Consider the following 133,272-nt stretch of genomic DNA (forward strand, 5'->3'; position numbering starts at 1 on the left):
TATTTCCAAGATAACAGGAGCTGAAATCAAGCAATTCATTAATGCTGGATGGGATGGCAACGGATTTTAAAGGGAAAGAGCATGCCAAAAACATTTTTTCCCGTAAGCCTGAAGATTTCATGAAGAGGAAGTACAGGTTTCAGAGGTTACTTGAGAACTGTCTGGGGGAGGTAGCCTGAAATAACTGCCATGGATATTGGGTAGGGATGCTTCTGGAGGTCACGCGAGTGAGAAAGGATGGATGGATGGAGGCATGCATGCATGCACCAAGGAGGCCAAGATTTTAATACCAATTTAAGTAAACATTTCTTCACAGTTGCCTGTATTGGATGTCCTTATACAAGTCATTCAGAGGTGCTGGGTTGTGGAGATCATGAATATGCCCCCAGAGGAAGAAGGGAAAAAACAACTGTTCATATGTTATCTAAGTGGGCACACAGGGCTTGGGATAGTTTGTAGTGGCCGCATCATTTGAGAAGTACTTTATTTCAAGCCAGTTAGATAGAAATTAATATGCCAAACGTGGCCTAATGAGGAAAAAGACTCTGAAGTCAAAGAAGCATGTGGAAGATTTGAATAAATGATTTCATACAATGGGAGGGGAGAAGGATGTTGTATTTTCTAAATTACTAATTTTATATAATGTGGTTTTAAATATATGCAAGCAAATTAATAAATTAAATACAAGTAGACATTTCACCCTTTATTTGTATCCCTAAAATGTGTGTTTTCAAATTGATGTAAAGCCATTTTTAAAACCATCTCTTTGGAACATTGGGGACCATCTTATAATTGTGGGTACCTTATACATGGGCATATACGGTAATCTGCCTCCCAGGTAACTGAGGCTCCTCAGGGCTGGCTCATGAGTGAACTAAAGTGCAGGTAGCTATCCCAACACATTAAAATCCCACAATTAAAACACTAATAACTGCTATCAAACTGATTCTTATCTGTTGAAAAATTCTTTATGCTATCTCTGTTCCATATGGAATGGAGGATGTGATGCCCTGTCTCGTGTCCCCTCAGCCCACTTTGGAGTTCCCCCAAAGCTCTGATGGACACTTCCAGGCACACTGACAGACTCCCACTTCTAGCCCACTCTGCCTTCTACTTATCTACACAAGGGCTTTCTCTGGTGCCTCCGGAGCTTGCTTCTTGCTTCTTGCTTCTTGGGATCACCTTCCCCAAAAAACTACCTGCACCCAAGTCCTTGTCTCAGGCCCTGCATGCATAAACTACTTCAGCAACATGTGGTGATTCTGTGTCCTCTTTGAAAACCAGCTGTCTGCAAAAGTCAAGGTGAAAGAGCTTTACCCTCATTCTTTACACCTGTGTGACTTACGTCTTTGGCAATGTCTCATCCATTCCTTTCCATAAGTACTTGATGATCCTTTACTGACGCACGAGAGTTTTTCTGTGGGCTGTAGGGTATGCCCAGGTGAACAAAACATATTCAAGCCTCAAGGACTGCAGACTTGAGAACGGGTCATGAAACATGGAGGAAGGAAAGAAACCCTATAACTAAAGAAGACCCACACTGCAGAAGAGCCCTGTTTGGCAGTTCCGGGAGAGGGACAACCTCCAGCCAACTAGAATTACATCACGACCCCGGAGAGAGCTGGTTTTCAAGTTTTCTAATGTAAATGTTTGCTTGAGGACATCCATCTTTTTATATTCTCGGCAGTGATTCACACACAGGTCAGCCCAAACATGGTACCTGGTAATATGGCCTTATGGGCAATTGATTTTGATTAAATATTAAAAGGCAAAGCATCACATTGTCTGTAAGTGTCCCTCAAGGATCCTCAAGTGACCACGCCATCCATTAGGAATGACAGGACATGTTCTGGTGAAGCAAGGAGACCCATGCGGCCTCCCTGCTGTTCCTTGATCATGCCAAGCACATGCCCACTTCAGGCCTTTAGCTCTTGATATTCTGTCTCCAAGGCCCTTCCACTAAATATCTGTGTGGCTCATTCCTTCACCTCATTAAGCTCTCTCTGCTCAAGGCCTTCCCTGAACACCCTATATGAAAATAATAGTACCCTCTACATTGTCACACTCTATCGTCTTCCCTGCTTTATACTTCATGGCACTTACCGCCCTCTGACATATTATATATTTGCTTATTTATTTTTTAATCTCCTCCTGCTAAAAGGTCAGTGAAAAGTAGGGACTTCTTTCCCTTTGCTGTATCCCTTGCACCTAGAATAGTGTCTAGTCTAGAGGAGGCGCTCAGTGAATGCTTATTGAAGGAATGAATAAATGATTTCATCATGAGAACCTCAAAATCATCACTCACCACAGCTGAAGTGCTATAAACTCATCTGGAATCATGACAGCCCCATAGCTCAAGGATCTAAAGGACACATGATTATTTTGTGAAAAAAGTTTTTGTAAAAAAAAAAAAAATTTTTTTTTTTCATAAAGCTTCAACATACATAGCAGGTATGAATAAATAAAATTGTTTTAATTCTATCATAAACTTGTATGGGCCACAGAATGCAACTCATCAGTGTCCACGGTGTAAATAAGAAAGAAATCCCAATATTTTAGATCTGGATATTATACCTAGCTTACTAAAAAAATAAATTTATTCATGTGACAAATATTTATTGAGTGCTTATGATGAGGTATGGTGTTGGGTGAGGTGCTATATTTGATTTTTCTTTTGAAAAAATCGACTTCACACTTCCCTGTAAAGCCATATCCTGCTGTTATGGATAGAGAAAGCTCATCTTTTTGAAAACACTTATGTTTTTTTTCCCATTTTTTTACTATATGCTTTATTGATTTAAGTCAGCAATCCCTCAGAGAGAAGTGTCACAGGAAATACTTCAGGTGGAGGTTTTTATTCAGCTGATTTTAAAGATAAACATTTTTCTCTTTTCATTGAGTTTAAGGGAAAGAGGATCCACTGTATTTAACAACATTAAATGTGCACTATTACAAAATTATATAAGTAGTTCTCAAGCTCTGCTTATATAGGGCTAATTGGTTCCACTATAAATTCATACTCTCCAAATGCAGCAGGCCTTCATAGTTAGATGGTAACCTTTTATTTGCCCCTAAGTGACTCACTGCTACATTTCCACAAGGCATATTCCAAGTCTTCATTATTCTACTCATGGTCTCAATCTGCCCACCTGTCCTTTGACTTTATTTAGAAGACGATGGTCAAATTATTCTCTTTCCACCTCAAAACCCCTATGCTTTTGTCTCAAGAGTTCTTCCTCTGCCTTCATCCAGTATCCTCCCATCTTCTTGAAGATTCCATTCCGTCTGTTTAGACTCTTTTCCATTTTCAATCTCTCTTCCTTTCTATGGATTCTTCTCTGGTAATAAAGTAGGCTCAAGTCTTCTTACGCTAAAAACATTACTTTCTCTATAGTATGCCACTTCTTTGATGCATCAAATTCTTTCCTCCTTTGCCACCCAATTTATGTAAACGGAAGTGTGTCTTCACTGCTTTCCATATACATCATCCCTGACTCTTTATTTTTAATTTTTTAAGAGAGATTTTATTTATTTCTTTGTCAGAGAGAGAGAGAGAGAGCACAAGCAGAGGGAGTGGCAGGCAGAGAGAGAAGCAGGCTCCTCACTGGGCAAGGAGGAGCCAGATGCGGGACTTGATCCCAGGACTCTGGGATCATGACCTGATTGGAAGGCAGACACTTAACTGACTGAGCCACCCAGGCGCCCCACCCCTGACTCTTTAACCCCTAGCAGCCTGGCTGCCACTCCCATTTACCTCGAAGATAATTCAGGAAAGCCAGGAATCAAATCCAATGACTTTTCCTTTGTTGTACCCTCAGCCCTATGGGATGTGCTGTATGAATGATGTATGAATGGTGTGGTGGCTTCCTCACCTTTCCCAGCTTCCATGACACCATATGACTCGCACCATTTTGCTCCAGCTGCCCCTTGTTTAATATTGTTCTTATCCTCTTCTTTCTCTTTTCCCCTCCAACATATAGACATGCCTCGAGGATCCTTACCTTACCTTTTGCTTTGTTTCATTCCATTTTCTTCACTAGCCATTCCTGAGGCATCAAAATCACTCCTAAGTAGGTGACTCACAAATCTCTCTTTGTAGCTCTCTGGAAAACCTACACCTGTATTCTAGTCCCTTCACTTGGACGAATCTGTCATGCCCAGAATGAAACCTCTTTTTTTTCTCCTCTTCCTCATCCTCCTCTGAACCTCCTCGCTTACAACAACCCAATCACTGTCTCAGCTGAGCCCAAAAAGGACTTTTGACTTCCCTGTTCAGCGTTCAGATTATTCCCACACCCTGTCTGAATGTCGGAGTCTGTCTCTTCCTCTTCACTCCCGCTGTCTCATTTCCTCTTACTCCTAATTTCACGATAGACTCTATCTGGTCTCTCTATTACCAGTCTTTTCTCTTTGCATTATGCCCAACACAATGCTACAGGGTTATTGCACAGTTCTGACCATGTCAACCCTCTCCCTCAGAAACCTCCCATGGCTCCCTGGTGCTTAGTGCAATGAAATCCATACACAAGCTCTCCATAACCTTGGACAAACCTCTCTTTCTCCCCTTACCTCTCATTACATCCCTTGGTGTTCCCTATGCCTCGGCCAAACCACATCATTCTTTGGGCAAGCACACCCCTTCCCATCACCAAGTCTGCTCCTCATTCCTCTTCGAGTATGCCTTTCCTTCCCTGCCAGCCCAAACATCAGCCGTATAAATCACAGCTCAAATGCTACCTCTTCCATGTAACCTTCCCCAACTCTTCCACTGGAAGTCATTGTTACATCTTATGAACACCCACAGCACTGAAGGAATATAGCATTTCGGGCAATGTGGCCATTTTGGGCAATATGGCCACTATTTTTATAGTAAGTTACAGGTATGCCCAGTCTCTCCTTCCAGGCCATGAACCTCCTCTGAGCAGGATCTAAGTCTTATTCTTCACATCTCTGGCCTTCTCAATCTCCCAAACTCTATCCAAAGGTACACAGAGCCTGAGAGGTAGTAGGCAATTAAATATTTGTGAGTTAATGATTTTAACCCAAAGGGTTAACTTTGGCTTCTAGTCCTTGAAATTCTCTCAATTTTAGCAACAACTACTTTTTCCTTGTAGGATACAAGTCTCATCTCCCCGTGGTACCATAGTTTATTCCTTTCAGCTCCACAGGCCAATTTTCAAATGTCTTTTACTTCCAAGTTTTCTGAAAAACTAACTTCTTTAAGAGACTCAGTAATAGAAAAGAAAAGCATTAATGGCACTTTAAGTGAAGAAAATGCATCCACACAAGGTACAACTTGTTTACCAGACTGAATTATAGGAGTTAAGCTGTATTATTAAATTTACTAGTCCAATCTTCGGAAAAGCCAGGCATTGTATTTTTTAAATCATCACATTTACACTAGAAAGGAAATCACTAATTCCTGAGTCATCAACTGTGTTGTTGTGTAATTATTCTTCTTCTAAACAGTGTATTTACCTTGTCAATTTCTAATATCCTTAAACTTTCCTGTAAGACATTTACATCTCTGGATTTTACTTGCAAACATAAACAACTTAAAAACAACTTAAAAAAAAAAAACCCGGAACGTCTTCAAATGACTTTTAAATTCCATAAGTACTTTTCCCAGAAAGACATTGGCAGAACTAATAGGGAGTAAAGAACTAAGATTCAAAATTCATTTTTATAAATCTATCCTTATATCTTGGAGGATATCCAACAACCTCACATTAAAATTTTAGAAGGCTTGACTGAAGGACATGGGGAAATTTAATGTTCACAGTTTCAAGAGCACCTGGTCTATGTATCATCATTAATTAAGAGAAGATAAACAGGAAGAAAAAAACATATGCACACAGCACTAGTTTTATTATTTTCAATGTAATAGCATTATCATGCAACCTTTGGCAAAACAAAACAAAATTTTTTAAAAAAGAAAAAGAGAAAGAACCTTCTGAGGCCAACGTGGTACATATTTACTTATATAGCCATGACTGCTACAGGATTTTCAAAGAGGATCGGGGCCGCCAGTTTGGATTCTGACAGCAATGCAGCAGAATTTAAGGTGTTGTGATTTAAATATGTTCTAAGCAGGCCAATCTCGTCACACAACATTTTAATAAAGAAGTATCAAGATATTAAGTGTAGAGGTGCATTAATTCCTACAAATACCGCAGGAGAAATACAGGCACTGGGGAGCCAAAATGCAATGGACACACACATGAATATGCTATCTGCCTATCTCTACCCAACCCCACATAAGCCTATCTTTATCACGCAGAGACAATTAAACAGCTATAGACTCTGGATGCAATTCTGTGTCCTGGCTCCCACTGGGTGAGTTATTGCCAGCCTGGTATTTTTCAGATTCTCTATTAGCAAGCTACATCGGCTAGGAAAGCAGACTTCACCACACCAGGACCCCATCACCATGGGTCTTAGGAGATTTCAGTTCGTGCATGATTCATGGCACCACCTAGCCATTGTGAGAGCTGGGAGAGTGGATGACACCAGCAGTAGAAATAAAGTATCCCTTTTCCTTAGGAAAACGTCCTGTGTGACGTGGACCAACGGGGTATGAAACATTTCTCAGTACAATCTTTTTCTTCTTTTTAAATACTCCCCCTGACCCCGTCTTTCTATATACACCTCCAGAGTTCATTCTACAAGAACCAACATAAAGAGCAGCCATTCTTCAGCCCTAAGGTTTCCAGTGTTGGAATGTGGAAGGAGAAGGTCTAGTTGACATTCAAAGTTGTGGGGACTGAGAGACCAATGTGGCCATTAAAGACCCTGCTCCTTCAGGTCAGACAAGAGATAAACAATAGAAACTGCAGAGTCAGGGCATCTAAGACACTTACAGAGCAGGGGCTGAGGAGAGAAGTGTCACAGGATAGAAGCTCCCTTCAGACCCAGCGAGGCTAGCAAGCCCAGAAGGGGTAACCATGATCCCATTTCCCTGCCATGCGCCCAAAGCCACATGCACACTTCCACATCCCCATGTCAAGAAGCCAGAGAAAGGGGAAGTGAGAATCCCATCCATACGCAAGAGCAGAACACAGACTGTACTCAGAGTTGCAGGGTCAAAATAACACTCTCCCACAGTCAGCGGGTGGCAGCAAGTCAGGGCACCCGCACATCTCTGCGTTTGGAGCGCAGCTAGGGGAGCGTGGAGGCAATCACACGAGTACACACACATACACACACTCACACACATGGGATTTTACAAATCCGCACCTACCCCACCGCCTCTCTCCACACACACACCAAATGCATCCTGCCCACCTCATCGTTGCCATCACCACACTCTTTCTCAGGGAGAGTCAGCCAAGGGATGAGAGATCCTAGCGGGGATTCCTGGAAATGTCATTCTCCAACACCTTCGGTCCGCCACCCCCATCCCCTTGGCTGTACCTTTTACACACACACACACACACACACACTCCTTCCATGACTGTCATCAGGCACGCCCGCTGCCTCCAAAACCCCGCATCTCAGCGCACACCGGACACCAGGCGTCCCTGCCTTCAGCGCCCCCTTCCCCCGCCCCGTTGGCTCGATGGCTAAAGGCACTGCCCCTGGATGTCGCCGGCTGTCCCCGCTCATCCGCACTATTGTTCCATGCAGCCCCTCTCGCGCCCGGGGGCATCCCCCCGGCAAGGACCGGGGCTCCGTCGGGGGCAGCATCAGCGCCGGGCAGCCCCCCCCCCACTCACCCACCCTTCCCTGGCGGTGGTACCTTGCCTGACAGCTGGGTCCGCGGGCCCGCGGGAGCAGGCGGCGCTAATGACAGCGCTGGTGCCAAGCCTGGGAATAAAGCTCCGCTCCAGCCGCTCCTACCTCCAGCGCCACCATCTTCTCCCGCCGCCGCCGGGACCGCAGCCGCCCTCGCCCAGCTCCGGCTAGGGCTCGGCAGCCGCCGCTCGGGCCCCTCCGGTCCGCGGCCCCACCCCCTTCTGCCCGCCCCTCGTGACGCTCGCCAGGGCCGAGCCGGGCCGGCCTGCGCGGGAGGGCGCCCGGGGGGGAGCGCGCGCGCACACGCTGGCGCTAGTAGCGCCCCTGCCTCCCACGCCCACCCGCGCGCACGCGCGCCGCGCGAGCCCGAGGCAGCGGGGCGGCGTCCCCCGGCGGTCGCCCGCCCCCAGCGCGCCAGCCCCGGCGTGGGTGGGCGTGCGAGGCGCGGGCGCCTCCCGCCGCCGGTTGCGCCCCGGCCGGGCAGGCGGATCCCGGCGTGCGCGGGCCGGGCGCACGGAGCGGTCAGTGCGGCTGCAGCGCGGAGGGGCCTGACGGGGACCTCCACCCAGGGGCTCCCGGTTTCCTTAAGCAGCAGCTGTGGCCAACCTCTGCGCGCAGGACCGGGCCGCGGCGCAGAACCGCGAAGCCGGGCAGCCGCGTCGGCTCCTGCGGTGTGTTGTCTTCCTGAGTTACTCCTGAGCTTTCCCGCTTCCCAGCCCCGGGAATACCGCCTGCACTTTTCAGCCCGGCGGCCGCACAGCCCCCCTCAGAGAAGCCGCTTGATGGTGGCTCTGGGGCGCGCTGCAGTCCCGCGTTTGCGCCGCTAGAGGGAGAGCCTCTCGGGTTTGGGCCCCCGCGAAGCCGGCCGCGTTTGCAACCCTCCAGGGAAACTGCCGGGTCCTGAGGGCGAGCCAAAAAGCCTCGATTTATGACGCTGGGAAAGGCCCGGCTGGGTTTTCCGCCCGCTTCTCGATTCTGGTTGGTCAGAACTTGAAGTGTATTTGAGGCTGGCTTAGGGCATCAGCCCCAGATGTGGCCGGGAGGGAGGGGACCTTTGCAGCTGGGAGCAGGTGGCCGGTGCTGTGCGTTAACGAAAAGCCGTGGGCAGCACAGGCCTCGGGACCTGGGTCCTGGCGCCAGCCTCACCTGTAATTGGCGGGGTGTTACGAACCAAGCCATTCCCCCTCTTCGGGACAGATTTCTCAGTAATGATAAGTTATATTTGCACAAAGCCTTATGGTTTGCAAAGCCTTCTTCATACACATTCTCATCTAGTAAGACGGAGATGAGCCTTGGTTATCCAGATCCCTTGGGAAATGGATCTTTTACCACACCGTGTTTCGGTATTATTTTAAGCATAATGCCTTGAGAAAAATCGGGGGGCGTAGGCTGAAGCATTCCTGGAATCTTGTGTTTTAGCTTTAAAATTCATACGAATTCTTCATTCTACTCCATAATGAATCTTTTATTTTTGCCTTAATAAAGAAAATAGTAGGTTCTCCCTTGTCAAAAAGATCTTGTCGTGAACTTAAAATATTTACCAGGAAGATGTATCATGCTTGGGCTGTGACATTACATACTCTTGTTCTTTTTTTTTTTTTCCAGTAAGTATTTATTCCGCATGTATTCCAGACATGGTCGGTGTTTGTTCTCCCAGAGCTCACACTACCCTGGAGGAAACAGGTATCGAACAATCAGACTAGTGATTAAATGCAACTATGATCAGATCTCAAATGCAAAGGTGCTAAGGGTTCATAAGGAAACCTAATCTAGACTCCAGGATTGAGTAAAGCTTCCCAAGGAAATGACCTTTGAGTTGCAGTGAGACACGTCCAGGAAGAGAGAAGAAGGTGTGCAGAAGCAGCCTACGCAGGTGGGGTTGAAGTGGGGGAATGTGAGACCAGTTTGAGAGGCAGGCAGGAGAAGCCAGAACCCACAGGACCTTGTGGGCCATTTTAAATAAGGATTTTTATCTTATGAGCCTTGGCGTGTCACTGAAAGGCTATAAGGGTTGGGAGTGGGTGACCATGATCTCATTTCGATTCCTGAAAGATTGGTAAGGTAACTGTGTAACCATGTGAACAACTGATTTATGGAGGTCAGGGTCCAGGCCTGACCTCTTGACACATCCCTGCATATGCTACTTGGTGAGTGTGTAGGGTTTTTAGTTTCTACACCACCCTGCTTTCCTACGTTCCAGTTTTGGGGGGCTTTTGAAGTGCCTCTCTGTAATAGTCCCTCATTTGTTAACTTTTAATCTGCTGTGGTTTTAGGAAGGAAGTTATCGATCCTTGTTAGAATTTCAGGCTAAATAAGGGGTTGTAGGTTCTGAGGGAGAAGGTCTTTCCTTTGCATAGACTTGCTGCCATTTGGTTTCTTATTCTCAGAGATCTTTCTGCTTATTTTCTACTTTTGCACTGTGTTTCCGGGGAGGTGAAGTTTCTCGATGCGTGAGTGAGAGATACATTATTGCTTTAATAATACCATCCCCTCAAATCTTGCATCACAGGATTTTTGTGCAAATTAAAGAAAGTGTGTAAATTACTTTGCAAAGCATTAAGTGCCATATGAATGAAAGTAGTAATTGTTATAATGGCTGCTTAGAGACCTTCGAAATTAGTTACCAAATATTAATATTTGGAAAACTTACCCCTTCCTCCTCCCCCCACCCTCCCACAAAAGACACAAATATACCTATCCCTTATGGACAGTGCAAATCCTTGTTTTAAGTGCTCATGTTACTCTTTGTGCCTTGGCTGGCAGGAAACTGAAAGCCAAATTTGCAGGTCATTGTAGGAAATGAGTGGATCCACAGGGCATTCATATCTATGTCTTAGCTCTTCCTTTGGTCTTGTTCTTCTATCTACTTTTCCTGTGCCCGCTTTATTGGTATTTTCCTAACTTATTAGAGGTATTCTTTTTTTTTTTTTAATTTTTTTTTAATTTATTTATTTGACAGAGAGAGACAGCAATAGAGGGAATACAAACAGGGGGAGTGGGAGAGGGAGAAGCAGGCTCCCCGCAGAGCAGGGAGCCCGACGTGGGGCTCGATCCCAGGACCCCGGGATCATGACCTGAGCCGAAGGCAGACACTTAACGACTGAGCCACCCAGGCGCCCCATATTAGAGGTATTCTTATAAGCCCCTTCAAATATATGTTTCCACCTACTTTTAACAAGGGTATTCAATGTTTCAGAAGGCAATATATAAAACAATGGCAACCTGCCAGCCATTGCAGCAGATAACTACTGTGGACACTGTGCCTAGTGACTGGGGTTCAAACTGAAGCCTTGACTAGTATTGCATGTGGATGTGCAGAGAAGTTCAGAGCCTTGTTTTACAGGCCAGCTCCTTTGTCCCCCACTGGCTCCCAGGTAATTTTCTTTAGCGTGATCTCTGAGTTCCCAAACTCCATCAGCCTGCCCCGTACCAAGCACTGTTTGTCACTTGGTAAGAGAGCAGGGATCCATGAACTTTTATTCATTTAGGTTTCTTTTTGTCAGCAAAGACCTGAAGATTCCAGGATTCACTAAATTCATACACACTTCACAAGAGCGTGACCATGTCCTTCAGCCTTTGGCATGACTCTGGACAGCCACAACTGGACATGTCTCTTCTGGTAGCAGTAGATATTCTTCCTTGATTTCAAGTTCCTTAGTGATTACCTTCTTCCTGTCTCAGTCCTCAAGTTTAAGTCTTTTTTTTTTTTTTTTTTAAGATTTTATTGATTTATTTGAGAGAGAGAGAGAGCAGAAGAGCACAAGTCGGGGGAGGGGCAGAGGGAGAGGGAGAAACAGACTCTCCACTGAGCGGGGAGCCCGACGTGGGGCTCGATCCCAGGACCCTGAGATCATGACCTGAGCTGAAGGCAGATGCTTGACGAACTGAGCCACCCAGGTGTCCCCTCAAGCTTAAGTCTTAGGAGCTGAGGGTATATGTAGAACAAACACTCATCAACCTTCGGGTAAAGAGTTTTTTCCTTAAGGATTTTAAGATTATTTATTCATTTATTTATGTATTTATTTATCTATCTGATAGAGCAGGGGGAGAGGCAGAGGGAGAGAGAGAATCTCAAGCAGACTCTGTGTCCAGCGTGGACCCGGATGTGGGGCTCAATCCCATGACCCTGGGATCATGACTTGAGCCGAAATTGAGAGTTGGACACTTAACTGACTGAGCCACCCAGGCGCCCCTTTCTTGAGGATTTTAGTTCTGCTAACGTTGGGTAATCTGGAGACCTTTCTAATCCATGGAATAGTCATTTTTGTCACAGAATTTTAAACATATGAACAAAATGAGCAATTATGAAATGTCCATGTCCTAAACTTTAATACATTTGCTTTTATATGCTAAGTCTTGTTTCACCAGCTTTTTCTCTGGATGTAAATTCTGTCTTGGCTTCAGATAGGTCCCCTTCTTTTCCTTTCTGTTCCCCAAACAGGTCAGGACGCCCCCTCTTTATTTTTCTTGAATCACATTCACTGTGACCTTGAATGATTTGATCCAGAATTGTGTCCTATGGCTATGCTTATGCGATGAAGGCACTTTGGTGTCACATAGACTACTTCTACCTCTGAAAATGAAGTTTCTGAATGAGGAGTGTCATGGGAATGGATAGTCTTTTTTAACTGGTTATATGCCTATCCCCGAACCACCCTCCACAGCCAGTGGCATGGCTTCCACTCCAGGAGCCGGGTCAGTCCTCCCCAAACCACATGGCTGATGGAGAAGAGAGCAAGACCTAGGGACAACACAGAGCAGGAAATGGACAGAGGCCAACGAAAACACCAGCTACTATGTTCATCTCAGGCTTATAATAGTGAAAGATGAAAAACCTTAACCTAAATATACAGGAATAAGGGAATTGATACATCAATTGATATATCTTTACAGTGTTATATTATGCATCTATTAAAGATACCACATCCACAAATTTTTTTAATAACATGGGAAAAGTTAAAGTTTCCATCTTAACTGAAAAACTCTGGATACAAAATGATGTGGTCAGTTGATTACAACTGTTAAAAAGTACACAGAAAACAAATACATCAAAATGTTAGTAACAGTCCACTCAAGTGGTAGGGTTATTTTCCTCTTTCGATGCTTTAGTAGTTTAAAAAAAATTCTACAATGTACAGTGACCTTGACAATGTTATTGAATAACCAAGATTATTAAAAATGTGGCTTGTAAAATTAATGTTACCACCAGCTGCCATAAAATTAACTATTGGGTCACTTTGCATTTCTAAAGCATTTTTTTTCCCCAGATTTGATTTATCCTTCCAGGCTTATTTGAAATCCCACATACTTCAAGAAAACATTTTCATGCTGTGTTGCTTTCATGACTGTACCTTATTGTCTGAAAATGTAACGTTAACAGCCTTCCAGCCTCTATGCAATGTCAGGATATAAATAGACAAAAATTGATAAAATTGTTTGCTCATTCCATTTCACATCTGCTTATACACTTGGTTGTTTCCCAGTTTATTTCAGTAGAAAAATATCTAAATACTATGGTTATATGGTAGGAATGCCATAATATATTGATATATTTAATTCATCGAACAAACTGAGAACACTTTTACCAGGAGAAAATATGACTGTTCGTATAAAAAAAATAACATTACAACCAGGAGTGTATTTCCTTAAAAATAAGAAACTGTGAAATTAAGTTCTTGGCAATTTCAGAAATTTTTTTCTCTCAATATGTGTTTTCTACAGATTCATAGCTCTTTACCATCTTATTGATAGCTAAATGGTCGTAAACACCAGTGTTTAAGGAAGGTGGATAGGGTAAAAATATAAAATTGATAAAATACTAATAACTAATTTTTTTTCTTTTACCAATTCATAAACCAAGAAATAGGCTACCGTTATTCATTTTTGGCAGGAGATACCTCAGTACTGTTTCTAGAATTGCACTGACATATGGAAGCATGATTTAAAATCACGTCTCTCTTCCTATTTTCTGACAGGCATTTTGTCTCAGGTATGTTGTATTCCCTCCCAAACCAGTTTATGAGCCTTTCAAGATGAGGCACCCAGTGTCAAGCACCTAGCTTATCATAGAGTACGTACTCTATTTGTTGGTTGATGATGCATTTACTGTCTTTCCCATTACTCCATTTGGGTTGTTCAAGAAGATTATCAAAGTGATTTGCCTTTAAAATAGTTTCTTTTTCCTTTGTTACTATTTTAAGATTTTATTTAGTTACTTGAGAGAGAGAGAGGGCAAGAGCTAGGGAGAGGGGCAGAGGGAGAAGCAGCCTCCCTGCAAAGCAGGGAGCCCCATGCGGGCTCAATCCCAGGACCCCAAGATCATGACCTGAGCAGAAGGCAGATGCTTAACCCACTGAGCCACCGAGGTGCCCCCTTTGTTACTCTTTTTGTAAGTATTCAGTAGCTTCTGAAAAAAGTTACAGATATCTCTATTGACTCAAAAATAAGGAGCCCACGTAGGGCTTTAATAGGAAATAAAATCAGTGTTAGCCATTTTATCAGACCTTTATCACCTTTGCCAGCCAAGAGAGATATTCTCTCTCTCTCTTCTCTTCTCTCCTCTCTCTCTCTCTCTCTCTCTCTCTCTCACACACACACACACATATGCGCACGCGCGCACACACACACACAAACCCATACTCCTCAGAAGTGAGATCCTATGTTAAGCTCCTAATATATGCTAACCACTGTGGTAGGCTTTTGAGAGACCAAGCCAAATATTTCAAGCTCTCTAACCTTGAGGCCTTTTCTTCCTTAAGACAGACAGACAGACCCATAAACAAATGATTTCAGTGAAGTGAACTGGGGCTGGTAAAAGATAGACAAAGCAGGGCCTAGCCAAACCGTGTTTTCATTTTTGTTGTTGTCATTGTTTGTTTGTTTTGCTAAATACTGTGTGTTCAGGGAATGAAGTTAGTTCTCTGTCTTCTAGAACTCAAGTCTATAGTTTAATGAGCAGGGTTTTGTTTTTGTGTTTTTTTTTCCTTAAAAGAAATTTTGTTTCCTAATCGTAAAAAATATTATGGCCACCTACCTTTGATGGTTTCCATTTAACCAAAAAGCTTTAAAGTGTCTTCCAGGCAAGAAATATATGTAGTTTAAAGCACTAAGGGCAGACAAATGCATTTGCTTCCAGATAATAGAGATCATCTTCTTAATGGATAAACCTCTGAAAACTGAAAAGAAATGAGTGAGGGACTTTGACTTTTTCTCTGAAAAAGAAAACTGACTTTAAAAAAGGGACATTTGTTAGCATAAACTTTTTTTTTTTAAAAAAACCACTATCTACTTTTCTTTTATACCTCAAAGACACTGATCCTTCTTCTGCCTTCTCCCTCAAACTCATATCATTTTATTAAATATGACTGTGGAGATGCTTCTAAGTTAGGTCAGTTTTGCTGTGGATTGAATTTTGAAAGCACATTTTAATTTCAGTATTCATGCAGCCGAGCACTGCTAAATTGAATAGGGCTGTAGTTGTGGGAACTGCAGGAACTGAAATGGAACCAAGAAATCTGTTACTGGAGAAACCTTTTGAGAACTGACAGATTTTAAGTCACTCTTAATAAGGTCTGATAGGTTAAGGAATAACATGTTCTGGGATTCAGGAAAGCAGCTTTTCACCCTTCCTTACCATTTGGGAATTATTTTCATCCTCACGCTGCTGCAAACCTATCAAGAAAACTGAATTGAAATGGGTCTCAGTGAGCTGTGTAGCATAAATCTGAAACTTGTGCAACAATAAAATTCTCTTGCCGAATGGGTAGGTGGGGCCGTGTTGCTAGCATGTGGCTCAGAGAGCATCGGATGTCATTCTAATTCTATTTGCATAGAACAAAGAATAATCCTTGAGGCTTCTGTATGGTCCGCTTTAAAAAAAAGGATGGTTGAGAAATTTTAGCTATGGACCCTCTTGATCGATGTTGAATCTTAATGTAATAGAAAGTTAATTATTTCCTGAATTCTTACATGGATTACTAGTTCTGGGAGAAGATAGTATTTATTATGTAGAAGAAAAAAACGTTCCAGGATCAAATAAGCCTTGAGAACCCTGGAGTAAATGAAGTTCTATGATTTGTTGTTGTTTTGTTTTATTTTTATTGCAGAGCTCCTGTGAGCCTTAAATCGTGAATTTCCAGGAAGAGAATAGAGATATAAGATCTAAAATGTTTGGTGTTTCCTTGGCAAGAAATCTTTTGAGGGACAGGCAAGGCTGTGTTATGACTTTTGTGATCCCCATCCTTCAAAAACAAATATTAAAGATTATAACTGTGTTAGTATAAGGATGAATATATTAATATTGTATAACAAAACATTTTCTCTGACCTAAAAGTCCTTTTTTTTTTCCTTCGGATTTTAAAAGAAATTAAAACGTTTTTGTGGACCCCTGGAAGTATTGAGGACCCTAGGCTTTGTACCTACTCTACGAGGCAGTTTGGCCATACGGACAGGTGTTATATAGGAGGAGTGAGTTCATACACAAAACCCACACAATGGAATCAAGAAGCACGATACGGCATTCCTTCAGAGGTCCTGAGATGGTGAGTTACAGGGTCATTCTCTTCCTTCATGCTGTGTTAGCTGAAGGAAAGGAAAGGAGAATACACACACACACACACACACACACACCATGGCAAGAAGGCAGACTGTGGCAAATCCCCCGTCATTGATTCTGTGTGAATTCTATCCACTCAGAAACGTTCCCTTAAACTAAAATACTAGGTCTATTTTTTATGTGTTCAGTGTGAATCTACAAGGGTTAGATACAGGAGCTAGAAAAAGAGATGCATAGTTACTCATGTCTACATATGAGTCTAAAAATCCATGCATACTCAGGGCATCTTTCAGAGGAAAAGTTCCACTGCTTAGATTGATGTCACCAACCTTTACTAGGACTTTCAATCTGTGGTTCTATTATTTTGTCACAGTGAACTCACTGGCCAGAAATATTGAGAGAGGAACATTATTAATCCTTCCTTGACAAAGTAAAGTAGGGGTAAGGAACTGTGGGTAAGGCTCACAGTGACTTGGGCGTGATACCAAATTTGACTTTTTTAGTTATGTTAACCCTGTTGCCAGAGATCCATCTTGAAAGATAAATTAGTAAAAAGGAATTTTTCAATTTAGTCTAGGGATGTTCAACTCCATAGCAGTAGTATTTTGTTTTTCTGTTAAGTGTATATTTATTCAAAAGTAAATTGCCACATTCTAGCTCAGGGGCTAAGGTAAATAGATCCCAGGAATACATCAACTATATATGAGTATTTAGTACATCTTAAATATGGCATTTCAAATTAGTGCAGAAAAGATGGATTATTTGATGAATGGTATCAGGTCAACTGATTAGCAATTTGTGACAAGAAGAAACTGGGTCTTCATCTCATGCTTTACATCAAAATAAATTCTGGATGCTTCAAAAATAAAAATATAAAATAGTGAAATCCTAAAAATACTTGAAGAAAACATAAATAAATATTATTTATATTCTTGGAGTGGAAAAAGCCTTCCTAAGCATGACACAAACCAAGAATTAGAAAAATACTGGTAAATAAAACTACATTAAACTTAAAGATTTTCTATACCAAAGAATTGAAAATAAAAAGTGAAAAGAAAGCCTTAGAAAATTGTACAAATAACATAATAAAGGGCTACATTCCTGAATATAAAAAGAGCTTTGACAAATCAACAAGAAAAGATAAGCAAATAGAAATACGAAGGACAATAATGGCCAATTTCTAGAATTGACCAGAAATAATCAAGAGATCATTCTGTAATCAGAGTTCAACCTCTGTAATAATTAAAGAAATGCAAAAGAAAGCAACGATGATAATTTGCACCAATCAGATTGGCTAAAAGAAAACAAACCTTGATAATGTACTACATTGTTGGAGATGTAAAAAAAAGAGGCATTTTCATTATACAGTAGTTGTGAATATAAACAATATTGGTAGAGGCCTGCTTAGCAATAAGCTTTAACCCAGAAAATCCGTTTCTAGGAATTTATCACACACAAATAATCAAGAGTAATGGGTGTTTATTGTAAAATAATCAAATATTTCAGACACTTCTGTGTTGTGCAAGTGCACAATGACATGTATATATTCATTGTAGTATTGTTGATAATAATGAGTTGGTAATGAAAAGGACTATCATAGGGCATTGGTTAAATAAATTAGAGTAAACTAAAAGAGGACTATTTTAAACCATTAAATGAGGGGGCTCATATGTTCTAACAAGGGAAGCTGTCAGCAATATACTATTAAACTGAACATTTAAGTTACAAAACAGCATGTGTAGAATGGTCCCATTATTCTTTTTAAAATGTGAGATATGCATCCAAAAAATTGGGAGTAATATATATCAGACTTTAATAGTGATAGTCACTCTCCCCATCATAAATACCTATAACACTTGAACCTTTTATATCCAGCATTTATAATTCTTGTATTCTGAAAAAGTAGTTTAAGAAAAGAGCAAACAAAAAATTACCATTAAAAATTTCTAGTAGAATTGTCTTTTTTTCTAAAAGGTCCTTTTTCCTCCTCAGACCCAACTAATCATTAGGTATCTTGTATCAAAGTGCCTAGCAACAGCATTTGTGATCAGTCAGCCTCTTTCTGTATACCCAACCTCTGTGTGGCTGTAGTGCAGATGGAACTGGAAAAGCTGCCACCATTGGTTTAAAAGTTCATATAGAATTATTTTAAAAATATATTTTATTTATTTATTTGAGAGAGAGAGGGTTTGTGCGGATGCAAGTGGGAGGAGGGGCAGAGGGGGAGGGAGAGAGACAGGGAGAGAAGCTCAAGCAGACTCCATGCTGAGCATGGAGCCCCATGCAGGGCTCAATCCCACAGTGACCTGAGCCAAAATCAGGAATTGGATACTTAACCGACTGAGCCACTCTGGTGCCCCTAGAATTCTTTTATTAAAGTCAGAAACCTAGAGTCTATGATGAGCACATACCATGGGATTTCCCCACAGCTCTGGACATAGCAGGGATTTGTTTATGAGTCATATTATATATTATAAAAGTATAAACTAATACATTCTCCTTGAGGAAAATTGGGTAAATTTAAGAGTTGAAAAAACAAAATTATCAGGTTCTCCACTCAAAACAACTACTGTTCATATGTACTTTTAAAAATTATTTTTTCCCTATTCATTTTTAAAAATATGTGGCCATGGGTGCCTGGGTGGCTTAGTCAGTTGAGCTCTGCCTTTGGCTCAGGTCATGATCCCAGGGTCCTAGGATCTAACCCTGCATCCGGCTTCCTGCAGAGTGGGGAACCTGTTTCTCCCTCTCCCTCTGCCTGCCGCTCTCCCTGCTTGTATTCTCTATCAGATAAATAAAATCGTTAAAAAAATATGTGGCCATATTGTATAAACAATTTTGTATCTTGCTTTCTTAGCATATTTATCACATTATTTAAAAAATTCCTTCGTAAACTACTAGAACTGATAAATGAATTCGGTAAGGTCACAGGATACAAAATCAATATATAGAAATCTGTTGCATTTCTAAATGGTAATAATGAAGTAGCAGAAAGAGAAATTAAGAAAATAATCCCAGGGCACTTGGGTGGCTCAGTCACTTGAGCATCTGACTCTGTTTCTGCTCAGGTCATGATCTCAGGGTTATGAGATAGAGCTCCATGTCAGACTCCGCACTGAGTCCACGTGGAGCCTGCTTGGGATTCTCTCTCTCCCTCTGCCCCTCCTCTCTCTTTCAAATAAATAAATAAATAAATAAATAAATAAATAAATAAATAAAATCTTTTTAAGAAAAAAGAAAACAATCCCATTTGCAATTGCACCAAAAATAATAAAATGCCTAGGAATAAACTTAACCAAGGAAGTGAGAGACCCACATTCTGAAAACTATACAACACTGATGAAGGGAATTGAAGATGACACAAACAAATGGAAGGATATTCCATGCTCAACGATTCAGTGCTCAATGATGGAAAATTCCATATTCCATGCTCAATGATTGCATATTCCAACGATTCCATTGGAATTCCAATGATTCCATATTCCAATGATTCCATTCCATTCCATATTTCAATTCCATGCTCAATTATTCCATATTCAGGGCTCAGAGATGGAAGAACAAATACTGTTAAAATGTCCATACTACTCAAAGCAATCTACACATTTAATGCAATTCCTATCACACTACCAACAGAATTTTTCACAGAACCACAAAAGAACCTGAATAGCTAAAGCAGTTTTGAAAAAGAAGAAAAAAAACCGGAGGTATCACAATCCCAAGTTTCAGGATGTACTATAAAGCTACGGTAAGCAACACAGTATGGTACTGGCATAGAAATAGACACATAGATCAATGGAACAGAGTAGAGAGCCCAGAAATAAACCTGTGGTATAAGGTCAATTAATTTTTGACAAAAGAGGCAAGAAAATGCAATAGGAAAAAAGTCTTTTCAGCAAATGGTGTTGGGAAAACTGGACCAATTTCTTACACCATACACAAAAGTAAACTCAAGATGGATGAAGGACCTAAATTTGAGACCTGAAACCGTAACACTGCTAGAAGAGAGCACAGGCAGTAATTTCTCTGACATTGGCCATAGCAGCATTTTTCTAGATAAGTCTCTGGGGCAAGGAAAACAAAAGCAAAAATAAACTTTGTATTACATCAAAATAAAAAGCTTCTGCTCAGTGAAGGAAACAGTCAGCAAGACTAAAAGAGAGCCTACTGAATGAGAGAAGATATTTGCAAATGACATATCTGATAAAAGGTTAGTATCTAAAATATATAAAGAGCATATACAACTCAACACCCAAAAAACAACCTAGTTAAAAAATGGGCAGAAGACACAGACATTTCTCCAAAGAAGATATCCAGATAGCCAACAGACACATGAAAAGATGCTCAACATCACTGATCATCAGGAAAATATAAATCAAAACCACAATGAGATATCACGTCACACCAGTCAGTATGGCTAAAATCAGAAACACAAGAAACAACGAATGTTGGCGAGGATGTGGAGAAAAAGGAACCTTTTGCACTGTTGATGGGAATGCAAAGTGGTGCACCCACTGTGAAAGACAGTATGGAGATTCTTCAAAAAATTAAAAATAGAATTGCCGTATGACCCAGTAATTCCACTACTCCATTGTTTACAATAGCCAAATTATAGAAGCAAGCCCAAGTGTCCATTGCGAGATGAATGGATAAAGAAGATGGGTCTATACATACAAAGGATTATTGCTCAGCCATAAAAGAGAGTGAAATCTTGCTATTTGCAACAACATGGATAGATCTAGAGAGTATAATACTAAGTGAAATAGAGTAAGACAAATACCAAGATATCACTTATATGTGGAATTTAAGAAACAAAACAAACAAAAAAAGAGACAAACCAAACAACAGACTCTTAACTATGAAGAACAAACTGATGGCTATCAGAGGGGAGGTGGGGGGGATGGGTGAGAGAGATAAAGGGGATGAAGAGCACACTTATAGGGATGAGCACTGAGTAATGTATAGAATTAATGAATCACTATATTTTACACCTGAAACTAATATAACACTCTACATTAATTATACTGGAATTTAAAAAGTAAAATAAAATAAAAATAAAATATATGGCTTAAAAATTTTCTTTGTGAACACCATTTGAATGGCTATATAATATTTCATAATTTATCCAATAACCCCCTGAATAGCTTGACATGTAAGTTGTTTCCAAAGTTTTCATTAATGTAAATGATGAACACTGTATTCAAGTATGTCAATACTCTTTATACAAACAAATTATTTATTCTTATTTACACTTCCACCAGTCATGAGAAAGAGTGCCTGTTTTATTATACTCTTGTAAGCATTTGGTATTATTATGAAAGACAAGACCAAAAACATTTGCTAATTTGATAGTTGTAAATTGAAGTCTTATTTTAATTTGCATTTCTTTGCTACTAAGACTGAATATTTTTCTGCCATGTCTGTTAACCACCTTTTTTTCCCCTTTTGTGAGTGTGTGTGTATGTTCACGAGTATCTGCACTGTGTCTATATCCTTTACGCATTCGTCTACTGGGGTCTTAGTGTTTTTCTTATCAACTTGCAGAATTCTTCATATGTCAAGGGTATTCATAAATATTTTTTATTTGAAATAATTTTAGGGGCACCTGGCTGGTTCAGTTGGTAGAGCATCCAACCTTGATCTCAGGGTCACGAGTTCAAGTCCCACATGGGGCATGGAGCCTACTTAAAAAAAAAAAAAAGATTTAAAAAAAAAGCATGAAATAATCTTAAACTTACAGGAAATTTGCAAGTACAGTGTAAAGAACTACAACATTCATTTTTTTTTTTTTTTTCCGGGAGTGCCACTCCTGAAAATGTTGCCTTCAATTCATAGTTTATCTTCTTATTGTTAGGATGTAGTGTTTTTTTAAAATTCTAGTATAGATAGCATACAGCGTTCTGTTAGTTTAAGGTGCTAGGATTTAGTTTTAATTTTAGACTTAAATTTTTAGTCTACTGGGCATTTTTATCTGAATTATTTAATCCTTTCTAAGATAGTTTTCCCCACTCGAGAGATTCGAGATTTACTTCTATTTTTGTCAAGATCTTTTGAAATGGTTTTATTTTGCCTTTATTCTTTTAGCCCACTCCAAAGTATGAGGTGAGTATCTGAATTGATTTTTCCCAAAATATTTAATGAGTATTTTCCAGTTTATTGAATAATCTTTCCTGTTGTTGGTTTGTAGTGCCCCGTTGATCACATATTGAATTCTTGTATGCGGTACTGCCTCTACTGTCCACATGTCTTAAATTATTACAGTTTTACAGAAGTCTGTTCCCCATTGATATAGTCACTTAGTTGTTTTTCCAAACTTTGTAATCATTTTGTAAAGAAAACTGCATGCTATTGGCATTGAGTTACACATACAAAATATGATTCACAAATTTACAAAACTCATTCTCTCCATCGAAGAACATGATGTCTCTCCTTTTATATCTCTGCAGTTTCATGGGTTTTTTTTTCACATGAGTCCTCTGCATTTCTTCGGAGATTAGAATACATTGTGACTAGAATTTTTCAGCTGAATTGTATTATGTTTTGTAACTGATTACTGCTGCTGTATTAAGAACAAGCAAAAATGCTGTCTTCCCATAACAAAGAGCCAATTACATGTTTATTTTATGTCTAGCATCTTACTGAGCTTGAATTAATTCTAGAAATTTCATTTTATTATATCATGGTTTTTCTAGTATATAATATCATTCATAAGTAATGATAATTATGTTTCCCCTTTTCCAAAATGGAGCTCTCATTTCCGTGCCATGTATTGTTTGCATTGGCAAGAGTTCTAACTCAGTGCTAAATGTTAAATAATGTGAAAATTTATACCTGATTTGTTTCTAATTTTAATGAATATGTTTCTGTGAAGAATTATGTGGCTATTGGTTTCAGATAGATTTTTTTTTAAAGATTTTATTTATTTTTATTTATTTATTTGACACAGAGAGAGAGACAGCTAGAGAGGGAACACAAGCAGGGGGAGTGGGAGAGGGAGAAGCAGGCTCCCGGCTGAGCAGGGAGCCCGATGCGGGGCTCGATCCCAGGACCCTGGGATCATGACCTGAGCCGAAGGCAGATGCTTAACGACTGAGCCACCCAGGCGCCCCCAGATAGATTTTCTTATATTAAGATAATAGCCTTTTAGTCCTAGGTTATTAAGTGCTTTTTAAAAAAATCAGGGATAGTTTTTTTTTTTTTTTGGTAATAACAAATAATCACAACCATTATTTATTTAGTTTTATGTAAACTAACATGCCATAGAGGCTCACTAAATTAACAAAAAAAGTTCATTGAATAACCCATTTCTCACTAGAAGTCAAACTGTACACATTTAAATTATATCTTGTTTTTCTCTAAAGCAATGAATGAATTCATGGCCACTAAAATATTAATTAGGATAAGTGGCCCAGTAATCTTCAAATATTAAAAATGCCTGCATGGGAAATAAAACTGTAAGGAGCATATAAATAGCATACAGAACCTGAAAAATTGAGGGGCAAATATCCTATACATTTACCAGGTTTTAACTTGATTGAATTATTTTTTTATTTTTAAAAAAATTTTATTTAAATATAGTCGACATACAATTCTATATTAGTTTCAGGTGCAGAACACAGTGATTTGGCAATTACATATATTATGTAATGTTCACCTCAATTAAGTGTAGTTACCATCTGTCACTGTACAATACTATTAACTATATCTCCATGCTGTACTTTTCATCTCTGTGACTTATTTTATAACTGGAGGTTTGTACTTAATAATTCTTTTCACCTATTTGCCTACCCGTTCCCCTCTGGCAACCACCAGTTTGTTCTCTGTATTTATGAGTCTGTTTCTGTTTGTTGTTGGGTAGTCTTGACTTTATTTAATGCCTTTCCAGCATCAATGGAAATGATCTAGGTTTTTTTTTTTTCTTCCTTAGTTGGGCTACTGATGTGATATGTTGATATAATTTAAAATATTAAGCCATCTGTAAGTCCCTAAGATGCATTAGACTTCCTTTCTATATTACGTATTATCAATTATTTACTTGTTGAGTTAACTGTAGAAATAATTCCCCCCCACTTTATCTCAGTGAATTGAAGGCTGCTTCTAAGGATATATAAAATATGATAGGATAACAAAAATTTTAAATAGGAAATGATCCATAGGGTAGGCCAGAGAGAGGTTACACAGCTAGTAAGTGATAAAAGGAAGCTCACACTTGAAAGCATGTGCTTTTTCTCTATTCACTTGCTCTTACGAGTACCTGGCTTTCTGATATTCTTGAAAGAATGCACGGATCTTTGTATCGTTCAGAAATCCCTCATTCGTACTGTGTTTCTCAACTGAGGTTTTATGAAAGTTATACAACAGTGAGTTTGCCTTCTGTAATGAGTACCCAGGTTCTGGTTATTTTCTGTGGCCAGAAACACATCTGCCTAACTGAGCCAGTTGAGCTGGGGACAGACCTATGTTCTCTCATGGATATGAAGGAGCTGCAGAAGGCCTGGTGCCCTAAATAAAACACCCCCTCTGATAGAAAGGAGCAAGAGAGAGTTCCTGGAGAAAGGGTCAGATTTTTCCTTACAAAGAACTTTGGGTCCCCTTTAACACAGAGATAAAAGGGTGAGTTTTGGTGCTGGGCTTTGTTGCTTATTATGTCATGGCTACAATATTTTTAGTCCGAATATTTTTAAGGCAGTAAAACCAGATGCCTGCTTTAGTCATAAAAAAAACATATCAAAAAAAAAATCATTGATCCTTTAAAAAATACAAAGAGAACACCTAGCTTTGAGCTATGTTATTTCTGGATGTGCTGCTATTCAAGATAAAGCATGTGGATAAGGTACCTTTAGGTAACTGAGCAAGTTCACTTGTAAGGGATCATTATTTTAAATGTGTTAAAATGTTGGGAAAGATTTCCATAATTATTAACTTTGTTCCAGAATCATTCATCTCTAGTTCTTCTGTAGTGTAGTGTAATTAGGGAGCAAGGTCAGTTGTTTTTAAAGTCACTGTTAGTTTGAGATAAGATCATAGTTGTAGTATCTGCACATAAAAGAATGCTTGTCTTTCTTTTATCAACTATACACAGCTCATCCCAAAATGGTACACTCATTAAAAACAAGTTAAAAAGCAACCCTGTTTTATCCTGTTGGAAAAATTTCACGCTCTGTGAGGGGACCATTTTTCTGAGTGTGGCTCTTCCAGGAATCAGCGTGGGGTAGATGCTTCAATGTGTGAGTGCAGCTAGCCTAGAACCAGTTCCCATCTGTGGAATCATAAGCCAGGGCATGGAATAAATGACTGATAGTCTAATATTGGCCCTAGAGATTGCTCCTCAACGTAGGAAAGCATATAACAAAGGTTGGAGGTGAAAGTTACACCTAAAAGCCATCTGTGTTTAGGGGGACCATCATATAGCACCTGCAAAAGTCACCTTTGTAGTTTTGAAGGGTGGCCAGTGGAATAAAAAATAAAATATTGGACTCTTCAAATACTTGCTGAAGTTAGAATCTGTGCCAAATCAAATCTGTTAAGAAGTAAGTTCACTGGAAAAAAAAAAAACAAAACTGAAATATCAACCTTGATGAAAGAAATGTGTTTTTTGATCATTTTATCCTATTACCAAATGTGTTGGCAAATTGAATTTTTAGAAATGTAAAAAACATTCTAATCACATTTTCAAATTAAAATATTCATTTTGGTGATTTTGTAAGATTTTAAGGTTTTAAAAAATATTTTACAACTTCTCTTTGATTGGGTTTCAAATTTTCAACATCCTACATCTGAGATCCAACATTTTCTACTATTTATGCAGATTATATTACATGGACAAATTAGTGTGATGTAATGTTAAATTTTTAAAAAGTAGGATCCAACATTTTCTTCTTATTATATATAAAATGTACATTAAAACAATTGTTGTTAGGATTGTAGCAACTCAAGTAATTTTTTTTTGTTTTCAGTTTTTCAAGCTTTTCAGTGTTACGTTGCTTCTATAATTAGATAAATTTGACATTTACATATTTTGCCATTGATATAACTTATTTTAGATAAAATAACAATATTCTCATCATCTTCCAGTGTATTTATATGCTCAACATAGTTCAAATGAAGGCATTATGCTTGAAATAGATCCAGAAGCCACATTAAAATACTTTCGGTTTTATTAATGTTGACAGTTATAACTTCTTCTGCTCAACAAATAGGACAGACTCTTAAATTTGACATGATGTTTACTCATAATCATGTTGCCTACATAATCACACCTATCCCTGTCTGTCCAGTGTTTATTAAAATAATAAGCCAAAGTATATTGCCCTCTATTGTTAGCCTTTGAATGGTTTGCTTCTCAATGAAGCAACCATACACTTGAACAGAGGTTACAAATTGGCAGCTGTAGGATGTCTGTATGAGGCCAGGGGGGCAGTTTAATTAGTGTAACTAAGTAAAAATACAAGTAGCTCAGTGTGTTTCCATCCAGCCACCTTTACACATTTCCTCTAACTATGCTGTCGTGGTCATTTGAGATTGTGACATTCCTCACGGTTAGGCCAATAAACAAGCCAGAAAAGTGGTCTCAGTACTTTTATATATTTTCCCCTCTGGTCCCTTGTTTCAGTTTTGATGTATATTTATTTATATTCCTTTATCTACTTTGCTACAGACTTAAGCAACTCAGCAAATCCCAAAGTGTATTTATTCCTATTTAGTTATAAATCCAATTTGTAATATGTTTCCCCTGTCTAGCCACAAGGTTCATCTTTCTCCCAGATACCTAATTTGGATATATGATGGCCATTTGAATATCTTTTTTGGAGAAATAACCCAATGTGCTTTTTCAGGTGACATACCATATCAGCTTTTAATTAACTAGTAGTAATAAAGTCTGCTTAACTATGAGTCTTTCCTCTCACCCTCCCTCAAAAACAGGAACATTTAAAAAATTATTTAAGGACACATTCATTAAAAACATGATCATACTACCCTACTATGCTAAGTAAGTCAGTCAGAGAAAGACAATTATCATATGATCTCACTGATACATGGAATTTAAGAAACAAGGCAGAGGATCATAGGGGAAAACAGGAAAAAATGAAACAAGACGAAACCAGAGAGGGAGACAAACCATAAGAGACTCTTAATCTTAGGAAACAAACTGAGGGTTGCTGGAGGGGGAGAAGTGGGGGGATGGGGTAACTGGGGGATGGACACTGGGGAGGGTATGTGTTGTAATGAGCACTGGGTGTTATATGAGACTGATGAAGCACAGACCTGTACCCCTGAAACAAATAATACATTATGTTAATTAATTTAAGTTAAAATAAAAACATCGTAAGAAAGATAAAAAATGAAAGTCTCTCACAGTTCCACATACTTGCCAACACTTGTTTTTGTATTATCGTAGCCACCATGTGAATGTGAAGTTGTATCTCAGTATGGCTCTGATACGTATTTTCTAATGACTAAAGATGTTGAGCATCTTTTCATGTGTTTATTGGACATTTGTACATCTTCTATGGAGAAATGTTCAAATCCTTAATCCTTTGCCCGCAAGTTAATGGGTCATTTGCTTATCACTGTTGAGTTGTAAGGGTTTTTAATATACTCTGGGGACTCATCTCTTATTAAATATATGAGTTTTAAATATTTTCTCCTATTCTGTGGGTTTTCTTTTCACTTTCTTGAGAGTCTCCTTTGAAGTACAAAAGCTTTCAGTTTTGAAGAAGTCCAATTTATCTGCTTTTTCTTTTGTTATTTGTGCTTTTGATGTCATAACAACAAAAACATTGCCTAATACAAGGCCACAGAGATGTACACCTGTTTTCTTGAGTTTTATAGTTTAAGCTCTACATTTAGGTCTTTAATCCTTTTTGAGTTAATTTTTGTATATGGTGTGAGGTGGGGATCCAGATTAATTATTTTGGATGCATGTTGATACTTAGTTGTTTGAAATATCTTTTATAAAAAAGATAATTTTTCCCCATTGAGTGGTCTTGGCACCCTTGTCAAAAAACAATTGACCAGGGGCGCCTGGGTGGCTCAGTTAGTTAAGCATCTGCCTTTGGCTCAGGTCATGATCTCAGGGTCCTGGGATTGAGTCCAACATCGGGCTCCCTGCTCAGCGGGGAGCCTGCTTCTCCCTCTCCCCCACCCCCCTTGTAGGACTCGCTCATTCTCTCGCACTTTCTCTCTCTCAAATAAATAACTACAATCTTCAAAAATAAAAATAAACAATTGACCATACATGCATTGTTGTTTTTTGTTTTTTTAAACTTTTGTCTCTCAACTCAATTCCATTGACTTATATGACATCCTTATGCCAGTATGACATTGTTTTGGTTACTATAGATTTGTAGTTGTTTTTGAAATTGAAACTGTAAGCCCTCCTACTTTGTACTTCTTTTTAAGTATGGTATTGGCTATTCCTGGTCCCTTGCAATTCCATATAAATTTTATTATCAGCTTGTTAATTTCTAAAAAGTCAGATAGGATTCTGATCGGGATTATGTTTAATCTGTAGATCAGTTTGGAGAGTACTGCCATCCTAACAAAGTTAAGTTTTCTGATCCATGAAAATAGGATAGTTTTCCATTTACTTACATTTTCTTTCACTTCTTTCAGCATTGTTTTATATGTTTTCAGAATATGTATTTTGCACTTACTTTGTTAAATTTATTCCTAAGTATTCTTAGGAACACATATAAACTTTGGAATAGGTGTCTAGCCTTTTTTTTTTTTTTTTTTTTTTTTACAGAGAGAGAGAGAGGTGTGAGTAGGGTGGGACAGAGGGAGGAGAAAAAGAATTATAAGCAGGCTCCACAGTCAGCATGGGGCTCCATCCCATGACCCTGACATCATGACCTGAGCCAAAATCAAGAGTCAGACACTGAACTGAGCTACCCAAGTGCCCCTCTGTGTTTTTGTCTTAATAGACTTTATTGTGGGGTTAGTTTTAAAGGTTCATAGCAAAATTGAGTGGAAAATACACAGACTTCTCATCTACCCCCTGCCTTCACGCAGGGATAGCCTTTCCCATTATCAACATTCCCCCAACGGGGTGATAACATCTGTTACAATTGATGAACCTATGTTGACCATCATTATCATCCAAAATTCACTATGAACCTTGCTTAGTAATATGCATTTAAAGTTCCTCCATGCCCTTTCATGGCTTGATAGTTTGTTCCTTTTCAGTGCTAATATTGCATTATCTAGACAGACCACAGTTTATTTAGCCATTCACCTACTGAAGGACATTTGACAGCTTCCGAGTTTTGGCACTTATGAGCAGGACTGCTAGCAAAATCTGTGTGCATATTTTTGCATGTACATAAGTTTTTTATTTCTTTGGACTAATACCAAGGAGCTTAATTGCTGGGTTGTATGGTAAGATTATGTTTCCTTTTATAAGAAACTGCCAAACTCAAGTGGCTGTACCATTTTGCATTCCCATGAGCAACGAATGAGTTCCTGTTGCTCCACGTTATAGACAGCATTTGGTGTTTCAGTGTTTTGGATTTTGGCCTTTCTAATAAAGTGTGTAGTGGTATCTCAGTGTTTCGGTTTGCATTTCCCTAATGACACGTTGTGTGGAGCTTTTTCATATGCTTATTTTACATTTGTATATCTTGTTTGGTGAGGTATCTACTAAGGTCTTTGGCCAAGTTTTCATCAGGTTGTGCATTTTCTTGTTGAGTTTTAAGAGTTCTTTGTATATTTTGGATAACAGTTCTTTATTAGCTAGGTCTTTTGTAAATATTATTTTCCAGTATGTGACTTGTCTCCTCATTCTCCTGAGACCATGTTTGTTTTTTTTTTAAATTGTATTTATTAGAGAGAGAGATAATCAGAGAGAGCAGGAGCAAAGGGTGGGAGTGGGGGAGAGGGAGAGGAAGCAGACTACTCGCTGAGCAGGGAGCCCAGTGTGGGGCTTGATCCCAGGACCCTGGGATCATGACCTGAGCCTAAAGTAGACACTTAACCGACTGAGCCACCCAGGTGCCCCAATCAGGCTCTATTTGGCTTTTGAGCTATTTGATTCCTTTTAAAATGTCTATCACTATTTGGTGAGACATGTTTCTCAATTTTCTTTTAGTTCTTAAAACATGGTTCTTTAAGGTCTTTTTTTTTTTTTAAAGATTATTTTTTTGAGAGAGAGAATGAGAGAGCGAGCGCGAGAGGGGAGAGGTCAGAGGGAGAAGCAGACTCCCCACCGAGCAGGGAGCCCGATGGGGACTCAATCCTAGGACTCCAATATCATGACCTGAACTGAAGGCAGTTGCTTAACCAACTGAGCCACCCAGGCGCCCTAAGGTCTTTGAACACATTTTAAAAAGCTTGTTTAAAGTTTTAAGTAAGTAATGTCTTTTCTTTCTCATGGGCAGTTTCTCTTAGTTGCTTTTTTCCCTGGGTATGAGCCATACTTTCTTTCCATGTGTTATATTTTTGTTAAAAATTGGGACATTTTGAATAATGTGCCCAATCTCGGAATCAAATTCTCCCTCATCCCCAGGGTTTATTGTCACTGCTTCTTGTTGTTTGGTGACTTTTCCTGAACTAATTTTGTGAAGTTCATATTCTTTATGGTGTGTAGCCATTGAAATCCCTACTTAGTAGTCTAGTGGTCAGCTAATGATTGGATAGAGATTTTCTTCAATCAAATCTTTCCATTACTGCTGGAGGGTACTGAGTGCATGTTGAGGCAGGTCTTCTACACTCATTCAGGCAATTAGAACTTTCTTAGCCTTCACTTCCTGCTTGTGCATTGACAGGTGACAGCTGTGGCCTTCTCAGGTGTTTTCTGAGCATGTACACATGCCTACCCATTTGCATGGCCTTCTAGATCTGAAATTTTTACTGCTCATGGCCTTATGATTAGGACTTATTGTGTCCCGTCCAATAAAATCTGTCTACCTCAAGGTTGCAAAAATATTCTCATTTCCTAGTGGTTTTTATGTGTTCTTAGTTTTTCTATGATCCATTTTTAATTTTTGTATATTATGAGAACTAAGAGTTGAGGCTTATTTTTTCCATATAGCTATCTTGTTCCAGCACTATTAGATTTCCCCATTGAGATGATTTTGGTGCCTTAGTCAAAAGTCAGTTGACTCTATGTGTGCCCGTCTGTTTCTGGGCTCTATTTTGTTCCAAAGATTTGTCTATTCTTATGCCAAAACCATAGTCTTATTATTATGCCTTTATAGTAAGCCATCTTTTCAAGATTGTTTTGGTTATTTTAATTCCTATTCATTTCCATATAAATTTTAGTTTATCAATTTTACTGAAAAAACTCACTGGAATTTTGATAGATTATGTTGAATCTATAGGTCAATTTGGTAGGAATATTTTCTGTACTGGCTAGTCCATAAATATGGTATTTTACTAAAAACAACTTTGTACTCTAACTTAAAAGATATTCTTCTTTTATTGTGAATATAGCATTGAGCAAAGTACATAAAATATGAAGACATGTCCACATGGCCCAGTTCAAGACACAGAACCCTGCCAGAATCCCTGAAATTTCCTATCTTGATCCCATCCTTGATCATGGTTCCATTCTTTCCCAACCAGATGCAACCACTATCATGACCTTTACAATAATAATTTTCTTGCTTACTTTGTAGGCTTGACTATTTTAAAACTTTACATGAATGGGAATCATATGTGTATGATATATGTGCTTATTCTACCTTTGTTCCTCAAAGAACTCTTTTTGTATGTAGAATTCTATAATGGTAGTTACATAATTCCAGCACATTAAGTTATCATTCCCATATCTTCTGACTATAACAAGAAGTTGGCTGGCTATTGATTTAATGTCTTTATCTTCAATTACTTGTAAGATAGTATCTTTCTATTGGTGTTCTGCAGTTTCAGTATGATGTGGATTTCTTTATCCTGCTTTAAAGAAAACTTCTAATATTTTTTCTAACATTTTAAATTGTGTTCAGTAGGAGTGTTGGTCCTGCCATTACTGGAAATGGGAATTAATTTTAATTTTTAAAATAAAACCAGAATCTTGCTTTACATACTTCTCTGTAACATCTTGTTACTCTCTTTAACTTCCTTTCAAAAATTAATTTATGAGATCTTTTTCATGTAATTTTATATTTTGTTTTTGTGAGTGCATATAATACCACTGTAGGAAAATATCAATTTACTGAATCTCCTATTGTGTATTCAAGTTGTTTCTGATTTTTACTATAATAAATGCCACACAAACTGGTTTAACTTAAAAATTTCTTCACATGGAATAACTAACATTAAGACTTATGAACTCAATGTTACAAATTACATGTGTCCCCACTTAGTTACAGACAAGAGAGAACTGGTGATTAGTTTTGCTCCAGGGGACCCTAGATGGTAAGTCTCTACAAAATTTCCTTGAAAATAAAACAGATGGGGTGACTGAAGCTCTACCCATCCCAATTACTCACCAGCCTTCCAGATTCTCTCAACAACATGTCTAGAGAGATCACTGGCAATTTAAGAAATATGTGAATACAAAAATAATATGATGGAGGACCATTTCAGCCCACAGTTAGCTCCTCTACACAGAAAGCAGACCTTTCATTAATCATGCCATAATTACTATGAGAAGTATAGAAGGAATCTAATACAAGATATTTGTATCTTTGGAGGATTCTGATACTAAAAGTGTAAATTCATAAGTATTATCTGTCTGTTGTTCATATAATTATAAGGAGTGGTAAGGGAATTCTTCTTGGCAGCCAGGATTACTCTAAGAATCTTTCTGTGAAAGAGAAGACACTACAGTAATTATTGCTTCTATTTTCAACTTCTACTGTAACACAGGACACATATAATGATACTGCACTTCTCATAAGAAAAGGGCATACTGTAACTTATTATTTTAAATAAAGCTGATGCCCCATCTAGCTATTTTGGAGTAGAGTGGGAAAGATAGGAACCTTGGCACTTTTTAACACAATAACAACAAAAACAAACCAAATCGTTTCTCTGTCTCAAAAAAAAAAAAAGCACCAAAAGCAAAATTTGAGCTTGCAACACGAGGAAAGTGGTACTGCTAAATATATACAAATGATGAAAGGTTTATCATATTCAAAAATTTTAAAGCTAGTGTATCATCCTGCCTCTGTTATTACTGTTAATCTTTTATTTCAAGAAGCACCCTATTAAGCAAAGCAATTTCCCAGGGAAGCACTTTGCTAATATTAATTGTTGTCCAAACGTCTTTTTATAATCTGCTAACTCAAATCAACACTGTCTTTAGTAAGCTGGTTCCCTTCCCTAGCATATCAAAGCAAAAACAACACTGTCGTTTTAAACACTGTTGGTGGGACTTTGGCATGATGCAAATAACTTCTATATCCTGTTTCCTACCAAAAATAGGCATAGGTAATAGTACGTTATTTAAAATACAATCCTGAAGAGTCATGGGACAAAGTAATAAAGGCCTTTCCCACAAAACATCCTTTTTAGTATTTGAAAACTTGAGTTAAAAAAGTGTCCAACTTGAAAATAGAGCTACCATATGATCCAGCAATTGCACTCCTGGGTATTTACCCCAAAGATACAAAAGTAGGGACCCGAAAGGCTACGTGCACCCCGATGTTTATAGCAGCAATGTCCACAATAGCCAAACTGTGGAAAGAGCCAAGATGTCCATCAACAGATGAATGGATAAAGAAGATGTGGTATATATATACAATGGAATATTATGCAGCCATCAAAAGGAATGAGATCTTGCCATTTGCAACGACATGGATGGAACTGGAGGGTATTATGCTGAGCGAAATAAGTCAAACAGAGAAAGACATGTATCATATGACCTCACTGATATGAGGAATTCTTAATCTCAGGAAACAAACTGAGGGTTGCTGGAGTGGGGGGTGGGGTGGGAGGGTTGGGGTGACTGGGTGATGGACACTGGGGAGGGTATGTGCTCTGGTAAGCACTGTGAATTGTGCAAGACTGTTGAATCTCAGATCCGTACCTCTGAAACAAATAATGCAATATATGTTAAGAAAGAAAAAAAGAAGAAGAAGAATGTAGCAGGAGGGGAAGAATGAAGGGGGGGAAATCGGAGGGGGAGAAGAACCATGAGAGACGATGGACTCTGAAAAACAAACTGAGGGTTCTAGAGGGGACGGGGGTGGGAGGATGGGTTAGCCTGGTGATGGGTATTGAGGAGGGCACGTTCTGCATGGAGCACTGGGTGTTATGCACAAACAATGAATCATGGAACACTACATCTAAAACTAATGATGTAATGTATGGGGATTAACATAACAATAAAAAAATTAAAAAAAAAAGTGTCCAACTTCATCAAATACTTTTCAGAGTATGCTTATGTACTAAAACCATTTAAATTGCTGTGAATGCTGTATATCCAGCTTAAAACATATGAAGTGAGACTCAAGGCTCAGAAAACATGGGACTTAACGCTGAAATGATCAATTCCCTGCTCTATGCCTTCATTTAAAATGTAGGAGAAAAAGCAAATCTAGTTATTATAATGACTTTCATAAGTCAACTAGTCATTATTAATGTACTCTAAAGACAAGTGTGACAATTTCTTTATTTGTTTTTGACTTTTTTTTAATGTCCTGGACACAGATGACATTTTTAATTCTTTCTACAACTGTAAGTAATCAATTCACTGAGACAACAGCTCACACATCCACCCCACTACCACCATCACAGCAATTAAACAGGACTGCTTGGCAGACTGGAGCTGAGGGTAAAACACCAAAACAAACAAAAATAAAATCACACTTTACACTCATCTTAGGAGATGAAAAGTTTACTTAGAAATTGCAAACATTTAGCAAAGATAAGACATAAACACTATTTTCCATCGTCTACAGAAATACAATAATTTATAGCTGGCTTGGTACATGATCACATGGTAAAAACAATCTAATGGAAAAAACCAATGGTTCATTCTACTTTTCTGCCACTTGTAACAACTTAATAAGTGTACCAGTAAGTACTGGAAGACAGATGCACAGGAAGATTAGAATCCTAGGGCTGTTTGTTAATACACATTATTATAAGAATAATATAAAAACAAGTACAGATATACAATTAACATGCAATTTAAGCTATTATTTTGAAGAAACAGGACAGAATTTAGTGAACACATTGAAAAATGTGTTAATAATGTGTTGTTATAATGAGCATATCATGGTATTTTACATGGCATGGAATTTCTTCTTAAATAATGCTTGGCAAGTTGGAACAGATTGAGCTCGTTCTACAGCAAATTTAAAATGAAGACAATGTGGATAATTCTATTAGATACTTTTCTAAGTATACTAAGTAATTTTTAAAGTACCATGATTTCATGCCTACCTCACCATCTCCCAATTTAAAATAAAGTCATACTTTGTACCCTATGAACCTGCACTGTCCAATATAGCAGCCCTTAGCCACGTGGCTATTGGGGCACTTGAAATGTAGCTAGTCAGAACTGACATGCACTGTGAGTGCAAAATACACAATGAATTTTAAAAACTTACCATGGGAAAAAAGAAAGGCAAAATATCTCCATAATTTTGTATATTGATTACATACTAAAATGATATTTTTAATATATTGGGTTAATTAAAATATTTAAGCTAATGCCACCGGTTTCTTTTTTAATACACCTGCTAGAAAATAAAAAATTACATATGTGGCTCCCATTTATTTCTACTGGACAGTGCTAATATAAATAATTTACAGTCGACCTATTAGCCTTCGAATTTAGCATCATACTTTAAGCACTCTGGAGAACTAAGTCCCAGAACACCCTCTGCACATACTTTACTGCAAAATTTATTTTTATCCCTCTGCAAGGTATACATTTTAAGTGTAAAAAGAATTCACAAAATATTGAATCCTTAAAAAATGTGAATTAGTACACCGTGAGAGCTAAAAGAACTTTCAATGCAGATTGTTACATTGAGAAAAATAGCTTAAGAAAAACAGCAATGCAATCAGAGGGAAGATGGTTAGTATCTTCAGTAAAATAAGTTAGCCAAACTTATCTTTAATGCCCAGGATCTGACCTTGCACCACAGATCATATATGTAACTTGTCCATTTAACCACAACCTACGGGAAAATCTTAAAACAACATCAACAGCAACTTACATACTCCATTTTTGGAAAATCTTCAAGCAATGTGAAGTTCACACACATGGTCAATTCTAATAGCAGAGTACAGATGGTATCTGAGAACCATCCCGTAAATTAAAGTCCTGCAGTGTTAAATAAAGTAAGCAACTGCTTAGTGTCCAAGAGACTTGGATTTAAAAATAATTTTTTTAGAGGCTGTAAAAAAATATCACTGACCTTTTATCATTTTCTTCCCCCTCCTTCATTTTTTAGTTTTTGTAGTAGTGTGTATAAATTTTTGGTGTATTTATACCACATTATTTTTTATTCTGTCCATCTCAAATACAAGTCCATCTAGAACCCATTTCGTCCTTCTCCTAGGGACAACACACCTCAGCCCGAACACGGACAGTGGCCACCGGCCAGCAGCCAGCATCCCGGTGAGACACCAAGACCCTCGCCAGGAGGCAGTGCCCAGTTACACTGGGCTACGCGCTCTGTCCCTCCCAGCTCAGGTTGGAATGTTTGTTTTTTAAACTGTTTAAATCTCTTCACATTGGGCAAGCTCTGTCAAAAATGCTCTGAAGCCACAAATTAACAGATTCTGAAACAAATATTCATAAAAATTTCTCCCTCATATTAGAGATACTCTGAGAAAACACGGAAGTACAGGTGATTGAATATAACTTCACATTTCACCACTACCCACTTTTAAAACACTGGAAAGCAACCGAGATTTGGGGAGAAATGGACAGTACCTAAGACAGGTAATGCTAGGTATACCAATGCAGAAACTGACTGCAGAAGTCTACAGCAGTTCCCTCTCGGGTTCAGCAGCCCTATTAAGACATTTACTCACATTTATTAATGTGTCTTGCACAAAAAGATAACTGCTTAAACTTTTCCCATCTCCTACCTTCAGACCATGTTCTCCACAAACAGTATTTTTATTGCATGCTGCTAACTCCAGCCTAAATAAGCTTAGTAATTCCTGTCAAATGATAGAATTTTTCAGTTTCAAACATATATTACTCTAAAAATATACTCCTCCGTGAAAAGGTAACAGTTAGTTTGATGGTAGATCAATAATCGACTATTTATTGAGCACCTACTATGACTGCACTCAGTCTACACTCATTCTTTAACTGATAAGAAAAAAATACCTGCTTCAAACGCAAGATGACACTGGTGAGGGAGGGTACTATTATGAGCATTTCTAATAGAATGCTGTATGAGTCAATATCTGAACGTGTGAAATTGTTCATCCCTAGGACATGAAAAAACCTCAGATTTATTACTAATCACTTTATAGAGATAAATTACATTTGAAGTATGCTGCATAGTACTTTGAGGAAAGTGATGGCCATACATAAAATTAAGGCTGATTCCCTAAAGATATGGAAGAAAAGCCAGAATGTCATGGTTCATAATCATCCAAAGACAAAATAATAGTTTACACAAATATCTGGTTAATTCAGGCAAATGGCACTTGTATTAGGTTTCCAACTTTGCTTGAGGGGCTGGTTTAATAAAGAAAACTGCCTTGAAATAGGAGCACTTTAAATAAAATAAAAACCCTTTAAATACAATTCTCTGTAAAATCACTATATAAATTCAAGTTCCAAATCTCATTTAAATGTATATACATACATGTATGTGAATACGCACATATATGCCTTAAAGTATCTAAATTTCACTTACGATGTTTTGTGCAGTTGTATATCTTGCCTTGTATGTTTGAACCGAATGTATTTCTCCTGAAGCTGAGATGAGACAGAGGTAAGCTAGCTTTAACTTTCTAGCCTTTAATGATTCTGACCCGTTGGATCCCTGCAAGGTGCAAGGCATTATGCAGTGTACTGAACACATACAGGGTCTCTTTCAGGGAAACTGAAGTTTTAAGAAGCAAAACAGTTGTCAGTTTGAAAACCAACAGTAATTTTCTGAACAGGATTTCCAAAAACAGAATGATGTCAACTAAAACACCCCCAACTTCTGCCAAATGTGGAAAACAATATATTACAGAAATCGTTTCCATAGAAGACATGTGTAAGAGAACATTCGTAATAGGGCCACAGGGACTGAAGCAGCGAGATGAACAACGAGGCAGTCACAGAGCATCTATGAGCTACTGCACTGGTAGTGGTTTATAAAAAATACTATCTATACTAAAATTTTAAGAGCTAGTAATATATTTAGCATATTTTTGCCTTTTCTTTTTTTTGCCACTGAATATAAAATTTTGTCCTAAATTTACTAAACCTTCTACACCCTGAGGAATAACAGATTAATAAAAGAAATGCCAGGGTTGGCTTTGTGGACCATATTATCATCCAAAAAGCACAACCTATAAAGAGCTAATTCTTGGAAGCACAAAGTTTCATCTGCAGACTAAGCTACTGCTCTCTTTTTTAGCAAAGAGTTTGGTTTTAAGTGTTAACATGGCCTAGCGAGAACACAGATGTCCAAGTTGAGAGCCAGAGGCGCCCCCGCCACACACACACACACGCACACACACACGCACACACATACACACACACGCACACACACACACGCACATATACACATATACACACACACATACACACACGCGCGCACACGCACACGCACACACATACACACACACACGCACACACATATACACACACACGCACACACACACATACACACACACACGCACACACACACACACGCACACACAACCCAGATCTACAACCGACACAATGGCTTTCTGTCTCCACTATGAACTATGACATATTGCTGCCGTTTAGGAATATATTATTCAACAGTCCTCTGAAAAGCACTTTGGGATCTTTAGCTGTATATTTTTATGAAATTACAATTACAGGTTATTTGCTATCTTGAAATAGGGACTTTCTGTCCCTCCCTCCTCCATACCCAAATATATAACATGCCACATTTTAAGTTTCATCTCAGTATTTACTTCTTTTCCTCCAACATGGAATTTGGGAGGGAATTCTTAAAAGTCCTTAAAGTGAGGCAAAGGATTCATTTAGAACAATCATTTGGCCTTTCTTGTAGGGCACAGTGCCACTGTTTCCCTTGACCTTGGGCTGCCCAGGCTTCAGGCTGATCTTCAATTATACACATGCTCTCCTCTAAAATACAATGCCTCTGACCCCCAAAAAGTTAGTTGCCACAAGGAAAGAATGAATTCTTCTTGGTAGGGTCCTTAAAAATGCTAAGAAATACACACCAAAGCATCCTACCTGCTCATATCAGTATCTCAAGAAAGGATACAAACTCCATGGGACCATGCCTAGCAACTGGAATCAATACAATGAATTACAATCAACTGTCTGATAAAACTTCCATCCTTTGTTTTCCACCTAAACATTAAATATGATCTTGTTCCCTCTAGAAAGAAGAAAGGCACTCAAATTAACACAGTATGTTTAACTATTTTTTAAAAGACCTTGTGTGACAAGTAGAATTTTCAGGGTTGACTTTTTTCCTGCCCACTGCCTTCATGCCACTGAATTTGTCTATGCCTTCCTGTGACTCCACGTACACCTCCGTTCAGCAGGAGTACACCGAGAGCACGTGCAGGCATGGGGGGCGGCAGCGCGCCAAGTACCAGGGTCTGCACGGTTCTGTTTGAGACATTTATTCAGAAGACACACGTTGTTAATAATGCTGTTCACATTTTCTAGAATACTTTAAATACTTTAAAGTTCTAAAATATAATTTTCTAGTAACAAAATAACTGTAAGCTTACAAAAACTTTCTGCAAAAAAAAAGAGAATATACGTTACTTCCTTTTTTAACTAAATCTTTAGTATCTTCTATAATTAAGAGGGACTAAAAGATTACCCTGTTGTACAGCAAGAGGCAGTTGTACTCCTAAATTATATTTAGCCTATGCCAGATACCATCTTGTGCTACAGAAAATTACTACTGTTAATTTGTTCTCAACAGTATTAAAAGTTCTCTTTGTATAATAAGCATGAATTGACATGACCTGAATACATGGAAATCACACAAAGTCTACCACTATATATGCTTTCCTACAAACTACCACAGAAAAGTCCAGGAACTTTTTTCCCATCTTGTGTCACATAAGCCCTCACCTGAAGATTTAAATGGCTTTGAGTGACAACCTGTATGGATTTAATCCTATTAATAATGAAGTCCTTAATTTAATTAGAACCGTACCATAGGAATAAGGGATATGACTGAGAGTCTGGGCCCAGGGTTTCCAAAGAGGTAATAGAATGCTAAAACCTAGAAAAGAAAAAGGGGACATTAATAGGTAACTAATCCTTAAATTAAAAAAAAATGACTCACATAGGTTTAAGAAATACCTAAAAAGGTCCACAGTTCAAGCTGGGGAGTAGAAAAGGAGAAGCATAAAATGACTATCCAGGCACAAATACAGATCAACAAGTCTTTGAAATCAAAGAATTTCTTCAAATGCCCCAGTGTCTCTGGCTCTGTTGGCAAGATCTGTCCTCCAGTATCATAAATGAACAGAAAGTAGTGTTCTTAATGCAAACGAGCTTTGTTCTATGAATTTTTAATATATATTTAAAGTACAGTTAATTCATAATTATAGAGCTGCATTTCTTGGCTGGTATTTAACGAGTTTAAACAAGGTATTTAAATGAAGAAAAACTCTAAATTAACTTATTGTTTATGTAATAGCTCACCGGAAGTATCATGAATCTAGACTACATCATTCATTCACAATCCATTATTCTAATCCATTAATTTCTCAGTCATAACTCATTCTGTTCATTACTCATGATCAATCTTTCCCTTCTTCAAACAGATAATCATTTATTAACTTGATAAATATTTAATGAGTCCTCACAATGTGCAAGGCACACAGTATAATGTGGGAACACCGTATTACCAAAATAGGTATACTTAAAAAAAGGTGGGGTGGGGGAAGAAGGTGGTGGTGGAGGTATTTACAGATCTTATTGCTTTTGGCTTGTCAGTAGTATTCTTGATCCACAGGACAGTACAATGGCCTACTATTCTTCCAATGAAAAGTTTGATGAAACGTGTGTCAATCTAAACTATCTTTTTGACAATGACATATTTATAGGAAAAAAAAAAAAGATTAACACGTCCCTGAAAATAGACACACCTTTCCACTGCATGAACTCATTCAGTCAAAGAGATATTATCACACCATAGCTAATGAGTGTAGATGTCAACCATCTAGGAAAAAACACAACCATACAGGGCAATACTAGGTTTTTCTGTGCATGAACACTTGAAAAATGCCAATTTTAGAAATAAAGTAGCACACAAAAGTCACACAGTAAATATCCTTTAGATATTTGTATTTTTACTCCCTACTCAAAACTTTTACAGGAAGACAAGAGACCAAGATATCTTATAGGACTGCATGGCTTCATGAAGGGGTGGATTAAGGGCCTGAACACACATGAAGACAGACAACATCAAAGGTGGAGGCTATAAGAAGGCGTGAAGCACTATCAAATGGAGCTGATGTTTCACAGGGTATTGTCTACGCTCCTGTCCTGTCACTCTCACATCAAAGCATAAGAAGCCCTATTACTTGGGATACTTAGAATGATGTGTGGAAAAAAGGTAATACTGAGTGAGGCCAGGATTTGGCAACATGTATTTAGTGGAATGGGCTGACTCTCTCATGTCCTCTCTGTGTAGTCTCCCCACCATCCCCTGCAGGTGCTGAAAATCACGAACTAATGGTTTTATCCATAGAGGTCTAGATAGACCTTGAGGTATTTGATTCAAAATATGCTTTGTACACAAAGGGCCATGGAATTATGTTCATAATGACAACTGTTTTCTTACCTAAATACTACGAAAACTATAAAAGGTTAATTTTGCCCCAAGAGAGAAAAGCAGCTTCTGTCTACAAGAACCGGGCTGAACAATTTTTCTGGTGTTCTTAAGTCTTACCTGACAGTTTGCTACCCAACAAAATCATGATGCACAAAAAGAACTTATGCCTCTCCTAAGCTTAAGGCAATGTACCTCACTCAAGCCCAGGGTTTCCATAACAGAAGACAGGAGACGTTTGCCTTTCCCTATGTCTGTCCCCTCACCCTACAGGTGACCTAGCAAGTAAAAAGAACAAGCAAAGAACGGCGGTCGTACTTACTTCGGCCACTATTACATTCTGCACACACATAGGACAATAGGCAGTTTCCATCGTTAGGGGAATTTTAAAGGGGCAGTTCATATTAATACTGTGTGTGTGTGTGGTTTGTTTAATGGGGTATGAAATTCACTGGAAAGAGGACGGAGAGTATCTTCAGTACACATCCTCAAAATAAGACATTTAAGGAAAAACAAAGGTAAAAGTGTCAAAAAATATGGAATGGATTGGGAAAATAAAGAAAAGGTATGTGGAGAGGAAAGAACAAACACAGACCATTTACAAAGGGGAAAATATATTAAGAAAGTAAACATTACCAGGCCCTTTTCCCACCCTGCCTCACAGACCTGAAAAACCCAGCCCTTATTATTAAAAAGATAAGATACAGCTGTGAGGTGGCTACTTTGGTACCTCATCCCTGATAAGTTTAATATCAAAGTCTTTAAGTTGTTTTATTTTTTAAAACAAAGGTTGAAGAACTAACCTTCAAAAGCTATTCTTTCCTCTGGCATTTACCAGCAAACTTTTAATAATCACTTCATAAACATTTTGTAGTTTAAGTATATCCTCAGGAACTTAAATTTTTAAAAAGGAAGATTTTTATGGATACATTTCCATGCATATTTTCCCCACTTTTCATGGTGAATTTAAAAGGAAAATAAGTAGTAATAACTAAAAATGGCATTCCAGGTTTAAATAACAAATGATGTTATTTATAGGGGCTAACTTGAGTGTTTTTGGCCTATACCAAATTTGAGGTAAAAAGAATCTATCAAAAACTAGTGATAAAAATAATTTCCCAGTCCTGTAATTACATAAACTCTTAAAATTCATTTTTCTTTTAAAATAACCATTTTAAAATGGATTACACATTGGAAGCATGTTTTTTATATAAATTCCAGTACTTCTGACTTTGGTTACATTGGTTGGTAACTTGAGAAAGAGAAATGATTTATATTTTCACAAATCCATCTATCTGGCCATTTGATTCTCAAAACAATAATTAGATATGAGTAATTTTGAGCTTGTATTATTCTAAAGCTGAACAACAACATGAATTTTTAATTAAAAAAAAAAAAAAAGAAACTAGCCTATGCAGCAATTGCACTGAGGTGGGTAGACGTGTCTGTGAACCAGTTAGGAGAACCAAAATGAGAGGAAGCTTCACGTATAGAAATATAAAGGATGAAAAGTTTAAAAAAAAAAAAATTAAGACTGTTTAGCAGGAAGAAACCACACAGTTATTTTATCCCCAAAGGAATGCCAGTTCTTAACAAAATAAATAAACTGAAAGATTTACTATGGACTTTTAACCTAAAGATGAAGACCACATAATAGCAAACAGTTCATGCAACTATGTAAGGATGAAAGGAAAGCAATATTGCACTGAAAGGGGAACCTGCAGGACTAATCCACCTCTTTCATTGACTCAACGTAACCAGCCACTTCCTGTATGCGTTGGCAAACCTGGCCTGCTCTACGTTCCGGCAGGTGGACAATACTTGATCGATGAACCTGTGCTCCATTTCCAGGCCCCGGGAGTCTGCAGCTGGGGTCCGCTTCAGGCGTTTGGTTTCCTGGGAATAGCCTCGCCTGCTACAGTCACTCAGCCCGTCCACCTCCATGGCCTGAGACACGTGTGGGCCTGCTGCGTCACTCAAAGTCCCCCCAGGGCTGTCGACAGGTGACAACTGGGTCACGCTGTGAGGAAACCTACCACTTAAGTGATGCTGAAGGTAGAAAACGTGCCGCCTGTGAAGGAGGAGGGGGGAGGAAGAGAACACGGAAAAGAAAACTCAGTATCACAACGTCAAGCTTTTCAGGGAAAAAAACAATAATAATAAGTTGATAATTTCAAGACATACAATACTCAGTTTGCTGTCCCCCTTGGTGACCAGAGTTACCTGGAGCGGGGGGAGGAGCAATTACACTGAAGTCTCTGCGTATTTAGACCAGAGTCTTACAAACCCAGGTTACTGGATTGTTTGTGAGAAAGAACCCTACATACGACCCCAAGGGTTTTTTAATACCACTGACTGAGATGATGACAATCACTTGGAATTGTTACTCTTTGTAACTACAGTATAAAATGAGAAATAGATCTTAGCCCAATTTCTGCTATAAAAAAACAAAACAGAACCAAAATTAACTTCACTGACATCCTAAAACATAAGTGATTCAGGAATAACGGGATTAAATAGCTCATCCAGAGGCTTTTAGTCCATGGCCTCTATCTAGTATTTTCTTTAATAAGAACAGGTATTATCTAAAAACCAACTGAACTTTTCCTGAAATCCATCACTACAGTCTCATTAAATATCTACATGCAGTAGGGATGTGCTGGGCTCTAAGCAAAGCACTTAAAAGACACAGCTCTTGTACTTCCTCTAAGGAGAGCAGTTCTCCTGCCCTTAGATTCATCTAGAGTTTTTTGTTAAAAATGAAGATCTATGTGCCTAATCTCCAAAAATTTTGACTCAGTGGGGGTGCATATCTACTGTTCACAATTGGTAAACCACATAGATTCTAGGTTGTTCTATCTCATTATTCTTATTAGCAACTCTAAGCCCTTGAGAGATAACTCTGTTCATTTTCCCAGCATATTCTGGAGTAGACAGGGAGCATATAATTTACCCATTTTATAGAGGATAAAACTTAAAGGACAGATAAGGTGCCTAAGGGCAATGACTCAATAGTAGAAAACTGGCCTGTATAATTACAGGTCATCTCAACTGTCGCTTTTCCCCATACCTCACCCAAACTTAATCTGTATACAAAGCTTCTGCTAATCTAGCTCTCTCTTAAACACAAGTATAACTCTTACATTTTCTCAGCCTTCCTACTGATGTACCTAAATACAGAACAGCAACAAAGTCTGTTAACACCAAAACAACATGAAGTTAAGATCTATCTTCTCTCTAGAAAATGTGGAATTAAGAGTGTCTTGTTTTACAAGAAAAAGAAATTTTTTTATGAAGGTGCCAAAGAGGGGAGATGGTCTTCCACCTTCTATATACATGTAGCATGGAAGAGCAGCTGAACACATGTCCTCAAACAGCCTACAAGATAGACTAGCCTGGCAAAAGGGGGCAGATCTCAACAACTTTAAAAATACACAAATATTTAAACTGCCTACCTCCTGCCTGGCACAGGCAAGTCCTTTGTTTACAAATAGAATCCTCTAGTCTGAGGTAGAATCCGTATTTATAGAGATGGAGACGCCTCAAAAAAAGAACCAATCGGGGGTTCCCACCCGGACTTCATTCCAACATGACAGTTACTATGCTGTCAAATGTACTCAGAACTCAGGTTATGAGGTTGCTAATTTCTTTCACTCCTTCCTAATAATTCTGCCCTCCTCCAAAGCACACTTTAAAAAACAAAAAGTGTCAAGAGCTTATACTTAAGGAAACTTAATTTGCAGACCATCAATAAGCTTAACTATTCTCAAGGTCTAATCAATAGTCTAAACCCGACTCTGCATCAAATTTACCTTTTAAGTTTCTTCATTGTTTTTTAAAGACTAAATAAATGGCAGCGCTCTACCCCAGATATACTATAAATACCAGAATCTCCAGGGAGGGAGTCCAGAAACTTGTTTTCAGTTTGGAAGTAACACAGGCTATTCTGTTGGGCAGTCAAGCTTGAATACCACCATCCTAAGCATTAGGCAAAGATCTGCATGAGGAATCTCATATTGAAGATCATGAGGAAGAAGATATGGTAACATAAACGCCTCTGAATTCAGGCAAAGCTCCACGATCAATTACCATATTTACCTGAGCAGGCAGGCGTAAGACTTAAGACCTTCTACAGCTCTCATAAAGCCAAGCAGTTCCATGCAGAAAATAGATTTTCCCTCCTCTTACCTGTGACACCAAAGGGTTTCATGTCCTGGGTAGGAATCAATAAGATCAGTGCTGAATTCAACTTCTTCTTCTAGAAGACGGGGAAGATTTATCCTTGCTTCCTCTGTTGAAGCTGCTGCTTCATCTTTTGGAAGAACTAGATCTGGCTCACTTCTCAAAGGGTTTTGCTCCAATACAGAACCATCTATCACAGTTTGGCTAATCAAAGACTTTAACAGAAACTGGCGGTAGTGAAATCCACTGTGGTCTGAAACATGCATGGATGCCCAGTGTTTAGTAGAAGACAGTTCATCAAGAAGAATCTTGTAGGAAGAAAAAAGGGAAGTGAGAAGAGAAACTGCCAAAGGAATTTCTTTCTCCATTAATGTTTTGGATTTCTCTTTAATTTGTTCCTTGTATTTTTTGGTAACACTGTTTCTACCAATATTTTGTATACAATGTCCAACACAGTGCTGTCACTCAGTGGAAGCTCAGTAAAGGCTAGTTTCCCCTTTCCCTAATAAAGTAGTAAGAGGTGTATATATATGTATATATACACACACACACATATACACACCCTACAGAATTTAAGGACTTGTCTTTCTTTCTCTGGACCTTGATCAATCACATTCTGATCGGCACACACACAGAAAAGCTATTCTAAAATAACGATGAACATTAGGGTGTTTATTTACAAGAATGCTGATGTTGAAGAGAAAATATAAATTCAAAGGTTACTTTGATGAACGTTCTTTAACTTTTAATGAACATTACAATATCTAACTTACTATGTGTTGAACAATTGACTCAATGTATTATTAGTTCTTCACTATAAGTGCCATGAGGGCAGAGACTGTCAGTTTTGGGCTTAGTACAAAAAATATGATGCAAGAGCGCATGATTTTCCTATTCATCTCAAACTCAATTAACATCAATGATAAATGATTTTTTTTTTAAGTAGATGAGACAAAATTCAGCAGTGAATTAAGTCTTTGTATTATCAATCCTGCAAACTAAGCAACTTCAAATGGAATGATTAAAAAGAAAAGCAGCAGTTATGAAAAAATAAATTATCTGGCAGTGTCTTGGACAAGCTGCAAATGCAAATGGAATTTGATCAGCAAAAGCCATACTGAGGGCCTACCACATTCCATCAGAGGATTTTCAGACCAGCTAAGGAAAAAAGACATTTACTTGCCAGCAGTGAATAATATAGACAGCACAAAGCCCAAGGGCTCCTCCTTTAGCTGCTTTTCAAGGGTCCCAGGCAAATGCCTTCTCTTGTACCAAGATCCCCTCCATTTCTCACAGTTCCTCTCTTCCCTAGAAGAAATCTTTCCCTCTCCTGAACCTCCATGGTTCCTGTGTGTTCTACCAGACATCACAGAATTTTCTGTACATCTTTTCATCCCCACTAAATTCTACAGGTTGTTTAAGATATTTATTCATTCCTAATTAATGTTTCCATCATTCTATACCCAATGGCATCAGAGTGAACATGTAAGTATTTTATGAATGAATCAATGAATGAAATGAACAATTTAATGAATTAAGTGACTAGTACATAGGGACAAGATTACTCCCAGCAAGGACAGTCGATTTATATCAGTGAAATGCTTTAAATATCTCCTTTAAATTCTAATGAGTTTATTCAAAGCCAAATAGGTTTGTTCCAGAGCTGGTGAATCTCTGAGAAATGGAAAACAAGACTGTTCATTTGATTAAAATGGTCAGCAAAACAGCACCAGATAAACTTCTACCTTAGAAAAATATATACTAACCTTAAGGTTATTACATCTTTGAAGAATTAACCTGCGGGACATTTAGGCAATAATACATCAGCTTTTTAATTTTGGTAGGGCTTCTTAATATGGACTGGAAAGAGTACAAAACATGTTTAAAAGGAATTTACATAACAGGAAAAACCTTTAGATTATTTCTTACTGCATAGTTCTATACATAAAATTTTTAATTATTTTAATTTTGAGACAAAAAATAGCACATATGTGAAAGATTTGCAACATGAATTTAATTCCTTTAAAAATTTTTCTCAGACTTTTTAAGAGAAAAATTCACTATATTCTTTTCCCTTGATATACTTAATAGGTATACTAAATGAGAAAAGAAACTTTAACAGGAATTTCAGGGCATTTTTTACTAGAATCAAAAGGTACAGAGATATAAACAATTATTTAAAAAAAAAAAACAATTACTTTTAAAGTGATCTTAAAGTCACTGCATAGAGATAAGGCTTAAATGTAAGGTACTGACTATGACAGAACTTACATACCATTATTCTTTTTCAGTACTCCATATAAAAAAATGAATGAGTGAACAAATAAGTACAAGAGAACTACAGAAGCAGGGCTATGACACAGAAGGATTAACAGGCTTAAAATCAAAGACTATTGAAAATGCTCATTCCTACCTATATATGCCTTCCTTCCTAGAAATTTTTAAAAATAACATTTGGTTATTTTCTGATTATGAAAGTGATACAAAACGATCATTCTAGAAAATTCCAGAAATACAGAATACAAAAAAACAAAAAGAAATCACCCATTATCCTGTTGGCCAGAGAGAACGACTCTTAACGTTCTGGCCAATCACCAGTCTTTCAGCTTTTTTCTATGCATGCATGTGTGCAGTTGATTTGTAACACAAATTTGGGATATTCTTTTATGCTGATTTTATTCCACTTAAATCATATACATATACCCATGTCATTAAATATTACTCTGTAATTTTAAACTTTTGTATAATATTTCATCCCAAAGATTATCCTTCATCATTCATTTTGTTTCTACTCTTATATAAGTAACACTCTTATGAACACATATATATAAGGTCGATGTGCACAACTTATTTATTTAGGAGAAATTTCTAGATGTATATTTACTGAACAGTGAAAAACATTTTGTAAAGTTCTTAATATATATTGTCAAAGTGCCCTCCAGAAGGGCTGTATAATTTACATTCCTACTGGAAGAACGTGTTATATATTTCTTAAATTCCTTACCAGTACTTTAATCTTCACTAATTTGATAACTGGAAAATCATGTCATTTTAATTTGCATTTCCTTTTATCATTAAGGCCAAACAATTGTTCTTACTCCCTTATCTTTCCTGTTTCTTCTTATACAAATTGCCTATTTTGCCTAATTCTCTTCTTTTATAACTGCCTAATTTACTATTTGTGATAGTCATTAATTTCTCTTAAGGGTCTGCAAGAGATCTTTATAAAGATGTTAAGTCCCTAAGTTGCAAATATTTTTCTTAATATATTACTACAATTAATTTTTTTAATTCCATTTTTTTTCTTCAGGTATGTTTTTATTCCATTTAGAGTTCAGTTTGGTATAGGAGATTAAAACCTCAATTATTTTCTAAAAGGTCAATCTTATCAGCATCACAAATTGAACAAAGAACCCTTTCTCCAATTATGTGAAATACCATACTTACCATCAGTGAAATCTGTACGCATTAGATACTGGGATTTGCTTCTGGGCCTTAGATTTTTCCATTACTGTTTTTATTTTTGAGCCAGTACCACAGATGACTCTGTCTTTATCAACATTTAGATATATACTGGTATTGATACAATGTTCCTCATTTTTATTTTTTCCCAACAATTTCTTAGCTATTCTTGAAGTTTTATTCTTTCTAATGTACTTTAGAACCAATTTTTGAAGTTGAAAAATAAACTGATGATTTTCAGTATAATCACAGACTTGTGCAGCCATCACTGCTATCTAATTTCAGAACATTTTCATCACCTCCCAAACAACCCCTATTCCTATAAGGAGTCCCCTAAATCTCCATTCGCTCCAGCCTCTGGCACCCACTAATGTGCTCTGCCTATTGTGAATGTCATATAAATGGAATTCTAGAATATGTGGCATTCTGAATCTGGCTTCTTTCCATCAGCATGTTTTCAGGGTTCATCCATGTATCAGGACTTTGTTTCTTTATGGCTGAATAACATCCCATTGTATGGATATACCACATTGCATTTATCTACTCCTCAGATATTGGACGTTTGAGTTGTTACTTTTTGGGGGGGCTATTATGAATTACGCTGTTACAAACACTGCTGTAACAAGTTTTCAATTCTGTGGGGTATATACCTAAAAGTAGAACTGCAGGGTCATATGTGGTAATTCCAGGTTTAATTTTTTGAGGAAATGCCAAATCGTTTTCCACAGTGGCTGCATCATTTCACATTCCTACCAGCAATGTATAAGGGTTCCAGTTTCTCCGCATCCTTGTCAGCACTTTTAACTTGTTTTTTCATTTCAGCCATCCTACTTGGTATGAAATGATATCTCACTGTGGTTTTGATTTGCATTTCCCTGATGGCTAATGATGTTGAACATCTTTTCATGTCTTTATTGGCCATCTGTATGTCTTTTTTTGCAGAAATGGCCCTGTGTGCTTTCTCAGGTGACATACCATTATCAACTTTTAATTGGCTAGTAGTAATAAATTCTATTCAAATGTGAGTCTTTCCTCTCACCCTACCCTCACAAATGAGACTGTTTTAAAATTTACTTAAATAAATGTCTACCTAAAACATACAATCACCATAGAAAACAAAACAGAAAATGAAAATGTCATAATTCCACCCTCTAGCACTGTTCACGATTCTTTTTTTTTTTGACTAGAAAATGAATATGTGTTTATTATGGAAAACACAAGCCAATAGATCTGTAATAGCGCTGTATGTGTATATATATATATGTTAAGCAGTTACAATATGCCAAGCACTGTTCCAAACACTTTAAAATCTCATCCAAAGCTAATAATATATTAAAACATTATATTAGGACCATCTCATATTTAGTTTTAAAGATCCTTATCCTATAGTGAACTTTTTCTTTAAATAATCTTCCAAAATATAATTTTTAGTAGCAACAAAATATTCCAATTTGTGATGAACTGCAATGTAACTAATCTGTTATTATTGGAGGGTTAGAGTGGTTCTATTATAAAGAGCATTTTCATATATCAAACTTTCATATTTAATATAATAGCCCGTGTTTATTGAACACTTAGTACAAGCACTTCTGACGGCCACTTTACGTGGATTTTCCCATTTAATTCACATCACTCAATGAGAAAGGATGGTACAGTCAGGATTCAAATTAGGTTTGTCTGACCACTGAGTGGAACCTTTAATTACCACACCACCATACTATATCTCCCAGTATTTCTTTAGGATGAATTCCTACGGGCAGAACTACTAGATTAGAAAGAACACACTTTTTTGGTAGAGTCTGATAAATGCTGCCATGTTGTCCTTCAGTAAGATTACAATAATTTCTACAATGCTTGTTTTCATAGCCTTATCAATGCTGGATATGAGTACTTTAAAAAAAAAATATTTTCGGGGCGCCTGGGTGGCTCAGTTAAGCGTCTGCCTTTGGCTCGGTCATGATCTTGGGGTCCTGGGATCGAGCCCTGCATCAGGCTCCCTGCTCAGTGGGGAGTCTGCTTCTCCCCCTCCGCCCAGCTTGTGCTGTCTCTTTCTCAAATAAATAAAATCTTAAAAAAAAAATCATTTTCAATTTCCTAAGTAAAAAGATGCCAGCTCATTTTATATGTATTTTTAAGCTGCTTTAGACCGGTGGTACTCTGTGATTACTTCCTCTAACAGACAAAGCACAGTAGGGCACGATCTCCGAGCTGGGAACACTGGCTTCTAAGAACAGAAAGGGGATTTTGCAAATTCATCACTCTCACTGAGAGAGCTGCAGTGGCAGAGGGGAAAGGAAGGGCATGGAGTTCAACCAAGGGCAGGGCATAGCTGGTGGACAACGTGTGAGCCTAGGAGCAGGCCCAGGCAGCTGAGTCAACACACCACTAATGAGTTGTCATCTTCAACATCGGACAGTCTCAAGAAACCAAGAATTTCACCTTGGCCCTGTGTTCCTGATTTTATGGGAATGCCACTTTAAAAGGTCCTCATCAAGGCAGGCAAGTCTCCAAAGACTGCTCAGCTCACCTGGACTCTGCCTTTCTCTTTATCCTTCATGCTCCCCATGCCCCTCCCACCCCCTCCCCACTATCAAGTTGTGGAGCTGAGATGACCAGACTCCCTAAGGACTCCCTATCTCCCACATCCCACCAGATGACCTGGACTCCTGACAACGAGGCAGCCTTCCTTCTGGCAGCTGCTCCCAGTGAGCCCAGCCGGGATGAGAAGCCATTTCTGTGCTCCCACTGTCCCCTGGGCTTCCTTCAGCGCCTGCAAGTGTCAAACTGCTTTGTGACTGTTCGTATCTGTTCCCTCAACTAGATTCTCAATTTGCTGAGAGCAATCTCTTGGTTATTATGCCACACCCAGCATACAGGGCAGTGTCTGGGAATGAAAGAGTTTCAGTACTTTTTCATGGATAAATTATAATGAGTTGATCAAGCAAACTGGGAGTCAGTTTCACCTAAACTTTCTATCTGTGAGGAACAGAGAAAGGAACTAAAATTTAGTGAGCCTCTGTTAGGTGCCCAGTACTTTACACACATTAACTCAAATAATCTTCACAATAATCCACTGAGGCACACAGTGGAGCTGGTATTTCACAGATGAAACATGAAAGCTTTCCACACATAGCTAGTGAGGCCAAAATCTGAAGCCAGGTCAGGAGGATTCTGTCTTTGCTCTTTCCACTCCCTCACGGGGACTCCCGTCCAGAAACACAAAGCCAATATAAACTGGAGGGGAAGCGCTACTCTTTCAGAACTGTTGGCTTAAAAGTCCCCAGAAATGAAAACTCTTAATTTACCCTGGAGGAATCTCTGGCTAGGACACAGAGAGGGGAGAGGGAACCTGGGAAGGGAGATGGAGGAAGGGGCTGGTGAGCAAAATGAGAGCGTGCTTCCCAATTAATCTGAAAATACCACTTAAGGTATTTTGACCCCTTTAAGTTGTCTTAAGCCTGAGATGCTTTCAGAGCAGTACCCTACATTCTTACGGCACTTAAACGTAAGAAGTGAAGAAAAATATAGAGAAGCTATAGTACGAAGAAGGAACCAAAGGATACCTAGTTCTCGGGCGCCTGGGTGGCTCAGTTGGTTAAGCGACTGCCTTCGGCTCAGGTCATGATCCCAGGGTCCTGGGATCGAGTCCCACATCGGGCTCCCTGCTCTGCGGGAAGCCTGCTTCTCCCTCTCCCACTCCCCCTGCTTGTGTTCCCTCTCTCGCTATGTCTCTCTCTGTCAAATAAATAAATAAAATCTTTAAAAAAAAAAATAAAGGATACCTAGTTCTCATCCTGATGAACAGTAAGTGAAGGCACCCCATTCCTTCCAACCCAGCTCTGCCTCCAGATAACCCCCTGAGCCCTGTGAAAAGTGTTTTTCTTAAATCCAACCCTTTCCCCAATTTAGTAGGCCTGGGCTGGGACTCCAAAATCCGAAGGTCATTTATAGACAAAGGCAAGTTTGGGAATACCAGGTGAGATCTTCTCTTCCCTCCCCAGGAGAGGGGATGGTGAGAAGGCAGCCAGCTGATTGAGCACATTAAGTCACATAACCAGAGCCCACCAAGAAAGAACAACTCCAATGCTATAAGGCCTAATAATCCCTTCCTATTCCGGGGCAAAATGAATTATGCTCCATCTTCTTACTGCTTAAACTTGCCTTCGTTCTACAATGTACTAACCTGAAGAGTGCCAGAAACCGCGCTGGTGAGGAATGCAACCTTTTTTTAAATTGCCAGGGTTTCCTTGGAGGTATCAGCTGCTAGATCCTCCCCAGGCCGCTGGGCCATTAGCTCCTCTACTTTCCTCCTTCAAAGCTCCTCTGAGGAGGAGCTGCTATCAGAAGACTTCAAGGGCAGACAGGGACTGTGCCTCGGGAGACGAAGCGCGGCCTTACCCTGACGTCCAGCTTCGCCAGGTGCTGGAGAACCCAGATGCGATGGGACCAGGCGTTGTAGTTGCTCGGGTATCTCCCCGCCGCTTCACCACAGACCTCCATCTCTTCTCGGACCAGTCTCTGTGTCCTCTCTGCAGGAACTGCTGCTGGGTTTCCTTTCGTCACAAAGGCAGGCAAGGAGGTTTCCTGAATTAGCTGTTGTAGCACCCATCGCCTGTGAAGGTACACATGGGAATGAATATGAGGAAAGAACACAAACCAGAGAGAAAAACAACCAGTTTTCTTTGTTCTCAATCTCCACCCATACAATGCAAACTAATCCCTGTCTATGAGCCCAATTTGGGGGGAGTGGGATTATTCTGTTGTTTTTGTTGTTAAAGATGTCATTAAACTTCAGCACCACTGACAGGGAGGAGGGTGAAGAAAGGACAAACAGGAAAGAGAAACCTTTCTAAAACATTAAAATTTGTCAGAAAGAGAATGCTTCAGTTCCAATATGACAGCTCCAAAACTCCATTTGGCCAGAAAATGCAAAGACAGGGTGTGTACATGGAGGGGGGATTGCAGTGGTTGTGGTGGAGGGGATATTAATTAATGGCTGGTAAATACCAGAAGAGGAGTCATGGTTCACATCTTCAATTACATGTGCATGCCTCACCCTATGTGTATTTGCTTGCAAACAAGAAGCTGCATTATCTGCTTTCATTAAGCAGAATTTCTATGTTACAGCACAGAATCTGGAAGGACACAACCATCAGGAGGTTTTAAATGTCTTTATCCACAAATTTTTCCCTTGTCTTTTTAAGATTTTCATTAGCATACTTATTTAAATGAAAGGCACTCAAAAAGCATCTCTAACCACTTAATGTGGTTGAGTTTTTTACAAATATCTTCTCATAAGAAGGACTCTTTTAGACTAAAAATGTCCAACCCAAAGGTTACTAGAAATTGAGTAAGAAAACTCATTTTTTCCTTTTCAAATAGAATTTTACCTAACTTATAAAACAAAAGCTTGCTTTATATAAAATATTAGATAAGCCTATAAATTGGTGAATGCATATTCAATACTGCCCTCCCCTGCCCCCAGTCCTTTCCAAACCTCCACACACACAACTACAGGCCTCTCTGAGGTGCCATCTCAATTCCTACTAAGAAAAAACATCCAGCATGGAAGTAGCTGATTTGCAATGCTAGCCAAAGCCAAGATTACAGTGAAAATACCCTGAACTAACTAAGATCCTAAAAATGCTCAGGATTTAAGAAAAGTTGTAAGTGGCTTAGTAAACTGAAAACAGACTTCTTAAAGAATTTCTCCACCGACCCCAAGAAGCCACCAGCCCACACTATCTCATTTTAGTCAAAACTGGGTAGTTCCATGGAGTCCACGAGGAATATGCTCCAGAGAGCCAGGATGGTGAGGAGTTTTCACGTGCATTTTGGCTGACTCAGGCCTTTAACCTAAAAATACTCTCTGCATTTACAGTCTTAGGAACTTCAGCGCAGCCTATACACCACTCATCTCAGCTACCTTTATCGTCGTTATTTTGTTAATTTTAATAACTACAACCATCTATACCAGAAACAGACCTGAATTAATTATAAAACCCAAGTTGCTCATTATAGTTGACTATCTAAATGCCATTTCTATGACTGCTCAGATAGTTCATAATGAACAATAACAGCTAAAATTTACTGAGTATTTAATATGTGCCAGGCACCGTGGTGGTGCTAACATACATTATTTCATGTAAAGCCAACCATTAACTCTGAAATAGGTGTGATTGTTATTCCCATTTTACGAATGAGAAAACTGAGGCTTGAAGAGCTTAAATCATTTCTGAAGGTCACACAGGGAACAAGTGATGGCATCTGGAGTTAAAAAGTAGGTAATTTGACTTTAGAATTCATACTCTGAACCAGTATGTGACCCTGCTGGACACTGTTGTTTCTCCAGCCATTCTGAATCCTAAGAATCCTATAGTGTAAATTAACCACACCTGTGAATCCATGTTTCTGGACTCTTTGGAAATTTAGTTAAGGCCAGTTTTCCCAGATGTAAGTCCTTAACTGGATGTAAAGTGCCAGAGAGGATGAGCTCTTTTCTGTAAAAGAAAAATGAAAAGAACCATTATTCTACCTTTCCATCCAAACATACTGCATGGCTATTAACATAATCTCACTGGGAAGAAAAAAAATAAGAAAACATGAAACTCTCATAAGTATCACACACGGTAATCAAGAATGTATTCTTGTCATCTCTAAGTAACAGGATTAATAAGCAGAAATAGAAGCTCTTAAATCAATAGTGGAACTTTAGTTACCTATTTGGGAAAGGGCAAAGAGGTTTTCTGGCTTGTCTCATTTCCAAAACTTACAAGGCCTGACATCAGTATCTGTAGGGCAGATCCAGTACTAGTCAAGAATTGTTCTAACTTCCCAAGTTGGACATGATATGATTCATTACCAAAAAATACATAAAGAGGAACACACAGAGCATGATTAAGATGGAAAGAATCATTCACTACCCTAACAAAATTACTATTTTTATTTTTCAATTTTCCCTTCTGTCTTTCCTCATATGCATATACATTTTAACATAATTTTATATTCTGCTTTATAGCTTAAGAATTATTCCATGGTGCTACATAATCTTTAAAGCGAACATTTAAATCGGTCAAGTAGTTTTCACTGAGTGGCTACTCTGTAATTTCATGACCTTTTCCTCTTTGGTTAGACATTTAGGTTGCTTCCAAGTTTTTGCTTTTCTGAAACAGAGCTTTGTGCTTAAGATGTCTTTCATTTCTGCTACTTAGGAAAGTTCCCAAAAGATGTTATTACCAGGTGAACTACCTGCATGGCCCTTGAGACACTAGACCATTTCTTTTTGAAATACAAATAGAAGTAAGAGCAAAGTCAGGTTTTTGTTGCTGTTTTCAAAGTGTTCAAAGCTGCCATGTAATTATAAAGAACGTCATGAAAGAGCTCTCCACCTATTATTTCCCAAGTAAATACGATTTAGGTTTTGATTTAATTTCTCAGGTAAGTTTTTGATAATAAGCTCTGCTCTTACTGATTATACTCCCAATTAATTTTCAATGTATCTATTATAATAAAATTAGGTCATTTACTAGACTTTATTAATCTTAAAAAGTCCTTCCTGTGATAGGGTTGATAATTCATTTATTTTAGAGAACTTTAGTTCCAAGAAGACCAGAGCCCAGATCCTATACCTCACCTACTTAGATGAATTTAGTTCCTAATTACCACCATGCATTTTCTTTCCAACAGCAATGTGCCATTTCTAGATTTTTATTTGATAAGGAAAATAACTTTCTTTTTAGTGAAAATACTGAACAGTGATGACAAATATTTGTATTTTACAATCATTTTAGGTCAGGCACTTCATTCCAGGATATAATTTCAAGTGATACTGAGAAGGTTTATGGGTACTTTAACAAATGGGTTTATTGGCTATTTTTCTTTCAATGCACAGGAAGCCTATGTGTCACTGAAAGAGGATTTAATGCAACAGCCAATTACTTTTGCAGTCCTGCATCATTCTTCTTCTGAAATCAGTAATGTTTCATTATACCGTAAGTCAGGATACCTATAGTGTTCAAAGGAGGCAAAATAATATTCTGTATAATTTTAACTTCTTTGTAATGCAGTGTTTCTCAAAGTAAGGTCCTTAACTGCAACATTACCATCATCTGGAACTTGTAAGAAATACAGATTCTCAAGCCTCATCCCAGACCCGCTGAATCAAAAACTAGTGACAAAGCAATGTGTTTGAACAAGTGCTCCAAGTTTAAAAACCTCTATGGTACAGAATTTACTATATTAAGCCTAATTTCCATTTACTAAATTTAAAAGCTCTCCTTATTACAACTGCCTACCTATACTCCCATATATATCTATGGGGAAATAGTCAAAATTTTCTTCAGAAAAGAGGAGTCACTTTATACCTGAATCTTTAAAAAGTTTCTTCAATTAGGGCTCCTTTAAAAAAAAAAGAAAGATTTTATTCATCTTGAGAGAGAGAAAAAGAAAGAGAAAGCAGGGTGAAGGGCAGAGGTAGAGGGAGAGGGAGAGAGAGAATCTCAACCAGACTCCACGCTGAGTGTGGAGCCCGATGCAGGGCTCCATCTTACAACCTGAGATCATGACCTGAGCCGAAATCAAGAGTCAGACACTCAACCCACTGAGCCACCCACATGCCCCTAGGGGTGCTCTCTTAATTTATTTTGCACAACATATTTGGGAAGAGATCTTAGCCTGAAACAACCCCAATCAAAGGTATACGTGGATGCTTAAAAAGATCACCTGACAGAATCATAAAAAAGGAAGCAAAATTTAAATATCAATTTAATAAACATTCTTGGGGACAGGACTGAACACTGTAGATGTTGAATATTACCATAAACAAATTTCTTTTTAAATAATCTTTTTTTTTCCTACAGATTTTATCTATTTATTTGAGAGAGAGCACGAGTGGGATGCAGAGGGAGAAGCAGGCTTCCCGCTGAGCAGGGAGCCAGCCAGATGTGGGGCTTGATCCCAGGACCCTGGAATCATGATCTGAGTCAAAGGCAGACATTTAACCAACTGAGCCACCCAGGAGCCCCATAAACAAAATTTTTAAAGATCACTTGAAAAAGGAATATAGTAAATGATTACATTATAGCTATCACTTAAACAAGAGATATAATAAAAGAAAATCAACTACTGGAATGCATTCAAGTAGGGATCTATCTTGAGAAAAATTTCAGTCACACATGGATTCAAAAAGTGCTATATGTATCTCAAACCAGCTAGATATATGCACACATAATGTGCTCTGGAAAAAGGCTGGATAAGTTGAAAAAAATAACTCTTGTGATGACAAAGTCACTGATGTCAATAAGCCACGTAAGACATTTGAATTAAACTGTTTAATGAAATGTAAGAAAATGATGAATAATTAAAATACTTCACGTTATTTTAAAGGTATGTAACTAAATTTAAAAAGTAAGTATCATATTAAGACGTTTGCTTATTTCATGCACATACCTTTAAGTTTACATATTATTATTAGCCTAAAATTTTTTTCTTGGACTTTTCTTATTGAGGAAGTGGAGTGCTGCCTTAAATTTGAGGCAGCTTTATTTTCAGGCACATTGACTAAGCTGGGCTTTGAGATTCATCCTGAAAGCCTTAGGTGATACACTGCAAACAGAGAACGAAGGAATAAAACAAAGGTCAAATAAATGTGGGGGAGAAGTACGTAGGAAAGGAAAAGGCCACATGTGTTGTGTTGTAAAGAGGAGGGGGTGGTAGGGAACAGGGCCATGCTATATGTGCAACCTTGTTGTGGCATGTTACATGAAGGCTTTTCTAGTTCTACAAAGTTTACTTATTTATTTGTCAAAGAGAGAGAGAACACAATTAGGGGGAGTGGCAGGCAGGGGGAGAAGCAGGCTCCCTGCTGAGCAAGGAGCCCGATGCGGGGCTCATGGGATCAGGACCTGAGCCGAAGGCAGACGCTTAACTGACTGAGCCACCCAGGCGTCCCTGGTTTATCTTATTTTTTTAAGTTTTTTCTGTCTTCTCTCTATCTCAGGCTATTAATTATGGTTTCTCTCTGCTGTCACTTGATTTAAAATTTGTAGGAAACCAGGGGCTATGTGTATCCTGTCCATGGTTAAATCTCCACTGGCTAGCTCAGTACTTGGAACACAGTATGACTGAATAAACAAATGCCATCTTTTTTACCCCCTGAATCTTTATTCTGTCTGAAATAATGATAATAGTAAGAGTCATCTTCATAAAAATTACCATTTACTGAAAACTTCTCCTGAATCAGCCACTGTGTTAAGTGATTTGCATATATTATCTAATCTAATCCTCAAAACAATCCTGTATTATGTTGATATATATGAAATTGCTGATACTCAATTGTTGTTTTGTTTTTGTTTTTTGTTTCTTTAAATAAACTTTTGGGGCACCTGGCTGGCTCGGTTGGTAGAGCACGAGACTCTTGATCTCATGTTGTAAGTTCGAGCCCCACACTGGGTATAGAGATGACTTAAAAAATAAATAAATAAAAATCTTAAAGTTTTAATCTGGGAATTGTTTTAAATTTACACTAAGGTTGTTAAGGATAGTATAGAGAACTCTTATATACCCTGTACCAGCTTCCCTTATTAATAATATATTATTATGGTACTTTGGTCGCAATTGATGAATCATTACCAGTAAATTACTACTGAAAGTCCGTACTTTATGCAGAATTCCTTAGTTTTTCCCACATGTCCTTTTTCTAGTCCAGCATCCTATCTAGGATATCACATTATATTTGGTTATGTCTCTACAAGCTCCTCAGATTATACTTTGCCATTTTATGAGTACTAATCAGGTATTTTGTATGATGTTTTTCTTACGGTTAGACTAGGGTTTTGAGGAGGAAGAGATCACAAAAGTGCCATCTTTATCACATCATATCAGGGGCACAAAATACCAGCGTGACTTGTCACTGCTGATGCTGACCTTGATTACCTGACTAAGATGGTCTGTGTCCAGTTCCTCCACTGTACTTTTTGGAAGGAAGTTACACTTAAGGAGGAAGGGAGCTGGACTCCAACTCCTTGAAGGGGGTTGCCTAGATAAATTATTTAGAATCCTTCTATATGAGAGATTTGTCTGTTGTCTACTATTTGTTTGTTGCTTCTTCAATTATTTATGTCAGTATGAACATCCATTTTACACTTTAGGGTATAACCCAATATTATGTTATTTTACTGTTCAAATTGTTCCAGCTTTGGCCACTAGAAGCCCTTTGACATAGTTCCATCATTTTGTTTTTTGAGCACTTCCTTACTTTTTGGCTCTTTGAGATGTTCCAGATGAATCTTATAGATTTCCTGCCCTGGTCCTAGAATCAGACATTTCCTCAAGAAGCCTATTTCCATTTATTAAAGAATGGTGTAAGACACCAGGATCTGGATGCTTAGGTTGAACTATTTTTGTTTTATAAAAACAACAATTTCATATGGCACAACCTAGTATTATCTCAGTTTTACTGATGAGAAAACTGAAGCTGGGGGAGAATTAGTAACTTATACTCAAGGTCTGTGAACTCAAAGTGCCAGAACCAAACATCAAATCTGCATAAAATAAAGTCACCAATTGTAATAGGCTATGAGTAAAGGACATGATCACTGAAGCCTGGTGTTAGCTATTTTAGTTACTCAAAGAGGTTTTGCTCACTCTGTGTTCACAGACTGACGGAAAAAATAGGACACTGTTATGAAGTCAAGCTCTTTCACAAAATAATACACTGAATTTCAAAGCAAAAAAAGTACCAAATTTTTCTATAACAGGTAGATTTTAAAAGTATATCCATCACTCACTGTAATTACAGGCAATCAACGCAAAAACCTATACTTGCATCTGTTTTTTCCCTAAGACCACAACACCTATAAAATGAACGACTGATGTATTAATACTATCTTTTAGCAGTTTATAAAATACAGTTAAAAATCACTCAATGCAGAAGAAACATACCAACAATTAAACATGAAGTGTTAAGTATTTGATTTGCGAGTGATCTTATAAGGTTAGACCAATTTACTTCCAAAGCTGGTGGTTTTTGCATAAAATGTACTACTGATTCTATGTCTTCATGTTAATTAATTTTACTAATACAAATTAAAACTTACTAGAATACATACCCACAATGCATCTTTTTAAAAATCAAGGTTTCCTTTTTATTCATCTAGCACAAAACTTTATTTCTTTATTTTAAAGATTTTATTTATTTGACAGAGAGAGACACAGTGAGAGAGGGATCACAAGCAGGGGGAGTGGGAGAGGGAGAAGCAGGCTTCCCGTGGAGCAGGGAGCCCAATGCGGGGCTCGATCCCAGGACCCTGGGATCATGACCTGAGCCGAAGGCAGATGCTTAACGACTGAGCCACCCAGGCGCCCCTAGCACAAAACTTTATTATAATAATCTTACTAGAATACTTTTCAAAATCAACCGCTGTGAATATCACTGAAGTTAGATTACGCAGCCATTTTCCCTTTACACAACCAAACCACAGAAAATCACAAAACAGTTTGAAAGGAATCATAAAAAAATTACCTAGTTCAAACCTTTTATTTCACAGATATAGAAACTAAAGCTGCTCTGAAATTAAATCTTTTGCCTCAAGTCAACTGCTAGTTAATTAATGAAAAAGGACTAAGAGCGACATATCTGAAGACTAGGTTCTTTCTCCTACATTGAGCTGCCCTATAAAATATACAATAAATTACATATATATATGTGTGTATATATGTGTATGTATATATGATTATATATGCATGTATTAGACTAGTAAGAATCGTTTCTTGTTGAAGGATTTTTCAAGTCCTCTATAATAACGAGGAATTGGAGAACATGAATAAAAATGGTACTCCTACTTCTCTATTACCCTCATTTCATTTTCACTGAACTTAATTATTTTCAGTGCCCAGTCTGCAAACTGAGTATGTGCCAGGCACTAGAGGGCTGGATGCTAGGAAAACAAAGGAAAACAAAAAGACATGATCCCTACCCTTAAGAAAGCTCTCAGTTATAAGTTCATAGCACCCTCCTAAAAGTCTCCCTTGCTGATTCTTCCTCGTCGCACAAACTCTAGAACAGTGCTGTCCAACAGAAATATGTGAATCACCAATGTGAGCCATGTATGTGATTTCCAATTTTCCAACAGCTACACAGGTACCTCAAACAATCTCATGGCCTTAAATACCACCCATTTTCTAGTGACTCCCAAATTTCTATCAGGTTTAGAACTTCTGCCTCAACTTTAGATTCCTGCACACAAACCTAACCTGTCCCAAACTGAGCACCTGACTTCCACCTGGCACTCCCCACCTCAGTTTGCTCCTCTTCCAGACAGAGGACTGACTCTTTCTGTAAAGGGCAACTCCATCCTTTCAGTTGCTCAGGCCAAACACCGGAGTCCAGCTTGACCCCCTTCCTGCATCTAGTTCATCATCTGTCTTTAAAACTGGTTTATTAAATACAGTCAAAGCTTATATAGTTCCTAAAATACAGTGAGAATCATTACTTCTCACCTTTTCTACTGCTCAGTGAGACTCCAAGTCACAAGCACCTCTCACCTAAATTACCACAACCACTCCCTAACTTCCTAACCCCTCCCTACACCCCTACAGTCTACTTTCCACAGGACCTAGACTTTTTAAACCTAAGCGAGATACTGTCCCTCCTCAGCTTTTATGACTTCCGATCTCACTCCAAGTAGAAGTCCAAGTTCCTCCAGCAGCGTAGGAAGATCGACAAAGCCCTATGAGGTATGGTCCATGACTCTCTCCCTCGTGCACGCTACTCCAGCGACACCGGGTACTGGCTGTCTTGCTGTCCCAGAACACCAAGGAACATTTTCAGCACCACTGAGAGCCTTCCCACTTGCTCCCGTTCCCTCTGCGTGGAGTGCTCTTACCCCAGACACCACAGACTGATCCCCAAATCAGGCCAGTCTTTGCTCAGATGTCCCCTATGTAAAACTGCAATACTATTCTTCCCACTCTCTCTCTGGTCTTCCCCACTTTCTTGTCCCACTTTTTCTCCACAGGATTTAACCACCACTTGATCGCATGTATATTTTATTTAGTAATGTCTTTCTTTTCTTCCCCTAGTAGAATAAAAATTCCACAAGGACAGGGTTTTGTTCATAATTCTATTTCCAGTGCCTAGAACTCAGCAGATAGCAATCAATAAATATTTGATAAATGAACAAATGCTGTCAAGTATTGTGTGGATTAAATTAGATCATGAATAAAGCTGTAATATTGTCCCTATAATACAGTAGCCACTCATGAACATTAGTCTTTTCCTTACCTGTGGTGGTGCTTTCCATAAAAGAAAAATCAGAATTCTAAAATTATGTAAATTTTAAAGCCTTATATCTCATTCTATACTTCTCTTACTCCTTACTCTAAATATGTGATCATTAATTATTCAAGAGACAACTTAAAAAGACATAATAGAAGTTGTCTAATTTTTAAAAATCAGTAGGTAGATACAAAATTCAGTAGGTATCATAGAACACTAACTCAGAATGTAACCTTGCTTAAAATGCACCGAAAATTGAATAAAGTACTGTTTAAGTCATCTTTAAAGATTAAGAACCATAATCTATGGCTCTCTCCTATTGGAAAATTTAAAACGTATTCACAGTGTTCAACAGGACTTCACTTTTATTCATCTAGAACTTTATCCTGCTTTCCTCTAGGAGAATTTGTGTTAGTCTAAGAAACCACCATTTTTAAAAAAAAAAAACATACATACTGTTTAACTGAAAAAACTTCAATGAAAAAAAAATGAACCTGGTCTCAACTTTGGTATTTCTATATTTTGTGTTTAAAGCTAAAATAACTAGATTAAGGAACTAAGATATTAATAAAACGTGATCCCTTCCCAAAATACTGAGTGCCAGAGACTTCAAGTGATTGGCCCACAGAGGTCACAATGTTAGTGACTAAACTGAGACTAAAAAGTCATAGGCTTGAATCCTCATCCTACATACTTCCCACTGCACTTCACAAATATATAAACCAATGCCTTACAAACCAACCAATTACGCTAGCTGCCCCTACTCCTCTAAAAAGGAAGGAAAATAAAAACAAATGGTATACTGTAATTTGCAATGATAATTTCTATTTCAGACAGGAAAGTTTATGGAGAAAAGACAGAAACATGCACAAAGGAGCTAAGTGTAAGTCAGAATTGTCCCGGAGATATTATAAAGATTGGGTAGAAGAAATAAGCATAAAATGCCATAGATACATGGTTTATATTTCATTTTTCAAAAAGATAACAACTCATGAGGTTTACAGTTTTTCAGAAATTTGGACAATTTCATTTTATCACTGATGAGAATGACGTACCTTACGTTCCATGCAGTGGTAAAGTCTGGGTTTAGAAGCAGCAGGGTGCATGTGACATCTATCAGTTCTAAAATAAAGAGAAATCACATTATAAATAGTTCTACCCTTTGAAGCTTGGCTTTTCTTCAAGGCCTTGTATATCTGTATCCTATCTTATGTTACTAATGTATATATACCATGTCATAGTAATTTTAATGGTAGATGCCCTGTTCTAAGCTGCCAAGACTTTTTTCTACTTTATGATAAAAATAACTCTTAAAAGTTGACACTGAAACAACTTTACAATACAATATGCCTAGAAAGACTATTCACTCATTCTTTTAAGAGTTTTTGGCTCTACAAGATGTCCATCAACAGATGAATGGATAAAGAAGATGTGGTATATATACACAATGGAATATTATGCAGCCATCAAAAGGAATGAGATCTTGCCATTTGCAACGACGTGGACGGAACTGGAGGGTATTATGCTGAGCGAAATAAGTCAAACAGAGAAAGACATGTATCATATGACCTCACTGATATGAGGAATTCTTTTTTTTTTTTTTTATTTATTTATTTGAGTGAGAGAGAATGAGAGATAGCACGAGAGGGAAGAGGGTCAGAGGGAGAAGCAGACTCCCCGCTGAGCAGGGAGCCCGATGCGGGACTCGATCCCAGGACTCCAGGATCATGACCCGAGCTGAAGGCAGTCGCCCAACCAACTGAGCCACCCAGGCGCCCGATATGAGGAATTCTTTTTTTTTTTTTTTTTTAAAGATTTTATTTATTTACTTGACAGAGAGAGACACAGCGAGAGAGGGAACACAAGCAGGCGGAGCGAGAGAGGGAGAAGCAGGCTTCCCACAGAGCAGGGAGCCCGATGCGGGGCTCGATCCCAGGACCCTGGGATCATGACCTGAGCTGAAGGCAGACGCTTAACGGCTGAGCCACCCAGGCGCCCCCGATATGAGGAATTCTTAATCTCAGGAAACAAACTGAGGGTTGCTGGAGTGGGGGGTGGGGTGGGAGGGATGGGGTGACTGGGTGATGGACACTGGGGAGGGTATGTGCTCTGGTAAGCGCTGTGAATTGTGCAAGACTCTTAAATCTCAGATCTGCACCTCTGAAACAAATAATGCAATATATGTTAAGAAAGAAAAAAAGAAGAAGAATGTAGCAGGAGGGGAAGAATGAAGGGGGCGAAATCGGAGGGGGAGAAGAACCATGAGAGACGATGGACTCTGAAAAACAAACTGAGGGTTCTAGAGGGGAGGGGGGTGGGAGGATGGGTTAGCCTGGTGATGGGTATTGAGGAGGGCACGTTCTGCATGGAGCACTGGGTGTTATGCACAAACAATGAATCATGGAACACTATATCTAAAACTAATGATGTAATGTATGGGGATTAACATAACAATAAAAAAATTAAAAAAAAAAAAAGAGTTTTTGGCTCTAATTTAATATTGACCAAGGAAAAGAAATAAAATTTCCATACCGTTATTCTTTTAATTCCACAAACATTTCAATAATTGTGCAAATTTTCAAAAGGGGAAAAAAGACCCACTCATAATCATTTAACACAATTCATTTATATTCTCCTGCAAAGATTATCCTTACCCATATTTTTACATAGCCATAGCAATGATAAATGTACCACTTTGTTCTCTTTTTTTCTGTCAATATTATTTGACATGCATTCTCCAATATTGCTACAGTATGCATTTTTAACAGCTGCATAACAATCCTTTAGTGTAATATACTAACATTTATCTTTATTATTCTTTAGGCTTTTTCCTGTTGTTTTTACTACTATAGTTAATATTACTAGAAACACACTTTTATCTCACAGATTATTTTCTCAGGACATACTTCCAGGAGTTGAACTATTATGTCAAACAATATAAATACCAGTATGGCTCCTACTAAGCATTTCCAAACTGTCCTTCAAATGAATGGTATCTATTCATATCGCCAAGAGTAGCAGGAGTGCACTTATGTCTCTGTAACTCTAACCTATATAACCGCATTTAAAAAATGAATGCATCAGATAAAAAATACTTTGTTTTATTTTACAACTTTAATTTATAACCATTAATATGAACGTTTTTTCATTTTTCTTTAGTATTTTCTATTTTCATTTTTTAACAGCCTATTCAATATTCATTAGCTATTTGGTGATCATGGTATTGACAGAATTCCCATATATTCAAATAAGCTCCATAAGCTTGTTTAATAGAGCAAAATCAGGGGCGCCTGGGTGGCTCAGTCGGTTAAGCGTCTGCCTTTGGCTCAGGTCATGATCCCAGGGTCCTAGGATCGAGCCCCGCATCGGGCTCCCTGCTCCTCAGGGAGCCTGCTTCGCCCTCTCCCTCTGCCTGCTACTCTGCCTGCTTGTGTTCTCTCTCTGTCAAATAAATAAATAAAAAATATTAAAAAAAAAAAACACAGCAAAATCAGTAATATAGACATATTGTCTTCATTTTACTAAAACTGAAAAGAGAATTTTAGGATTAAGATGATCAATGTAGGGGCATGAAATTAAGGGAACTTCTACCAAACTCATATTAAACACAAGGTAAAATAAAATAATAAAAATAATTATAATTATTTAGCATTAGTGTATACCAGATACCACTGGAAGTCCTTTATTTACATTATTTCACTGAATTCCCATGATTATGGTTCAAGATATTCTTGTTTTGCTTCAGAGATAAGGAAATTGACATTTAGAGAGTTTAAATAATTTGTCCCTGGGCACCCAATCGGTATATGGCAAAGTCAGCATCTGACTATTTTTAATAACTCAATTACATGGCAATTAAAACACCTGTCTATAATAAATAATGGGGACATCTCAGTGTTTAATAGACTTTTTAAAATGTAAGAACATGCATGGGGCACCTGGGTGGCTCAGTCGGTTAAGCACCTGCGTGGCTCAGGTCATGATCTCAGGGTCCTGGGATCAAGTCCCACATCGGGCTCCCTGCCTAGTGGGGAGCCTGCTTCTCCCTCTGCCTGCCGCTCCCCCTGCTTGTGCTCTCTCTCTCTCAAATAAATAAAATCTTAAAAAAAAAAAAAAAAAAAAAAGAACATGCATAAATATACCTCTATAGTCATTTTTATTTTTTTTTTAAAGATTTTATTTATTTATTTCAGAGAGAGAGACACAGCGTGAGAGGGAACACAGGCAGGGGGGAGTGGGAGAGGGAGAAGCAGGCTTCCCGCCGAGCAGGGAGCTCGATGCAGGGCTCAACCCTAGGACCCTGGGATCATGACCTGAGCCAACGGCAGACGTTTAACTACTGAGCCACCGAGGCGCCCTACCTCTATAGTCATTTTAAAATACTCTAAGTGAACAGGGACGCCTGGGTGGCTCAGTTGGTTAAGCGACTGCCTTCGGCTCAGGTCATGATCCTGGAGTCCCGGGATCGAGTCCCGCATCGGGCTCCCTGCTCGGCAAGGAGTCTGCTTCTCCCTCTGACCCTCCTCCCTCTCACGCTCTCTGTCTCTCATTCTCTCTCTCTCAAATAAATAAATAAAAATCTTTAAAAATAAAATAAAATAAAATAAAATAAAATACTCTAAGTGAACAAAAAAATCAATTATTTCATTCTCAACCATCTTAATAAAAGAAATTAACAATTATTGTGAGCCTATGATTTCATTACTGTAACATTCAATAAATGATACGATTAGCATACATTTTTGACTTCTATCTTCCTCGTTACAAGTCATTATATGCATAAACACAGTATGTCCGTAAAGAATAATCTAATTAACCTCTTCATTCTTTTACTTTTAAGAAGCTTTTGGCACTAATTTAATATTTACCAAGAAAAATATAATTTTCTATACCATTATTTAATTCCACAATATCCCAAGTATTAATTATATTCAAATATTAAACTGGGACCTTAGGACTGACAGAAGGGATATAATGATAAATAAGACCTAATCTTGCCTTCTAAAAGGTTACCCTTTAGTTGGAGAGAACATACAAAGAATTATATAAGACAGAATGAAATAATTATGAACTGGAAACATATACCATATTTTGGGAACCACCAAAGCAGTTGAAATTAATTCTCACTGGAGTACCCAGGGAAGGCTATAAATGAATGAAGTGGTAAAGAGCACTGCAGACTGGAAAGAAGGAGCAAGGATAAAGAGGCATGGAACTTCACACAGGGTGCTCTCCAAGAGACTGTGGGTATCAGAGCTTGACTAGAGCACGAGATACTGGGGAAATGTGCCAGAAAACTAGAACCTGGTGAGAAACAAGAACCCACAATCTCCTTGTCAGCCTCCTTTCTACTACCTGCCCTTCACGTGCTATACTCCACCGGAGCCAAACCCCACCATTCTCTAAACCCAACTCCTATCTGACTACCTTCTCTGCATAATTCAGATTTACCTGCTTGCTCTTCTCTCTGCCAGAAATGTTCTCCTATATCTGAATATCAAAACAAAACAACTTTCTTCATAAAGTCTCTCCTGACCTACCTACCTGGAAGCAATCTTTATTTCTATGTTCTGTATGTATCTTACTTTGTTACTGATATGTATAAATAATCTCTTCTTGATGAGACTACATTTTTTGGAGGCAGGTCCTCTCTAACACATCTTCAGATTACTCATTCACTTAACAAAGATGAGAAAAATATGGCCCCTATCCAAAAGAAGTTCCATGTGTACCCACAGCATAGAGGAGTTGTAAGCCATGCCACCTGGGTTTGAATCCCAGCTTCTCCACTTAATTGCCTATGTAACATAATGTTTTCGAACTTCAGTTTCCTTAGCTGTGAAACAAGGATGATGAGAACATCAATCTCTGTTGTGAGCCAATGAGATTCATTCCAGTTCTCCACAGCTATTTGACACACAGTGAATACTCAACCAAACCAAAGATTTGTTCAACGAAATACCATTGCCACTTACCAAGAAATGAATACTTTCAACATTAATCAAAGAAATCAGAAATGAGGCTGTTGTTCTTACAGTGAAACTATCTAAATTTCTAAACTTATAAAAAAAGGAATGAAAAAAACCGACGTGTTAAGGAGCTATATGGAAATGCTTCTGCATGATGGGAAGACTTCTAGAATTTCCTTTCAAGTCTACAATTTTTCAAAATCCATTATACTACCTAGGTAACCTGGTGCTTATTGGACTCTCCCTTTTTGCATTAAGAAGAAATGTGTGTAACCAATGGTAGTCGCCATTTGTTTGTACAGCTGACCCCTGAACAACATGGGTTTGTGCCTCACAGGTCCATTTATATGTTACTTTTTTCCAATAAATACAGTATAGCACTGTAAATGTATTTTCTCTTCTTTATGATTTTCTTAACATTCTTTTCTCTAGCTTACTTTATTGTAAGAATACAGTAAATAATACATGTAACATACAAAATACGTGTTGACTATTCATGTTATCAGTAAGGCTTCTGATCAACAATAGGCTGTTACTAGTTAAGTTTTGGGGGAGTCAAAAGTTATACGCATATTTTTGAATGCACTAGGCGTGGTGGAGTCCAGCGCCCCAATCCCTGCATTGCTGAAGGGTCGATTGTACTTCTAACACAACTCTCCTCTCCCACTCATAATTGAAGACAAGTCCATCCTCCATCACAGAGATACTTCTATATAGCAGGGCAAGGCAGAAACCAGTAAACACAGAATATACCCAAGTTGCCACTTTTCATTTTGTGGCTGTGTGGAAAGGAAAGCTAATCAAAGTAAGGCTTCCTCTACCAGAGGGACTCACCCTACCTGGTAGGGCAACAGCAATTGCTGGATTCAAAGCCCAGCTCTAACACTTCCCAGAAAGTTCCTGGGCAAGTCACTTAATCTCTCTGTGCCTCTGTGTCCTCCTCATATGTAAAATGGAGCTAATAATTGTACTACCTCATGGGGTATTAAATGATTCACACTCATGAAGCGTCAGGACAATACCTGACACACAGTGAGCACTCAATAAGAATTCCAGTTTCAAAGCCGGTATCTCCTAGCCCAGTTCCACAAGCTATACTGGGATTGGATGCCACCAGAGGGAGGAGAACAATCTCCTAAGCTCGCTAAGGAGTGACTTCTGAGCAGGTTATTTCTCACCTTCTCAGAATCTCAAGATTTAAAACATCAACACCCTCACGGGTTGTGCATAAAACACATACAGCCACAAGCCCCTTTTGCCTTCTCTCTGACAAACTGCCAACTCCTCCCCACTCAGGACTCAAGTTCAGATAGGACCTCCTTCAGGAAGCATTCCAGTCAGATCCAAGAGGTGCGGGTGAAGTGAAATTTCAGAAATGGGAAAGGGCCAAAGAAAGAGAAGTAACCAGTTTAGAAATATTGGACATAATTAAAGAATCATTCCTGAATTACATGCATTTTTCTTTTTTTCTTCCCCATTGGTTCTGGTTAAATCAGAGAAAGGAACTAGTGTTTCTTGAGAGCCTACTATGTGTGAGGCACTGTGCTGGTGCTTTATACACACTAACTCATGTGATCCTCTCAACAACCCTCTGAAACCTTTCACAATTCCCTTCTTTTGGTGAAGAAATAGGAAGAGGTTAAATAATTTGCCTAAAGTCACTGCTAAGTGACTGCAGCATGCTGATAAACTGAGTCTACATCCAGATATTTTCCTTCAAAGCAGATGGTCTTTCCACTCTAGCACACTGTCTACAATTACTTTGTCCTCTTCAAGTCAGGAGTGAACCAAGATCAAATGATAAACATGTATGATCAACAGTTGACGGTAACTATTTTACTTCTACATTTAACAACCATATACCATATTCTTTGTTACCCAGAAGATGTGACCTACTGATATCCCTATGGTCTCTTGTAATTAAACAGATCTCTCGCAAATACCAGAACATATACCAGCAAATGAATGTTCCTTTGTTAAACCACTCCGACATATGACTAACTCATCATCACATCACAAGGGGAAAATGAATCAGGGCATATTATACACAGGAAAGTAGCTAAATACCAACTGTGACAAGGAGAGGACAAAAGGATGCTACAGAAAAGTCAGAGAAAAATCAATTCTTTCTTTGCCGCAATGGGATTCCAGAAATGGCCCAAAGCCAGCAGTCACCTGGTAATGGTCACTGCATTTGCCAACTGCCTCTGACAGAGATATGTTTTCATGTATCTAGAAATAAATCTAAGGTCAACTGGGTTGGTTAATCTCATTCTCCAAAATACATTCTGGTGACCACAAGAAGAGAGACTTGAGATAAAGCTATGTAGTAAACACCAGAAAGGCCCTTTCATTACAGAATCCAGTCACTGAATTGATAGCCAGACTAAGCTAAATCCTCTTGCTTACCAAACTCTTGTTACGTATTTAACAAATGTCTATTGAAAACATACAGGTGCTGAGGACATAAAGAAAGACAAGCCATCATCCCTCTAACAAACTCACAATCTACCTGGGGAAAATGTTTAAATAATCAACTACGATAAAGCGTGGTGAGTGCTACTATGCAAGCAGTCTAAATAAGACTCCTGTAGGAGTGAGGAGAATTACTGCTTCCTGAAGCAGTCAAACAGCCTTCGTGTGTGTGTGTGTGTGTGTGTGTGTGTGTGCGCGCACATACACTGCCAGTCACAACAATGGTGACAAGCTGAGATGTGAACCTAGCCTCAGCAAAAGCATGCAAGTAAAGCAGGAGGACACAGCGAAGTCCGAGGATGGAACAGAGTATGTTGTGGCTGGGAGGTATATCAAATGCTGCAGACTCTAATGCTTCTAGGGTTCAAGTGAACGTCAAAAAAGTAGCAAAGCAAACCTGATGATAAGTAGCAACTGATCTCTGCCTTAGTGTCTGAAGGACATGAGGAGGTTGTAGTAAACTGGAACAGGCTTACCTAGTCAAGACAAGCAGAGGCTAGGAGCCCCAGCCAATTGTCGCTGTGCAGAAGTTCATGTACCCAACGCTTCTGAGTTTTCAAGTAAAGACAGATCCAGATTTCCATCCGAACTTTAGAAGTTCATCCTGACTTTAAATGTTTACCCAACTTATTAAAAACAGTTTAAGAAACATTATATAAGCCAAAACAAAACCTATCTGTGGGCTGACATCAGTCTGGGAGCTGAGAACATACAACGCCTGATGCTGAATGTAAAGCAGAGGAAAAGGCTGGTAATGAAGGCTGGGGACAGACTGGGAAGGTCCTCGAATCCTATACCATAGAGTTTCAACTCCAACTTGACCCTGTAGGCATCATGAAATAAGATGCACAGATCCGTATCTCAGAAAAGCATCTTTCAAACTGTGTTTCTAAGAAGTATTGCTGAGAAGTATTGTTTGAAATGATTGGCTGGTGGCATGATGAACATGGATTACAGAAGAAGAGACTGAAAACAGAGTAGACCAGCCTAGAGATAATCACATTTGTCCAGGTGAGAAAGAAGACAGGAAGAGCGGAAGATGGCCATTAAAGAGAGCACAGCTGGCAGAGGCTGTGAGAAAGAGGGAGCAGCAAGGGAAGATGATGGGAGCACACGCTGGGAGACAGTCCAAGTGCGGGACAGAGCTCTACTCGGTCGGGACTCCAATGCTGTGGACTTCTCTCTTGCTTGTTTTTGTCGTGGATTTCTCAAAAATCAGAATTACAGTATCATTCCTCTCCCAAACCAAATAGGGCTACTACTGCAGCAGACTTAAAAAATATCAGTCTCTAAGTAATGAACAGGGATGCTGTGATGGTAAACTCTGGTTTTACGGTTAAACTCGACTGGCTACAGGGTGTCCAGATTAAACATTACTAAACGTTATTTCTGAGTGTGTCTGTGAGATTAGCATTTAAATCAGTGGACTCCATGAAGTAGATTGCCCTCCCCAATGTGGGTGGGCATCAACCAATCTGTTGAGGGCCTGTGTACAACAAAAGGAGGAAGCAGGAGGTCTTCGATCCTTTGTGCTTCCTGTCTGTCTGCTTGAGTTAGAGCATCTCATCTAATCTTCTCTGGCCTTTGGACTGGGATTTAAACCTTTGGCTCCCCCAGGGTCTGAGGCCTTCAGACACAAGCTAAATTTTATCATTGGCTTTCTTGGGTCTCCAGCTTGAAGAAAGCAGACTGTGGGACTTCTCAGCCTCCACAATAATGTCAGCCTATTTGTCACAAGAAATCTCTCTCCCTATATATAAAATTTTCTGGTTGTTTCTCTGGAGAACTCTAACCAGTACAGATGCTTTCCAAACATCTAAAGAACTCAGCACATTAATGAGAGAATGAATTCAGTTTGGTTAAAAAGAAAAAAATCTATCCTAAGTATAAAGGTCACTTTCAGTTACAGAATACATTCCTAGGTGATGCCTAGGATTTGGGCATGATCAATCACACAGACACTGACATTTCTGAAATTCTTAAACTGAGAGCTTTGTTCACTTGGCTCTTATATATATTTTCTACAAAAACAGCTTTAAAGGTACAGCATTTTCACAAAATAACTGCTTTTTCCTAATATTTTTTACTTTTTTTCCTTAGCAATATTCACCTCTGTGTAATAAATGCTTCGGTTCACAAGTTTGGCAGAATTCTCTTAAGTTAATCAGCATTTTCAGGTATCTTTTTTCTGTCACATCAGAAATTCATTCCATGTTTTTACTGTTAATACACAACCTGAGTATGTGATACTACACTAACCTATGCTGTCACCACCCACCGAAAAAGTGAAATTAAAAACTGTTTCCATGAGGATGTAAGTTAGAATAATGTCAAGTTGCTTCTGTACTCACACACAGTTGCACCAGAATTCAAAATTTAGATGCTAGCTATTCGTGTGAGTAAGCTTAACCATTTGATCTTCTGCCTGGGTCTTCTTGGGCCTATCAAGACTAAAACTCCACGATGAGGAGATTCAGCAAAGCCTGCAGTGCAGTGTCCAGAGAGACAAGACACAGGGAAATGGAAAGAAGGACCTGGAGGGCTGCAGGGAGAGGGCAAGCTAGGCTAGCATACAAGAATGGGCAAAAAATGATGATCCGAAACAACATTAACAGTAGCCTTTGACATTTTAAAAATTTACACTGTTTCTTCTCTACTACAAGAGCACCATTCTATCTCCCCACCTCCCCAAGCTAGTTACATATTGGCTCAATTATACATTTTTGTGTGCCAGAACATACACAATACAGCTGTGTTTGGCAAAAAAAAACCTTGATGGATTCATATGGCGTTATTTCATATCTTTATGTTACTGAAACTTACTATAGGTTTCAAAAACAACTATCTACTTAGGGTGATGGAAGGGAGAATGAAAGAGGACCTAACAATGGATAAATATCCTTACTTTTGAATTTATGGCTAAACTTATACCTTTAAGTTTATGCCACAAACTTAAGCTATGTCATAAATGTAGGCATAGTCTTATAAGAAATAATTATCAGAGGACTGATTGAGTGAAACACACAAAAAACAGAAACTATTTCACATTAAATCTTCAAGTCAGATTCCTTTCCTACTGGTCTAAACAGGGAAAAGTGCTATTATGACAGTATGTTAAGGACAATGCTAAGAGGAATACAAGGAAATCAGTATGTCATGCCTTTGGCAACACTCCACAAAGAGATTGTTTTTCACCCAAGTGTAAGCTTCTTAAGTAAAAGGAACATGTATTATTCATCTTTTTATCCCCACAGTACTTAGAACAGCTTCTGGTATGAGTAGGCTCATGGTAATGGCTACCAAACTGGTCATTAAAATTCTCTAGGAAACAAAGTTCTTATTCAAAACGAGCCTCCAGGCATACTGAGCACTTCGGAAGGTACGGCTGTATGTGGGAAGGGGCAGCTTTACAAAACAGTTAAGAACACGGTCTTGGATGAGTACTTTTTTTTTTTTTTAAACCTAAAAAGTAAAGGGAATTCGTGCACATGGAGGCTTAATACTGCATATGGGGGAAAGCTAAGAAAAGAGACCAGGTAGGATGAATAGAGATTGTCCCATGCGGCAAAGAACCGTCTCAGAGGAGCCAAAGAAGTGAATGCTGGGATGGTTTTCTTTTGCTTATATCAGCATAGTTAGAAGACACAGAGGGCCAGAGCTCCATTGGGATTCACAGCACAACAGCACCTCCATAAATCACTGAGCAGGGTCACAGTGTAACTACCAGCATCATGCCTCTGTTATCCCATTTGGTCTCCTACCAAAATGAGTTCTATTGCTTATAGAGTTCCTAAAGGATTAGAAACCAGAGAATCTAAGCTTGTAGGAACTACAGTCCTCTTCAGTACTTTTCCAACTTTCTTTTATAGCCATAGGATGTCTTCTTCAAATAAAATTTTATAAATAACCCTGATACATAAAAAGGTAAAATCAGAACTGCTCTGATTTACTGTCCAGGCTGCAGTAGGTAGCCTGGGATCCTGTATCACTATGGAGGCAAAATGTGAAAACTACTGACAGGTCCAAACTCCTCATTTGACAGAGAGGTTAAACTGCCACCCATGCAGTGAATGAAAGAGCCAGAACCAAAATCTAGGAATGCCAACACCCAGAGAAGGTTCTTCCCCCTGTATTCCATGCTGTTTCTAAAAAACAAAGGAGGACAGAGTTCATACTCACCATCTCTGTTCAGCCATTGCTTTCTCGTTCTGTACAAAAGGAGCTTGTTGTGGACATATGGTAAGAGGAACTTGACACACCAGCTCTCCACACCAAGTTTGTTTTCAACCAGGACTATGGGACTCCGGTTATACCTAGCTTCAGGACATGGGATCAGGCCAATTTCATCTCTTAATATGTAAAACAAAAAGAAGAATTAAAGATAAGACTATTAGTTTTTCCAACATTTTTTAAATCTTACAGACTATTAAAAAGAAAAATAACAGATTTCTCTTTCTCTCTTTTTTTTTTTAAAGAGTTATTTATTTTTTGTGGGGGAAGAGGGAGAGAGAGAGAGAGGAAAGGCAGAGGAAGAAGGAGAGAATCTTCAAGCAGACTCCTTCCTGAGCATAGAGCCTGATGTGGGGCTCAATCCCAGGACCCTGAGATCATGACTTGAACTGAAATCAAGAGTCAGACACTTAACTGACTGAGCCACCCAGGCGCCCCCATATTTCCCTTTCTTAAAAATACTATTTAGCTCACCTGCTGGATTAGTAGAAATTTTTAAAAAATGTTTTTTAATATAGACAAGAGTACAGGAAAATTAGTATGCTAACTCCCTGTTGACAAAAATGAAAATTGGTCTAAACTTTGGATGGAAATTTGAAAATGTCTTCCAAATTTTAAATTGCATATACTCTGGGGGCGCCTGGGTGGCTCAGTCCTTAAGCATGTGCCTTCAGCTCAGGTCATGGTCCCAGGGTCCTGGGATTGGGCCCCGCTTCAGGCTCCCTGCTCTGCGGGAAGCCTGCTTCTTCCTCTCCCACTCTCCCTGCTTGTGTTCCCTCTCTCGCTGTGTCTCTGTCAAATAAATAACTAAAATCTTAAAAAAAAAAAAAATTGCATATACTCTGAGCCTCAGTGATTCCACTGCTCAGAAATTATCCTATGCCAAAATGTGTCAATAGGATGTTTACTGCAACACTGCAACAAAACTGGAAACAATCTAAATATGTATCAATATAAGACTGGTAGAATAAATAGGCTAATCCATGTGGTAGAGGTGTACAAAAATGAGGCAGATCAGCATATGCTGGAATGGAAAGGATGCCAAGATATATAAAACCAGAAAAAGAGCAAAATACTAGTGTATGGCATAAAGCATTTTGTATAATTTTTTTCAAAGAAGGATCCCAAGAAATTGGGGGGGGGGGGGAGAAAAAGTATTTTATTTTTATACAGTTTAAATTTTCTAATCATTTGTATGTATTATTTCTATTTTTTAAAAAATGTCAACAAATGTACTTACACTTGCCTAGTAATATATGCAGAGAAGAAACAAATTATCAACAAAAGTTATCTTGTCAATGAGATTGTGGGCCATTTTCTTTATAATCTTTATAATCTTCATACTTCTTTATAATCCTTCATACTTCATTGAATTAAAAAAAAAAACAAATACACACTGATAAATGTTGCTAAAACACAAAATACATTTCAGAATTTAGGTCATTTTCATTTAAGGCAGCATCTATGTCCTTCAGTCTGCCTCACCTTAAATTGAAAATTTACATTTGAGGCGAAGATTTAATAAATGATATGTACAGCAGCTGATTTACATAGTAAACGAACCAGCAAACATAAAAATGGTTTTGCAAAAACTGCACACGCCTTTCAATTACAAAGATGTTGTGATAACTGCCTACATTAAAGAAAAAAAAAAAGTGGTTTTCAGAGCTTATGTATGACATTTTCTATTGCGTCCCCGGGATTCTTCAACCAAGAACACAGTAGTTTGGTAGATACAAGAGGGGGAAACAGGAACAATTACAGGTTATAAGAAAAGCCCTCCTTATTTGTTAGGCCACCATCACAAATTGGTGGGAGGCTGTGGAACTAAAATAGAATCTCTCCTGGAAACTCTACACTAGATAGTTCAGAGGTAACCTACTTTCTACTGATCACTTCATTAATGACACAGGGATCCATCAATAAACAAGGGTACTCTACGGGTTAAGTCACTAACCATTCTTTCAAGCTGATTTCACCTGAAGTAGATTTTAAGACCTAAGGCTTTCTGTCCTTACAACTGGCTCAACTGATTCAGAGGTGTTCTGATATACCACATCAGCACTACCTAAGCATTTTCTGAGTACGAAAATGTACTGGTACTGTTAGGTCCTGAAAATGCAAAAATGAATAAAACAACGTGGTCCCAGACTTGGAAGTGCTGCTGGTTTTGATGAAAATTGTATCAATATCTATAATAAAATGTTAACACTTTGCCATTCCAGTAGTACAAAGTTTTGTAGGAAGCATGAAGCAATGCTGAGAGCGCATCTGAGCTCAACATCCAGTATTTCAAAAAATTTTTGCATTTGTATTTGGTTAATGTGACATCTACCTAATTCACCATTAGGACGCCTTGCCACATCCAGAGCTATCCCTAACATATGTCTGTATCTCTGGTATTTTCTGGTATTCAGGTATTATTATATAAAATAGAACATTTAAAAATTAAACTAGAATTACAATAAAAAAAAACTCAGTGTAATTATTTAAGGAAGTCTGTTGTCTGAGATCTAATAACCACTTACAACACTTCAAAGAACTGCCTAAGTCAACAATATGAATGCTAGAGTAACAAGAATAAACAAGAATAAAAGATCCTACCTTTGGGTACAGTCCATTTGCGAGGAAGGGGGCAGAGTTACTTAAATTCACAATGTAAAAACCTGCCTTGCTCATTATTTACGCCGAAAATAAAATGCCCAATTAATAATTCAGTACCTAAATGAAAGGACAGAGCCATCTGCACGAATAAAAAACACATTTCTTTAGTTGGGTACCATTCTTCCGAGAACTAATTTTAAAAAACAAGAATGCCCTGATACAGCAGATGCTCAATAACTGCTCTGAAAGGCTGATTATCATGCACTTCAGCGAGAAAAGTCAAATAAATTGTTTTCAGAGAATATCACTTCTTGATTCTCCAAAAGAACATTATCTCTGACTTCCTTCTAATGCAATGGGTCCAAGTCCTAGCTCTGTCAGTATTTTATATATATTAGCCTTAAATATCATTTGGCCTCTGCAGACTTTAATTTCCTCATTTGTAAAATGGCAGAGTTGCATTCCATCTCTAAATAAGGGAAATGGACTGCTAGGGTCTCCTCCAGCTTTCAAATTCTGACTGAGAAACCTGGCAGTTATTCTCAGGGAAGTGGCCATATCAGGGAATGTAAAGCACTAGGGAAAACAAAACATTAAAAGAGAGGTAGTAGGATGTATACTAAAGTGCTCCATCTTCCAAGGTCCAGGGTTCTAGCTAGCCTCAGTTCTACCACTGACAGTCAAATGGGAATGTGGCAAGTCACTTGTCATCGGTATCCTTATCTGAAATACATAATAATGCCTCTTAGGAAGAGCAAATATGACAAGGTAAAGAATGTGGTAAGCTCCGAAGTGACAGGCAAAGATGAAGTGTATTATCTTTAATTCCGTTAAGAGCCTGAGGCCAACCAGAAAACTTACTTGATTAACAGATGGGAAGGTGAAGCAAAAACGTTAAGCCTTTGTCAAGTGATCTGACCCTAAAATACAGTGCTTTGCTGCTTCCTAAAAATATAATCTGTACTTGATAAAGATAGGTAGGTCAATAAGCTTCCAAGTAACAGTGTGTTTGACTTCAGTGTGTTTGACTTCTATGCTGAGTCCCTCAGGTCATAGTCCACTTTTTTTCAGACAATTTAGAATAGGATTCTAGAATCACTTTAAAATTGGAAGGGACCTCATTCCCCCAGTATCTCATTTTATCAGACAAGGAAACTGAGGTCCACTGAGGTTAAGGTGGTTACCCAAGGTCACACTGCTAATGCTAAGTTAAAAATCTGGATCTCTTAATAGCCCAAACCCATGACACTAAAGATAAAAACATCTGTGAAAGCAAGCAGGATTTAAATTAATTCCTTCTAGATTTCTGGCTATTTAAATTCTAATTTTATATGCAAGAAAAGTTAGAAAACTCGGGGGGGGGGTGAGGAGGAACAAACTAAAAGTCTTTTTGTCATCCTTCTACACTACTGTTTGGGTATGCATCCTTTTTTTTCTAAGTGTTTTTACCGAAGTGGAATTATAGTGGATGTGCTCTCCTACAATCTTTTCTTTTTATTTATTTATTTTTATTTAAATTCAAGTTAGTTAACATACAGTGTCATATCGGTTTCAGAAGTAGAATTTAGTGATTCATCACTTCCGTTATATGTGACACCCAGTGCTCATTACATCAAGTGCCCCCCTTAATGCCCATCCCCCATTTAGCCCATCCTCCCACCACCTCCTCTCCAGCAACCCTCAGTTTGTTCTCTACATTTAAGAGTCACTTATGGTTTGCCTCCCTCTGTTTTTAGCTTATTTTATTTTTCTTTCCCTTCCCCTATGTTCATCTGTTTTGTTTCTTAAATTCCACATATGAGTGAAATCGTATTTGTCTTTCTCTGACTTATTTCACTTAGCATAATATACTCTAGTTCCATCCACGTTGCTACAATCCTACAATCCTTTTTTAAAAATTCATATTAAACATCTTCCTATGTAATCAATTTTTATATTTTTAATGGCTGCAAGAAATGTGCTATAAATACCAAATACATCTCCAGTTATTTCCTTGTGAAATAATGTTACAAGAGAAATTTCTGATTCTTTTGCTACGACCAAATTACAGTCTTTTATATTTTTAGGTTTCTGCCAATTTAGATCCCTGATATTTAACAAGGACACTCAAATAACTACCTACATTACCAATGTCATAGGATTGTTAAAGACATGAAGGTTTGGGATGGTGAAAAAGTTCTAATATTCTCAGATAACACGAAGCTCACTTTTTAGGTTACTTTTGAAGGCTGTTCCAAAAAAAACAGCAAAATGGAATGAACCAACACATTTGCTTAAAAAGATCATACACAGCATGGTAGAGCTTTCTGAGTGCTTCACTTCACAATGGGGATCCAGTGACTTCCAAATGAAGTTGAAAAGTTCATATAACACTGATACTGACTTTGTTCCTCATGTTTAGACAGCTTTTCTTGTCTGCAATTTCAGAAACATCATCAATTAGAGTAGGCCCACATATTATTTTCAAAAGTAGTATCACCCAGTTTCCCTTTTGGGAGGGAAGAATGGTCCCCAAATACTAAACTGAACCCTGTAATGTGGAGTGACCACACAGAAAACACAGCCCAAGGATTCAGGAAATGATACAAATCTTCTTAGTCTAATAGTTATTTTGGGGGTGCCTGGGTGGCTCAGTCAGTTAAGCGTCCCACTCTTGATTTTGGTTCATGTCATGATATCAGGGTCATGAGACAGAGCCTTGAGTAGGGTTCTGTGCTCAGCGCACAGTCAGCTTGAGATTCTCTCTCCTCCCTCCGCCTCTCCCCCTGCTCGTGTTGTCTCTCTCAGATAAATAAAATCTTTAAAAATAGTTTTTTTCCCCTTCAAACTGGAAATCTTTCCAGAATGACTAAAAAGTAAAGTTAGCAAAATATCTAAAGGAACTGACCCTTACATATTGATAATTAAAACTTTGCTGGTGATTAAATTAAGATATTTCAGAAACCTCATAGGCTTTCTCCATTTTAAAGAGTACTAACTTCATGTATCGTTGAAATATTACTGGCCTTATTTTAAAAACAGCTACAAAAATTGCTACTGTCTATTGAGTGTTGTATGCAGTGCTCTGTGTTTCATTTATTTCACAATCTTATAAAGTAGGAATTTGAACCCATTTTAAAGATGAAGAAAGAGTCTTGTCTAAGTCTACCAGTTACTAATCGACAAGCCAAGATTCAAATCCAGGACTGTCAGACTCCAAATCCAAATTTTTACAACTATGCTATTATTTAAATAAATAGATAAAAAATGAAGTGTAACAAGACAATTAAGACTTGTGGTTTCCTACTCTTCAAATTCAATGTAAAGATGTGCTTTTCCTTACTACTCCCTTACTCCAAAATTTTCACTGGGGCCTATGCACTGCCTAGGAAGTCTGTTTTCCCTGAGCCAACTCATCCATCCCTCAGGTCCCATTTTAATTGCTATTTCCTTAAAAGACTTATTTTGAGCTTCTCATATAAATTAGGCCGTCTGTTATTATTCCTTCAAAGTATCCTTCTTATTCTTTCAGGCTCTTTTCATATTCTGTGTGTTGATTTGTTCCACTGGGCCAGGGACTATGTGTGATATGTTCACCCCACTCCTAGACCTGCACATCCAGAGACTAGAATTGTATCTGTCAAATACACATGCTCTTTTGTTGAACACATACATGGAATGAAAGAAATTAAGCCACACAGTAAAGGACTTCCATAATTTGATTCTACTATATCTTTTCAATCACATTTTGCCACTTTGGGTTAATTTACAGTTTCATGTGGAGGTCTTTGGCTCTCTCTCTGAGACTATAAATCCTACCCAGCCTTCAATGTTCAGCTCAAACCCGCCTCCCTTAAAGGCCCTGGCCTAGACATACAAAGCCTTCCTCCTACGCCTAACACACTCACATTGCATTTGCTCACCATGCTGCCAGTCCAGCCTTTATCACAACCTGCTTTGCACGGTTAATTTACTGTTCATGCAGGTGGGTCTCACGTCTGCATCTAGAGCTACACTGTGCAATACAGTGGTCACTGGGCATATATGGCCACTCTGTATAAGTTAATTAACATTAAATAAAAATTTTTTTTTTTTTTTTAAGATTTTATTTATTTATTTATTTGACAGAGAGAGAGATAGCGACAGCAGGAACACAAGCAGGGGGAGTGGGAGGGGAGAAGCAGGCTTCCTGTCAAGCAGGGAGCCCGATGTGGGACTCGATCCCAGGACCCTGGGATCATGACCTGAGCCGAAGGCAGACGCTTAACGACTGAGCCACCCAGGCGCCCAACATTAAATAAAATTTAAAATTCAGTTCCCCATTCACATTAGCCCCATTTCAAGTATTTAATAGCTACATATGGCTAGGGACTACCATACTAGACAGCACAGACAGGACAATTCCACCATCACAGATATTTCTGTGCCTTGAGTATAAGAACTATATTTTATACTCCCCATTCCTTACTGTGAGGATAGTACCTATAACATCTCATAAACAGTGAGAGTTCAATAAATATTTTAAGCAGTAATAAAAAAATAACTTGGTGAGCAAGAGACCTTTGACATGACCCTAATTACACCGTAAGCAGCTGTCTTCCACATTAGCACAGGTCTATTTATTAAGCTATTGCTAGTCCCTGAGTCAAGCCTTCAGCTGTTTTTCCAATGGTATTCTCCAAGAGTCAACCATACAAAAATTTGTATGGTATTTTTCAATTTATAAAGTACTTCACATTCATCATGTAGTTGGCCAAAACGGTTTTCTGAGGAATACAGAAATTCAGGTTAAATCTAATATTTAGCTAGTGGCAGCTAAGGGCCAGACACTGGGCGAGCTGATTTTCCTGTGTTCTCATCAACCTCACTAGATCAAAAGGAAAATGAGTTGACAGAGGGTAACCTATCCACATCTACCAGTAACAAAATCCACATCTTAACCAATATATGTTCGACTCCTCCTGGCTAGGCATTTTTACAGAAACAAGGTCAATATGTTTAATGGAGTAGATATTGTCTAATACAATTACAATCTATCTTGTATTTGAAAAAAAAAGGAAAACTGAAAGTAAAGAATGAAAAACTTTTTCCTATAATACTGGAAAGTGTAATTAGGTAACTAACTTTTGGGATAAACAATGGCTTTTTTTTCTTTTAGCCAGAAATATAGCCAATTTATTTCGGAAGTAAGAGGGCTAGATTAGGGGAAGAAGTACAGGCAATTTTAAAAAATCCAAACTGTAAGACATTTTTAAAGATGCTGTGTAGTAATATTATCGAAGATATCGTTATTGTAGAAAACATATACTAAAATATGGCTGAAAATTAATATTAAACAACGAGTTAAGCTATTTAAATTCTTCGGACCTTTATTATGTATCATCATTTCAAATTATTTCAAACGCTCAACTTATTTCAAACTTTTAAATCTTGAATGACCCAAATGTTTATTAATAATTTTAAATTATGCACTGACAGCATATTAGTGAGCTTTCACCATTAAAAATATGATTGGGGGCATTAAAGTCCTTTATCAGTTTCAATAAATATGATCCAGAAAAGCTGAGATGTGTTCCAAACTGCGCTTTCAACCCACCAAGCCAGTGAACACTCAATCTGTTTCTTCAAATATAAAACACTGATTTTTTTAAAGTTTTATTTATTTGAGAGAGAGAGAGAAAATGGGGGGAGGGGCAGAATAGAGAGAGCGAGGGGAAGTGGACTGCCTGCTGAGCAGGGAGCCTGATGCAGGAGCAGGGCTGGATCTCAGGACCCTGAGATCATAACCTGAGCTGAAACCTAAGAGTCAGACACTTAATGGGCGGAGCCACCCAGGGGCCCCTGATGTGTTTTTTCAATCTACCTCAAAGAAGAGAAACTATGATTACTGTACTTATTAGGCTTCTTTCTAATCTCTGCTATAATTTCTTCACGAAAACAACATCAGTGATGAGAAAATAGGCTGTTCACTTATACAACTTTTTTTTTGAGGTTGTCTCTTACACTAAAGCTCTCATTCTCAAAAAGGGACTGAAACACTGATGGGCATCAAAGCATTCTTTAAAAGACCCTGTGTCCACTATGGTTACTGCCAGGAAATCATTCCAAACACTCATTCAAAAAAAAGGCAGCAGTCACAAGGGGAAAGGAAGTGGACACTGTCAGAGGTGGCAGGTGTGTTTTGAGGCCAGCCGCGCTTTGCTTTTAATGAGGCATGTTACAGGTCTCCAATTGTGTGCCACCAGGGAGCAAGACATCTGAGGGCTGCTTAATTTTTATAAGCATCGCTTTGAAGGAAACGAACACTTCATTTAGATGTAGGTTTGGTGCCTACGGTTTAAAATGCATAAAGGGCATAATTCATGTGTTCCAGTTTAAAAAATAAAATATTAAAAGAAACCTTCACGAACAATTAGAAAAAGTTGAAAATAATGTAAAACTGGATTCCAGGTATCCTTCTTTTTGGGGGGCGGAGAAGAGAGGAAGGGTAACTAAACACTCTTGCTTCTCCCTCCTCTTTTGTACACTGTAGATATTCTAGTAGCTTCCTTTTCACTCGCTAAAGCAGAAGTGTCAGGAAGACTACAGTCTCTTCTGGCATCTTCCCGGAGTACTCCAAGTACCATGAAAAGGAAGGAGGGAGCGAGACGCGTGTCAGTCCTGTGGTGCCCTACTTAGAGAGAGCAGCAGTGTCTGGATAGGAAAAGAGTTAAAATGTTCCCTGTAACTATGAATCAGCTAATGGCTAAAAAGTGTCAAGGTTTCATGGGCTTCACACCAGACCCCGTCCTATGCCGACAGAAGCTACACTCCTGAGAATGCTCTGTTCGCCTTCGAAGCAGTGTTTCATCGGAGTCCCTCCACGATCTTGGGACAAGTGAGGAGAGAGTCAAAAGCAGCCTCAAACTACCCCTGGCTAGTAAACTGGCCCACGGAAGATCTGATCATCGGTGATCTACCCCCCCACGCCACTTACCACCGGTCCGGGATGAACCTCAAGAGTTGTGTTTACAAAGCATCTACAGACCCACACCGTGCGTGCCCGTGTGCCTTACACGGATGTAGGATGGGGACACACGCGTGAAGTCCTTCGAGTTGAGTGAAGTCCCAGGGAAGGGGTGGGAGGGAGAGCGAAAAAAGTCGCTCCGTTGTGATTTTCCGAGGTCACTTCTAGGGACTCACCCGCGGGCGCGTTCCGGTAGCGGAAAGCGGGCCCTGAGGCGATCGACGACAGTCGGGCCCCGGACCTCGATCGGTCCCCTCCGGCGAGGGGCGCGCGGGCCGGGACGTGCCCCCAGAGGTCGGCTCGAGGCTCGGCCCCGCCCCTGCCCGCCCCCGACGACCCCCACAGGCGGTGGAGGCGGCCACGCCGCCGGTGCGCGACTCACATGTGCGGATTCCTCCTGAAGGCGTTGGTGATGTCCTTCACCACCCGCTGCACCAGCACGGCCACCTCCTCGCTCGTCTCGGCCATGTTGGCGGCGGCCGCGGAGGCTCGGGCGCGCCTCCGGGAGAGCGCCGGGCGGCCGGCGGGAGTTCCGCGAGGGAGCGCGCGCGTGTGCGCCGGTTTGGCCGCGCCCCCGCCCCCGCGCCCGCCCCCGCCGCAGTCGCCGCCGCCGCCGCCGCCGAGCACTTCCGGGTCATGCCACCGGCAGTTGGGGCGTGGCACCCGCCGCCCACACGGGCTGAGGCACCCTGGTTGGTCCCCGACTTTTCGCTAGCAGCCGAGGTTCTAAGCGTCCGGGAAGGTGCTGCAGATTCCTTTGCAAAGTTACTTGAGGTCGTTGTTTTACACAATTTATTTTAATTTCTAGTTCACTCGGGGCCGAAGAGGGAGGGGTTCTAAAGTCACTCCTCCGGAGCCAGAGTCGGCGTGAAGCCCACCCCCACCCCCTCCCCGGCCACCCACTCTCAAGCGTTGTGGGAAACCGCTTTCCTGAGTTTCTGCGGGAAAGTTTAACTGAGGGTGCAGGTCCTCCTGAGCTGTTCGTCCCTTGGCGTGTGGGGAGCCTCTTCGCCCTCTTTTCCCAAATGGAGGGATGGCGCGGTCTACAGACGCTGGTAGCTGAGTGAGCCCAGTTGGACCGTGTTGGTGACCTCCTTTTGTACCTGCGTGCTAAAAAAAAAAAAATAGTTTAATAAATATATTAAAGGAGGAAAAAGGAAAATGAAAGTTATTTGCCACCAGGATGTAGGGAGTAGACCACAGAAATATTTTTTAGATTTTCTATGAGTGTATTTCACTTTGTCCATCATTTGGTGTGCTTTGGACTTTGCGTGTCAATTTTGGCGACTTTTTAGAAAACCGAGACCCTGACGAAGTTTTCTCTTAATAGCCATTAACCTTGCTACAAATATTTTTTGTAAGAAAAGCTAGCTTTCTAGTTCCTTTGGATTTTGAAATGCCATGTATCAGATTTCCCTTCACGCCTCTGTGATAGAGAAATCTGGGTGCCTTAGGTTCAGTTATTTTTACTTAATCCTTGAGATCTGTATCTTTTAAAAACTTCTTTGAGTTCATAGTCTGTATAATATGAAATAATGTGGAGCATTTGAAGTAGGGTTGATGGTTGTGAAAGTAAAAACCATACATTGGTTGCAAAATTCATAAAGCATTGAATGAGAAATATAAATGAACTATATCCAGTGGATAATACTCCCTGTGGGTATTGATGTAGGAAAGAACGTCAGGGTTTGAAGCCAATGGCCAATATAGAATTCTTGAGAGGTGTTTGGTGCAAAAAGGTGATTTTATTAAAGCACAGAGACAGGACTCATGTGCAGAAAGAGCTGCAATGGGGTCAGGAGAAGTGGCCTGTTACATGCTTTCAAGTTGGGAGGGGGTTAGGATAGGGTAAGTCTCTAAGGATTTTGGAAGCAAGGTTTCCAGGATGTTGAGGGAGCTAAGTATTGTTGGGAAAAGGTCATTTATTACGTCTAATAAAACTTTAGTCATGAGACCCTTCAGATGTATATCGGTAGGCCATATGCTTGGGGGTTGATTGCCAGCACATATCTTGGGGGTTCAGAGATAAAGGAAATTTCTTTTTTTTTTTTAATTTTATTTTTAAAAGATTTTATTTATTTATTTGACAGAGACATAGCAAGAGAGGAAACACAAGCAGGGGGAGTGGGAGAGGGAGAAGCACGCTTCCTGCTGAGCAGGGAGCCCGATGCCAGGCTCCATCCCAGGATCCTGGGATCATGACCTGAGCTGAAGGCATACACTTAACAACTGAGCCACCCAGATGCCCCAGATAAAGGAAATTTCTAGAGAAATTTTTATATGTTAAAGTAGACTTACAGTATCCTGGGGGGGGGGTGTGTCAATCAGTCTAGGATTGCCTTTTGCCCTTAGCAAAATATTAATATCGAGGCAGTTGAGTCCCTAGAGGAATGTCACTCTGCCTGTTTTAAGGACTTGTCAATGGGCTGTAGGTAGTAAGGAAATTTAATAATTTTTCTTCTGCCTTTTTTTCCAACGTCAGGTATGTTGATAAAAGTTAGACCTGCTGTCTGGACCCTGGCCTTCTGGTTTTAAAAGAAATGAGCTAGAAGTTTCATGAAATTGTATAAATGCAAGATGGGACAAGTTTGAATTAGTAAAATCAAAGAAACCTCAACCTTTTGACAAGTTCTCAAATGAGGCAGTGAAGTGAGTGAATGTGTGTTTAGATTCCAAGGCCAAGAATTACTTCAAATACCCTAGTTACTCTTAAGAATGTGATACCAATTCTCAAATGGTTTGTGTTACATCTGATAAGTCTTCCTCTTCACTTAAAGCGTTGCATCCTTTCCTAATACAAGTGGCAAATAAATCCTGACTTTGGGGGCACCGTACTCAAAAATACAATTTTTTTTTCAAAGACTTTAATTTTATGTTAAAAATTAGTGAGATTTTAAAACCTTAAAATATATTTAACAGGAAAAAAACCCAAACTTTATCCTTAAATCCTGAAGTAAAACTGATGATCCAGAAAGATAATTCCTCTGTATGGTTCTGTTTATGCTCTCCCCACATACACACACCTAGATGTACATACACCTTCTTTGTACTCATTTGAAAGGCATGAGTTATATGTCTCATGTTTCTTTTAAGAGTTCACAAATGGTTTCACCCAATTATTAAGGAGCTACTATGTTTACAACTCAAATTTTTTAGAATTGGAGCATATTAGAACTGTGATCTAACCCCCTAATTTTGCAGATAAGGAAGTAGGTTCAAAGAAGTTCAGTATTGAAATTCATGAGACTTAATTATGGTATGAATATAAGAATAGAATATGATAAATTTAGCATGATTTGTTGAAGGACTCGAAGATTTACATTCATGGATCTGCAAAATATATTTACATTCAGGGATCTGCAAAGTAATGAAATATTGTAAATAGCTTTAGTGCCCAACGTTGGGAGTTTAGTAAATTACAGTAAATCTGTAAGATGAAATACTATTTAGTCATTTAAAAGCACATTAAAACTAGAAGAATATATACCAAATTCTTAGTGGGAGATGTATTTATAGGAGAATTTTATTTTCTAACACAAAGAACAAAGTACAATTTTTGTAATTTAAGAATTTGTAAAAGTATATGTTAATAAAAACATAGATCTATTTGTTAGCTAACTGTTTCTTACTCATATTTTTTAGAGATGTATTGATTTTTAAATGACTTTTAGTGACCTCTAATGTATCGGTGAAAATATTTTGACAATCTACCCCTCACCCCCCAGTCATGCTTTTCGTATTTTAGAAGACTATTTGATGATGGGGAAAAAGTAGATATGTAATGACAAATAGAAATACCAAAACAACATACAAGACAACCCTAATTATAGATATATATATATAAAATAAATTATATGTAATATCAGTATAATCACATATACATCCATATAATAGACCAGGAGGATGTAAACTGAAATGTTAATAGTTATCTCTGTATGATAGAATTACTAGAGATAATTAATATCTATATACATTCCTTATGTTCTTCTGGGTGTTCCAAACTTTCTACAATAAAAAACCTAATATATATGTTGATGGCCTTGGTAGGAAAGAAGACAAGGTGATTTTAATGACAAGCCTAGTAATTACTTTTGTGAAAAACTGTGGAGAAACTTACAATGTTTCCATCTTCACACTATTATTCTACTTATATCACTATGATGTGTTGTTTATTTACTCCATTTATTTGAAGTCCATTTCCCATGGTAATGTTACATAAAATAGAGTGTAAATAGTACTAAACATGTTCTTACCATGTACTGTTATTACACAAACAACAAACTTCTTTCCATCACTAAGAAAAAGTAAATGTTCAGTTTTAAATGCTTCATGATAATATTACCATTGGTAACTATATACAGTATGCCAAACTTCAGCCTTATCACTATCATAAAATTTAAAATTCAAGAACTTATTAACAAATAGAAGGGAAATAATGCTAGTCAAAAAGCTACAATATCAATGTCTTTTTATGAATTCTTAAGAAAAGCCAATAGAAGTAGTAATCATTTTTGAAGTTTTTATGAAAGACCATTTCAAGAAAAGGAATAGAAATTAATAAATGAATTTTAAATAACATGTGCATTAAACTTAGGAGAGTTTTGGTATACCCTTTGCCTTGGTGTGTGGGTTTATTTTCCCCAAACAAAACTTCATAGACAATCAAGTACTATTTTTTTAAAAAGTCACAAAACCATGAATACGAATGCCATCTATTCTTACACTTGATATTGCTAGCCCTTCATTATTCTATTTTTTTTTTTTTAAAGATTTTATTTATTTATTTGACAGAGAGAGAGAGAGCACAAGTAGGCAGAGAGGCAGGCAGAGGGAGAGGGAGAAGTAGGCTCTCCACTGAGTGGGGAGCCCGACATGGGGCCCGATCCCAGGACTCTGGGATCATGACCTGAGCCGAAGGCAGCCGCTTAACCGACTGAGCCACCCAGGCGCCCCAGCCCTTCATTATTCTAATTGTTGACATAAAGATGAGAAGATGCATATGATATCATCTTTAAACTGTGAAGCACTATATAAAATTATTTCTATGGATAAAGAAAGCCTCATTCAAGTAAATCAGTATTAAAATACAATAGTAAACTGAGACTAAGCTGAATATTATCAATATGAAACTCTGTTGTTTAACTGTTTTAAAGAAAATTATTATACTGCGATTGTAATTAATCCCCTAGTTAAAACATGAAGCTTTTTTTTTAACCTGACAAAGTTGGTAAATATTAACAAGATGCTAATCGTGAAGATGACTTTAAATGACCAGTTAATGCTGATATTGGAATCCCTGAGGATACAGAAGTGCAGATACTAGTTGCATAATAAGGTTATTGTTGCTGAGTAAGTGGTATTTTCTTTTTCTTGACATTTGATAGTTTGAAAATGTCATCCTTTCGCTTTGCCCTCGTCTTCTTTCCTACTGCAGAGGCCCAGGAGACCCATGATGTAATCTTCAGAAAAGAACAGAAGAAAATGTCGGAGAGAAACACAGAGAACAAGAGCCAGTCCAGGACCTGGATGTGGAAACAGCTAGGGAGATAGGTATGTTTCCATGCTGCAATGAATGTTTCTCATGTACTGAAGATGTCAAACTGTTGTAGGAATTTTCTTAGTAATATGCCTTCTGTTGGATGGTGAAATGAAAGAAGTTCCCAATTATGAGTACATTCTTCGGGCTCTTTTCTGCTTTCTGCTTATTTATTAGTATAAATATGACAATAATAAAAACCACAGTGTTAGGTTAAAAAATCATACCTAAACATTTAGAAAGTCAGCAAAAGTTTCCTTTTGGCTACAGAAGAGGTTGGGTCTGAGACTTCTTCAGTAATTGCCTAGAAGTAAGACAAGGCCGTACCTCTCCTTCTTTCATCTCACTTCAGTTAATTTTTCAGCTCAGAAATTTTGTCACAAAAATATACCTATTTCTCCTTTTCTTCCTGTTTCCATGTTTTAAGCCAGTCCTGAAAGCAGTCAAAATTAACATTAGGTCAAAATCACCCATAGGAAATACTGAGCTTTCTTTGTTAAATATTGAATTATACTCTAACTTGCAGTATAGCATTTATAGAGAAGTAGAGTCCCATAGTCTAAGGTTTAAGAAAATACCAAAGAGTAACTCCCCAATTTCTTCTGACTTTATGCACTTTAATTTCGATGGTAGGTCTCCCAAATCACCATCGGTGTGCAAGAAGGATGGTGCAAAAGATGGAATACTGGGTTTATAGAAGGAGAAGGCCAAATACCATTCCTGAGAGGATGAGAGTCCAAGCAGTTGTACTTATTTATTCCACAAATTTTAGTGTTGTGGTGTATAAGACATTGTGCCAACTGTTGGGTATACAATGGTGAGAAAAGCAGATATTATTCTTGACTTCTTGTGGGACTTACAGTCTGATGGAAGAGATACACAGTATTCATATAAACAGACAAATATATAACAGCAAATTGTAACACATGGCACAAAAGGGAAAAGGAAAGTACGTGATAGATGATAACAGTGTGGGGGTAAGGGCAGAGCTTTAGGGAGTGTGGTCAGGGAAGTCTGTTCTGGGTGGTGACATTGAAGCTGAGACATGAAAGATGAGAAGGAACCAGCCCTCTGAAAAGCTGGGAAAGAGCCTCACCAGCAGTGAAAACAATGTGTGTGAAGGCTCTAAGAAGAGAAGAGCCTACATAGCATGTCTTGGGAATTGAAAGAAGGCCAAACTAATAACTTTTACTCACCTGACAGTGTTTATAAAGGGATTTTAGATTCAGTCTTGCTGTTACCTGAATGTCAACTATGAGCATGATTGCCTAGCTCCAGTTTTTATTCCTTTCTGTATTCTTTGTGTTTTTTATTGCACTACACTGGGCAGCTCACCATGGACAGCTCATGTTGCATGGTTATCTGGTATCCCATGGGTCAGGTATTTAGTCTTGGGAGCCCGGTAGCAAGCCTAGAACTTTCTCAAAAGGATAATCTTCATCAACAGAAGAGGAATAGGCTTTTTCCCCCAAACCCTAAGGGTATTGCCATGATTATTTCCCCCTACCATTGGGTCTTCTGGGTCATATGGCCCAAGATCAGCTTGCCTGGAAGCTCTGGGATCCATTCAAAACTATGAGTTACTAAGTAAATTACTCAAACTAGAACATTCAAATAGAGGATATGTTGCCTTCTGAATCCAAAGTGACCCATGTGCCTCTTTCTCAGTGGTGGAGTGTACAAGATGAAGCAACTTGCCCTTCACTTTGATAGAAATATTGTGACGTGCCCCATATGGCTGAACTCTTAGCAACTTCACTGTGATGGCAGTCCCCTGAATGTTTTAAGGGTTTATCTTTCATCCTCTGTCACATATGTTTTTACCAAGGAATGTAGAATATTTGCTACTCACTAAATATGAAGTCAAATACCTCAGAGTATTTGTATATTCATTCATTGTATATTCATTGTATATTCTTGGACTCTTGTATTTTTTTTTCCTGTGGCATATGTCAAATGTAATTAACAGTAGTCTTATTAGTTCAATATCTTTATCCTTCTACAGATTATCAACTTCACAAGGGCTAGAACCCTGTTTATCCTGTGTGGTGCAGTATCCCTGTACCTTGCCTTGTGTGTAGTGGGGCTCTCAATTAGTACTTAAATGAATGGATAGAAGGATGGGGAAAATAGGAGAGGACAGAATAGCCAACACAGAATACAGATGCAATAAAGTAGTGGAGGAAGTCCCATAGGAATTTAATCAGAGGTTTATTCATGAGGAAACTTGAGGCCATATATTTGCAGTTGAAATTTCTCTGAAAGGCCACAGGGAGCCATTGAAGGGGTTTATGCTTCTTTGTTGACATCCACTTATTCTTCAAGAGTGCTCCCCTTACTTTATATTTGGTTTAGTTATCCATACATATGTAAATAAGCACACATATTTGTACATACACATCAATGAGAGAATCCATTTCATTTTTAATTTTGTTTTCCTAGCACCTGGCATATTACCTGAATATAATAAGCCCTTCAGCATTTGTTAAATAAATCAATAAAGGCCCAGTTAAAGTGCTGCCTCTACTATGAAGCCTTCTTTGATCACCCAGCTGGACATGCTCTCCTATATTCATAAACTTAACTCCATTGTGCCCTTTGTAGTCTTTGCTTTTCATATGTTGCCTTGTTTTATGGGATTGTCAACTTCATTTTTGTATCCCAACAACACAGTACAGTTTCTTATATGAGGCAGACATTAAGTATATATTTATTGAATGGAGAAAAGAAAATATGTTTGCTCTTTTAATGTTAGTGTTATGGATAGCAAATAATTATGCAAAGAAAATCATAACTCTTAAAATTTACCATTCAGTTATTATAATTTCAATAGATTTATTTTATTCCATAATGTTATTTTCACAAATTGAGTGGGTGTAGATAGGCTAGGAAAACTTTTGTTTTGGAAAAAGTTATAAATCATGTAAGGCTTTTTAAAAACCATTTTAAACAGATTATCAAATACCATAAACCTTTAAATACCATAATACCATAAACCACACCCTTTTAAAGTGTAAAATTTAGTTGTTTTTAATATAGTTGCAAGGTCATACAACCATCACCACTATGTAATCCAAAACATTTTCCTCACCCCCTAACAAATCTGGTTCTGGTGTTAGCTCTGTCACTTCAAATTCTAGGTTTTTTGTTGTTGTTGTTGTTGTTTATTTTCTTTCCTTTTAGCATGCCATTGTAATCTTTTGTTGAAAACTGGACATGATCTATGGGATAATTGAAACAGAGGGAAATAGGCCTTAAGTAAGAGGTTTTATGTTAACGTGGTTAGGAGCTAGGCTGTATGTCATGTTACAGCTGTAGGTGACATAGGATTCAGTTTCCTCAGGTGTACTTTTGTTTTTTTCTCCCCTGTTGTCTTAGGTTTCCCTAAGCAATCCCTTTTAAAAAGAATCTGTGTCTTCCCACTCTCTCAGTTATAATCCACTATTATTATACTGGAGCCATGTTGATGTGGTGCTAAGTTGTTGTGGGAGAGGAATTGTTCCGTAATTTTATGAATGACTTTCAACCTTTTAGTGGACCTGAGTCCTTGGGCTGTGACTTTCAGAAATGCTCCTTAGTTTTTTGCTTTTTTTCCTCTTAGGTTGAATAAGGGAGGGGCTGGACTTGGCTGAATGCCCTTCCCTCAGTCATATAAGGGTATAGTAACATCATTTTACTTGGAGCATTGGCCTTTACTACAGAGAATGCTTTGGGTGTATTTCAAAATGGTTACTTAACCCCTCCCTGTGACTAAAATGGGCAGGTATTTTGGGGGGTCATTACCCTGAGAATCTGGTGGGGATCCTTGAGGTAAAATTCATTAGAATGTTTGGGTTCCCCTAAGATTGGGTCCCCCAAGGAGTTTCTCAATCACACTCAGCCTCCAGCCATTTGTCAAGTTTATCACTGAGGTATTCATAGCAGTTGAAGACTCCAGCATCTTTTGCTCCAGGTAAGCTGATCTCAGTGTGCTTCTCTGTGTTTGGCTGTCTCTCAGATTTCTGGGTGAGAGTTTGTCCTGTGATCTTAATTCTCTGATGGGTCTAAGAAAAGGCATTTGTTTTCAGTTTGTTCACCTTTCGTCTTGTTTTAAAGATGGGAGTGATGACTTCCAAGCTCTTTACATGTTGGAGCTGAAACCAGAAGTCTTCCAAACTCTTTATTAAAGTCCTAAATAGAACATATTTTAGACTTTGTGGGGTTGTATGGTCTCTGTTCCAGTTACTCAGCTCTACTGTTGTAGCCTGAAAGTAGCCATAGGCAATAGACAAATGAATGGGAATCTGTGTATTGTTTTTCTATTATTTCACCTATTTCTGCTCTAATCTTTACTTCCTTCTGCTTATTTTGATTTAATTTTCTCCACTTTTTGTACTTTCTTAATGTGGAAGTTTAGGTTATTGATGAGATTTTTTTATATATATTGGTATTTATGCTAAATGTTTTCCTCTAAGCACTGAGTTTAACTGAATCCCGTAAGTTTTCAGCATGTTGTGTTTTCATTTGCATTCATCTCAAGGTGTTTTCTAATTTCCCTTTTCTTTGATCTGTTGATTATTTAAGAGTGTGTTGTTTAACTTCCACATATTTGTGGATTTTTCTAGTTTCTGTTACTTATGTTTTATCTCATTACATTCAGTAACATTCTGTTACTTATGTCTTATCTCATTGCAGAGAACATACTTTGTCTGATTTTCATATTACTAAGTTTGTTGAGGCTTCTTTTATTCATCTATTCTGGAGAATGTTCCTGGTACTCCTGAGAAAAATATGTATTGTGCTGCTGTTAGGTAGAGTGTTCTGTAGATATCTTTTGGGTCTAGTTGGTCTGTAGTGTTAATTAAAGTGTTCTGTTTCCTTTGTTGGTCTTCTTTCTAGTTATTCTTTTTACTTTTTTAAGATTTTTTTTTTTTTAAATACCCTCTACACCCAACCTGGGGCTCAAACTTACAACACCAAGATCATGAGTCACATGCTCCACCGACTGAGTCAGCCAGGCACCCCTCTAGTTGTTCTTTTAATTATTTAAAGTGGGATGTTGGGGGTGCCTGGGTGGCACAGTTGGTTAAGCATCCAGCTCTTGGTTTCTGCTCAGTTAGTGATCTCAGGGTCGAGAGATCGAGGCCTGTGCCAGGCTCTGTGCTTAGCTCAAAGTCTGCTTAAGATTCTATCACCCTCGGAGATGAACCATGAGAAACTATGGACTCTGAGAACCAAACTGAGAGTTCTAGAGGGGAGGGGGGTGGGGGGATGGGTTAGCCTGGTGATGGGTATTAAAGAGGGCATGTACTGCATGGAGCACTGGGTGTTATACGCAAACAATGAATCATAGAACACTACATCAAAAACTAACGATGTAATGTATGGTGATTAACATAACATAATTAAAAAAAAAAAAAGATTCTATTGCCCTCGATATTGGGAGGCCGCCATTTTCTTTCTCGTCCTCCAAAGCTGTACAGGAAGCTTTCAGGGAACAAATGCTACCGAGAGCAAACCCGAGCAGATTACTTAGCCCTACCCGGCAAGGGCGGGGCAATTCCACCTCAGGCAAAGACATCTGAGAATCACTACAACAGGCCCCTCCCCCAGAAGATCAGCCAAGACCAAGTTTACCAATCAATAAGAATGGCAGAACTCCAGCACTAGGGGAATACAGCAGGTAGAATTCATGGCTTTTTTTCCCCATGATTCTTTAGTCTTTCAAAGTAAATTTTTAAAATTTTCTTTAATTTTTTCCTTTTCTATTTTTTTTTAATTTTTCTTTTTCCCTTGTTCAGCATCTTATCAATCCCTTTTTTAAAAATCTTTTTTGTTTTTCATTTTTAGAGTCATATTCTATCCCTTCATTTTAGTTAACCTATTTTTTGTATATATATAAGTTGTTCTCTCTTTAAAATTTTGGGATACAGTTTCTTCTAACAGACCAAAATATACCCTAAATCTCTAGTGTTTGGCTTTGTTCTAGTCTCCTGTCTGATGACATTCTCTCCCCCTGCTTTTTTTTTTTGTTCTTTTTAAATTTCTTTTCTTCCTTTTTTCAACCAACTTATCAATTCCTTTTATAAAATCTTTTATAATTTTCATCTTTACAGTCATATTCCATCCCTTCATCATATTTATCCTTATTTTTGTACATATACAAGTTTTTCTTTCTTTAAAATTTTGGGAGGCAGTGTCTTCTAACAGACCAAAATACGCCGAAAATCTAGTGTGTGGCACTGATCTATGCACCAACCTGATCATATTTGATCATATTCTTTTTTTCTTTTTTTCCCTTTCTTTCCCCTCCAGTTTTGAGTCTCTTCTGATTTGTTTAGTGTATATTTTTCTGGGGTCGTTGTTACCCTGTTAGCATTTTGTTCTCTCATTCATCTGTTCTCCTCTGGACAAAATGACAAGATGGAAAAACTCACCTCAACAAAAAGAACAAGAGGTAGTACCAACTGCCAGGGACCTACTCAATATGGACATTAGTACAATGTCGGACCTAGAGTTCAGAATCATGATTTTAAAGATACTAGCTGGGCTTGAAGAAAGCAGGGAAGGTATTAGAGAAACCCTTTCTGGAGAAAGAAAAGAACTAAAATCTAACCAAGTCGAAATCAAAAAGGCTATTAATGAGGTGCAATAAAAAATGGAGGCTCTAACTACTAAGATAAATGAGGCAGAAGAGAGAATTAGTGATACAGAAGACCAAATGGTGGAGAATAAAGAAGCTGAGAAAAAGAAAGATAAACAACTACTGGATCACGAGGGCAGAATTCAAGAGATAACTGATACCATAAGATGAAACAATAAGAACAATTGGGATCCCAAAAGAAGAAGAAAGAGAGAAAGGGGCAGAAGGTATATTGGAGCAAATTATAGCAGAGAACTTCCCTAATTTGGGGAAGGAAACAGGCATCAAAATCCAGGAGGCACAGAGAACCCCTCTCAAAATCCATAAAAATAGGTCAACACCCCGACATCTAATAGTAACACAAGTCTCAGGGACAAAGAGAAAATCCTGAAAGCAGCTCGGGACAAGAGGTCGGTAACCTACAAAGGCAGAAACATTAGAATGGCAGCAGACCTATCCACAGAGACCTGGCAGGCCAGAAGGGACTGGCATGATATATTCAGAGCACTAAACGAGAAAAATATGCAGCCAAGAATACTATATCCAGCTAGGCTGTCATTGAAAATAGAAGGAGAGATAAAAAGCTTCCAGGACAAACAAAAACTAATAGAATTTGCAAACACCATACCAGCCTTACAAAAAATATTGAAAGGGGTCCTCTGAGAAAAGAGAGACCCCAAAAGTAACATAGACCAGAAAGGAACAGAGACAATATACAGTAACAGTCACTTTACAGGCAGTACAGTGGCACTAAATTCCTATCTTTCAATAGTTACCCTGAATGTAAATGGGCTAAATGCCCCAATCAAAAGACACAGGGTATCAGATTGGATAAAAAAACAAGACCCATCGATATGCTGTCTTCAAGAGACTCATTTTAGACCCAAAGACACCTCCAGATTGAAAATGAGGGGGTGGAAAACCATTTACCATGCTAATGGACACCAAAAGAAAGCTGGGATGGCAATCCTTATATCAGACAAATTAGATTTTAAACCAAAGACTATAATAAGAGATGAGGAAGAACACTATATCCTACTTAAAGGGTCTATCCAACAAGAAGATCTAACAATTTTAAATATCTATGCCCCTAACCTGGGAGCAGCCAAGTATATAATCCAATTAATAACAAAAGCAAAGAAACACATTGACAACAATACAATAATAGTAGGGGACTTTAACACCCCCCTCACTGAAGTGGACAGATCGTCTAAGCAAAAGATCAACAAGGAAATAAAGGCTTTAAATGACACACTGAACCAGATGGACTTCACAGATGTATTCAGAACATTCCATCCCAAAGCAACAGAATACACATTCTTCTCTAGTGCCCATGGAACATTCTCCAGAATAGATCACACCCTAGGTCACAAATCAGGCTCAACCAGTACCAAAAGATTGGGATCATTCCCTGCCTATTTTCAGACCACAATGCTTTGAAACTAGAACTCAATCACAAGAGGAAAGTCTGAAAGAACTCAAATACATGGAGGCTAAAGAGCATCCTACTAAAGAATGAATGGGTCAACCAGGAAATTAAAGAATTTAAAAAATTCATGGAAACCAATGAAAATGAAAACACAACTATTCAAAATCTTTGGGATGCAGCAAAGGCAGTCCTAAGAGGAACGTATATAGCAATACAAACCTTTCTCAAGAAACAAGAAGGGTCTCAAATGCACAACCTAACCCTACACCTAAAGGAGCTGGAGAAAGAACAGCAAATAAAACCTAAACCCAGCAGGAGAAGAGAAATAATAAAGATCAGAGCAGAAATCAATGAAATAGATACCAAAAGAACAGTAGAACAGATCAACAAAACTAGGAGCTGGTTCTTTGAAAGAATTAATAAAATTGATAAGAAAAGAGAGAGGACCCAAATAAATAAAATCATGAATGAAAGAGGAAAGATCACAGCCAACACCAAAGAAATATAAACAATTATAAGAACATATTATGAGCAACTATATGCCAGCAAATTAGATAATCTGGAAGAAATGGATGCATTCCTAGAGATTTATAAACTACCAAAACTGAACCAGGAAGAAATAGAAAACCTGAACAGACCTATAACCACTAAGGAAATTGAAGCAGTAATCAAAAATCTCCCAACAAACAAGAGCCCAGGGCCAGATGGCTTCCCAGGGGAATTCTACCAAACATTTAAAGAAGAATTAATACCTATTCTTCTGAAACTGTTCCAAAAAATAGAAATGGAAGGAAAACTTACAAACTAATTTTTGAGGCCAGCATTACCTTGATCCCAAAACCAGACAAAGACCCCATCAAAAAGGAGAATTACTGACCAATATCCCTGATGAACATGGATGCAAAAATTCTCACCAAAATACTAGCCAATAGGATCCAACAGTACATTAAAAGAATTATTCACCATGACCCAGTGAGATTTATTCCTGGGCTGCAAGGTTGGCTCAACATCCACAAATCAATCAATGTGATACAATACATTAATAAAAGAAAGAACAAGAACCATACAATCCTCTCAATAGATGCAGAAAAAGCATTTTACAAAGTACAGCATCCTTTCTTGATTAAAACTTTTCAGAGTGTAGGGTTAGAGGGTACATGCCTCAATATCATAAAAGCCATCTATGAAAAACCCACAGCGAATATCATTCTCAATGGGGAAAAACTAAGAGCTTTTCCCCTAAGGTCAGGAACACGGCAGGGATGTCTACTATTACCACTGCTATTCAGCATAGTACTAGAAGTCCTAGCCACAGCAATCAGACAACAAAAAGAAATAAAAGGCATCCAAATCAGCAAAGAAGAAGTCAAAATCTCACTCTTTGCAGATGATATGATACTTTATTTAAAAAACCCAAAAGACTCCACCCCAAAACTGCTAGAACTCATACAGGAATTCAGTAAAGTGGCAGGATATAAAATCAATGCACAGAAATCAGTTGCATTTCTATATACCAACAAGACAGAAGAAAGAGAAATTAAGGAGTCTATCCCATTTACAATTGCACCCAAAACCATAAGATACCTAGGAATAAACCTAAGCAAAGAGGCAAAGAATCTGTACTCAGAAAACTATAGAATACTCATGAAAGAAATTGAGGAAGACACAAAAAAATGGAATTCCATGCTCATGGATTGGAAGAACAAATATTGTGAAGATGTCAATACTACCTAGAGCAATCTACACATTTAATGCAATCCCTATCAAAATACCATCAACTTTTTTCAAAGAAATGGAACAAATAATCCTAAAATTTGTATGGATCCAGAAAAGACCCCAAATAGCCAGAGGACTGTTGGAAAAGAAAAGCAAAGCTGGTGGCATCACAATTCCGGACTTCAAGCTCTATTACAAAGCTGTAATCATCAAGACAGTATGGTACTGGCACAAAACAGACACATAGGTCAATGGAACAGAATAGAGAGCCCAGAAATGGACCCTCAACTCTACGGTCAACTCATCTTCAACAAAGCAGGGAAGAATGTCCAATGGAAAAAGGACAGTCTCTTCAACAAATGGTGCTGGGAAAATTGGACAACCACATGCAGAAGAATGAAATTGGACCATTTCCTTATACCACACACAAAAATAGACTCCAAATGGTTGAAAGACCTAAAAGTGAGACGGAATCCATCAAAATCCTAGAAGAGAACACAGGCAGCAACCTCTTCGACCTCAGCCACAGCAACTCCTTCCTAGACACATTGCCAAAGGCAAGGAAGCAAGGGCAAAAATGAACTATTGGGACTTCATCAAGATAAAAAGCTTTTGCACAGCAAAGGAAACAGTCAACAAAACCAAAAGACAACCGACAGAATGGGAGAAGATATTTGCAAATGACATATCAGATAAAGGGCTAGTATCCAAAATCTATAAAGAACTTATGAAACTCAGCACCCAAAGAACAAATGATCCAATCAAGAAATGGGCAGAAGACGTGAACAGACATTTTTCCAAAGAAGACATCCATATGGCCAACAGCACATGAAAAAGTGCTCAACATAGCTCGGCATCAGGGAAATCCAAATCAAAACCTCAATGAGATACCACCTCACACCAGTCAGAATGGCTAAAGTTAACAAGTCAGGAAACAACAGATTTTGGCGAGGATGTGGAGAAAGGGGAACCCTCCTACACTGCTGGTGGGAATGCAAGCTGGTGCAGCCACTCTGGAAAACAGTATGGAGGTTCCTCAAAAAGTTGAAAATAGAGCTACCCTATTACCCAGCAATTGCACTACTGGGTATTTACCCCAAAGACACAAACGTAGTGATCCAAAGGGGTATGGGCACTCCAGTGTTTATAGCAGCAGTGTCCACAATAGCCAAACTATGGAAAGAGCCAAGATGTCCATCGACAGATGAATGGATAAAGAAGATGTGGTATAAATAAATAAATATATATATATATATATATATATATATATATATATATATATATAATGGAATATTATGCAGCCATCAAAAGAACCCAAAATCTTGCCATTTGCAACGACATGGATGGAACTAGAGGGCATTATGCTAAGTGAAATAAGTCAATCAGAGAAAGACAAGTATATGATCTCACTGATACGAGGAATTCTTAATCTCAGGAAACAAATTAAGGGTTGCTGGAGTGGTGGGGGGTGGGAAGGATGGGGTGCCTGGGTGATGGACATTGGGGAGGGTATGTGCTATGGTGAGTGCTGTGAATTGTGTAAGACTGATGAATCACAGACCTGTACCTCTGAAACAAATAATACGTTATATGTTAAAAAAAAATGAAGAAGACAGTAGGAAGGGAAAAATGAAGGGGGGAATCAGAGGGGGAGATGAACCATGAGAGACTGTGGACTCTGAGAAACAAACTGAGGGTTTTAGAGGGGAGGGGGTGGGGGGATGGGTTAGCCCAGTGATGGGTACTAAGGAGGGCACGTATTGAATGGAGCATTGGGTGTTATATGCAAAGAATGAATCATGGAACACTACATCAGAAACTAATGATGTAATGAATGATGACTAATATAATAAATAAAATTAAAAAAAAAATAAATAGGATGTATGTGGTTAAGTGCTATCATGAAAGGCAATGTAATGAAAGTGGGCTCCACTACCTAGGTGTGGTCACATGCCATCCATGCAACCTCTCTACATTTCAATATCTTTACTTCAAAATAAAAATAGAAGGGTTATGTTGAAGACCAAACGAGAGTACTATGTGCATGACCTGTAATAAATGTTCAGCAAAATTGAAAAAAAAAAGTTTCTATCGCCCCCTCCCTCTGCCCCTCCCCCACTCACACGCACTCTCAAATAAATCTTTAAAAAAAAATGAAGTGGGATGTTGAATTCTTCAACTATTGTTGTCATTTTCTTTTAATTCTGTCAGTTTTTGCCTCATGTATTTTGGGGCTTTGTTGATAGGGGCATATATGTTTATAATTGTTATATCTTTTTGATGGATCAGTCTTTTTATCATTGTAAAATATCCTTCTTTTTCTCTAGTAACAAATTTTGTCTTAAAGTCTATTTTTTCCTGACATTAGTATCGCCATTCCAGTTTTCTTTCACACACCATTCGTGTGGTGTATCCTTTCCCATCCTTTTCCTTTCAAGTTATTTATGTCTTTGAATCTAATGTGTGTGTCTTATATATAGACAGTATAGGATTGCGTTATGCTTTTTAAAAATAAAATCCATTCTTCCAATCTCTGCCTTTTAGTTGGGAGATATTAGTCAGTTTACATTAATGTAATTACTGATAAGGAATAATTTATATTTGCATTTTCCTGTTTTTTTCTATATGTCTCATGTCCTTTTGTTCCCCTGTTTCTCCATTATTGCCTTCTTTTGTATTAAATAGATATGATTTACCATTTTAATTAGCTATCATTTTTTATTATATTTGTTTTTTGAGTTTTATTTTTGTTGGGTTTCCTAGGGATTACAATTAAAATCTTGCCTTAAAACAATATAGCTCAAAGTAAAAACAATTATAGTAGGGTACAAAAATTTGCTCTTCTATATTTTCACCCCCACTTCCTTCTTTGTGCTGTTATTGTCATACATATTATATCTCTATATATTATCTGCCTATCAGCACTGATTATAATCATTCCTTTATGCAGTTGTTTTTAAAATCAGGTAGGAGATATAAAAAAAGAGTTCCAAATTTAAAATACATTTATACTGATTTTACATTTACCTATAATGTTTTTACATTTAGTTGTCTTTACTAGTGCTCTTTGTTTCTTCATGTGGATTTGAGTTACTGTCTAGTGTCTTTTCATTTCAGCCTAAAAAGGACTCCCTTTAATATTTCTTGTATGGCAGGTCTGCTTGTGACAAATTCTATTTTTATACTGCTTCAAATACCTCATAACGGTGTATTCCCAATTCCTTCCTCCTATCCCATATAGCATTGCTGTTATTCATTTCACTTACCTGTAAGTGATAATCATCTAATACTTGTTGCTATTATTTTATTGAACAAACTGTTATCTGTTAGATCAAATAAGAATAAGAAAGATAAAAGATTTTACTCTCATTTATTACTTTTCTAAGGCTCGTACTTTATGTAGATCTGAGTTTCTGACCTGTGTCATTTTTCTTCTCTCTGAAGAACTTCTTTTAACTTGACAAATTCACTCAATATCTTTTTATCTAAGAAAGTCTTTATTTCTCCTTCACTTTTGAAGGATAATTTCTCTGAATACAGAATTCTAGATTGGTGGGGTTTTTTTTCAACACTAAATATTTCACTCTACTCCATCTTTCTTGCATGGTTTCTGAAGAGTAGTCCAATGTAATTCTTATCCTTGCTTCTCTACAGGTAGGATGGGTCTTGTCCTCTGGCTTCCTTCAGGACTTTTTCATTGTCTTTGGTTTTCTATAGTTTGAATATATTATACCAAGATACAGATTTTTTTTTTTTTTTTTTTTGTATTTATCTTGCTTAGTGTTTTCTGAGCCTCCTGGATCTGTGGTTTGGTGTCTGTCATTAATTTTGAAAAATCTCAGCCATCATTACTTCAAACCTATCTATCTTCTGTTTTTCCTTTCACTGTTTCTTCCCTTTCTGATATTCCCATTGTGTGAATGTTATACCTTTTGTAATTGTCCCATAGATACACTATAACAGTCCAACATTTTGAAATGTCCAAAAAACACATTTTTCTCAAAAATGAAGGAAATCAAAAGCTAGATTCAGGAACATCAGTTCTACTTCATGTGTTTATCCATTCATTCATTCAACATGTGTTTTTATTAAATATCTACTTTGTGTTAGTTCTCTGAGTGTCTTTATTTAACAACATGGCCTTGTATGCATATGTTCCCTTAAGTATTTCCCAGCAGTGACAACTTCATCACGTTGGTGATGAATGATGAATTAATAATTCCATCTTTTGTTGTTCATTTCCAGGACTTAACAGAAACCATTTGGAAGAAAAAACATGTAAAAGCATGCAATGGCATTTTCAGCTTTCTTGTGGAAAGAGATAGGTGTAGAATTTATGATATTACTATTCAGTATTATTGCATTTTGCTTTTGAAGGAAGAATGACTGTGTGGTCATCAAAATCCATCAACAAGTAAAAAATAAGAAGGACTATGCATCCAGTGCAGGTTACACACAGTTTTGGTTCTGATGAAGAAACCCAGTGAAGGTGAAATATGTTTATATATATTAATGATTTACCATTAAAAGGACCAGTTTAAAAGGAGAAGATGAACACCACCACAGATGGCTTAATTTTACCCCTTGAACATAGTTCTTTATGCCATATGGAGAATCATGCACGAACAAGCAGCTCATTCTTCAGTCTGCAAAAGGGAAGTCTTAATAGGAACAATATGTATTAATAAAGAACACAAACACAGAATTGCTAAGTATTTTGACTTACATTCTTGGCTCCAAATTGTTACATTGGATAAGCTTTTATTATCTGTGAATATGCCTCCATTCTGAGGGGTTAAGAAATAGTATGCCTAAGGATGGCTCTCCCTGTAGATTGTTGTTCATTTCCAGGACTTAACAGAAACCATTTGGAAGGTAGGCCAGGAAAAGGTAGATTACCTTTCTAGTGTTGCATTTTGCAAAAAAAAATAGCTGTACAAATTCTAGGGTATCTTGCTTTATGTAATAGAATATTTCTGAAAAGGTTGCATATAATTTAGCTTTTACATAATGAGAAAAGCATCTTAAATATACTGGGGGCAAACTAAAAACAACCTGTAATGAGTCCTTTTGTCGTCTGTGGAATTACTAATAATTTCTCTCCTGTGGGCTTTGTTTTTTTTAACTTCTAGAAGGAAAAAGCTCATTGAAATTGGTCTTGGCAATGCTTTTTCTAGATATAACACCCAAAGCATAAGTAACAAAAGCAAAAATAAACTAGTGGGACTAAAAAGGAAACAATCAACAAAATGAAAAGACAACTTACAGAATGGGAGAAAATATTTGCAAACCACATATTGGATAAGTGATTAATATCCAAAATATATAAGGAACTCATACGATTTAATAGCAAAAAAAATCAATTTTAAAAAATGGACAAAGGACCTGAATAGACCTTTTTCCAAAAGAAGATATTCAGTGGGTGCATGAAGAGGTACTGAGCATCACTAATTAATAGGGAAATGCAAATCAAAACCACAATGAGATATCACCTCTCATCTATTAGAATGGCTGTTATTAAAAAGACAAGACATAAGTATGAAGAGGATGTGGAGAAAAGGGAACTCTTGTACACTGTTGGTGGGAATGTAAATTCGTACAGCCACTATGGAAAACAGTATAGAGGTTCCTCAAAAAATTAAAAATAGAACTACAGTATGATCCAGCAATTCCATTTCTGGGTATATATCCAAAGGAAGTGAACTCACTTTCTCGAAGAGACATCTGCACCCTTAATGTTTATTGCAACATTATTTACAATAGTCAAGACATGTAAACAACCTAAGTGTCCACTGATGGATGAATGAATAAAATATGGTGTGTGTATATATATATATATATATATATATATATATATATATATATGGAACATCCTAGAAACAGAATAGATTGGTGGTTGGTAGGGGTGGGGGAAAAGGGTGAAGGTGGTCAAAGGGTACAAACTTTCGGTTCTAAGATTTGTAAGTTCTGGAGAGGTAACATGTAGCATGCATGGTGACTATAGTTAAATTTGAGAGTAGATTTTAAAAGTTGTCATTACACACACACACACAAATTGTAACTATATGAGGTAATGGACATGTTAACTAACTCTATTGTGGTAATCATTTTGTGATATATATAAATATATATAAATCATTACATTATATACCTCAAATTTACCCAATGTTATATGTGAATTGTGTCTCAATAAAGCCAGAAAAAAGATATATAAAAGCACACAAAGCAAACAAAAATAAAGGCTACCACATACTCCACTTCCATTGCCAGGCCCACTCCCCATAAGTATCAACTTTAGACCGTGTCTGTTGATGCCACACCCCCACCCTTAAGAATGCTTCCTCATATATATTACCTTCATCTCTAGCTTGTCCTCTTCCTGATACATTATAGTGTTTTTACTTCTTATTATGTCAGGTTTCTCCTCCTCTCCGTCCTTCTCCCTCTCCATACATAAAACACACACATTAAAAGTCTGAAAAGATTCATGTATTCCAAAATGTTAATAGCATTTATTTCTGGGTAGTGTAGGGTAGATAATTAATTTTTTTCCTTTTCTCTGTGTTCTCTAATATTTCAATAATGTTTAGGCATTATGTAATGGAACATAATTAAATTGAAATGTTAAGGATATTGATGAAAATATTTGAAAGGTTATTTTTAATACTTGCCTTATCTATTAGGCAGAATTCTTAGCATATTTCCCCTTTTCTTGATGACAGTGTTTACACAGGTCATGCCTCCAGGCCAAGCCTCCTGCTAACTTCTACAACAGCTTCCAAAGTGATTTTTCTAGTACACAAAAATGACTGTCAGTCCTATGCTTAACAGTTTTCAGTTACTCTTTATCACTCACTAAAGAAAAATCCAGATTCTTGCTTATGACAGAAGGCTTCCCATAGCCTGACCCAACCTACCATTTCTGGACTTAATTTCCAATGTTAGACTGTGCCAGGATTGCAAAGAGGAAGAGAAGTGGATCTTATAACCTTGAGGAGTTCATGGATTGTGAACTGGTGCTTAGCTCAGTATCTGTTAATGGTCTGGTTAGTGCATAAAGCAGGAACCACCATGACATTTCATAATCCTGAGTAATTATGTCCAATGAACAAACATGATTTGGTCAAAATAGGGAAGCCTACAATTGCCCTGGGGAGAGGAGATAGGTGTTAGGAAAATGAGCCTTGAAAAATAGGAAGGATGGGATAGGAACTCTGCTGATAGTAAATACCACTTCTATATCTGCAGGTGGAGTGATGAATAATTATAACTCATATTGTATGGGGTTTTTGAGTCTACACAGGCTTTTTATGAGACAATACCATCTCTTACGGATCTATTTTATTTAGCCCTCAGAACAAGTTGCTGAAATCTTATTCAACTCATATGTAAGGAATGAAACTCAAAGAGATTAAATTGCTGCTTCAAGATTACACAGCAGATTTGAGTCAGACCTCCCTCTGCCTCCAAATTCTGTGATCACCATGGATAGAATCTCAAGGTTTACTCTCTGATCCAAGATCAAGGAAGTGGATAAAAGTAAGATTCCAGGTTCTGGAACTGGGTCTTTCCTGGACCACCATGAAGCAGCCTCTTGGAACTATCTTTGCTCCTTATTATGACAAAACCGCAGCAAGGGATTGTTACTGTGTTTACCTTATGCCTGGCACTGTGCTAAATGCTTTGCATGTATTACTACATTTAATCCTTGGCAACCCCATGAAGTGGCTGCTTTATTTTTCTCCATTATCTAAATGAGAAAAGTATGGCTTAGATACTTATCTAAAAAAACAAAACAAAACAACAAAAAAACCCACACAATGAGTTAGTGGCAGAGCCCAGACTTGAACCCAGGTCAGCTTCTTGACAGGGCCCATGTTCTTCTGTTGAGCTTCATAACCCACTGCAAGCCTTCCTCTAAGAAAATGGTTAGAAGTCTGTTTTTTAAATCTGGGATAGCTATTTCTAGAATTTTGGGTGTCACACATCAGCTTTTTCAGGGGCCTTCCTCTTCCCTCTGGCTCAAAGCCATACTGATTAAATGAAACAGTATGATGACTACTTGTTCCTTCTGTGATTCTCCTCATTTCCTCAACCTTATCTTCTTCGTGCTCAAATATTAGCAATCCATTGAAATTGTTTTAAATCTGTTATCATTTAGCTTTAGTATAAAATCCTAGAAAACAAGAATTTTATAGTAAAAGGAGCAGCAGAGTAGAAACAATGTCAAAATTAAAATCTGAAAATCTGATTTCCAGTTCTAATTCTGCCCCTTTCTAGGTATATGTGCTTGGTCAAGCCTTTTCAACTGGTTTGAGGTATCTATTTTCTTAACCTTCAGTAGTCAGTGAGTTTCCCTTCCTTGTGCCTCCCCGTACAGAACACATGGAAGATTAAACCAGTTTAGTCAATAATTCAGTAAAAAGAAACAAAACAGCCCTAAACACCAGTGTCCTGAATTCTCTCACTTTTAAATCAATTTCTAAGAAAACCCTCAGAGTAATGTGTAAGAATATTTTAAGAACTTCATTGATTTGTCTCTGGACAATTAAGCCCAATTGATCAATTTTTGATTTTCAGGTTTTGATTTCGAATAGAGGATAGTTTTTCTTTAAATAGCAGCAGTGTACCAATCTCTTTAAATAAAAAGTGGATATTTAAGACATACTTAGGGAAATGATGCTTGAACACCTTTCCCTCCCTTTCAGTCTATGAACTATGATTGTGACAGTTAAGTAGGTGTATACTCTGTAGCTGTTACGAGAGCCTTGGTTCCTGATTTCACTACCAACACACGTTTTGAGAAAGAGCCATGAATATTTTCCTTCCTCAGTCTCCCCCACAGTTCTTTACTTCTGGTTCTAAATGGTATCCATGTTTCTTGCCATGACAGATTATACCTAGAATCACTTTGACCTTGGCCAGAGCAAACAGAAAATTAATGAAATGGAGCTGACCCCTTACTTCTGAATGATAGAACTAACACAACGTTCACCTTTCCCCGTAAGTACTTTTGCCCCAGGCCTCAATTCTTTCTTCTTGATTCTGATTTTCTCCTACTTCTCATGGGCTAGGAGATTTTCTTTACATGTTGGCCTGAAATCTGGATTTGGTGGTTATTGCTGTGGATGTAATACCTGTGAGTGAGGATGATGTCATCCACAGAGAGCAAATAAATGTGAAAGAGAAGAACGCCATCAATAGGACAGTGTCCTGCATGAACATGTCATTTATCATGTCAACTTTAATGCATTGCCCCAAATAATTGTCTTGTTGGTATTTGAAAGATTTTCATTAGCTAAATATATAATTATATACATAAATAAAGTCTGACAGTTATTATAAAATCAAAAGTCTCAGATCCTTGAAAAAAATGAGTGGATATACCTGATCTCAGATTGGGAAGTTTTTCTAATCATGTCACCCAAAGCAGAAAACATAAAGAAATAAGACTGATCATATATCTATAGGTATTACATTAGTCAAGTTTGAAAAACAAAGATAAAGACTTGGTAATCTATATGACACATAATCAATATTTTTAATATATAAATAGCTCATACACCAATAAGCAGATGTTGAACAACCCAATAACTGTCCAATGAACATGTTAGGTGTTATTGTTCAAAGGGAAATATTATTTACACGAAGGAAAAGTATTATTTTGTTAGTATAATTAAAATGTATTTAATTAGTAACTAAAATTGAAATGTTGGAGGAAAATGAGTAAAGATGAGGAGAAATTGCCGAGCATTTATTGTTGGAGTTCAAATTAATGAAGCTGATGGTCCAACGAGAATAAACTGTGTTAAGTTCCACGCTCAGTGGCATCAGATATTCCCTAAATTTTTGGTACAGAAAACCCATAAGAAAACAAGTCAAAGAGTAACTGGAGCTGAAGCTAGGTGTAATCCTACTTGTTCTACCTTAAAGGAAGGTCTGGGGACAAGTTTGGGAGAGCTCTGGAACACAGATGATAATATGAAATTACAACGGGGTAGTCTTGGGTTGTCAGTAAAACTTAAGAATCTTCTTGGGATGGGTGCCTGGGTGGCTCAGTTGTTAAGCATCTGCCTTTGGCTCAGGTCATGATCCCAGGGTCCTGGGATCGAGTCCCGCATTGGGCTCCCTGCTCGGCAGGAAGCCTGCTTCTCCCTCTCCTACTCCCCCTGCTTGTGTTCCTGCTCTCGCTGTGTCTCTCTTTGTCAAATAAATAAATAAAATCTTTAAAAAAAAAAAAAGAATCTTCTTGGGAGCTGCAGCCCTATTGATTCTCCTGCTAATGTTGATGTGGTTAGTACAAATAATGTATGTTTTGTGGATTCATATTGTCTCCCCTGTTCTACTGAGTAGTTGATGTGCTTGGATGAAACTTATGGACTTGGTATTATAGAGGGAATTCTCTGAAGAGGTGGGTTTTTGTAAACTAATTTGAGATGTAATGATGTGAGCCTGTAGCCTGTCAGCGTTTCCTTTCTTTTTCTTCTTTCTTCATCTTCTTTTTTTTTTTCTGCCACCAAGAAGGGTTGAGACCTCCTAAAGGAGTTAAAAAGAGAGCAGAACATAAGAGAAAATGTTAATGCAGTTTAGTAGTCTAATAAATGCAATGTTAATAGCTTTTCATCAAACAAATTATCAAAAATTTTTTTAATTTTAATATTCAGTATTATCAGATACTGTTGATTGCCTATCAAGATCTACCCCACTTCAACTTATTCCTTACTGGCAGAACCCTCAAGTTTACTGTAGGGTAAAATACAGACTGGTTTAGGACTTAGCTATTACTATTACTCTTCCTGGTAGTTCCATTCTCCTTATCAGTGACTTATTTAGGAGAGGGCATGTCAACCATTTCCAGAAAATGAGAACTGAGGGCAGTCTACTATTGGGCTTCTGGGAAAGATTTCCTCATTCTAGGAAGGAGACTCCAGGGGATATGATCCATTTTTACCTCTGGTTATGGTCTTGCTGGGATGTTTAGCGTAGAACTGCTTCAGATGTTTTGTAATCCTGAGGGGGAGTCAGCCTGAGGGCAAAGTAGAAAGAAGAATGACATTGTAAGACATTTAATCAAGCAATCCTGAAAACTGCTCTACCATTGGTCCTTTTTTAAATGAGATATTTTCCCATATTAACTAGTTTCCATTAGGCTTTCTTTTCGTTTTGGCTGAATGAAATCTGATATACTATATGAACATAAGAACTTCGGTTCACTGCTGATGGAGAATCAATTGGTTTAGTATTTTCACAAGAAAATTTCATGAAACATATAAAAAGATTTTGATCTAGAAAAGCCACTTTAATAAGAAACTAAATAATTATATATTAGTTTCAAGTTTATATATGGTAATATTGCTTATAATAATGAAAAATGGTAAAAACTAAATTTCCAATGACACAATGATTAAATAGATTTTAGACTATTCAAACAATGCCATACTCCTCTTCATCAAATTAAAAGGTATTTAAAAATTAAGTAACTCCTTGGTTATACCGTAAATGTGCATATGAGAAAATCTGTTACAACAAAGAAAATATGATTTTAGTTGATTATGAATATATCTTCCATTTATTGTTTCATGAAACAGTTTTTTGAGTGTCACCAATGTGCTAGGCATTCTGCTAGGTGCTATAGGTACAGTGGGTCCGTGCAAAATAAGTTATTGGACTCCTAGAGATGACATTCTAGAGAAGAAGACAATGACCAAGGAGACAAAGTTGTTTTGGTTTTCTAACAAAGGGAAAAAGTAGGGTTGTGTGATGGGAAGTAAATGGGTTGAGGGTCTAAGCCAACATTAGTAAGGTAGTCAGGGAGGCTCTTTCTGAAGTGGGACATGATGGGTGAAAAATACTGCCCATGCGTGATCAAGGGGTGGATGAGCAAAACCATAAGTTCTAATGTGAAAAAGAACTCAGCATGCTGTAGAAGTAGAAACAATGCCAGTGTGGTTGGTGCAGTGTGCTGGGGATTGGAGAAAATAGTATCCAGTGGTGTTGGAGAGGTAGACAGGATCTCACTCATGAGTGAAGGCTTGTAAGCCCCATAAGGAATTGTGATTTTATTCTAAGAGTCATAGAAAGCTATTAAATTACTTTAATTTGGAAGATGACACCACGTGACTCTCATTCCCTGGCTGCTGTGTACAGAATGGACTGTAGGAACTGGGAGAAAAATTAAGAATCTATAGTCATGGGATGTCTGGGTGGCTCATTTGGTTAAGCATCTGCCTTTGGCTCAGGTCATGATCTCAGGGTCCTGGGATCAAGTCCCGTGATGGACTTTCTGCTCAGTGGGGAGTCTGCTTTTCCCTCTCCCTCTGCTGCTCCCCCTGCTTGTGCATGCTTGCTTGCTCTCTGTCAAATAAAATCTTAAAAAAAAAATCTATAGTCAAATGAGAAATGGCAGTAATGGCAGTAATATGGAGAAAAGTGGACTAAATCAAGATATATTTTGGAGGATGAATAGGTTTTTCTAATGGAGTGTATGTTGGTGGTAGTGGTTAGAAGAGAAATAGCAAAATAAGTGTAAATCTCAAAATAGGTCATTAAATATGTAAGTCTGGAGTTCAGGGATAAAGTCTAGGCTAGACATTGTATCCAGAAGATGGTACAAAACACTGATTTACTTTTCTCATTTAATCACCTACCACTGTACTTAGAGTCTTTCCCAGATGAACACACAAGGATCAATTTTCATTTTTCTCATTGTTACCCCCACCCCAACCCCAGCCCTCAGACTTTTTTCTGGCTTTTTTTTTAAACTCAGCTTTTTCCCCCAGGGTGTCTGATCTATCCTGGAAAGGCTGACAGTCACGTTCTTCAGATTCTGTGTATCACCGGTCCTTGGGATGCATTGTGGTGAAATGTGGACAAGACAAATAAACCTATCTTTTAGCAAAACTCTGGAGCATTATTGTGTTAACAGTTGGCAAGAGGAAGAAAGTCAAGAAGGGACCAAGGGGGGGAAAATGACCTCTTTAAGTATAATATTCATACAAAGAGGATATGGAAAAATGAACACATTCATGCACTGCCAGAGGGAGTATAAATTCTTACAACCTTTCTAGAGGGCTCTTTGATACAGAGATCAAAAGTCATAAAGATGTGTTTAGCTTTTTGATCCATAAATTCAATTTCTACATATTTTTTCATGTGGAAATCATTGTGCATGCAGGGAAAGATTTAGTTAAGGATGTTAATGGTAGCATTCCTTATAATAATGTAAAATAGGAAACAATGAATTATTAACAGTAGGAGACATTGTGTGGACTACCCAAACATTAAAATGTTCTCCTGTCATTAACTATTACATTGTGGAGTGTTTAATGATGTAGAGAAATGTCAACATATTATTGAGTAAAGAAAGTTATGAAATGGTATGTATGTTGTGATTGCATAACAACATCAACAAGATTGGAAATCTTTATACTAAAATATTAATTGTTCTGTTGGTATTAATTGTGACCTCCCTTCTTTCCTCCTCCTTTCTTTCCTTCCTTCCTTCCTTTTTGTCTCTCATTTTCTACAGTGCATATGGATAGAAGGTAGAAAAATCTTAAGGTTAAAAAAAGAATTGCTGCTACCTAAAGGATGTATCACAAATTGACAGATTGGGAGCACTATGGTAGATGGGGACATGAATATTAGCAACCGTGATTAATACCAAAGAGGGAATTGGCAATGCATAGAGAGAATTAGACATTCATATTTAGCAAATGATAGTTTTACCTAATGTTCCCTCTAAAAATATTTGTTGACATATTTAGGTCTCAAATGATTGAAAATGGACATCTGGACTGTGTCAAGGTTCCACTTAGAGTCAAATGTGATTGTGGTCCTTGTGCAGTGGGAATGGAGGAGAACAACATTCAAATGGGATATCTTGGGAGTTCAGAGGAGTCTGCATAGATTTGCTTGTCCCCTTAGTTCAAGAGAACTCAGAAATAAATGGTCTTAAAAAGGCTTCCCTCAGGGCAAAGGTGTTTGCTTCAGTTTTTCCTTCCCCTAATCCCTCTGCTTGTAGAAGCTGCAACTGTGCATTTGAAGTTAGATGTAAACCATATGGTATATTTTGGAGGCCCAGGAGATGCACAGCATTGCACTCTAATGTTCCTGCCTCCTTGCCTTTCTTATGCTGCTGTCTCTGCATGTAATGCCCTTTCTCCCCTAAATGGTACCTGGCCCTAGGTTAAGAAATACTACCATAAGCAGTCATTTATTTATAAATTCTAGCCTGGGACAGAAAACAAAAATCTTTATATTCACTTCCAAAATATGTAACTCTTACCTACCCAGTCTGAGATATGGGGTGTGCATGACCATTGTTTTGACCAAGTCAGTTGTAAACTCAGACTGATACAAAGACCAGACACATGCTCCTTGGATAGATCAAGCAGGTTTTAGTTATCTCAAGGATATAAAAAGAAGTCAGCACAGTCATGATACATATCACAGAGGTCAGCAACATCATTCAGGCCAGATGGAGATTCCAGCTTCTGAAATCCTGACCAGTGGGTACGTAGTTACAGATGGTAAGACCCAAGTGAGAATTATATTAGTCTTTCTGGAGAGTTAATAGTCTTTCTCTTTACATCTAGAATTACATACGTAAGACTGATCAGTTCTCTCAGTAGAGTAGCCTGGGGATGTGCTGGGAACCACTTCCTTGACAGCGGAAGCACCTCCTTAAACTCAGTTTTATAGTGGAAATAAACAAAGGCCAACCCAATGAGAACAAGCAAAGGCTATTTATTCAGAGTTTCTACAGCAAGGGAGCCAGCACCTGTCACGTGCATTTTGGCAGCTACTCAAAGGCAAGCAGAAGGGTGGAAAAAAGATAAGGCTTCAGTTACGCCCTGATTGGAAACTGGACATGAGGAAACTGTGGGCAGGTTGGGGACAAATATTAGGAAAACTGTCTGTCATTAATCAAATCCTGGTCATTTGGGGCCAATTGTTGGGGGTTATTGTCTGGCTTCCTGGACCATCACTAGAGATAGCAGTCTGACTTCCTGCAGGTCTAACTTACAGCAGGCTGGCTTCCTGGGCTGGTTGATCCTGGGCAGGTTGTTGCGGGTCGTAGGTCAGGTTCTGTTTTTATGTATGTTCTGGTCGTTGTTATTTGTATATTCAACCTCTCAGTACAACACTGAATATAATATAGGAGGCACTACAACACAATACAGTAAACCTAAGCATGAACAGTCCCCATTCATCATTCTTGGTGAAGGCAGCCTGCTGCATCCTGATCCAAGTATATTCTTAAACTCAGTACTGCAGAGCCAGGAGAGGGGTCACTTTCCCAGAAGCCTCTGGGAGTCATGCTAACAAATCCTTAGATTAGCTATAAAGGTTATCCTGCAATTGGAAAAATAATATGGGCAGGAAATGGAAGGCAAATCAAAGTGATGACTGGCTTTTCTCACAAAATACCTTCATGACCATCGTGTTTTATCCACACACCTTAATGCAACCACTGTGTGAGCCTTTGAAACAGCCCTCCATTATTCTCTCTTGGATTTAAGTGATTTAAGACTGTGCCATCCTGATAAAGCCATTCATGGTGCCATAATGGTAAGTCGGGCAACTTGCAGAAGGACTTGATGATGATATATCCTGACAGTTAAATTGCCGTTGGACAGGATACCACATGCAGGCATTCAGAGACTCCTGGGAATTGTGGAGGTACTGCTACATCCCTGACATGGGAGTTTAGGTAAGAAGGAAGCAAAAGACACTGAAAATAAATGAACCAATCGTTCTCCCTTGGGTTTCAGTTTTTCCTTCCCCTAATCCCTCTGCTTGTAGAAGCTGCAGATTGTTTGTTAATGACTGAACTGATTTTTATACATACATTTCAAAATGTAGCACTTCAGTGGCTCTCAACAATGAGTAGTAAGTAATAATAAGGAAATTTTCACAATGCATTGTTACCATTCATTTAGAAACATTTTTACTTGCATTACCAGAGGCCATATTGTTTAAACTTCCCCTCACCCCCAGCTGCCTGAGCTGTTGTGGAATCTCATGTTTCAAGTAATTTCAAATGAGATTGAAGAACAAACTAATTTCAATTCAGTCTAATTAAATAAGCAGTTGTACCTCAAGATGTGGCTCAGCATCTTGAGGATTTTTTTAATTTTTATTTTTTAAAGATTTTATTTATTTATTTGACATAGAGAGAGAGACAGAGAGCACAAGCAGGGGGAGCGGCAGGCAGGCAGAGGCAGAGGGAGAAGCAGAATCCCTGCTGAGCAGGGAGCCCGATGTGGGGCTCGATCCCAGGACCCTGAGATCATGACCTGAGCCGAAGGCAGCCGCTTAACCGACTGAATCACCCAGGTGCCCCGATGTTTTTTTAAAAAAATACTTTCTGATAGAAGGAGAGATAAAGAGTTTCACAGACAAAAACTAAAGGAGTTCATGACCACTAAATCAGCCCTGAGAGAAATATTGATGGGGACTCTTTGAGTGGAAAGGAAAGACTGAAAGTGACACAGGCAAGAAAGGAAGAGAAAAATCTCCAGAAACAACAACAAAACAAGTAATAAAATGGCACTAAATACATATCTGTCAATAATTACTCTGCACTAAATGCTCCAATCAAAAGACACAGGGTGTCAGAATGGATACAAAAACAAGACCTATCTATATGCTGCCTACAATAGACTCATTTTAGACCTAAAGACACCTGCAGATTGAAAGTGAGGGGATGGAGAAACATTTATCATGCAAATGGACATCAAAAGAAAGCCAGAGTAGCAATACTTACATCAGACAAACTAGATTTTAAACCAAAGACTGTAACAAGAGATGAAGAAGGGCACTATATCATAATAAAGGGGACTATCCAACAAGAAGATCTAACAATTATAAATATTTATGCCCCCAACATGGGAGCATGCAAATATATAAAACAAAAACATAAAGGAACTCATTGATAATAATAATAGTAGGGGACTTTAACACCCCACTTACATCAATGGACAGATCATCTAAGCAGAAAATCAACAAGGAAAGGATGGCTTTGAATGACACACTGGACCAGAAAGATTCAGAACATTCCATCCTAAAGCAGCAGAATACACATTCTTTTCAAGTCACATGGGACTTTTTCCAGAATAGATCACATACTAGGTCACAAATCAGGCCTCAACAAGTACAAAAAGATTGAGATCATACCATGCATATTTTCTGACCACAACTCTATGAAACTTGAAGTCAACCACAAGAAAAAATTTGGAAAGACCACAAATACCTGGAGGTTAAACAAAACACTACTAAACAAGGAATGGGTCAACTAGGAAATCAAAGAAGAAATTAAAAAATACATGGAAGCAAATGAAAATGAAAACACAATGGTCCAAAACCTTTGGGATGCAGAAAAAGCTGTCCTAAGAGGAAAGGATACAGCAATACAGGCCTACCTCAAGAAGCAAGAAAAATCTCAAATAAACAACCTAACCTTACACCTACAGGAGCTGGAAGAAGAAAAACGAATGAAGCCTAAAGCCAGCAGAAGAAGGGAAATAATAAAGATTAGAACAGATATAGATATAGAAACTGATATGTATCTATACCTATATAATGATATAGAAACTAAAAGAAAACATTAGATCAATGAAACCAGGAGCTGTTCTTTGAAAAAATTAATAAAATTGATAAATCCCTAGCCAGACTTATCAAAAAGAAAAGAAAAAGGACCCAAATAAATAAAATCACAAATGAGAGAGGAGAACACCACCACAGAAATACAAACAATTATAAGAAAATATTATGAAAAACTATATGCCAACAAATAGGACAACCTGGAAGACATGAATAAATTCCTAGAAACATATAAACTACCAAAACTTAAATGGGAAGAAATAGAACACTTGAACAGCCTGATAACCAGCAAAGAAATTGAATCAGTAATCGAAAAATCTCCCAAAAAACAAAAGTCTAGGGTCCGATGGCTTCACAGGTGAATTCTACCAAACATTTAAAGAAGAGGTAATACCTATTCTTCTCAAACTATTCTAAAAAATAGAAATGAAAGGAAAACTTCCAAATTCATTCTATGAGTCCAGCATTACCCTGATACCAAAACTAGGTAGAGACTCCATTAAAAAAGAAAATGCGGGCCAATATCCCTAATGAACATTTTGAACATTGTTCTCAGTAAAATACTAGCAAACCGAATCCAACACTACATTAAGAGAATCATTCACCACGATCAAGTGGGACTTATTCCTGGGGTGCAAGTGTAACTCAATGTTCACAAATCAATCAACATGATAACACCACATTAATAAAAGAAAGGATAAGAACCATATGATTCTTTCAATAAATGCAGAAAAAGCATTTGACAAAGTACAAGATCCATTCATGGTAAAAACTCTCAACAAAGTAGGGTTAGAGGGAACATACCTCAACATAATAAAGGCCATATATGAAAAACCCACAGCTAATATCATCCTCAGTGAGGAAAATCTAAGAGCTTTTCCCCTAAGGTCAAGAACAAGACGGGGATGTCCACTCTCACTGTTATTTAACACAGTACTGGAAGTCCTAGCCACAGCAATCAGACAACACAAAGAAATAAAAGGCATCCAAATTGGTAAGGAAGAAATCAAACTTTCACTATTTGCAGATGACACAATACTCTATACAGAAAACCCAAAAAACTCCACCAAAAGAATTGCTAGAACTGATACATGAATTCAGTAAAGTCACAGAATACAAAATCAACATACAGAAATCTTGCATTTCTATACACTAAAAATGAAGCAGCAGAAAGAGAAATCAAGGAATCAATCCCATTTAGAGTTGCACCAAAAACCCTAAGATACCTGGGAATAAACCTAACCAAAGACATAAAAGATCTGTACTCTGAAAACTATAAAACACTGATGAAAGAAATTGAAGATGACGCAAAGAAATGGAAAAACATTCCATAATCATGGATTGGAAGAACAAATATTGTTAAAATGCCTATGTTACCCAAAGCAATCTACACATTTATTGCAATCCCTATCAAAATACCAACAGCATTTCTCACAGAACTAGAACACGCAATCCTAAAATTTGTATGGAACCACAAAAGACCCCTAATAGCCAAAGCAATCTTGAAAAAGAAAAGCAAAACTGGAAACATCACAATTCTGGACTTCAAATTATATTACAAAACTGTAGTGGTCAAGACAGTATGGTACTGGCACAAAACAGACACATAGATCAATGGAACAGAATAGAAAACCGAGAATTATATGGTCAATTAATCTGCAACAAAGGAGGAAAGAATATGCAGTGGGGAAAAAACAATCTCTTCAACAAATGGTATAGGGAAAATTGGAGAGCCACATGCAAAGGAATGAAATTAGACCACTTTCTTACACCATACACAAAAAATAAAATCAATATGGATTAAAGACCTAAATGTGAGACCTAAAACCATAAAAATCCTAGAAGAGAGCACAGGCAGTAATTTCTCTGACGTCGGCCATAGCAGCATTTTTGTAGATGTTTCCTGAGGCAAGGGAAATAAAAGCAAAAATAAACTATTGGGATTTCATCAAGATAAAAAAACTTCTGCACAGTGAAAGAAACAATCAACAAAACTAAAAGGCAACCTACGGAATTGGAGAAGATATTTACAAATGACATATCTGATAAAGGGTTAGTTTCCAAAATATGTAAAGAACTTATAAAACAACACCCAAAGGTGTAATAATCCAGTTTAAAAACAGACAGAAGACATGAATAGACATTTTTCCTAAGAAGACATACAGATGATGAACAGACACATGAAAAGATGCCCAACATCACTCAGCATCAGGGACATAGAAATCAAAATTACAATGAGATACCACCTCATACCAGTCAGAATGGCTAAAATTAACAACACAGGAAACAACAGGTGTTAGTGAGGATGCAGAGAAAGGGGAACCCTCCTACACTGTTGGTGGGAATGCAAGCTGGTGCAGCTACTCTGGAACACAGTATGGGGAGGTTCCTCAGAAAGTTAAAAATAGAACTACCCTATGATCCAGCAATTGCATCACTAGGTATTTACCCAAAGGATACAAAAAATACTAATTGGAAGGGATACATGCACCTTGATGTTTATAGCAGCAATGTCCACAATAGCCAAACTATGGAAAGAGCCCGAATGTCCATCGACTGATGCATGGATAAAGAAGAAGTGGTATATATATATACAATGGAATATTACTCAGCCATCAAAAAGACTGAAATCTTGCCATTTGCAATTATGAGGACAGAGCTAGAGAGTATTATGCCAAGTGAAATAAGTCATTCAGAGAAAGACAAATACCGTATGATTTCATTCATATGTAGAATTTAAGAAACAAAATTAAAACATAGGGGGAAAAAGAGAAAGGAAAACCAAGAAACAGACTTAACTATAGAGAACAAACTGATGGCTACCAGAGGGGAGGTGGGTGGGGGGATGGGTTAAATAGGTGATGGGGATTAAGGAGGGCACTTGTGGTGAGCACCAGGTGTTGTATGTTGAATCACTAAATTCTACACCTGAAAATAATATTACACTCTGTTAACAAATTTAATAAAAACTTGAAAAATTAAAAATAAATAAAAGAAAAATAATACTTTCTGAAATACCACTTATTTTAGTTTTCTATTGCTGCATAACAAATTACCAAAAATTTAATGGCTTAAAACAGCATTTGTTAGCTCACAGTTCTATAGGTCAGAAGTGGGGCAGGCTTCAAGGCTAAGATCAGGGTATCAGCTGGACTGGGCTCTTATCTGAAATCGAAGAAATCACTTCCAAGATCATTCTAGTTGTGGCAGAATTCATTTCCCTGCAATTGTAGGACTGAGGTCTCCATTTTCCTGCTAGCTGTCAGCTGCCCACAACTCTTGTAGCTCTTAGAGGCCACTCTCCCTTTCTTCGTGTGGGCCCCTCTGTCTTCAAAACTAGCAACAGTACCTGGAATCCTTCTGGGTTTATTTTTTCTGCTTTTTAAGTTTTTATTTTAATTCCAGTTAGTTAACATACAATGTTATATTAGTTTCAGGTGTACAATATAATGGAATCCTTCTGTTTAGGTCTTTCTCTTCTGCCACCAGACAGAAAACTCTCTGCTTTCAGAGGGCTCATGTGATTAGATTAGGTCCACCCAGATAATCTCCTTCTTGATGAACTCGAAGTCAACTGACTAGTACTCTTAATTGCATCTGCAAAATCTCATTTGTCATGTAATGTAACATAATCACAGGTGTACTATTGCATTCATTATATTCATACTCCCTCATATTTGGGCAGGAAATCTTGGTGGAGGGCATGGATTTTAGGATTCTGGCTACCACACTGCTTGTAGGCTTCTCTTCACTTACTGCCACGTGAATCCTAAAGGCTCAGCAGCCTTTACAACTATTTTGGAGTCTCTTAATTTTACCAAAATTTGAATTTTTGTTTTCCATATTTTTGTAGCTTTCAGATTTCCCTGATGAAAAGAGGAAATTGCTAATGCATCCATGTTCATGTTAAAAGTTTCTCTGACCATTTTTTATAGTGATTTATCCCTTCATTAGGTTGTTTTTATGACCCCAGGATTTGTTTCTTTGGAATTTTGATTCAGATTATCTAACATCCTGCATCTAATAATTCAAGCAGTTGTGTTGGGATGGGGGCGATTGGTAGTAGGGGACTTAAATCTATTCTTTGTTGTTTTTGCTTATCCTAGCTTATTTCCTTCTGTGTTTACCAGTAGCATCTTGTGAGCTTACGCTTGTTGAATTTAATCTGGGGGAATCCTGAGAGTGTAAATTGGAGATACTTGCTTTGGAGAGGATTTGTATTTTTTTTATTTTTAAATATTTCATTTATTTATTTGAGAGAGAGAGATAGCGCACGAGAGAGAGAGAGAGAGAGAGAGAGAACGAGCAGAGGGAGGGGCAGAGGGAGAAGGAGAAGCGGGTGCCCCAAGGACAAGGGCTCCATCCCTGGATCCCTGGGATCATGACCTGAGCCAAAGGCAGATACCCACCCAATCACCCAACCGACTGAGCCACCCATGCACCGCAGAGGATTTGTATTTTCATAGGCTCCTTCAATTGTTGCTTCAAAGACCCCAAGCTTAAAGCAGGCGGCTTGATAATGAGTTTTCAACCTTGCCAGAGGTCCAAAGCTTAGTTATTAGATGGTAGTTCTGATCCTAGTATTAGCCTCAGGGCATACATATATTTTGAATTTTTTATTTCTCCATGATCTTGTTTCAGTTCATATGTTTTCTCTTTCTTCCTCCCTTCTTCCCTTTCTTCCTTCCTGTCTCTTATCCTTTCTTACTTCTTTTCTTCCATGCTTAGGTTGTGCTAATAAATAAAAAAATCAAATGTATGGGACACAGTGGTAGTCCTACTGTACTTGGTATTGGTCAGAGTAAAACATTATGCTCTAAGAATCACTTTTTAAGGGGATCATGATCAAAGTGATGCACATCCAGCGGTTCAGCCAAAATAAATATGAAAAAATGTAGGTTTACTTTGTTCACCTGGGAAAAGAGAAGGCATGTTAACTCTCTTCATATATCTTTTGAAAGGATCTTTCACAAGAGAGAAATAAAGCTTATCTTTTATCTTCCAGAAGCAGAACCAACAAGTGCATCTAGCAAGATGGTTCATGTTAGCTCAACATAAGATGGAACTTATGATTATCTTGTACAAAATTGGAATGGCCTGCCTTTGTGAATTGTGAGCTCTCTCCTCTGGACTCATGTGGAGGTAGATAGGAAAAGTCTCCTTAGCAGTATTTTAGAGGCCAGGAGTACACTTCTCCTTTGGCTAAGATGCTGTAAAAAATAACCTTCACTCTCCCAGTAAGCTCAGATTCTAGGCTTGTTTATTCTGTGACTCTGATAAATTTAGATAGAAAGTAAGAAATTATAGCCATCTGGAAAATAAAAAAACATTTATGCCACATTCTGAGTATAATGGAAGGAAATTTTGTATCACAGTATTGAAGAAACTTTTCCAATTGGTGAATCAGAGTAATCATTAATATTTTTTACTTCCAAAATAGTCCTCCTTATAATGTGCCAAGAAAAAAAGGCAATTAATTTTTACACAAAATATTCTCCTCATGCATATCCACACTGGGAGAAAATATGATACATTTTTTAATAATAATAAGGTTCAGTCAGAAATAGAAGTTTAGTTCATCTTAAACTAAATAGAATAGACACTGGTAAATGAGAAGAGATGACACAGCATGAGCTATGTAATTACATTTAAAATACATTTCAGGGTAGTTTCCTTTAATATTAAAACTGTAATTCTTGATAGAAATGGATACAGGATTTTTGAATATTTTGGAAAGGATATTGAGATCTTGGTATTTTTGTTCTTAGGATTTTATATGAACATAAAATCACATTTGTTTTAAAATCATCTCTTTAGGGAAAACAACACATTTAACCTTTCACTGTGGAATAAAAGCCTATGTCGAAATGTTTTAGAAATTCAGATACCCTTTACATTCTCTGGATTCTAGAGTGACAAGAGAAATCTGAAGAAGAAAGACTCAAGTCCTCTAGTCCTATTAGGGACGGTGAACACACCACAGGGGGATGGGGTTACTCTGAGAAAGGAAAATCAATCCAGACACAGAGAGGATGAAAGCGAAAGAAAGGCAAAATGTGAGCCAGATGTTCTTCAGGACAGAAATGAAATCTGATCTCAAGTGACAGGCAAAGGGATGAGAGACCCAAACTATTTGACTGGATTTTATGAAAGCTTTAGGAGTATGGAATTGTATAATTTCAGAGGAAATTAACAAGGGGGGAATTTTGGAAACATACTGCTAACCCAACGTTACAAACAACTTAATGCCTTAGGTTGAAAAGTCGTGACATATCCAGAGGAGACAAAAATTACAGAAGTAAAGGCTAGCTGAGGACGTAATCCTGTAGTCCTACTAGAGTCCAGGCTCCTGCAAACAGAAGAATATATATACATATGTAGTATCTGTGGTAGAATAAGAATGAGAACCTCCCTTGGAGTCTAAAGATAAGAATATAAGACTGGCTTTGCCTCTAGATGTGTGATTCAGTTTACTCATCTTAGAAATAGAAATGCCAATATGCACCCCAAATTATTTTTGTAAGGGCCAAGTAAGAGAGTGTATGAAAAAATATTTTATAAAGTGATATATGGATAGGATGTCTTATTATTACTGTCTACAGTGGGTATCTGTGGTTTTTGCCTTTCAGGCATGCTTTCCCATTATTTTGGGAATCAATCTGTTTTTCCCTTTTGTCCAATCCCATACTTTCAGTCTAGATTAGTCAGAAAGGGCAAACCTCCCCGTGGAGGGGAAACCATGACACAGATCAAGATGGGGAGTGTACCACATCAACCCTGGGCCTTGCCGTAGTGATTTTTTCAGAACAATCATGAGTAGGGTCAGGCCAATTGGTGTCCAGGACTTTTGTTGGAGCTAGAGGAAAGAGGAACACTTTATGTTATAAGAGGGTAGGGGAGCAATGTAAATTGGTAGCCATTTGGGGAGAGCTTGCCTGAGAATAAGCTAACTTAAGAAGGAAAGCAAAACCAAGAAATAGTGAAATAGCATCCCAAGACACCATCAACCCCTGGTATTCAGATATGCTTGAAGCCAGAATTGCCCCTGGAGTTTCCAGTTACATGAGTCCATAAACTCCTCTTTCTGTCCTAACTTGGATTTGGCTTTCTGTCATTGGTCATCAAAACTGTACTATCTGAGTCACTATAATTAGGGAAACTTTAACTAGAAATTATTAGTGTTACTTGGAAAATCTCCACACCTAATGGATACCAAAGCTATTACAGTTGCCCCTTCAACAATGGAGGGGTTGGGGTTAGACTTCCTTGATTGGTTCTGTCATGGGTCCTGTGAAGTCATGCACAACGTCTGGACAGTTCTCTCCAGCAGGAATTTACTGTTTCAGGGTTCATGGCTTTCATGGCTTTTTCTTATAACAACGATGGCATCTTCAATGGTGTAATCTTCCCAGACTTTCTTGATGTTCTCTGTATTGGGGTTCTCCTTCATAGCATTGACAGTCATTCCCATAGAGTACTATGTGTACTGAGCCTTAAAGGTCCTTAGGACACCCTGATCTACGGTGCTTAGAGATGTTGCGTTTGGGGGCAAGCAGACTACTTGGGTGCCATCAGTGTTGAACTCATGGGAATCTGGGTGCCAGGAGCATCATCCAGTAACAAAAGAATGTATTTCCTGACTTCAGGGACAAAGCATCACAATAGAACCAGGCCAGAAAAAAAGGGTTCTTGTTGTCCAGGCCTTCTTGTTGTACATCCAAAAGACTGGAAGCTGCTGTTTATCTTTTTCTCTTCAAGGCTCAGGGGTTAACAGCCTTACAGATAAGGGCAGTCCTGATCATAAACCAGACTGCATTTGTACAAAGGAGTAGAGTTAGCCTGTCCTTTCTGCCTTAAATCTTGGTGCTAGCTTTTCTTCCTTACTAATAGATTTTTTTAAAAAAAGATTTTATTTATTTGAGAGAGAGAGCCCAAGAAGAGGGGAGGGGAGGGGCAGAGGAAGAGACAGAAGCAGGCTCCCCGCTGAGCAGGGAGCCCACCACGGGCGGGGGGTGGGGTGGGGTTTGGACACGGGACTCGATCCCAGGACCCCTGGATCATGACCTGAGCTGAAGGCAGATGCAGATGCTTAACCAACTGAGCCACCCAGGCACCTCCCCCCCCCTTACTAATACATTCTTATGGCAATTTTCCCCTCAGAATAGGGCACTTTCTTCTGTATTAACAATGTGTTCAGACAGATATCCTTTCTCCTCAATGATTTTCTTAATGGCATCTGGGAATTTGTCTGCTGCCTCTTGGTTGGCAGAAGCTGCCTCTCCTTGTATCTTGACATTTTTTTTAAAGCCAAACCTTTTTTTTTTTTTTAAGATTTTATTTTTTAAGTAATCTCTACACCCAATGTGGGGCTTGAACTTACAACCCTGAAACCAAGAGTTGCATCTTCCACCAACTGAGCCAGCCAGGCGCCCCTAAAGCCAAACCTTTTAAAAATTATCAAACCATCCTTTGCTGGCATTAAATTCTCCAGCTTTAGATCCTTCACCTTCCTTTTGCCCTAGTTGTCATATCATGACTTTGCTTTTTCATGAATTATATTAGAGTCCATAGGGATGGCTTTCTTAAAGCAATCCCGTACCCACATACAAGCTGCATTTTCAGTATGATATAAAAAGGTATTTCACAGAAAGTGTGGGGTTTTTGTGCCTGCTGGCAAAGCTGCAGGAGCAGCTTCTTTTTTTTTTAAACAATTGTCCTTATGCTGGACTCCTTTATCTTGAAATGGCAGACAACCACAGCTGCAGACCTCAATCTATGGTACATATCAAGCAAATCATCTTTTTCTTTTTTTTTTAAAGATTTTATTTATTTATTTGAGAGAGAGAATGAGACAGAGAGAGCATGAGAGGGTCAGAGGGAGAAGCAGACTCCCTGCCGAGCAGGGAGCCCGATGTGGGACTCGATCCCGGGACTCCAGGATCATGACCTGAGCCGAAGGCAGTCGCTTAACCAACTGAGCCACCCAGGCGCCCGCAAATCATCTTTTTCTTGTAACGTCATGACTTCTTGGGATTCTTGGGAGCAGTTCCAGCATCACTAGTGGCACTTCCTCTGGGTCCCATGGTGTTAGTCAAGGTTTATAATATGGCACTAAACATGATGAAAACTATGTGAGAACCACAAGAGATCGCTTTTTACTGTGATGCGCAATTTGCTGGAGAGCCAAAGTGCTCAAGTGGAGGTGATTAGCGTCAAAGGCATTTCAAGAGGATGCTCGCAACACTTGAGCTCACTGCAGTAGCAACAGGAGGTGGCTACCAAATTATTACCATAGTACAGTATGTACTACAGTTAATTTTCTACAGTTACGACTTAATACAGCATCTTTACATTTGTTTACATTTCTCTTGACTGCAAATGGCTCCATGTATGGTCTGTAAGTGTGTGCAGAAGCTTTGATAAATTTTAACTTTTCTTTAACAGATTCATGTATATTTTATAGTAGTAAACGATAAAATAAACTAGTATTGCATATATATTTTAAGCATTCATGACATACCTACTGTTTTCTTAATTTTTTGATATTTCTAGTTTACACAGTTTGCAAGTTTTTTCAAATTGTCACAAATTTCTGAAAGCTTTTCCAATATATTAATTGAAAAAATTTCTCACATAAGTGGACATGTGCAGTTCAAACCTGAGTTGTTTAAGGGTTAACTGTACTAATTGGTCACAGAATGGGTGCTAAAAATGTAAATGATTGTTTGGTCTTGAAAATCTTTAAGTCTACTTCCTTTATTATTATTTTTAATGTTATCATACTTGCTTTTAGTCCCGCCCTGGCCCTTTAGAAAATGATCCTTCTCCTGAAATAGCCTGAAAGCCTCTGTAGTTTAAAGCAACCTAACATGATGCTGTAAACAGAGACTTAATGAACAGGGGAAACAGCACCACAAGTCTGACATATGCCCGCTGAACACAAGAAACTCAAAATCGTGCAATACTCAAAAAGTCCTTCAAGGTTCTAGAAATTCTCCAGCTTCTTCCCTGAGTTCCTGACCTCTACCCCAGACTGGCGACTTGGCATCCTCAGCTGTGTGTTTGGTGTACTCAACAACCAGAAGCCTCCTGCACATACCTGATCCTCTGGGGGAAGCCTTTCAGTGGGTTTCTTACCAGCTTGCTCACCATGCAGCTGAGGGTGGGTCTTGTGGGGACATGAGAAAATGTCCACCACCGCCAGGAGCAAAAGGAGCCCAAATCTAGTTTCTTTTCTCTGAGCTTCTTCCCTGGGAGAGGATGTCCCTTTATGCAGATTAAAGAGCACAAGAAACAAAGAAAGCCACAATACTGAACTTAATTTCAAGTACCACTCCTTTCCTAAAAATGGTTAACTGGTAGCTACATGGTCTCATTCTTGTTGCTAATAAACAGTAAAGGCACCAAGAAACCGAAGCAGCACAGGGGAGAAAAGGAAGAAACCAAGGGTTTAAATCATTTGTGAAAATGGATATTCAGTCTTTGAATAATTAAAGATATCCAATCTGTAGAATGTTAAAGAAATCCCTAATCTACATTTATGTTAGAACATATCATTACTAATCCAGGACATTAAAATTTTATCATAATAGTTATGGACAGTTCTGCCAAAGAATCTCACTCATTGGCTATCAAAATAAGGGAAATGCTGAATTATAGAATACCATACTTTGAATATTTAATAAATTAATGCTCTGTGCTGATAGTAGGAGTTCTAGAAATCATGCCTGTTGCATGACAGCACTTAGTCAATATACTAATTAAAGCAGTTGTTTGAGAGCAAGTCAATGCCTAATAGGTTAACAACACAAATTAGAAGTACAGAGAAATCATACTCAAGGTTAAATTCATTCTAAAAAAGACCACTGGTAGTTATGAATACTTAAAGGAAAGGAAAGAAGATTGGAGCTTTTGTCAGAGTTGACTCTTTTGAGAGTTCCTGGGTCATTAAACAGGAGCTTATTCATATAAATTTTGGCCCTGGTATCTGGATCTTTCATATTTTTCACATAACTGAATTGTACCAGATTCTCTTGGGTGCTCAACAACAGATTCTGACTCTGAAATCCATACCATTTCTCAAAGGGGGAAGAAGAGGAGGAGGCAATAGGGAGAGAGGGAAGGAGGAGAGAAAGAAGGGGAGGGAAGAAGAGAAGGAGTAGGGCATGGAAAAGAAAGGGATAAAAGGAGGAAATGTGGGAAAAGGAAAAGAAGAAGGGGGAGGGAGGACGAAAAGATGGAAGTGGGGCCACGGAGGGATTGAGGAAGACCAGAAATCTCATTCATTTTGACGTAGGAGGTGGACTCCAACTTTTTTGTATAAAATATTTTCAAGTGAACCCCTAGATATATATATAATGGGTGACGGGAGCTCCCTATTTCTAGAGAATTTAAAAAATACTATGTAATCAATCCTTGATTAGGACATAAATACTTAATTTTAAACTTCTAAGTATTATATAATTTAAATACAAGTTTTTTGTAGATTTAAACGATTTAACATGGAGATAGTACAAGTTAATTTTCTTACAGAATTAGATTTTTGTTTTCTCAGCATAATTGCATGACATTTGGTAGAAGAAAGTTTAATGCTGGGGGGAGAACATGCTGATAGTGACTTTGGAAGCTTCTGGGCAGGTGCTTTCCTGGAATCGAGCATATGATTGTTAAGACAGGAAGAGAAAGGAGATGCTGAAGAGGTTTGCCCCTGTGACCATTTACATCTGGCTGGTTTACATGTTTTAGGTTTGCTGTTCTGGTCAGGTCTTCTTGGCAACTTATTAAATAATCTGATAAAACTGATAAATATATTAGATTAGGCTAATGATGGGGATTCCCACTTCCTGAGTTGGTCTGCCTGCACTTTCCTACAGAAAAGTCCTGTTTCAGCCACCTGAACTACAATTTTCTTGTCCCAAGGATATTATGGTGAAAAGAGATTAATCTACGTAGAAGGCATTGCTTTAATCCCTACACTTCATTGGTTTGATGAAGTTTGAGGAAAACAGGAATAACTCAAGTGTGTTGAGGATGAGTGATTTCACATTTAAAAAGCATAAAGCTTATTAATGGTCTTGAAGAGAAAAGATTCCATATGAATACAAAACCATCATTATCACTGGTAACATATCCAAATATCTTGCCAACATTTTTCTGATTCAGACTGTTAAATTTCATATTAAAATATAATAAAAAGATATTCATTTAAAAAACCCTTGTAAACAGACAAAGCTTGAAAAACAGAAAGTATACTTAGGAAACTCCACACAAACAAGCACATTTTAGGGTACTTTTCCCAAGTGATAAGGACAGAGTTAGGATGTAACAATAGCAGGAGTAGTTGAAATTTAATTGAGGGCTAAGCATCCATTAGGCACTGTTCCACCTGCTTTCAATATATTATCTTATGTAATTCTCACAAAACCCTTCTGTTCTCTTCCTATTTCATTGATAAGGAATCAGCAAAGCAAAAATTCCACAGAATGTACTGGTGTATACAAAGAGAATGGAAGGAATCTGAGAGTCTATCTCATATATCCCAAAACAAGGATGTTGAAAAGTGTTTAGTAGACGCAGAAGACAATACAGCTGGTAAAGTTGGTATAAAGGGAAAGAGTATAACAAAAAAAGCATATTCATTAGACTAAACTAGGTTGTCAACTTGATTTAAGGAACTCTAAAATAATAAGCTACATTTGTTTTGTTTTCTTAACTTATTGCTACTTGGTGTGCTGAAATGCTTTTAAATCTCTGTAGTACCTGTCCGTGTACCTCAGAAAGGGCTTGGCTCTGGGTAGCCTCTGTCTCTTGAGTCAAACTGGCTGCAGAAATCTGACATCTTGGTCACAAATATATTATGTTGCCATCACTTTAAGCATAAGCAAAGTAAATACACTTTAAGCATAAGTAAAATAAAATTTTAAAAAACAGATAGTAATAATGATAATATTTTTGGAGTAACAGCAATATGTTTTGCTTTGATTGGGCAGAATTGACCTTAACATGGATCTTATTTAGCCTTTTAAAGTTAATTTCTATTTTTCTTTTTCATTTCTTCAAGAAGAAAAGGGCTAAAATAGGCTCAGTACTCTGCTAGCACTTCACTGGTGACAGTGGACTATTTAACTGGTTTTAAATAACATGCCTTAACTGTGGCTGTCAGTAAAATAGGGGCCTTATCACACCACAGGCGCCCACACTGGGTACCACAGGCCACAGAGAAGCACTTAGTAGTTGTGTGTAATCAAATTTGTGAAAACTGATCCGGAAGAGCACTTCATTATTTACAGGAGTGCTGTAATAAATCTTTTGCAAACTATAGAATCTATTTGTAATGTGAAATGTCTCTTAATTTGTGTTCTTAAGTTTGAAATTTTGTGTACATGTGGTTTTCATAAAGTAGGACACCTCTGGAATATATGGAAGCCCAGGTAAATCTAAAGTACTCAAATGTAATATTCATTCATTTGTTCATTCATATTCTGAAATGATGCATTGTACTAAGCATCATGCCAGGCCAGAGGGATGGCCATGATGAAGTCCACTAATGCCTTTATGGTGCTCAACTCAGTTGGGGAGGAGAATTCTGATGCCTTAAATATTCCTCTCTTGGAAAGTCAAAGATGAAATAAGCACCTTCCTCCTACAAAACAGCTATCCAATCATTTCTTGAAAGCAATGCCATAGGTAATCTTTTTGAAATCTCCTTGTCACATATTAAACAACACAATAATGTGATGAATTTGTGTTGTCATAAAATATCAAGTGTGAAAATGAGAACTGGCAGGTCTCAGGGAGCTGAATGCCCTGGAGCCCTACGCTGTAGCTAGAGGTTGGGTCTTTCAGCGTTTCAGCCTGAAGGGACCTCAGATTCTTGTGTTCACCCTGCCCCCTCCTCGGTCCCATCCCTTACTTTGTTTTTTCAGAGGAAGAAACTCGTGCTCACAAAGGTTGAGAAAGTAGCTGAAACCAGAATCAGTCAGGGCTTTTTCATCCCCAGACTTTTTAGCTGATTT

At 38.1% G+C, this 133,272-nt stretch overlaps 2 protein-coding genes and 1 long non-coding RNA gene across 7 annotated transcripts in view; 1 reads left to right on the top strand and 2 right to left on the bottom strand.

Moving 5' to 3' along the window:
• The window catches only part of APBA1 (amyloid beta precursor protein binding family A member 1), a 197,884-nt gene extending 189,943 nt beyond the window's left edge, over window positions 1–7,941 (bottom strand). For 2 of the 3 annotated variants that reach the window (XM_036117892.2, XM_036117891.2), the window contains exon 1: window positions 7,739–7,940. The gene's annotated coding sequence lies outside the window, so the exon portion shown is untranslated. Of the gene's footprint in view, window positions 1–7,738 lie in introns of all 3 variants that reach the window. The other variant, XM_036117893.2, reaches the window with a different exon arrangement.
• Window positions 7,942–35,050: 27,109 nt separating this feature from the next.
• PTAR1 (protein prenyltransferase alpha subunit repeat containing 1) lies at window positions 35,051–86,919 on the bottom strand. 3 transcript variants are annotated; one of them, XM_078062157.1, is made up of 9 exons: window positions 86,730–86,919; window positions 76,708–76,877; window positions 65,140–65,206; window positions 56,205–56,309; window positions 54,208–54,421; window positions 46,354–46,655; window positions 44,202–44,236; window positions 40,540–40,608; window positions 35,051–39,977 (listed from the first exon to the last, which is right to left on the bottom strand). In XM_078062157.1, the coding sequence occupies exons 1-9, from the start codon at window positions 86,813–86,815 to the stop codon at window positions 39,904–39,906; spliced, it is 1,122 nt and encodes a 373-aa protein (XP_077918283.1). In that variant the 5' UTR covers window positions 86,816–86,919; the 3' UTR covers window positions 35,051–39,903. The 3 variants fall into 3 exon arrangements, with proteins under 3 accessions (XP_077918283.1, XP_077918282.1, XP_035973791.2); XM_078062156.1 differs by having other exon boundaries at window positions 35,051–40,608; XM_036117898.2 differs by lacking the exons at window positions 35,051–39,977; window positions 40,540–40,608 and having other exon boundaries at window positions 40,885–44,236.
• Window positions 86,920–86,993: 74 nt separating this feature from the next.
• LOC144380172 (uncharacterized) lies at window positions 86,994–114,550 on the top strand. The gene is made up of 4 exons (XR_013444012.1): window positions 86,994–87,121; window positions 91,782–91,897; window positions 110,544–110,653; window positions 114,430–114,550. It is a non-coding gene; the product is annotated as an uncharacterized LOC144380172 (long non-coding RNA).
• Window positions 114,551–133,272: the final 18,722 nt, after the last annotated feature.

Source organism: Halichoerus grypus, chromosome 14 (assembly GCF_964656455.1).
Source record: "Halichoerus grypus chromosome 14, mHalGry1.hap1.1, whole genome shotgun sequence".
Classification (NCBI taxonomy): Eukaryota; Metazoa; Chordata; class Mammalia; order Carnivora; family Phocidae; genus Halichoerus; species Halichoerus grypus.

Bases quoted from the DNA above. Each gene is read 5' to 3' on its own strand.
- PTAR1 (XM_036117898.2), bottom strand. From the start codon at position 86,815: ATGGCCGAGACGAGCGAGGAGGTGGCCGTGCTGGTGCAGCGGGTGGTG. The intron at 56,310-65,139 runs GTACGTCATTCT...TTTCTTTTACAG, and splicing joins ACCACTGCATGGAACGTAAG to AAAAGAGCTCATCCTCTCTG. The intron at 46,656-54,207 runs GTAAGGCCGCGC...TCTTCCTACAAG, and splicing joins TGGCGAAGCTGGACGTCAGG to ATTCTTCTTGATGAACTGTC.